Here is a 130,530-nt window from a genome sequence, read left to right on the forward strand (position 1 = left end):
TTGGACACAGCTAACCAAGTGTACAACAAGGAAAAACTAAGAAATGACAAGCAGGATGGTTTCAGAAAAACCTGGGAAGACTGATGGGTGTTGATAATTATAAGGGGGACATCAGCTCTAACTGGTGATTGGTATTGAAGAAAACATACCAGAGTGTGGTTTCAAGCTAATAGCTTTGAAAAGAAAAACATACTTTAACCACTCAGGAATACTCCCTACAAACCTGAGGTGATGATGGAGCCAACTATAAGAGCTTTGGGGGACTGACTCATCATTTAAAGAGGATCCCCAGAGTGCATGAGGCTATAATAGTATTATAGTATTGTTGTTATTTTAAAAAATAATGCTGCCTTTTGTTTTTATACCATTAAAAGGCAAACTGATTGTCACTACAATTAACAATTTCCACCTTTTATTTTCACTTTAATAAGGGTGAGATAATACTTCAGGGTTGTTTTCATCTGCTCTTTTCTTCTTTGTAGTTTTTAGAGCATTTCTTCTTATGACATTCTTGAAAAACGTAGAGTTAGGGAAGTATAGGAGTGAGGAGGAGTAGATTTGAACTTAGATGACCTGAGTTCTGTAATGGCAATTTGAAGACCCCTTTGTGTTGGCAAAGGTAGCAGGTACTTAACACTAAGTAACTGATCAAACCTCTGTTGGGGAAACAGAAGGTATGAACTCCTGTCTCCTGTTGCTGACTTACCAGGAAGGGGTTGGCTGAAACAGGAAGCTAATGCTGTGTATATAAGGAAAAGCCCCAGAGAGGCACAGTCAGAATTTCATCTGGTGGCAGAGTAGCTACAGAAGAGAGAATGGAGAACTGAGCCAGAATTTCCTGAGAACTTGTGGTGGTGGAGCTTCTTCTGAACAGGAGCCCAAGAGCCAGGAGCCCAGGAGAAGACTGAGGAAGCAAAAGACAGGAAGCATGATCGGCATGCTGAGATTTTGTCTGTTTGTGGCTTGGTTGAGCCTTGAATTCCTGGGAGCAGAAATGATGAAAGAGTTGAGATGGACTGGACCCTGTGATCTTCAGTGTGGAGCAGGACCTACCCAGAGAGCTGGACAAGTAACTGGGAGCTGTCTGCCATTGGACCCAGGTGACAGTCTGGTGAATCCAGGTAGAATCTGGGACCATGGAAGGGGATCCAGGGAATCTGAGAACTGGCCCCAAGTCAAGATGAAAAGACCTCTCCTTGGGTACTGAGTAATGATGAAATTATGGTTTACTAGTAACCTAGGGGTGGAGGGTTTGTGTATGATACTTAGTAATTGATTGCTGAATAAGTAACTGATTGAGTTAACTTAAGTGTGCCCCATGAGTGGAAGACTTTGACTATTGTACTTTGAGATGACTGTTCTTTTTTCTAAATATTGTGACCACTTTGGTGAAAACTATGTGGCCATTTTAATGATAAGCTGTTGTGAATACTATATTGTGATTTTCTGTGATAAGTTGCAATATTGGGAATGCTGTACCTTGATTTTCTGTTAATGTTTTGCTTTGATTTGTTATGGAATAAATAGAGTTCACTATACTGTATAATCAGAACCTTAAAAGCTGTTCACAGTAGCATTCCTCTGGAAAGCTGCTTGTGCATGGCATTACAAGTTCAAATCCCCACTCTTCTACTTACTACCTGTCTTGCCCTGGGCAAGTTGCTTAACTCGACTCATTTCCCTCATTTATCAAGCAGAAGGTTGAACTAGATGATGTAGAAAGTCTCTTTCAGCTCTAAATCTATGATCCAAGATGGCTACTAGTGATGACTATTTTACTTTCAGAGTACTCACAGATCACCCTTTAATAATCCATTCTAGAATATTTGTTACGAAATTTTGGAAATGCTTTAATGTTTTGTTTCTTTGAGATAGCATGCCTTTTTAAAAAGAGATCTTTAATGCCTTAATCCAGAGAAGTAACCAGTGGGGGGAATTGTAGGCACCATGATAGGCAAAAATTTAAATATTTTGGGTAAGAGATAATTTTTTATTTTACTCAAATTATACTGCACAATAGCACCAGCCTGGGACCTTAAGGGAGCTGCATCAAATATTCTTGACAAGAGTGTCTGCAAATAGGAGGCATATAGCTAGTCTAAACCAATATTTAATATATAATTAATTTCATAATTAACTGTCTTTTTCATTTAAAAAAATTAAATTTAAATAACTCATTCTTGAATTTTTGTGGGAGAAGGGTCCTTTGATTCATTTGTGTTTTCTGAAGTTCTTTCACTTATTAGGCTGTTTTCCATGTTACATTTGAATCTAAGTTCAATATATAATGCAATATAATATCTGATTAAAACATCATGCTGCAAAGCTAATAACATAGAAAAATCCAAATTAAATTAGGTTCTAGTTAATACAAGAGGCCTCCCTCCCCCATGCTACACAGAAAAGCAGTAGGCAGATGAAATGTAGCACAGTGCTTTTGTTCCCAACCGTCTGTGCCTGCCTCAGATTCCCAAGACACCTAATTATTACACTTCTCCCTGGTGGTTTGGACATAAATGGACTGTGTCTCCACACAAGCCTGTGAGTGCAACATTGCCATCTCAGAAAACATCCTCAAGTAACTGCTATTTAGGGATTTTCCCAGTGAGCTCAAAATGAAATTCTGTACAGTAGAGTGATAATTCAGTCTCCCTTGGATTTCATAAAACAGAACATAACATTTAAAACACAAACTACAGTACTTGTACCAGAATAATACAATAGCCTTCAAATGGAAAGGAAATTTCAAGATATTTGAGACAGAGAATGTTGTGCTATGGGAGAAGGGAGAGCTTGGTTCCTATCCCTATGACTTTAGATTGCTGATATGTTCCCTTCCTGGATCAGTTTCCTTAATTATAAAATCAGTGTTAGACTACTAGATGATCTGTACGGTCTCTTCTAACTCTAAAATTCAATGCATTGATCTATGCATTTTTTAAAAACACTTGTAAAGTGTGTTATAGATGTTTTATTGTTTCCAGTGAGATATAGATGAGAATTGTGAGAAACTACAACCTCTAAAGAGTTAAAGATTCAGGTCATTCAGATTGCAATGTAGAGAAACATTGTAGGTGAGAAGAGGCTGCAGATGATTACTAAAAAAGAACTGTACTCCAAATAATATCAAAGAAATATATGATTAGAGGAGTGGTTAGGTTAGTCATAGAGTTGGAGCAAGGACAGATAGATGGAATGCTTCATTGTTATCAATGGAATGTCAAGAGATGTAGAGGAAGGACTTTTGTATAATAGGTAGAACCCCTGTGGAAAATTTATGGAGGGCAGAGATTACACTTGCTTGGACCACAATCTGCACTGTCAAAGGGAATTCCCAAATTGATTAGAGCACAGATCCATCTAAGTATCAATGCTTTATTCATGTGTTATGTTATTCATACTAACCACGAAACAAAGTGATTCTGTAGACGAAGAATGTACATTGTCTCAGTACCATCAATATCAAGGCAACTGCTGGATCATTGGGAGACTTGGGTAGGTCACTTAATATCCAATGGTCATACATAGTGAGGAATATATAGATTTTCTGTGTTCTACCAGTACCCAAGAAATATAAAACAAATGAAAGGAAGTCCTCCTTGTTGGATCTTCTGTATACAATCTTTGGGAAAACATTGACAGAATCACATAGGATGAGATGCTACGGCTATGTTGCATTCTGCGCAAATGTCTGTCATCAAAGTATAAGGAAGTTCTTCAGAGATCTGTTATACACCCAGATGTTTCAAAGCAGTGGTTCTCAAAGTGGGGTTGGGGGATCCCGAGGGTTCTGGAGACCCTTTCAGGGGTGTGTGTGGGAGGTAAAAACTATTTTTATAATAATATTGATGCTTTAATTTCTAATACAGCAAGTATCAATAGTTATAACCTACATAAACAAAAAAGTCCTTGACAATTTTTTGAGAGTATAAAGTGGGGGTGGCCAGGTAGCACATCGAGTAAGAGCACTGGCCCCAGTGTTGGGATGACCTGGAGATTGAATCTGGGCCCAGATACTTAGCACCACACCCAGAAATAACTGGCCGTGTAACCTTGAGCAAGTTACTTAATCCCAAATGCTTAAAAAAAAAAGAGTATAAAGTGGTCCTGAGACCAAAATGTTTGAGAACTCATGTTTTAGAACAACCTAAGACATGTAGTTTGGATTAGTCTCTGAAGAAGTATGTTTCCCAGACTTAAAGCATTCTTGAAAAATGTTGTATCTCCAAAGAAGCTCCCTACAAAAAGGTCATTACTTTGGAAATGTATGATCAGAAATGGTGACGAGCTGGTTATAAATGAAGAATGAGGGATATGTAGATTTTCTTTGTGCTCTGCTTATACCCGTGAAATATAAAATAACTTAGAGGGAGACAGGCCCTACATGCCCTAGAATTCTCTAAAATGGTATTTCTCAAAACGTTCTGATCTTAGGACCCCTTTACACTTTTGAAAATTTCTGAGGACTTTTCTTTAAATAGGTTATAGCTATTGATATTTACTATTTTAGAAGTCAGAGGATCTAAGTATTCCTATAAAAGTAGTAGGATCCTTTGTAGATAATCTATGGAAAACATAGCCGGCATCACACAGGATGAGATGCTATGGTTATGTTGCATTCTGCACACCTGGAGGGAACACATCCATGAGACCTAGTCCATATTGACACATGGACCTTAGATATTTCTAGGTGGGAATGATTTTTAGTCTTGCTTCTATTTTTAACTTTCATATAGACTAACAAACCATAGGGAGAACAGTAAGACTTAACGCTGGCAAAAATGGAACAGAAAAATTAATAGTAAGTATGTATAATAAGGACTAGGAAGCAGGGACTTAAGTCCTGCCTATCTCACAACCATTTTGTTCTTTCTCTCACTTCATTTGCTTAACCATCCTGGAGGATTTTGTGAGCAAGTGAAATCACACCAAACCTGCCACTTATAAGTTTCCTACAGGGTTTTTTTTTTTTTAAGGAAATTTGAGGAAGTTAGGTGATGTGGTAGAAAAAGTGCTAGACCTGGAGTGAGGAAGTTATAGTTTATGTTTCAATTGTGTCCAACTCTTCGTAACCCCATTTGGGGTTTTCTCAGCAGAGATACTGCAGTGATTTGCCATTTCCTTCTCCATCTCATTTTACAGATGAGGAAACTGAGGCAAACAAGGTTAAGTGACTTGCCCAGAGTCACACAAGTAGTGTCTGAGGCCAGATTTGAACCCAGGAAGAGTCTTCGTGATTCCAAGCCCGGTACTCTATCAATTGCACCAGTTAGTCTGGGGGCAATTCTGCTGATTTCCAGTTAGTTGTATTGGCTCACATCCCTTGGTTATGCACTAAATGCAGTAGGTCTCCTTGCCAAGGAGTGATTTTCTAGTCACTATACCCCCAGTAAACGGTAACAGAGAGTAGGAAATGGCCCTGAAGAGGCTAAAGAACTGGAACATAATGGATAATACAGAAAGAAGCTTGACAAGCAAAAATGACATGCTCAGTGGAGAGTGGGTATGTGATACTGGGAAGATTGCAGCTTTATGACATCACCAGAACAAAATGGCACCTCTGAAACAACACAGGCATGAAACCTCATATTCTAACCACGGCTGCACCCTGGCCACATGTATTCCTCGGTGTGAGCCCTCCATGCATTTGTCCTGGCCACATGGTCACCTAATGTATACTACATAATATATTTCCTGGCTACATATTCCCTATGTACATGCCCACCATTTGTATTCCATGGTCACTGTCCCCTGTTCCTGCATCATTGCCCAATTGGTTGTATGGCAAATTGTAGGAAAGTATTCCAATATGTTCATAAGGGAATCTTTTCTGATGGCTTTTTTTGCTTTTATTTATTAAAGGTCTCTTACATTGAACAAATATGTCCTCTGACTGAAAGTAAAAGTGACATCACTAGGGGCTCATGAGCTTGATTTTGTTCAAGAGTTGCCCCACAGAGAGCCTTAATACTGGGGTAAATTTTCTGGGGACCTAGTTATGGGGTAGAGGGAAAGTCAAGGTGTTAAATTAGACTCCTAACATTTAGAACTGGAAGAGACGCAGAAGTCATTTAGTTAACTCCATGAGAAGCATGACTTCTCTATAATATTAGAAGTTATCCAAGCTCTACTGGATGCCCACTGTTGGACAGGTAAGTCACTGTCTCTTGAAGCAACTCACCTGACTTTTGGACAGCTCTGATTATTTGGAAGTTTCCCTCTTATGTTGAAGTTAAGTTATTTAGAAGTCCCCCCCCCCTTACATTGAATTGAATTGAAATTTGTTTTCCTGTAATTTCTATCAGGCAGTGAGGTAGTGTAATAGAGCGCTGAGTCTCGAGTCAGGAAGAATTACCTTCCTGATTTCCAATCTGACCTCAGACATTTACTTAATTCAAGTCACTTAATTCTGTTTGCCTCAGTTTCCTCAACTTTAAAATGAGCTGGAGAAGGAAATAGCAAAGAAAACCTACTGCCAAGAAAACCCCAGATGGGGTCACAAAGAGTCAGATATAACTAAAAAACAACACAACAGCAATCTTTGTCCACTGGTCTGAATTCTGCCTTCTGTGGTCAAGTAAAATAAGCCTCTCTTATTATTATATCAGATTATCTTATTATTATATCTGATATTATTATATCAGAAGGTGCCTTCCTGGGAGAAACTCACAGTCTAAGAGGGGAGACAACATGCAAAAGATATATACAGGCTAAATTGGAGATAATAAATGGAAAGAAAGGATTAGCATTAAGAGGGAATATTACCCTGTGTGAAGGAAGGAAACAAACATCTGGTAAGCACCTACTACGTACCAAGCACTTTATAAATATTATCTCATTTCATCCTCACAACAACTCTGAGAGGTAGGTACCATTATTATCCCCATTCTACAGTTGAGGGGACTGAGACAGAGATTAGTGCCTTGCCCAGGGTCACACTGTTAGCAAAAAAATGTCTGAGTTAAGATTTGAACTCAGGACTCCCAGACTCCAAATCCAGCATTCTACTGTTTTACCTAGCAGTGCCCAGTATCTCAAAGACAACTCTATGGAAATAGCTGGTGATCTATATGAGTAGAGGGAGTTCCTTATACCAGCTAAATTCCAGTTCAGATTCCCAAAGATCGCATTAGTCTTTGTGGCTGTTGAATCCACAACACAACAGGTTTTCACTGTTGAGTCATTTTGAGCTTGCAAATCACCATCTCCTTTTCATACTTCTTTATTCTTATTTTTGTGATTGATTTTTTAAAAATCCAAGTGCAAGAATTATCCCTATTACATTTCATCCTGTTAGATACATCCTAAGACTCCAGCCTATAGAGATCTTTTTGCATCCCAATTTTATCACATATTAGCTAAACCTTCTAGCTTTAGAGTTATTCTTGGATATGATAAACCTACCCTCTATGTCTTTGTTACTCTATTTATAAAAAGGTTGACCAGAACATAGCCAAGGACAGAGCACAGTTGCATCTTCAATATCAGTCTTAGTTCAATCAGAAAATCTCTGTTTTGCACATTTTTTTTACTTGCTTTATGGTAGCAATATATTATTTATTCATTAACATGTTTTAAAAATAATTCATTATGATGCTTTTGCCACCACAAGAGTTCCCTTAACAGAGTGGTGAGTTTTTGGTTGTGCCTTTATATCTCATTAAGAATATACTAGTAGCTTGTATTGTTTATCATTGATACCCCTCTCTGTTGAGCCTAAAAAAGAGAGTCTTTGTTAAAGACTCAGGACTTTTCCTCCCTTTTACCTTTTCCCCTCCCCCACTTTCTCAGCACAGGTTAGAGTCCAGAGACCTGAGAGATGACTTTGGTTCCCAAGGGGTACCTTGCAATGGCATAGCTCCCCAGGAACCTCTCTTCTTAGGAGATGGAAGCCTCTTGGCTGAAAGGCATGCCATTTGCCTTTGATACAAATGAATAAGTATTGGTCTAGGAAGAACAGAGAATTTTATGCTGTCTGAAGTAGTGATGGAGTTCTTGTACTTTTGAGTGCCTGACCTAATCCTGGAGAGGCAGAGGTAGTCATGTGAAGCAGCTGTAAATACTCTCAGCCATGTGGCTCCAGGAGAGAGGGAGTCTCAGTGTTCAAGACAGAAAAAAAAGAACTAGAAGGTGAAGTTCTTGGACAGAGTAAGGCTCTCAGAAGAAGGATCACCAACATTCCCTCTCATTCAGCAAGGGGAAGCCAAAATAAACAAACAAAAGACAAAAAAGTCCTATTGGATTCTGCCTTTCGCAATAACTGTGAGTTATTTGGACTGTGTAGCTTCAGTGGGGAGGGGCTTGCTTCTCTAAGAACCACAATGACATTTTTCTTCTGGAGGGAGGTCAAGATCTCAAGAATGCTGGATGCTTCTGTACATCTCTAGTGTGACAGTGGGACTAACCAGAATGTTGGGGGGGGGGGAGTACTTGTCCTTTTCTAGAAACCTTAATTCATTTTCTTTCTGTGGGGAGTCCAAACCACAGGGTGATGCTGTGAGTCTAGGTGACAACCTGGGGCAAGGTGGGACTCACCAGAAAGGGAGGAGAATTCTGTTGATTGTTCATGGGCTACTGTGAATCCTTCCTGTTTTCCTCATTCTGCCTGTGCGGTGAAATAAAAATTGTGCTGTATCTTGTACTTGATATTCATTACAACCTTCACTGCCCATATAAGGGCTAGGGGTCCTTTTACCCACATCTGTGGGAACATGAACTATATATAGTTATGAAGATTTTTCTGGAAGATGGGCTAGGGTAAAATGAGCTAAAAAGATATGACTTTAGGGTCAGGTGTAACATTGAATTAACTGTGTAAACCAGAATTTGGGGGCACTGGACCATGGGTTATATATAAATTGGACTGGCCAAATTTAATTTTTAATAATCTCTGAAAAGAATACACGGTAGTAGGAATATAATCATATGGCATGGTATATCATATGGTATTAAGTAATGAAAGGTGATATTTGAGAGAGGGAAGCTTAAAGAAAAGGTGAGATTACTTGAAATAGAAGTAAGTTTAACATTCAGAAGAATCCACCTCAGTGAATATTAAATATTTTTCTGGTACCTACAACTCATGAGCCAGGTTCCTGGCACATATAGGAGCCAGAATAGTTTCTGGATAAGCATGGCTACAGTCTTAGTCTATCAAATTGGATCATAGTGGGCTCTCTAGAAAGTAGCTTCAATCTCCTTCCCAGGGCTAAGTAGTAAAACCAGTTCATTGCCTTCGGATTTTCAGGCTGGACCATATATCTGGTGGTTGACTCTAATTCCTGCTTAGGTAATAGATACAATCTTTCTGGGGACGTTAGTGGCCCATTGATCAATTTCTTTTAAATATGTCACTTGATTTACTTTTTAGGAACATAGCAACATGTAGATGACATAATGCCTAAATCTCTAATTAGATGTCTTAAAAGCCATTTTAGATTAGTAGGAATTAATTCAAAAGCAAATCCTTGGAGGTGAGGAGAGTGGGAGAGAGAGAGAGAGAGAGAGAGAGAGAGAGAGAGAGAGAGAGAGAGATTAGGAGAATTGGAAAATTATTACCTATCAGAGGGGATGATGAAAATGGAAGATGTAAGCACACTTATTTTATAACCAGTCTTTAAAAGGGTTTTTTGTGGGAAAAAGACAGAAACTTTTGTTGAGCACTCTCCCATGTCTATTTCTATTTCAATATTCCTGTAGCCATTAGACTTTGCCAGACTTTACCTTAATATGAGAAGAAGAGGAAGGAAATAAGAATTTATTAAACATCTACTTCGTGCCAGAAAAACTATAATTTTTTTGGCTTTTTTTGGAGGGGGAGGGCAGGGCAATTGGGGTTAAGTGACTTGCCCAAGGTCACACAGCTAGTAAATGTTAAGTGTCTGAAGCTGGATTTGAACTCAGCTCCTCCTGACTCCAGGGCCTGTGCTCTATTCACTGTGCCACATAGCTGTGGCTTCCCCCAGAAGAACTATATAAGAAAGATCTTAACATCACTGATAAGCATGATAAAGTGGTTACTGACCTAGTGTAATGGAAATGCAAATTTAAATATCTTCCCTGCCCCTAGGCTAAAGTGCACCTGGAGCCTGGGGTGGGAGGCTTGTTTTTCAGTAGATACTTCTTTTTTTTTAAGCAATTGGGGTTAACGCCTTTAACTGTGTGGATCTCAACAAATTGTGGCAAGTACTCAAAGAGATGGGAGTACCAGATCATCTTACTTGTCTCCTAAGGAACTTGTATGTGGGTCAAGAAGTAACAATTAGAACCAAACATGGAACAACTGATTGGTTCAAGATTGGGAAAGAAGTATGATAAGAATGTATATTGTTACCTTATTTATTTAAGTACTATGTAGAGTACATCATTTAAAATGCCAGAATTAAATGCTGGAATTAAGGTTGCCAGGAGAAATATCAACAATCTCAGATACGAAGATACCACTCTGATGGCAGAAAGTGAAGAAGAGTTAAGAAGCCTTTTGATGAGGGTGAAAGAAGATCATGTAAGAGCTTTCTCAAAGCTCAACATGAAAACAAACAAACCTCACAACCTAAGATCATGACATTTGGTCCCATTACTTCCTGGTAAACAGAAGGAGAAGAAATGGAAACAGTGTCAGATTTTATATTCTTTGGCTAAATATCAATGCAGAAAGTGACTGAAGCCTTGGAATTAAAAGACACTTGCTCCTTGGAAGGAAAGCTATGGCAAATCTGAACAGCAAAAAGTAGAAATATCACTTTGCTGACAAAGGTTCATATGGTCAAAGCTATGATTTTTCCAGTGGCAATATATGGCTGGGAGAGTTGGAAAGCTGAGAACCATAAGAATCACTGCTTTTGAATTGTGCTGGAGAAGAGTTTTAAAAGTTCTTTGAACAGCAAGAAGATAAAATCTATCAATACTTAGAGAAATGAACTCTGACTCATCACTGGAAGCACAAATATCAAACCTGAAGCTAAAATATGCTGGCCATAATGAGAAGACAGGACTCATTGGCAAAGATTCTGATGCTGGGAAAGGTTGAAGGCAAAAGAAGAAGGGAATGGCAGTTGATGAGCTGGATAGAGAGTGTCATGGAAGCAAGGAACATGAACTTGGACAAACTTTGAGAGGTAGCCAAGAACAGAAGGGCCTGACTTGCTTGTCCACCGGATTTGTAAGAATCCCACACACTGAACAACAAATGTACCAGGGCTTAAAAGTATTATTTCATGTTATTGCACAATAAACCTGAGAGGTAAGTGCTATTATTTATCCCTATTTTATAGTTGAGGACACTGAAACAGACAAAAGTTAAGTGACTTGCTCAGGGTCACACAGCTAGTGTCTGAGGTCATATTTAAATAGGCTCTGCACTCTGGGTCACCCAGCTGCCTGGTCTGAGTTAGGAGACAAGAAAATCAAGCATTTGTTAAGCTTACTAAGCATCCAGTTCAGTGCTAGGTGCTGGGTATACAAGGCCAAATGTGAACTATTTCGTGCCCTCCTAGAGCTTCCCGTCCTAACACCATCAGAGACAGAACACATATAATGCAAATTATTAAGCAAAAGGCTAGGGCACTTGTCACCGGAAGTTGACTCAGCGCATGCTCAGCCCCATCTTCTTCTGGGTTCGAAACTGATGTGATAATTTTGGAGGGAAAGCATTAGCTGCTGGTGGGTAGGCTGCATGCAGAAAGCGGTGCATCCCGGTGTACTTTGAACGAACGCAAGCTTTCAAGAGGCAGAGGTGAGGAGGGTGTGCCTATTGGGGAGGGGTTTAGGGGAGCCCCCCCCCCCCAACAGCCACGTGCGAAGTCGAGGAACGATGCACGCTTGGGTGTGCTGGACAACCGACGGCCAGTTAGGCTGGACCGTCTAGGACACACTTGAGATAATGTGTAGGAAGACAGGATAGGTAGGTATTAAAGAGTTTTAAAATCTCAAACAAAGGTGGATATGCTTGATTCTAGAGGTACTAGTTAAGTCATACCAACAAGCATTTATTAAGCACCTGCTGTGTGCCAAGCACTTGGGAGAAGAGATTTGTCTCATGAAAAGGTGCTTAAAGGGGAGACGCTGGAAACCGCAGCTTTTCAGGGCTAAAGAACTGCGGCGCGAAAGAGGGGCCCCTGCCTGATCCTTGGAAAGGCAGTGCCCACCACCCCAACCGAGAGCTGCCGGCTGTGGGCCGGAGGCAGCTGTGGGGTAAAGGAAGGAATGCAGGACTGCGGGAGAGGTCCAAGCCCAGATTCCTAGACTCCCCCCGGGTAGAGGGCTGCAGGGGCAGGTGGGTGGGTTGGGGTGGGGGTGGCCGGAGGCCAGGGATGGAGGGAAGGAAGAGCAGGAGCTGAGTTTTCAGATGAAATGGAATTAACCTGGGTCTTCCCATCCCGTTTAGGCCATGGGGAGGGGGCGGTCCTAATGGCTCCCGCCCCTCCCGGCTCTTTTGGGACAGTTTCTTGGGCTTTGTCTCGGAGGCCAGCCCTTCTCAGTGTGCTGTCTGTTTCTCCACCAATCCCAAGCCCGAGGACCCGGGGGAGGGGACAGCCTCAACCTGTCCCCAAGCCTTGCCCCTTTACACGCGCTTTCGGAACCCTGGGCTGAGTGACAGCCACCGGCTCCAACCGGCTAGTGGCGCAGGAAGCCTCCAGCGAGGGCTAGGGCGAGGATCGGAGTCGGAGGCCAATCGTCCTGGGTCTGAGGGGTGGGGCCTGCTCGTCTTCCTTGGTCGCCACCTAGCGGCCTCCCGCTTTCCCTATCCACGAATGGTGGAAGAGGGGGCGGTGCCGGGCCAGCCGGAGAGCCAATGGTGGAGGCCAGGTGGGCAAGCCGGGGGCGGACTCCAAGGCCGCCGCGGGTACCCTGCCAGGAGCCGGAGCTGCTGAGAGCCGGCGGGGGTATCGGGAGGCGGAGAGCTGAGGCCGGGCCGGCGGGAGCAGTGGAGGAGCTGCACGAAAATGCACTCGGATGCTGCCGCTGTCAGTGAGTAACGGGCGGACAGTGGGTGATAAGCCTCGCGGGCAAGGGGCGGACCCCCGCGCCCTCCGCCGGCCCGGGCCTTTCCCCCTCCCACACCGACGGAGCCCCCAGCCCCACCACCGCCGTCGCTGCCTCCCGGCTCTCTCGCGGGGGACTGCCGGCCGTGACGCTGCGGGTAGTCCGGTGGAGGTGGGGAGGGCGCGCCCAGGCCGGCATCCCAGCGATGGGGGTGGGGGGGACGAGGGCGCCGGCAGAGGGGGAGGGGCTGGCTTTCTTTGGGGAGTTGGGGGGGGCCAGGTGCGGGGGTAAAGGGGACCCGGCCGGGGATGACAGTGGGGCACTGACGCCGGGAGGGAAGGATTGTACTTCTGGAGAGGGTGAGTTGTGGGGAGTGGGTGCTGCTGCAAGAGAACGGCTGTAATGGGGCTCGAGGATGGGGCTGGGGGTTGAGAACCTTAATGGGGGGAGAACCATGTGGGTATTAAAGGGGAGGGGAATGAAGGGATTGAGAAGGATGGTATGCGGGCACCTGCATGGGGGGGCGGGCTAGAGTGGGGGGTGAACGATATTATGGGGGGGCAAAAATAGGGGGGGGGGGGGCGGGATGAAGGGTAGATAAAATTGCTAGATGGTGGGGGTGATAGCATGAAGGTAACATCAGAAGGGGTCAGGGTTGGGGGGACCCTAGGAAGAGGAGGGGCTCTGGGTAGGGGGATGCGAGTGTTGAAGTTTGTGTGCTGTGTGGGTAAGATAATAAAAGGGGGTGAAAGGGGCAAGATAGCTTGAGGAGTTTGGGGGGATAGCACGCAGGCAGCTGCGTGGGGAGGGTCGAGGTTCGGGCAGAACAATATGAGGGGGAGGGTTTGGGGGAAAGCCTGGGGGGAGGGGAACAATGTGGGTATGGGGACTGGGGGACGTAAATGGGTAGGACTGGAACAGTAGGAAGGGGCAGGACTGGCTTGGGGAACGGCACCAGGGGGCGGGGTTCTTGGGAAGAACGGTATGATGGGGGATGGGGAAGCAGGCTGGGGAATGGGGGGCTGTGTGGGAATGGGAAAGCAGCTGGGGAGAGGGGAGAGGCTGGACTGCTGTGGGGGCCAGGGGAGAGAGGAGGGTTGGGGAACTAGGCGGGGTAATGGGGAAGCTGGATGGGGGGGTGGGTGGGAACTGTTTGGAGGAGGGGGAGGATTGGTTCGGTGGGTGGTAGGAGGGGGTACGTGGGGTTGAGGCACAGTATGGGGATGGAGGTTGGGGTAACTGCGGGAGAGGGTCATCGAGAATGACTTGGTGGGGGTGTCGCCCGTCCTACATTACGGGATCGAACTTGGCCTCTCTGGCTCGGTTTTTGGGAGTGGGTGGGAGGGTTCCCTGCCCCCTCCCCCACGCCCCGGGGGCTGGGTGACCCCGGCAGCTGGCCCAGCCAAGCCAGGCTTCGAGTTTCTGGGTCGGGAGCCCCCAGCCATGCCCCTGGGTAAGCTGCGGTGATGCCCCGAGGAGAGGTGGCGAGAGGACGGTACAGGGGGTGAGGAGGGACGGCCCCCGGTCGGGGGAGGTGTCCGGGTTGTCCGTGACCTAGGCAAGTGCGGGAGACGAGGAAGGATGGGGCTTTCGGGGCGTGAACCCCGGAGCGGCGATGACGGGACCGGGGGGCGGGGGCCGAGTGGGCAGGCTGCTTTTGTGTAGGGGCAGGTTCTGGGTCCTGGGAGGGCTTCGGCTTGTGACGCATTTTCTCATGTTTAGCCTGGCTGGATTTCCCGTGACCTGACCGGCCCCAGACCCCCTTGGAGCGTCGGAGCAGCCACGTCCCTTCGGTGAAGGGCGGAGGAATTTTAGGGGGATACTTCAGGCTTTAGTTGAAACCACGGGGTTTGAAGGGGAAGGTGGATTTTGCAGGCATCATGGGACCTGTAGTTTTGGCTGTGCCAAAACACGGTTGGGTCGGATGCACGTGGGTAACTGTGGAGACGAGTCCCAGAATGCCTGGCGGCCCCTCGCCGGGCTGGGTGCCCCGCGACCGGGTGCTGCGCTGCCCCTCGGGGGATCCACCTGCCGTTCCGACTCCGAGGCTCCCCGGCTCTAAACTTGACATGTTTTCTCCTCGGGTCTAGCATGTTCGCATTTGTTTCTTAAAGCCAACAACAAACATCTTTAAAATGCTAAAAAAAAATACTTCGATCACGTTGTGTACAGTAATTTGTAGAGCAGAGCTCTTTTGGGACCATCTGTTGAAGATCAGGATGATAAAGAAAACAGGCAACAAGAAAACAAAAACAAAATGAAGATAAGTTGTTATTGTTAATTATTCATGTATACAATGTGTGCTAGCTTGAGGCTGGGTAAAAAAGGCACTTTCTTTTGTTTTAAAAAAGTATCTTTTTTCTCCATTATTGACATTTAGTAGGCTGAACGTTTCCTTTTCACCCCTGGTAGGGAGACCGGCTCCTTTAACACGTGGAATTGATTAGTAACTTTAATTGATTAGTTAGCCTTAATAAGTTATGCTTCCAAAAAGGTAGTCTTAAGGTAATTGTTGAATTAAATGATAGGGATGACTTGATTAATTTTACATTTTTTTTGTTCCATTCATAAAACTAGCATAATATGAAATATGGAGATGACAGAAGAAAATTACTTTAATTATTGTGTGGGAAGCAGATGTGATTACAGAGAGGAAATAGAAGACAAAGGACTGATAAAAATTCTAAATTGGTCGTGGAGAGGTCTATCTGTAAGGGCTTTACCTATCTTTAGTCCATCCCCACTCACTTTACAGATTAGGAAACTGAGACCCAGAGAGGTTAAGCAATTGAGTTCGTTGACTACTTAGGAGTGGAGCTGGCACTAGGAGCCAACTCTCTTCATTCCCAGGATAATTTTTGTTTTAGCGCATTATTCGGTTTTCTATTTATTACAGAGTGGTGCATAAATTCTACTTGGTAAATATTTGTTGATGAAATAAAATCTAAGTATTGTAGATGAAATTTGCTAAGAAAAATAGCAATGGAGAGTTTTGAGTTGTGGGAGACATACAGCAGAGCATAGGTGAAAGATTATTTTGACAATGGCATTTGTTATATGATTATGAAACGGAAAGTAGAAAGACATCACAGGGGATCCGTTTCAGCGTAAAGACAAAAAGATGTGATGAATAAGGAGTAGGAAACAGTTGGGTGTGGAGAGAAGAAACCTTGGATTTGAACACTGGTTTAAAAATTGGGCAGTGGGTAAGGTTTGGAGGGAAAGATTCAGGTGATCTGTCTTTGCCATGCTTTACCAGAGGTTGTGATTAATTATCAGGAAACCCTGGTTAAGATGAAAATATGTGATATGATATCTAGCACATTCACTCTTGTAATGGGGGAGGGGGGTAAAAGCAAAAATAAAGTTGCCTGGTGGAATTGGAAGATATAACAATAATTGCCTTAAGAATTTATTTCCTAAAGGAAATATTAGATTACTGCTTCTTTCCCACTTTCTTTGTGTTTCTCTTCTCAAGCTTTCTCCAAAGGGAAGAGATGTAGTCTTTGTGGTTATTTTAAAGTTAATCTGACATACTGAAGAGTCTCTAAATTTTAGTTTTCTGTCTTCTTCCTATATATATATCTTATAGCAGGCATCAGAATATTATTGATGTGTTACTGGTTTTTACGTTTTTGTATATAATATGTAATCTTACAGCTTTTCTGGTAGCTTTGTTGTTTTTTCCCTCTTTATTTCTTGTTCTTAAAGGCAAAAAGCATGTGAATATTTATATGCTGGGACACGTGAGATTATTCTGGCTCCCTGTGAATTAGCTGCAAACATTTTTTTATCCTTTTCCTCTCCCTCCATTAATATACATCAGTGGACAAGGACATTGATAGTCTTAGTACTCTGTGTAGCCAGTATTCTTACTTAAAGCAGTAGTGAAAATTAAATGTTACATTTATTTTATATCTGGAATATTGCAGAGAAAATTGTCTTTATCAAGTGAATATAGTGAACCTTTATAGATTCTTCTGCTAAGTGGCATAGTGGATTGAGGCCAGGGCTAGCATCAGGAAGACCTGAGTTCAAATGCAGCCTCAGACACTTGCTAGCTGTGTGTGACCCTGGGCAAGTCATTTAAATTCCTCAATTGTAAAATGAGAATAATAGTACCTACCTCAGAGTTGTTGTGAGGATCAAATGAGATGATATTTATAAAAAGTGCTTAATACTGTACCTGGCACATAATAAATGCTATATAAAACCTTAGCTATTTTCATTATCTTATATACTATAGAATGCAAGTGGTCACAGTCCCTGTATTCTTAATAATTGACCTTACAAGATTACAAAGTGGCACTGTCTCAATCCAGTATTTCTTGCACATTTGTAATTAGGTACATTGTCAGGTGAAAAGGCCAAGGACACAGAAAATGTTTGCCCCTCAACTGAAAGTCAAATTTTTACAGATGCTACAGGCAATGGACTATTAGCAATTCCTATCATTGCCTTGGTCTCAGAATTAGGGAAAAATTGAGTTTGAATCCTACCTGAGCTACTTAATTAGCTGCTGTACCCTGGACAATTCACTTAACCTCTCTTTTCCTCATCTGTAAGATATTGGGATTTAGACTTGATATCTTCTAAATTTCTTTTCATTTTTAAATCAGTGATCTTATGTACTCCACAAAAAGTAGGGCTGCTGTTCATATTGGTTGTAATATAGTTTTTTTTTAAGCAATCGGGGTTAAGTAACTTGCTCAAGGTTACATGGCCAGGTGTTTCTGGGTGGGTGCTAAGTGCCTGAGTCCAGATTCGATCCCCCAGATCATCCCGACACTGGAGCTGGTGCTCTTACTCACTGTGCTACCTGGCCTCCCCGTAATATAGTTTTTTTAAACTGGATGTCCCATAGACAGACATCTGGAACTCAGTGTAAACATGACAGATTTCATTATCTTTCCTCTCCAAACCATCCCCTTTAACTTAACTACTTCTGTCACGGGCACCACCATCCTTCTGATTAGCCATGTTCAAAAGTTCCATGTCATTCACTTTTGCTCACCTCATATATCTAGTAAGTTGCCAAATCTTGGCATTTCTATCTCTACAAGATTTCTTGTCCCCTTCTCCCATAGTCACTGACATAGCCACTCTAGTTCAGGCTCTTATCACTTCTCACCTGGATGATTGCAGCAGCCTCTCCCTGCTTCAATTCTTACCTCATTTTCCACACAGCTGCCAAATTGATTTTCAGTATTTTAGGAGTTTACTCAGTATACTTCAATTCAATACAATAATTTAATGGCTCCCAATTACTAGGATCAGATATAAAGGCCTCTACATGCTGACCCCAAACCTACCTATTCAGTCTTGTTATGCATTTCTTTCTATTATGCACACTGCAGTCCAAACTATCTTTGTTCTTTATATGTGGCTCTTTATTACTAGTTTCTGTGTCTTTGTGGTCCCCCTCCCCCCATGCCAGGAATGTAATATTACCTCTTCATTTCTACCTCTTAAATTTTTCTTAGCTGCCATCTTTAGGAAATCTTTACTTATCCCTATAGCTACTGTGCTTTTCTCCTTCTCCTCAAATTATCTTAATTGTTTTGTTTATACCTGTACATATTATCTCCATTGGCTAGATCGAAAACTCTGGAGGGCAAGGACTCCTTTTCTTTTCTTTTCTTTTCTCTTCCTTGCTTTTTTTCTTCTTTTCATCTCTAGGCCCTAACAGTACTTGGAGTATAGTTGGCATTGAATAAATGCTAATTGATTGAGTCAGTCTTCTTATGAGTATTTTAACTGTTCTTTTTTCTTTTCTTTTCTTTTTTTTTTTTTTTTTGCTTTTTGGAGGGCAATTGGGGTTAAGTGACTTGCCCAAGGTCACACGGCTAGTTTTTGTGTTAAGTGTCTGAGGTCAAATTTGAACTCAGGTCCTCCTGACTCCAGGGCCAGTGCTCTATTCACTGCGCCACTGTTCTTTTTTACAGCTATCCCTTGTAGTATTTTGTCTATGTCATCGTAGCAATCTGTGTCATGGTGTTTATTTACCCTGTTCTGGGGCCTAATGAAATGCTGTGATGCTTGGTCAATACTTGTTGAATGAAACAAAAAGGTTTTTCTTCTGAACTGAGCATCTTCAGTTGTTTTTGTATATTTTCATCTATACCATTTTCCCATTTCTTTCCATTAAGTTAAATGTAAATCATACTTAACTAGGAGTATTAGAGACTTCCTCTTGGCAGTATTCCCCAGCTCTAGTCCTACCCTTCCTTCTTTTAGTGGTGCATCATTCTTCCTTACTCGGATTTCGAGTTCATATTGGTCTTGTGCTCAGAATCCTGCAGTGGTTCTCCACTGGCTGCTAAATAAAATGCCACCTCTTTAGCCTTCATTCAAAACCCTCCACAATCTGCTGCCATCATCCCCTCTTTCCAGTTTTGTCTAACGTTTCACTCTTTTATGCTCTATATACGAACTCCAGCCAAACTTTGAAATCTCCTATATTTTGCTCCCTTATACTGTGTTCATGGCTCCATGTTTACTGTCATTGTAGTATAATCGAAAAAGAGCCCTGAGCTTTCCAGTCAGAGGATCTGGGTTAAAATCTTGGCTTTTCTCTTTGCTGTCTTGACCAATTGACCTTGACCAAGTTAATTCACATCTCTAGAGGTGCCTCAGTTCTCTAAAGAGCCCTTTCCAGCTCTAAATCCTGTGATTTCTGTGCCTGAAATCCAGTGCCCTTCTCCTTCTTGAGTCCTCTGTAGGAATCCTACTCATCCTTTAAGGACAACTCAAATGTCACCCTCTCCATGAAATATTTCTTAGTTTCCCTTGTTAGAAATGATTTTTACTATTTTAGAATTCACTTTATAGTTATCTTTTGGGCAGTGTGGGGGTATTTGTTTTATTTTGTATTGCAATTGTTTATGCATATGTCTTGTTTCTTTACTAGCTGTAAGATCCATAATGGCAGGGGCCAGGTCTCACTGTTGGGAGGAATTTAAAGGTAATTTTAGTGAAATCTTGTTTCTTTAATAGAGGGGGTCTTAACTGGGGTTCCATGAATTTTTTTATTGTTTTGAAAATTGTATTTAGACATAACTCATTTTTGGGTAATTTTATGTATTTAGAAACATTATTCTGAGAAGGGGTTCATAGGCTTTACAAAACTGCCAAAGAGTAGTCCATGACACAAAAGATTAAAAAAAACACTGTGTTAGCAACACATTGTTCTAGATTAAATGAGAGAAATTTTTTTTTTCCCTTTTGGAACCTTCTTTTTTGGGACTAATCTATATTAAATATTGTAATTTTTCTGGTTTCTTCTAACAATTCCATTTTCTGGGACTAAAAATTAATCTCTTAACATGAACAACAAATTTAAGACATTGGAAAACTCTTCCTTTAGAAAATAAATTGGCAAGTTGGAAATGAACAGAAAATCAACATTCTGAGATTAGACAGGAATTAATGCTGATAGGTTTTCTTAGGTGGTCAGCCTGATATTAGTGTTAATATCTTTTTTTGGTTGTCCTTTGAGGTACTTTGTTGCTTATTTTGAAAGCGATGTTAAGGAAAGTACCACTTGATAATTATACTGTCTATGGAGAACAAAAGGGGGGGGGAGTATCAGAGATTTCAGTTTTTCGAATATTTTTATTCCTCATTGTTCATTTTTCAAGCATACTAGGTACCTTACTTCAGGTTTGAACTGCTTAACTCCTCACAAAATTATGATTAATTGTATTATTTTTAGCTCAGAAAAATATTTTTTTTTAGTGTGCCTTCCATGACATATAAATCAAGAACAGCAAATTAGTGATGGGAAAAGACTTTTTCCTCCTTTTCCCCTCAATGCCATTGTTACCTCTGAAAGTGAATTTTCCAGTATGCCTTGAAAACTTGAAAACATTACTTACTCGCAAGCATTTATGATATTTGATAAGAAACAGTTCACTTGAAACTAAACATCCAAACCCTTTTGCAGAGAGGAGTGATGTTCTTGCTAGGGCTTTTCTCTTATTGTGTGTAGACTAACAGAAGAAAATACTAGAATTCTTAGCTGGAGGTTACCACAGTGCATTGGTGAGGCTTTGTTCCCCAAAAGGATCACTTGCTTTAGTGGATTTAACTTTATGAACTTTCCCTAGTTACCTTTTCTTAGTTGCTTGTTAGAGTTTCTGTTAAAACTCTAACAAATTTTAAACTTTTTAAAGTTTTAAACTCTGTTAAAACACTTAAAAAATTGAGTTACAAACTTTAGTTCCAAATGAAGCATTCCTTTTCATTGTAGAATTTTGAGTTTCTAGTGTAATTTCAAATCAAGATATTCCAGTAAAAATATTGAATGTGAAACATCGTTAATTTGAAAAATTAGTTGGGGATAATTATTGCATCTACCTTGTGAAGATAAAATAATATGTAAAGTACTTTGCAGTCCTTAAAGCGCTATATAAATGCAAGCTACTATTATCCTTTCATGTGAACATTATTTTTTATTAATTTTCTAGTTTAAGAATTAGCACAAACTGATCAATAATTAACTGTATGCAGAAGAATTAATAGTCCTAGATTGAGGGTAAACTTTTACTTGACCTTCTTAATCTTTCTTCGTGCTATACAATCCAAAACAAAATTAGGACCATACTATCTATACTGTATTGCTGCTAGCAAAATTCCTCTGCCGTATAGAGTATGTTGGGCTAGTTGCTTTGTTTAAATTACCTCTTTTAAGAATTATGTGCCCCTTCTTCAGTCTTCTTCCTTTACATGGCCTGTCCTCTCCTCCTTCCTCCACCCCCAATGCATGAATTATCTCTTCTTTCACTTCTGTTACTTCAAGTGCCACTTCCTATAGGTAGCCTTCCTAGACTTTGCCTCTACTAATTGTTAGTGTTCCTATATGAGACTGCTTTTATTTTTTTTGTCATTTTATTCCTGTCACTTAGCAAAACACCTTCACATGCTTAAAAATGCTTCTTGCATTGACTTAGGTGACTTTCTAATTACTGTGGTCTAAAAGCATGCAGTTAAATGTCTGATCTTTGGTTTCTGATGTAATATACTTATTACTTGATTTTTAAAAGGACCAAAGGGGTGGAGAAGAAAGATTATAAGAGGAAAAACAGAAAGAAATAAAAAAATCTTGATGGAATTAGTTGAAAGATAAAGAATATTTGGAGAATAATAATAGTTGATATTTATGTAGGTCTTATGTTTAACAAAGTACTTTGTTTACATTTGAATCACAGCAACTTAGTGAGGTGGATGTTGGAGCTCTTGTCCCCAATTTATAGACTGCAGTTCAGGCATTCTTTTTTGTTCACTATGAAAAATGAAGAGTGAAGGCTATTTATGCAAAGCTAGAAATGGTAGAGAATAACATCATTTGACTCATTTTCTTCTAATCCTGTGCCAGGTGAAAAAATATGTATGCACATATTATACACATGTATGTATGTGCTGTTATTCCACATCCCCTCCCTCTCCATGGCTCTTCTCAGCTGATGACTCTGGGTTGTGAATAGTACCTGTAAAATTAGTTAACCTAGTTGTCTCATTGTTTCTCTGGATCTTCTTGAAAACCTTGACCAAGTCAGAGAAGTTTTAAGATATTTCAGGACTTTGCCCTCCACCACTTGCCGCCCTCAATTTTTGATGCTATTTCATCTCATTTAACCCCCATACCAAGTTGTTGGAAGTTATTCAGAATAGCAGTGGTTTTATTCTTTGTATTTTAATCCCCAGCCCCTACCACAGTACCTGGTAGATACCTAGTTAATGCTTGTTGATTGATTGGTTGATCATTTTTACCTGACCAATTGAATGAAATGTATTTCTATATACACAATGAAAGTATTTCTATATCCTTTTTCTTAAGCTAGAGATGGCCAGGTTGAGGTCATACAAACATTTAAATTTCATTCATATTAAAGGGAGGTATATACTCAGGATCACAAAAATACCCTTGGTCTTATATTTATAGAGTACATGTCATTTTTTTTTGAAAATATGCCGTGTCTTTGTTCTTTCTTTCCTTCTTTTCTTGGTGAAGTTGAACTGAGGTAACATCTTTCTTTCTCTTGCTTTACTCCTTTCCTTCCTTCCTTCCTTCCTTCCTTCCTTTCCTTCCTTCTCTACCTTTTACACAAACCATGCTGAAAGTGATGTTTTTTTTTTTTTACTGGTTGTTTATTGCCCTTAAGTAAGAATGCCATTTCTGCATAGTAGCATACATTTAGCAGAAAATAAGTCAGTCAGTAAATATTTATTAAGTGCCTACTGTATTCCAGGCACTGTGCAATATGCCATAGCACTAAGTGCTGTAGAAACAAAGAAGGCCCTGCCCTCAAGAAGCTCTCTAAATTGGAGAGAGACAATATACAAACAAGCTATTCTATGCAGGATAAATAGGAAATAATGATATCATGGTATTTGAATCCAGGTTTTCTTGGCTTCAAGTCTGGTCCCGTATCCATTATACCATGCTGTCTTTCACCTGTATGCCATACTTCTGTTGATGAATCACTTTTATATCTGTAAAATTAGTAGGACAACATAACCACTCAAAATAGTGAGGTAATACATCAGAAAATAACCCTTTTGTTTTGGATAGCTGGTTTGTTTATAATGAAAGAGAGTAGAAACCTAGTACTCACTAATCGATGAAAGGAGTTGTCAGTGGTTTTATGCTTACAAATATTTAGTTTTTACTTGCCAAGAGAATAAGGTGTATTTGGGGAAATCAAACTGAGTCCTATTTATTAATATTTCCTATATTTAAATTTGGCATATAATTTTGTATTTTATCCAGTCTTTAAAATATTTTTGGCCTTTATGATAAGGAGTCTTCATTCAGTGTTCAGAGGTTTAATTGTGAAACTTTTGGGGTGGATGCCAAAGGAACTTTTGGACATTAACAATCATGAATATTTCCCTATACAAAGAATGGGGAGAAATACTGCATATGAAGCCATGAATTTCCACTATATGCAGCTTTAAAATATTTTCAGATTTAACATAGTAGTCCAATACTGCTTGGCTTGTCTGTCCCCTTATGAAATTTCTTTTCTCTTTTGTTTATTTTAAATGATTTATTGTTGCTTTTTCCTTTTTTCTTCATCTTTTTTTAAAAGTATAATTACCACTACTCCTTTGCTGCCTCCCCTATCCTCCCTTATAGATAAATTTAGTCCTGAGAGTCAAATCTACATTGACTGTCTCGTTCTGATTCTCTAGTTCCTTCTCTGTCTTCCAAGAGGCAATTCTTCATCATTTTTGAGTTGTGATTGCTCATGCTATTGATCATAGATCTTAAAACCTTATTTTTCTTTACATTTTAATTCTTGTTTTTTAAAAGAATAATTTAAAAAAAACCTAACATATGTTCTTTCTCAGCTAGGTAGCTTAGTGGGTAGACTACTAGACTTGGAGTCAGGAAGACCTGAGTTCAGATGTATTCTCAGACACTAACTAGTTGTGTGACCCTGGTCAAGTAACTTAACCTCAGTCTCAGCTTCCTCAGCTGTTAAGATGGGGATAAGTAATAACATCAACCCCCCAGGGTTGTTGGGAGGATCAAATATTTGTAAGGTGACAGTGCCTAGTATATAGTAGGCACTTAATAAATACTTGTTTCCTTTCTTCCTTCTCTGCATCCCATTGGGGGAAAAAAAGAAAAATTCTTTTTTTAACAGATTTTCAGAGTCAAGCAAAACAAATTCCCCCACTCTCCATAGTAAAATAATATGGACTCATATGTTTAATCTATCACCTCCCTGTCAGGAGGTGAACATCATGATTTGTTATTCCTCCGGAATTATGAATGGCCTTTGTTTTGATCTTCCATTGACCAGAATTGCATAAAACACGTTTTTACAGCTCTCGAAGCTGTAAAAACAGCTTTTTGTTGTCTGTTTTCATAATATTATTGTATAAATTGTTTACCTGGTTCTACTCCTTTCACCCATCATTTTCTACAAATCCTTCCATTTTAAAAATAATATTGATGTTATTATATTGTTTTCTGGTTTTGCTCACTTTGCACCAGTTCACAGTCCTTTTCTGTGTTTCTTTGAAATGGTCTATATCCTTATTTCTCATATCATGATAGTATTCCCTTATATTTATATACCACAGTTTGTTCAGCCGTTAATTCCGATTGATGGGCATCCTCTTATGTTTCAGATTTTTTTCACCACAAAAAGTGTTGCTGTCAATAATTTTGTACATGTAGGACTTTTTCCTCTTTTGGGTATAAATCTGGCAGTAGTATAGCTGGATCAAAGGGCATACACACTATTTAGTAATTTTTGTGTATAATTCCAAATTGCTTTCTAAATGGTTGTACTTACAAGTCCACTAACGTGTTATGCATGAATGTGCCTGTTTTCCTGTAGCTCCTTCAGCATTGTCATTGTCTTTCTCTAGTCATTTTTCCCACTCTGTTGCAGGTGCCTTAGAATTGCTTAAATTAGGGTGGCCAGGTAGCACAGTGAGTAAGAGCACTGGATCCAGTGTTGGGATGACCTGGAGATCGAATCCCGGGCTCAGACACTTAGCACCCACCCAGAAACACCTGGCCGTGTAACCTTGAGCAAGTTACTTAACCCCAATTGCTTAGGGGCGGCCAGGTGGCTCAGCGAGTAAGAGCACTGGCCCCAGAGTCGGGATGACCTGGATCAAATCCGGGCTCATACTCAGCACCACACCCAGAAATAACTGGCCGTGTAACCTTGAGCAAGTTACTTAACCCCTATTGCTTTAAAAAAAAATTCTCCAAATTACTAGTAACTTAATAATTTAATAAGAGAAATGCAAATTTAAGCAAATTTTTTTTTTTTAAAGCAATCAGGGTTAAGTAACTTGCTCAAGGTTACACGGCCAGGTGTTTCTGGGTGGGTGCTAAGTGTCTGATCCCGGGATTCGGTCTCCAGGTCTTCTCAACACTGGAGCCGGTGCTCTTACTCGCTGTGCTACCTGGCCACCCCTAATTTGGAGAATTTTTAAAAAATAACTATTGATAGTCTTGAGTTTCTTCCCTTGAGAATTATCTGTTCGTATCCTTAGACCATTTATCAATTAGGAAATGGCTCTTATTCTTATAAATTTGAATTAGTTACTTACATATCTTAGAAATAAGACCTAGGGGCAGCTAGGTAGTACAGTGGATAGAGCACTGGCTCTGGAGTCAGGAGGGACCTGAGTTCAAATTTGGCCTCAAACACTTGATGCTTACTAGTTGTGTGACCCAGGGCAAGTCACATAACCCTGATTGCCTCATCCCCCTCTCCCCAAAGGAATGTGACCTTAATCAGATAAACTTGGTAAAGATTTTTTCACCAGTCACTTGTTACCCTTTTAATTTTAACTTTATTCAATTTGTTTTGCAAAACTTAAAAAAAAATTTTATTTATTTTTTTAAGTTTAAATTTTTTTTTGCTTTTGGAGGGCAGTTGGGGTTAAGTGACTTGCCCAAGGTCACACGACTAATTTTTGTGTTAAGTGTCTGAGGCTGGATTTGAACTCAGGTCCTCCTGACTCTAGGGCCAGTTCTCTATAAACTTTTTAAATTTTATGTAATCAAAATTACACATTTTTATCTTCTGTGATCATCTTAATCCCCAGTTTTGCATGGTTGTTTCTTCTATCCACAGATCTGATTGGTAATTTTTCCCATGTTTCTCTAATTTGTTTATGGTATTACCTATTATGTTTAATTCATGTATCCATTTTAAGTTTATGTTGTCATAAGGTTTGAGGTGCTGGTCTAAATCTAATTTCTTTCATACAACTCTCCAGTTTTTTTTTTTTGTGTAGTTATCAAATAGTAAGTTGCTAGTAGCTGGGGTCTTAGTGTTTATTGAACACTAAGCTACTAGGTTCCTTTGCTTTTATTTTGTGGTATACTTACTCTTTTCCACTGATCATCCTCTTCATTTTTTAACCAACTTATTTCGAGAACTACTGTTTTGTAGTATAGTTTGATATATAGAATTGCTAGGGTCCCTTTATTCCCATTTTTTCTTTATTTCTTTTGAGATTCTTAATTTTTTTTTCTTCCATATAAATTTGTTTTTCTAGTTCTGTAATGCAATTCTTTGGTAGTGTGATTAAAATGACATTGAATAAATACATTAATTTATGGAATACAATCATTTTTGTTGGCTTGTCCTACTCATGAGCGTTTGATATTTTTCCTATTATTTATGTCTGTTATCACTTCTATAAACAGCTTTTTGTAATTCTCTTTATATAATTTTTGGGTATATCTTAGAAGATAGATTCCTGGATAGTTTATATATTCTGTAGTAATTTTAAATAGATTTTATCTTTCTCCTCATGCTGGATTTTATTGGTATTACACGGAAATGATTATGATTTTTATGGATTTATTTCCTGCAAGTTTGCTAAAGTTCTTGTTTAATTTTGAGTTGATTCTTTTCAGTTCTTTAAGTACGTACTGTCATGTCATTTGTAAATAGTGCTAATTTTACTTCTTTATCTATGCTTACTTCTTCAATTTCTTTTTCTTCTCTAATTGCTTTAGTCAGCATTTCTAGTAAAGTACTATGCCCTATATGGGTATGATATGGACATGTAATGACAGTGGATATCCTTGTTTGAAGCCTGATTTTATCTGAAAGGATTTAAAATTATTCTTATTACATTTAATGCTTCTCTTGGTTTTAAATAATACTTTTTATCCTTTTAAGGAAATGTCCACTAATTCCTGTATTTTCTAATATCTTTGACAGATATGGGTTTTATATTTTGTCAAAAGCTTTTTCTTACTCCATTGTTATCCGATTTTAGTTTTTGTTATTAACTAGGTTAATTATCTTTTGGGTTTTCCTAATGTTAAGCCAACCCTGCTTTCATAGTATAAATTCATTCTGGTTGTAGTATATAATTTTTTTTTGATGTGTTGTTTTAGTTACTCTTTGCTAATATTTATTTTATTTAAAATATTTGCATCATTAGGGATATTGGTATATAATTTTTTTTCAATTTTGACTCAAGATATCAAAATCATATTTGTCGTGAAAGAGTGTGATGAGGTCCCTTTTTTGCTCCGCAATACTGGAATTGTCCTTTGAACGTTTGATAGAATTCATTTATTTGGGAGTTTTTTAGGGGGAAGGGTTCACTTACAGATTTTTTAATAGTGACTGTGTAAATTGTTCTGATTCTGCTTACTTCATTCTCTATTATGTCATGCAAATCCTCCTATTTTTCTAAATCTGTCTCAGTTGTTATTCCTTGTATTGCAGTAATATTACATTACATAATCATATACCATGATTTGTTTAGCCGTTTCTCAGTTGATGGTTTTCTGCTTTGTTTACAGCTCTTTGCTACCACGGAAGTGCTGCCATAAATATTTTTGAACATGTGGGTGTTTTCGCTCTTTGGAATATCACTGGGTTACAGAATACTCAAATTTGAACAGCTCTTTGGATATAGTTCCAAATTGTTTTCCAGAATTGTTGGACTATTTCATGGCTCCCAGAAATAATGCATCAGTGTGCCTGTCCTTCAAAGCCTTTTCAACAATTATCATTTTCCTAGTTTTTTTTTGCCTTTGCCAATTTAATGGGTATGAGATGGAACATATTTTAATTTACATTCCTTATTATTATTTGATATAGAGAATTTTTCCCATATTTGTTCATTAGCTTTATTTTCTTCTTTTGATAATTCTTTGGTCACTTATCTTTTGGTGAATGATGATTGTTCTTACATATTTGTATCAATAATCTATATAGTTTAGATATACTTTCATCAGAAAAATTTAACACAAAAATTTTCCACCAGTGAATTACTTCTCTTCTAATCCTAAATGCATTGGTTTTGTTTATGCAAAAAATTTTAATTTTATGTAATCAAAACAGTCTACTTTATCTTCTGAGGGTTCCTTTGTCCCTGGCTTTGTCAAAAACTGTTAACATAGTTGTGAAAGGTATTCTGTCCTGTTCTTATATTTATTTATTATATTACCTTTAAGTCATATCCATTTGGAGTTTGTTGTGGTATATATGAGATTTTGGACTAAACCCAATTTCTGCTGAATTGCTTTCCAGTTTTCTTAGCAGTTTTTGTTGAAAAATAAATCCAAACTAAGCCCTAGTCTTTGGAATCCCTCAGTTTATCAGTGTTCTATTGCTTCTGGATCTTTTGTACCTAAGCTTTACTGGTTACTTCTATTTTTTTTTTTTACTAGTACTAAATAATTTTAATGATTACTGATTTGTAGTATAGTTTGAGATCAGGTTCTGCTGTATGGTCTCCTTTCCCGCTCTGGTAATAATGTTCATAATTGCTATAAAAAGTTTTGCTCCAGTTAGATTTAGGATGGTTTAATAAAAATAGCACTTGACAGGAATGAATTCTGGATTCTTATCCTAAACTGGTACAGATTAGCTTTGTGGGTGAAAAACTTAGACAAGTGGACTTTCTTGTTCTCAGGAGACTTCAGAATTGAACTTTAACTAGCTATGGTCCCTTCTTGCACCAAAATTTTATAATAAACAAATTCACAAAATTTTACCCTTTTGTTTATATAGCCAGTGTAGAGGTTGTGAATGCAAACAAGGTTGTGATGTCTCAAGGGTGATGTCATTTTGTAAAGTAAGGAAATTCATTGACTACAGGAAGAGAAAAATGCAGCTTTTATCTTTCGTAGAGTGACTGAAAGTTTTCTTCATATAAAAATTTCAGAACTGATTTTTTTTCTTGATTATTTGCTAGGTTGATTTTTTCATTAAACTTTAGAAGTAAAGTCCTAGTGAATCTAATATGTCCATCGAAATAGTTAACACTTCTGAGGTTTTCCTGTGTTACATAGGTAACAAGAGTCTCTCCCCTCTAAACAAGTTGGATTTGTACACTTTTCTAGAGTCTATAATCAAGAGTGCCTGGGGTTGATGACACCTCAGACATCAGTTGTGTGATCCTAGAAAAAGTCTCGTTACTTTTCAGTTTGTGTTTCATTATCTGTGAAATAAGAGTAATAATGCATATATTATGCCATAGGGTTACTGAGACAATCCAGTAAGAGGATTTATCTAAACCTTTTTGAAACCTTGAAAATGGCACATTAATTTCACTTATTTTTAATTCAGTAAACATTTATTAAGCATCTACTGTGTTTAAGACATGTAGCTCATCTTCATGAGTTCAAATCTGGCTTCACATTTACTAGCTATGTGAGCCTGGGCAAGTCACTTAACCTTGTTTGCCTCAGTGCCCTCTTCTGTAAAATGAGCTGGAGAAGGACATGGCAAACCACGCCAGTATCTTTGCCAAGAAAACCTCAAATGGAGTCATGAAGAGTCAAACACAAGAATTAGTTAAAAATGTCTGAACAACAAATGTTTAAGGCATGGGAATAAAAAGGCAAAAACCCAACAATCTCTGCCCCAAAGGGTTTGCTTTCTAGAGCTGGTGCTGTCACAAAAAAGAAAGTGCTAGGCCTAGAGTCAGGAAAACCTGAGTTCAGAAACAGCCTTATATTCTAGTTGTGTGATCCTTGGCCAATCACCCCTGTCCATCTCAGTTTCCTCAGCTGTAAAATGGGGATAATCATAATGCCTACCTCTCAGGGTTGTTGTTATGAGATAATATTTGTAAAGCACTTAGCATGGTTCCTAGCTCATAGTAGGCCCTATAGGAATGTTTATTCCTTTCCTTTCTTTCTGTCATATGTACATACACACACATATATGTAACTTTTAAAATACAAATGGTTACAATTTTACTCATAACAAAGGGGGTGGTAAAGTGGGCAGGGATGCACAATTAGAAAATTAGTGGGAGCTTAGTAAAATATTTGCTGATTTATTGAATTATCTTTTGTTTACCCTTTACACAAATAATTTGATTATCAAAGGTTTTTCTTTTCTTACTAGCTATTTATGATTATTTATGAATTAAATAGAATTTCCATTTCAGAAATTCACATTTTGGATTAAGAAGCTAAATTTATACTCATGGAAATATCTAATTAGATAATATCAATTATTCAAATTAGCATTTAGATTCAAAATATAAACAGAATTCATTAATTTGGTTTTTCCTGCTATCATAGGCATTAACTTTATTTGATCTTTAACTTCAACATCTTTACCTTCACACAAAAATCTGTCTCAGATTTCAGGCCCTACTATTTGTCATGAATAGTGAACAAGATTTAAATTGAAAAATTTGGCATTATCACAATGAATTTATTTTTAATTTCATTTTTGTTTGCTGTCAAGTAAAAAACTGACAGACTTTCTGGTTACTTTTGAAATTGTGTAGTTGTGATAGTAATGGCATTTAAAGATTCCCCTGTATTGGCTTGGTTTTTCAAATTGATTGTGTTAAAACCCAGAGCTTGTTAATCCCACCTGTGGGATGGACTTGTTGATGTGAAAAGAGAGTCCTGAACTGGGAGGAGCTGGTGACGTAGATTTGGAGAGACAAAAGAGAGGCGGAAGAACTTTTTTGGAAGCAGCACCTCGTGGAGGCAGAGAGAGAGACTAAGAAAATTGCTGGTGGCCACTTTGAATTGCCCTGGACTTTTGAGACCTGCCCCCTGAGCTGCCAAGGACTGAGGAGACATGGCTGCTTTGCTGGTACTTTGTCTGTCTGTTTTGATGTTCTTTTGCCAGATTTGTCCACTGGTGAAAGACAGTGCTGTTGTTGAAGAAGTCCTGGAACCTGGCTTTTGGTTAAGAAGCCCTGAGACTGTCCTGCAGACAGAGAGTGAACACTGGTGAAGGACAGTGCTGTTGTTGCAGGGGTCTGGAGACTGTCCTGCAGACAGGATGAATACTGTCCACTGGTGAAGGGCAGTGCTGTTGTTGCAGGGGTCTGGGAACCTTCCTTTTGGTTCAGAAGCCCTGAAGAAGGATTTTCTCGTTGTATGTTTACAGAAATCCTGGGAGAGGGTTTTGCTAATGTTTTCAGGGGGTCTAGGACTGTTCTACAGACAGAGGATGAATTAATGAAGGGACTGGCAATGTATCTTGTGGCCTTGCTAAGCCTTGTCTCCCCAGGAACTAAGATTGCTGAGAACTTGCCTCGTGTCAAGATGAAGAAAAGACCTCCATTTGGGTATTAAGTGCTGTGCTTAAACTTCATAACTCTGGGGTAACTCTGGGGTAGATTCAGTTGTGATCCAGGGGTGGGGAACTTTTGACCTTTTTGTGCTTTGTGATGGACCAAATGAAGGTACAGCCTAGGAGTGGAGAAGTATTTAGAACAGAGACTTTGTAATTGATTGAATGATTGGAAGGTCCTGGGGTGGGGTAGTGCTTGGAGATTATTTAATCACACTTAGTAAATGCTGTATTTTGAATGATGTTATGTTTTGATCTTCCCTGTTCTTGGTTTGTCACTGAATAAAATGGAGAGCACCTATGCTGGTATTTTGAACCTTGGGAAGTTGCCTTTCCTTGGCATTTCATTACAGTAGTACACACTAGAATACTTTGCTTTAATCCATTATTTTCCTTTTCCACAATGGGCACCTGCACCCAGGTACACACTTCCTCTCTAAATTAGAGCCACTCACTGTAGTTTGAAGAATTTGAAAGTTAGAATGAACCTCCTTCAGTTTGTCCTACTCATTTATTCCTACATTTGTCAGAAAATGCCTCTCTCTGCTCTGTGTCCACACTAGGGAAGGGAAGAATGAATCCATGCATGAGACTTTTGTGTCCAAAGGAAGTTTATTAAAGATACTCTTTAAATCTATCTGTAGGTGATAGCTTGGGGCACTACAGGCTTCTAGGTCTGTTTCCAAATTCCAGAGGTATGGCACTTCCCCAGATGACTTTTGTGACTTTTTATCTTTCCTTTTGTGGAGAACAAAAAATCTATCTGGCAAGTTAAAGAGGTTACCTCTTTTGGGGGGAGTTCCAGGATGGTAATCAGTGGAGCAAAGTGTTTGTTAATCTACTATTCTCTCTGCTTCCAAAGCTGGGCTTTGGGATCTTTGAATTTAGTAACTGGTTGAAGGGAAATAAGAGTATTTGAATGAAATATTCCCTGACATACTGAAGGTTACTAAAGGGGATCATGGACAGTCTTTTTTTTTTTTTTGCTTTTTGGAGGGCAGTTGGGGTTAAGTGACTTGCCCAAGGTCACACGACTAGTTTTTGTGTTAAGTGTCTGAGGCCGGATTTGAACTCAGGTCCTCCTGACTCCAGGGCTGGTGCTCTACTCACTGCACCACCTAGCCGCCCCAGATCATGGACAGTCTTAACCTATGGTACTAGGTACTATGGAACTTAGGGTCCAGATGGACACTTATCTAATGAAGTTATTCAAAGAGGGAGAGACCTTACTTCTCTGGCTGGTCTTTGGGGATGAATGCAAAAAGTAATAGACAGTTAACACTTAACAAGATATAGGCTAATTATCTGGCAAGTGCCAGGAATATAGCCTTGGGTTGTTCTTTAGATTGAGAAATCTGTAACCTTACCAGAAGTACTTACTGTTTTTTCTTTGGGATTCAACATTAATTCAGAATAGGGGAGAGGGAATAAAGTTCTTATACACAAGGATCATAGTGAGTAGATTAAATCTTTACTTGATAATATAGGGTGGACCAAAAGTCATCCTGTAGTGTTAGACTTTTGGACTATCCTGTATATTTCTGTACAGATCTTTGTATGCATATATATTCTATCCCCAGCATTCTTAATTCATTTACATTTCTTAAACTTAGAAAGGATACTACTTGAAGTTGCAAATTTCTGTGAAGCAAAATAATGTCCTTATTCACAAAATGAGAAACTGCGGAGTCTATCTCATGGAAAAGTCTTTATCATGGAAAACCTTGGAGAAGTTAATTTTTTCACCCTGCCACAATCTAATCTATTCCCCCCTTCCCACTGAAATTTGGGCTGAGATGGTGGTTCAGAAAGCGGTATGAAATCTTGGATAGGAAAAGAAATGAAAGAATTGCCGCAATAGCACATGGATTTTCTGGCCTAAGAGTTTGTAAAATTGAATTCTTTATATTGTACCTAATCTTTATATGGATCCCCTTTTAAAAATGCAAGCTGTGTTCTGGCACAGTGTTAGGGTTCCTTGGTGCCTTACCATCCCATGTCTAGACTGCCATCATGAAAGGTGTTGTGGGCAAATCAGACCCTTTCAGATACTTGGTGTTTAGACCTTTCTATTTTAGTTTAATCCACTTACATAATAGGTTATTCTAAACATTCATTTACTTGCATATAGCATTTTTTGAATTTTGTTTTTCTTTTGGATTCGAAGCTTGTAATACTTGAATTAAAACATGGTTTTGTAAGTGTCAAGTGAGCTAATATTGTAGTCTGGGATTTGGTCTTCCTTGGGACAGGTTTTCTCTTTTCTGAACTCACCATCTTTTGCCTGGGACCCCTTCCGTTTTCCAAAATCCTTTAGAAAACTTCCAAAATTCACATCTTCTATGTAGCCTTCTTGATTAGGCCTCGTTGCTTGTGGCATTAAAGGTGGGAAGCAAATCAGACACATTGGAGTGAGACTATATCCCTCCCTATTAAGTACCCATTCTTCCTTCATCATTCCTGATGGAAAGAATGGTGTGAGTATGATTTAACACAGTCCCATAGTTCTGGGGGCAGTCATTCTCAGGGCCATTATGTATTCTCACCTTCTGCCCTGAAACTCAAATTCCCCTATGTGTTCTCTGGCTCTTTTCCTTAGGCTCTTGGCTACTTCCAACTATGCCACACATCCTTACCTTGTGAGTTAAATTTACCAAATAAAGGCCTCTTGCTTAAGAACTTAATAAATTCTGGTTGATTGATTAAATCATCAGCCTATTTAATTTTATTGGGCAGCTAGGTAGCACAATAGATAAAGTGCCAGGACTAGAGTCAGGAAAACCTGAGTTCAAATGTGGTCTCAGATGTACATTAGCTCTGTAACCCTGGGCAAGTCATGGCTATTTGCCTCAGTTTCCTCATCTGTAAAATGAGCTGGAGAAGGAAATGGCAAACTATTCCAGTATTTTTGCGCAAAAAAAGAAAAAAAAACCCCAGGGGCAGCTAGGTGGCGTAGTGAATAGAGCACTGGTCCTGGAGTCAAGAGGACCTGAGTTCAAATCCAGCCTCAGACACTTAACACTTACTAGCTATGTGACCTTGGGCAAGTCACTTAACCCCAGTTGCCCTGCCGTCCCTCTTGCAAAAAAGGCAAAAAAAAACCCCCCAAACAAACCCCAAATGGGGTTCTGAAGAATTGGACACAGCTGAATGGCTTGACTTTATTGCCCATGCATGCTCTAAACTAAGATTTCTCATGGTTTTTGTGAATAGTTAAAGCTCTCCACAAAGGGCTGGGGGGAGGGGAGGGGGGCGTGGGGAGAAATTTTAAAAAATGTTTTCCTTTTCAGCCTAATTTGTAGGTTAATAGTTGTAGCCAGAACTATAGAAAGATCTAATCCTATACAAATATCTCTAAATTATTGTTTTGTAAGTACACAACCTAGCATAGTGCCTGCTATATAGCAGGTATTTAATAAATACTTACTATTTGATCGATTGGAACCAGTGTGTCTGCTGTATTGAAGCTCATTTGAATTGGACTTGTACAACAAATAAAATTCTCCCGTGTGGTAGGGAGCTTCTGCTTTTTTAGTACACAGTGTTTTTGATAGATGAATATCATTTGAAGAGGGAGTTCTTCACCTGAGATCTGTGAACTTAAAAAAATACATCTGGAAAATTATTTCAATATATAATTGGTTTCTTTTGTAGTCCTATGTATTCTATGAACGTATAAACATTATTCTGAGCAGGGGTCTGTAGGCTTTGCTAGTCTGCCAAAAGGCACTATGACACATAAAAAAACCATCTGATTTAGAGTAATGCAATTCGGGCATGCCTTGTCAAGGACTTTTCTTGGAGAGAAGGACATAGGTTTTATTATGGAGGAGGATTTGTGTAGTCAGTATTTATATATATAGGCTCAAAACATTCTAGGAAGGGACTTTAGAGATACTCGCTTTCCTTCCCCTTCATTTTTATAGATGAGGAGACTGTAGTAAGTTGCACATCCAGAATTTAAATACACATCTAGTATAGTTCTTTATGAAAGTTAAAATTTTAGTTGTCCCTTTCGTTTCTGATAAAGCATATTAAGCACTGTGTTTTTGAGTGATATTTTTAGATATAGGAAATCTATAATGTTTTAGGACTTCAGGCTCTCACCACAAATTATTAAGGTTTTGGCATAGTAAGACTTTATGAATTTTTTGGTTTAGAAATACATTCTGGTGCATAGCAACCACTTGCGTATGGTTATAACCACCATTACTACAAGTTAATATGCTTAAGAAAACCATAATTATTACATTTTCCATTGTCTTCCTGTTTGGTGAGTGAATACTTAATACGCTAATGGTTGTTGGGGAGGGAAAAAGGAAAGTGTGTGCTTTTCTGTGTGTCCAGAACCTATATTTTGAATTTATGGGGCTTGTTTTTCCTAAACTTAATGGTACTTTCTTTTTGGTTGCATGACTGGCATGATTTTGCCATTCAAATATATTTTTATTTTAAACTTAATAGGATTCATATAGAAACTATCTTGGCTTTAATATAAGGTCTTAGAATTTAGGTATTAACATTAAGTTGAGAATTATTTAATTTCTAGAAGGTAGGATGGCTATATATTGAATTTCATAATTTAGTATTTAGCTAGTATCAGAATTTTTATTTAGCTTGACATCTGAAGTTACACAACCTTATTTTGGGGTATGGGAAATAAATGAAACTGATTTTTGTTTCTTTTAAAGACTTTCAGTTGAATTCTCATCTCTCAACACTGGCAAATATTCACAAGATTTATCACACCCTTAATAAGCTGGTAAGTAAATATAATGAAAACAGAAATCACTATTTATACAAGAGCTTTTGGGGGGATTATGAGAGTCAGTATATATTTAGATGTTCATGAAAATGTTGAATTATAAAACTTGATGTGTGACTTATTGATAATAGCAAAACTATTTCTTGCAGAATTTAACAGAAGACGTTGGGCAAGACGATCATCAGACAGGTATATATAAAAACTAAATTTTGGGGTCAAGACTTGTGATTTCATTGGTGTAGGGAGCTCCGGGAGAGGAACTTCCTCTGCCAATGCAGATCAGCACCTTCTGCAGATAATACTCTGAGAATTGTCTGGGGGCTCCCCAAGAAGTTCCATGACTTACTTGCCCAAGGTCACATGGCCTGGACGTATCAGAGGAAGGACTTGAACCCAGGTCTTCCTGACTTTGAGACTGGCTTCTTTATTCACTTACTCACTACACCATGCTATGTATGATCATACTTTTTAATATTTAAGCTTACTTTTGGAAAATTATAATAAAGGTGTGAGAAAAAGCATATATGTTTTATATTATGTGTAGTGGTAAACACTGTTTTCAATCTATTAATATTTTCATGTCTCAGTAACTGAAGAGAATTTTAGTGTGTCACAGCTGCTTCCCAACAGGAAGTCTCTTCTGTTGCCCTAGTTCATGACTAAGGAAGTGCTGCTCAGCAGTATTAATGTAGGACTGGGTATTTTTATGGTGTTTAAAAGCTAAATTTCTTTTATTAAAATATTTTGTGAATATTATATTTACTTAAAACTAATTTTAAAGTAAAAAGTTTATATTTTGAAGATTGAATTTAAATAGTTGCGATGATTGAAATGATCATTTTCCGCGTATTTAAATGCCTCCATTTTGCCATGAGTTGGAAATAGGCAAGATAAAGGATTCTTGATTCTGTATGCATAATATTAATTTCAAAATGTATAAAATCCTCCACTAAAAAAATAAAACTGATCATAATATTCTTCAAATGCCACTTTTCATTGAAGATTTTCAGTTATAATTCTGTATCATGTTTGGAATTTACTGATCACTTTTCAGCTATGAATTTGTTCCTGAAATAGTAGAATAAAAATAATTTTCTCTTAATTTATTAGTAGTAAAGATGGGAAGGAATGCAAAAAAGAGAATGTGGGAACTAGAGGCAGCTAATGTTGGAATATTGTATTTAGTAACTAAAGACCCATAGTTTTATGGCACCTTACTGGGATGTTTTATAAGGCAAGTGATTAGCCATAAAAACATTAAAAATTTTCATTTTAGTACTGCATTCTTCTTCAAAACCTTTTAAAATTATGCTGAGTTGGTACTTTTTTTTTTTTTGGTTAAGATGGTAGAGCCATTGAGGTTTCACCAGTAGATCATAAAAAAGTATGTAGATAGAAGTGATCTGCCTTTTTGGAAGTTCTTAGCTATAAAAACTTTTAACTAAAGAAGCTCTTTTTCAGTGTATTAACTCTGAAATATCAAGTAAAATATTAAAAAGAAAAATGAAGTTTAGGCATAGTACAAAGACTGCTGCACCAAGGTCATTGCTAAATATTATGGTTAGGATTTTTAACAAGACCAGCAACTGCTCTGTTACTTATGTGGTGAATGTAAGTCAGTGAAGACTTTTCAATCTGAAGAGAAATATTTACAGAGATTCTAGGCATATTACAGTTGTTCTTTGACAGTTATTGACGAGATATATTTAGCTTGGTTCTTTTCTTCCATTTTATCTGGCAAGAGGACATTAACTAATCCTTTTATATTTAGATGCCAGTTTTATATTTACAGTATCAATACCACTTTTGGGGTGAATATTCTAATTGAAGGGGGGTGGCAGTTTCCTTAAAGCAACATTCTGATGCTTCCTTTTTCTTGTCCAGATGACAGTAATAATAGCTCACATTTATGGTGATTTATGATTTACAGAGTGTTTTTTTTTTCCTATGAGCTGTGTGACAAAGGTTTAGGTCAGGACCCATTGGTATACATAGAGCACTTTATTTTAGGTTGACCCTATTTGGGAGCAAAGAGATGAGGGCATCAAATGGATGTTCATTTTTAGGTCATCTGAAAAACATCACTATTGGTCACTTGTTCCTTATCTCCGAGGTCACAGAAGCCAGATGTGACAGTGGGACAAAAATCTGTTGCTTCAAAAGGGTGGGTGTGGGATGGGGGTGGAGGAGCCAGGATTATATGGGATTGGATTTTGATGGTATTAGCAGTGCCAGTAGGGAACCATTTGGGTGAAAAAGAGACAGATCTATGGGTTAGGAAGATAATCTGATTGACCCTTGGCATCTGGGAAAACAATGAGAATTCAAATAAGAGGTAAAGTAAGCAGAAGATGCAGACTTCAGGGAAAACAAGTGTAGCTGTATTTAGTTTTTAAATGGCTCCCTGGAGTTTTGGATCTAAGTAGCCTCCATCTGGATTCATTCTCCTTTCTTCCACAACTGTTAGGACTGTGACTAGTTAATTAGACTCTGGATGTATCTACTGTCTTTTCTGCTACTGCATTTGCTAGCACTAGTGCATTCTGGCCTATCTTGGTAGTATAGCTGCATCATTAACTGCATCATTGAAATATCTGACTTCTATGACCCCCAGAGATGATCCATGATTAGTGGGGATCTGTTAGAGCTTGCTTTCTTGGTTCCATTCATTTATTAATGAGATTGTTTATCTCACCCCTTACCGCCTTCCACATCTTTTTTTTTTTTTTTTGGTTCCTTAAGTTTTTTTGTTTTTGAGGAGCCTTCTGATGAACCTCTCTCCCAGAAATAATAATTCATGGAGGAGAGAGTCTGGTATGGTAGATTGCTATATTCTGTGTCACAGGACTCAGTGTTCACAGGACTCGGGATTCTATGTCGCAGGACTCAGTTTTACTCCGTGACTGCCTGTTCTCCAATTGCCTTTCCTGAGGCCAGGGTATCTTACTTTTTGGTCTGTGTTCCCAGTCCATCCTGGATACTAGACAATTTTGGATGCCCATACACCCACTGTGGTAGAGTGGGATGCTTAGAGACATTTGGAGAAGGGTGTCTCCTGAGGTGAAATCCACTGAGGTTCCCTCCTTTATCATACTCCTTGGCATCCTTTAATTATTCTTTTTCCTAGAAGAGATTCTTGTCACATCCTTTTCTGACCACTACTGCGCTTGGCTTTTACTCCCATAATGTTTCTGGCAAGTTAAGATGGTTTCTGTTTTCCTTTTGAATCAGAGATAGGCAGGAGTGCATCAAATATTCCACTCCCTAGCTCTCTTCTTTTGTAACTTGAGAGCAACTTTCACTTACTATGTGTCAGATGCTATGCTGGAGATGTAAAATAACTTCTTTGTTCTCTTTCAGGCTTAAATGTTATCATATCTGTTTTTAAATAACAGACTTATCATGCTCTAAAGCATAAGGGAATTGATTCTACTGCTTAGTCTTTTCTTGTTGGTGCTACTTATTAATTTTTCTATTTTTCTCCCTTGAAGTATTTTCTTTTTCTCTTTTTTGGTTTTAAGTGCATTTTTATTGATGTCTTTTTTTTGTCTCCAAAACTTCCCCCTATAATTTTTTCCTCCCAGACAGGCATTCTATATAAGAAATAATAGTCTTTAAAGAAAAAGAGAAAAATAATCATCAAAATTGATCAGTACATTACAGAAGTTTGAAAATCTGTATAATATACTTTTCATCTTTGCAGATGGGTGGAGTGTTGATGGCTTCTCAGTCTCTTCTTTGGAACCATGCTTGTTCTTTGTAGTTTTGTAACTTTCACTTTGATTCTTTTTGCGCTTCTTTTTGTTTACATTATTATAGTCATGTATATTGTTTTCTTGACCTTACTCAATGCTGCATCAGTTCATGTGGATCTTTGCTTCTCTGTATTCTTCATTTTTACCATTTTTTTATGGCACAGTTATATTCTATTTCATTCATATACCATAATTTTGTTAGGTATTCCTTGATTGATGGGTATCTACTTTATTTCCAATTCTTTGCTATCACGCAAAAAGTAATGTAAATATTTTGATATATTTGACGACTTTCTTCTTAGCAATATCCTCTTTAGGATATGTGTGGTAGTGGAATCTCAGGTTAAAAGGTATTGACATTTTAGTCACTTGTTTGCATAATTCCAGATTGCTTTACAAAATGGTTATACTGATCATAATTTTAATATTTACTATATGACATCAACAATTCACTAGTGTACCTATCTTCCTAGAACCTCTCCAGCATTGACTATTCTTGTCTTTTGTCATCTTTGCCTATTTTCAGTGTGAAGTAACATCTCAGGATTGTTTTAACATGCATTTCTCTTAGTATTCTTGATTTGGAGCATTCTATTGTTAATACTTTTTTCATATTCTTTGACTCCTCTATTGGGGAATAATTTTTTTGTTACGTATATCTGTAAATTGTTTATATATTTTGTATACCAACTCCTTATCAGAGAAATTTCCCTTCCTGTACTAGGTGTTAATTTTGTTGTCCTGTAGCTTTTCAGTTTCATATCATCAAAGTTATCTGTTTTATCCTTTATAATTGCCTGTATTCCTTGTTTGGTTAAGAATACATCTCCTACCCATCCATGGGGTCATGAAAAATCAGACAGGATTGAATGAATGAACAGCAACCTGCACATAACTGTGGAAAGTATATGATCTTTTTCTGTTCTAAATTTTTAATGATACGATCTTTAATATTAAGGTTATTTGAAGTGTTTTCATAACAATACTGACTCAAGTACTTTTTATTGAAAATCCATCTTTTGCTTTGATGATTTTGATCAGCTTTGTTAGATAATGCTGTTCTTGACAGCATCCCAATTTCTTTTGCTTTTTGGAATATTAAATTCCAATTTCTTTGATTCTTTGTAGATGAGTAATAGTCCTGGGCTATTCACTTTAATTTTCCTTGATTTTTGGTCTTTCAAAGTTCTTTGCTTGATTGTAACATTTGTTTGACATTGAAATGATGAAATTTAACTGAAACTTATGGTTTCTTTGTGATGGCAGTCTATGGACTTTATCTAACAGTATTTTACCCTTTGTGTTCTGTACATCTGGGCAGTTTTCTTGAATTTCCTTATGTTAATTTGTCTTCGAGATAATAGGAACTTTTATCCAACCTTTTGCTATATTCTGGTTTTTAATCTCCTATTTCTAGGAGACCAATTAGCCTTAAAATTATTTCTGTGACAATTGCTTTGGCTTGTAAAGAACTCATGTGTTCTTCCAATGTTGTTTTTTGTTGTTTTTTTATTCTGCTTTGCTAAGTTTTCTTCTACCATACCAGCCATTATTTTTCACTTTGCCATGTGTTCCAAGTTGTCTATGCTCTTGTTGGTTTTTATTAATTTTTCTTGGAGAACTCACTTGCCTTAATTTCAGCCCCAGTTTCCATCATTTATCTTTATTTTTTCCCTCATTTTTCTCTTGAAACATTCCAGAATTTCTTGCTGTTCCATTATTTCTGGGATCCCTTAGAATTTGCCTTGTTTACAGTCCTTCCTTCGAGAGCTTGGTAAATCTTTGAAATGCAGACCCAGGAAATGAGAAATCTTGAAAGATAAATGTGTTGGCACAATAGAAAGGACCTAAATGATAATTAAATACTTATATTCCAATAACAGGAGAAGGGAAAATAGCAGTCAAGAACCTCATTTCCAAACTTCACAGAAAGATTAAAGAAAGACAAATATAGGACTTAGGAGTAGTTTTCTTCTGTCTTGTTGGCTTTAAGAGGGAAAAGAAAGAGAAAGGGGAGGAAGGCCATAGCTAGAAAGAAATGAGAAATGAGGAGGGAGCTTAATGTTTTTCATAATTGTGATGCTTCAGAATAAGAGTATACAAACCATGGGCCAGAACTAATTTGTGATCAATTGCTAGAAGCTTTTCTAGTAAGATAATGGTTAAAGTGTGTGTGTGTGTGTATGTATGTGTATGTGTGTATATACATATATATATATATATATGTTATCTCACTATTTTTATATAATTCTTGAAATACTAGCTACCATAATAGTAAGAGATAAAGGAATTAAGGGAATAAATGCAGGCAAAAGAGAAACAAAATGATTACTTTTTCTAGTAGGATATGGAAATATACCCACAAAAATCATCAGCATTTTTGTGTATTCACAAGGAAACTTAGAAATGGAAAAAGAAATTCTGTTGAAGATAACTGCAGAATATATAAAATATTCAGGATTCTATTTACCAAGACATATTTGGGTAACTTATTTTTTAAAAAAATGCAGAATAGTGTTAATAAAAATAAAGGAAGATTTGTATCAGCAAGCACCCCAAGTGTCCTCAGGGTTTGCTGCCAATACAGGTTCTTGGATCTGCTTTGATAAAGGAAAGCAACTCAAAATGGGTTAACAAGCTTACTTTAATCAGTCAGACAATATATGTTTACCTTGTTCAGGGGAAAAGGTCAGCACCCCGAACTTCAAAGTACACAGACAGAATTATCAAGACAGAAACAGATCTAGCAGACAGTTTTCAAACTGTCCAACCATTACATCCATACCCAGTCAACATCTGGGTTTTTTCAAAGCTGGGGGGCTCAGGACAACGGCTTCCCAGAATCCATACCAAATCACAGAACATTTCTCAAAGTGAGCCCCAAAACAAAGCTACACATCAGGGCTTATATAGCCAGTCTCCTGGCTCAGATAATGTAACAACCTTATTGACTCACTAGCCAATCAAGAAGTATCTACTGAAAAACAAGCCTCCCACCCCAGGCTCCAGGTGCACTTTAGCCTAGGGGCAGGGAAGATCTTACAAATATACATTCCATTACAAGATTTAAATAAAATGAGATAATGTTTGTATTTATTAGTTTAGCATAGTGCTTGGCATATAGTAGGTCCTTAATGCTTATTCCATTTCAAATAATTAGAAAGATTAATTGGTCATGGTAGGACTGTTATAATAAAAACGGCAATGTTACTCTACATAAATTAATTTACATATTTAATGTGGTATTAGTCAAAATATATAAAGAGGCTAAATAATAATAGTTCACTTGAAGGAATAAAAAGTCAAGAATCTCTAGGGAAATAATAAAAAATGTGGTAAGGAAACAGGCCTGGTAGTTCTAGATCTCAAACATTACAAAGCAGTAATCATAAAAGCTATTTGAAATTGGTTTAAAAAATAGGAAAATAGATTGGAACAGTTTAGGTAAATAATCCACAAAGAAACAGAGAATAGTAGCATACTGTTTGATCAGTACAAGGACTGCAACTAATAGGGTAAGGATTTCTTTTTCTACAAAACCTTCTGTTTTTGTAAAACTGGAAAGCAGTCTAGTAGAAATTAAGTTTAGAATCAACATCTTACTGCACATACTGCAGTAAGTTCCAAGTGCATGCTTGAACTGAATGTAAAAGGTCACATCATAAACAAGTTAGGAGAGAAGGGAAGAAAATATCTTTCATAGCTGTGGATGTGTAACAGTTTTTAATCAAATAAATGATACAGATAATCTTAAAGGGTAAAAGGGACAATTTTGATTGCATTAAATTGAAAAGTTTTTCCACTAATTGTTTTTATTGATGGATAAAATGAGTTCAGCTAGAATAAGAAGGGAAATGATTAACTGGAAAAATCATTATAGTAATTTTCTCAAGTAAAGGTCGCATAGCTAAGATATTAAAGGATTGGTACAAATGTATAAGAATAAGTCCTTTTTCCCCCTTGGTAAATGATCAAAAGGTATATATCATCAGTTTTCAAAAGAAGAAATGCAAGCCTTCAACAACAGTAATGGATAGGCTTTAGGTTGGTATTGAATAAAGATCTCTGATATTCACGATATGTGGGGAATTGATAAAAAATATATAAGAATAAGAACTACCTTTCACTAAATAAATGGTAAAAAGATAGAAACAAGCAATTTTCAAAAGAAGAAGTGTGAGTTATCAACGGCTGTGGTGTAGACCTGACTTCAAGACTTCCTTAGTTTAGATTTGATGTTGGAATGAAGTGAGACACTCATGGGTCATTCAGTGGTTTACAAAAGGAAGTTCAAAGCTACTACAGCACTTTAGATTGGCTAGGCTTTGCCCTCTTTTACCTCCACGTGGAAATGTGTCTGATTATGTGGTGGTATGATATCTCCCAAATCTGAAGGGTCCCACTTCCACATGGGTGGGTCTTTTTATGCCCTGCCACCTAGCCACATTATGGCCAGAGGAAACTGGGTTGATGGAGCATTTGTCCCACAGGTCAGTCAGGTTGGCCTTCCTGGGAAAAATTAGCCTAACTCATATGGCAGAGGGGAGGGTATCTTTGTAAATAGTGGTCCTGTAACAACAAGTATATAAACTCAAATATAATAATAGAAATGCCAATTTACAGCACTCTGAGATTCTACCTCATACCTTTCAGATTGGCAAAGGTGAGAGTAAAGGAAAATGGGAATTGTTGGAGGGCTTATCAGAGGACAAGCATAACATTAATGCATGGTTCATGGAGTTTTATCCACAATTCTGTAAAACAATTTGGTACTATATCTCCAAAGTCACTAAACTGTGTGCATTCTTTGACCCTGGAATACTAATTCTAGTTGTATATCCTTAAGAGGTCAAAGACAGAGAAAAGGGACTTATAGATACAAAAATATGAAAAAACTTTTTGTAGTAACAAAGAATTTAAAACAAATTGGATGCCCGGTGGGAATGGTTAAACAAATTTTGGTAAATGCAGTATTACTGTGCCACAAAGAATGATAAAAGGGATGAACTTAGTGAAAGCTGGGAAGATTTTTATGAATTGATGCAGAGTGAAGTGAGCAGGACCAGGGGTCCGATTTATACAGTGATTACAGTAATATAAGGGAAAACAACTTTGGAAGACTTCAGAATTGTGAATACTACAGTGATCAGTCATGACCTCAGAAGAATGATGAACTATGTCTTGGCAGAGAAGTGATAGACAGGAACTGCAGAATGATACATATATTTTCAGATACAACTAGTGTGTGAATTTGATTGCCTATATTTATTTTTCACAAGGTCCTGTTTGGAGGTGGGTGTGAATTAGGGGTGAGGTTGGGAAGTAGTGATAGGCCAGAAAAAGGAAAGAACAAAAAAGTGCCCCTGAAATATTTTTTAAAATGCATAGAACCAGCAGAAAGACATTCAGAAGAGTACACAAAAATAGTGTAGTTTTCTTACTGTCATGTTAAATTGAACATACTTAAAACACTAAATAAAAGTTCATAGTTTCGTATATAGTTCTCTTTTTTCTTTGTATATTGAAATGTTCATGTTTGTTGATGTTAAGGTGATAAAAGAAGAAAATTCATTTTAAAAAAGCATCGCAGTCCACAAAACATGCTTGCCAAAGTATTTGCTGCTGTCGTGAGGAATGATAGACACTGAGTCCAAATGCAAGAGGTATTATATATAAATGGTGAGGTGCTCCTGTTTGCAGATGCCAATTTACATCAAACTCCAGGATTCTGCAGAGCCTTCTCAGTGGGACAGAAACATTGTTTTAAACAGAGCAGAAGAGGGAACCTGTATTGCATTGAATTGTGATTGTGTGGCAGTGGCACCAGTGGTAAGGGGGACACTAAAGGAGATGACCACTCCACTGCTTGGAGATAAAATTGTTTGTTGGTTGAATTACATTATACAAACAGGAATAACCAAGTGAATGAGCAATGCCTATTGTCCAGACCAGTGGCATCAAACTCAAGTAGAGGGATTCCTGTGGCCTGCCATGATAACTTGGAAAACCTTATGTTAACGTTATCTGTGTTCTCTTGTGTTTTTGTTTTGTTAAATATTTGCCGGTTACATTTTAATGTGGTTTGGGCCAGGTAGCATATTTGAAACCTCTGGTCTAAACTATGACATGTAGTTGGATAGGCAGTCCCATCAAAATTTTATTAAATGTTACATCTATTTTAAATATGCACTGCAGATAGATAGCAAACTGGGGCTCAGAGTTGTACAAGAAATACAGATTGGTCTTAATTATGTTTGGGGAAGGGAAAGGAATAAGCATTTATACAGAGCCTACTACGTGCCAGGTGCTCTGCCAAGTGCTATTCACATATCTCATTTTGATCCTTACAACAGCATTTTAGGTTACGTGCTGTTACTATCCCCATTTTACAGTTGAGGTGACTGAGACTGGCAAGTGTTAAGTGACTTGCCTAGGATCATACATATAACACAATAAAGCGGAATTTGAACTCAGATCTTCCTAATTCCAGACCCAGCATTCTAGCCACTATATCACCTACCTGTCCCTTTCTTTGGGATAGAACATAGTCCTTTCAGTGATCACAAATTGTTTCTTGACACAAATATTTTTGACATCAGTATTTTTCCCTTAGTGTTTTATAACAGGTGCTATAACTCCACAATCTCTACAGAATTAAAATCTGAGGGACACAAAGGGCCTTGGAGAGAATCATGGTGGGCATAAAATAAGCTGTCTATTATTACCCATGATGACTTATGCAAGTGGTATTAAAATTATCGTTTAGGAAATGGGCATGCACCAGGCTTGTAGCAGCAGGAGGGGATATACATACAATGCCTGAGTGCTACCTTTGGAATAGTAAAAATCCTAGAAGTAAAGGGCATTGGGTAGATCTTGTATCAAAGACTAATGGTAGAATATGAACAAGAATCATATAGAATAAGTTATGGATAGTTTCGGATCTGTACTCTTGGAAGGATACATGCTTTGAGATAACCTTATGATGTTTCATCCCATCTCAAGAATCAGTAAGTGTCAAGAATTATTTACCAAAGGATTCCATTATTATTAATAAACTGGATTGTTCTGATCCTTCATAGTTGTTTATGTGTTGTCTCTCCCATTAGAATTGTAAGCTCCTTGAGAGCAGGGATTGTCTTTTAATTTTCTTTGTATCCCCAGTGCTTAGCAGAGGGTCGTGTGTACTTATATATTGACTGACAGCCACCAAAACTGAGTATAATGTTACAGGGGAAAAAAATGAACTTTAATAAGAGAACTACCAAAGCATTCCTGGTAAAAAAAAAAAAAGACCAGAGTTGTCTAGAAACTTTAAAGTTCAAACACAGGACTTAATAGAAACATAAAAAGATAAACATGAATAAACAATGAAAAGGTACTTAAGGAGGGATAAATGGCCTACATTAAACTATGGGGAGATAATACATTTCCTCTCTAATCCTTATCATCCGGGATCATAGAGGGAATCCAGTTAGATGAGACCAGGGAGTGGTTTTGTTATGTCTTGAAGATCTTAAGAGAAGACTGGAAAGATGAGAATTGGAATAAAATAGGGGAGAAGGGAAAGGGAGATTAGGGAAAGTTAAATCATAATTAGGATGTACAAATAGACATCTATACCAATGAGGAGACGGGGAGAGTGACTGACATATAACCTCATCTGATCTGTCCATGAGAGGGGAAAATATGTAATTGGGCATAGAAGTACATTTCACTCAACAGAAAAATAGAGAAAGGGAAATTAGAAAAAGGACAGATTGAGCAAGGGATTAGTCCTGCAAAATAAACTGTTAACCTAGGATGTGAAAAAATAGCAACTCTTTTTTGAAGTGGCAAAGAATGGGAACCTGTGGAGGGTGCCCATCATTTGGGGAGTGGCTGAACAAGTTAGTATTCATATATGGAATACTATTGTGCTGTAAGAAATTATGAAAGGGGATGGTTTCAGAGAAACATGGGAAGATGTGTATGAACTATGGCTGAATGAAGTGAGCAGAACCAGGAGAGTAATTTATATGATGACAAGAAGATTATAAAGGCAAAAAAAAACCCAAACAAACCCTGAAAAGAATAAGAACTGTGTCAACAGTGAATAACTATGGACTAATGCTGAAACATCATACCCACTTCCTGATAGAGAGGTTAAAGGGTTTAGTGAAGAAAAAAAAAGATTTTTTTGGACATGCCCAATGTGGAAATTTGTTGCTAGACTATGCAGTGTTTGTAAGAGGAATTTTGTTTTTTCGTTCTTGGGGGGGGGGTGGAGTTGGGGTGAGAAGGCACATTTTTGTTGATTAAAAAATGTATTACTTAAAAAACAAATACTTAGACAAAGTTTTTGGATGCTCTTTTCCAGTTGAACGCCACATAAAGATTAAAAACTGGATGCATGTCTAGAGGCCTTTTGCCTGATCCTTGGGGAGCATGAATTGCCTTTTGAGTTTCTAGAGTGTGTGTTATAAGACCTGTTGAAAAATATCGAATTTCTAATTGATTATAAGTTTGGAAAGAAATTAGTTTATACTCATAGTATTTTATCCTTTTGGTATGTGGATCAGTCAGTACAACCTGGAGTTCATTTGCTATGTGGTCACTTCCAAAAGAAAAGGACCCTGAATTAAAAATTGCTTTTCAGTAGAGGAAAATGAGTTTTTGTCACTTTACTGAGCGTTACATAATATCATAGCATTAAAGAGGACCTCTGTTATTTAAAGAATGCTTTTTTTTTTTTGAGGGGGAGAGGCAGGGCAATTGGGGTTAAGTGACTTGCCCAAGGTCATACTTGCTAGTAAGTGTTAAGTGTCTGAGGCTGGATTTGAACTCACGTCCACCTGACTCCAGGGCATGTGTTCTATTCATTGCGCCACCTAACCGCCCCAAGAATGGATTTCAAACGACCAGTTCTATATCCCAGTGAAATTGTCTTCGTTTGACTTTTTATTTAAAATATTTTGAAATTTATCCATTTTGTTTTTTACATTATGTTTATTTTCCAATAGATCCCTTTCTTTGCTCCCCTTTAGCTATTCACCTCCCTCAATAAGTCTTCTCTCTCTTTTTTTTAAATAATTGGGGTTAAGTAACTTGCTCAAGGTTACACACAGCCAGTTATTTCCGGGTGTGGTGCTAAGTATCTGAGCCCGGATTCGATCCCAGGTCATCCCGACTCTGGGGCCAGTGCTCTTACTTGCTGAGCCACCTGGCCGCCCCTAAGCAATTGGGGTTAAGTAACTTGCTCAAGGTTACATGGCCAGGTGTTTCTAGGTGGATGCTAAGTGTCTGAGCCCGGATTCGATCCCCCAGGTCATCCCGACACTGGGGCCAGTGGTCTTACTGTGCTACCTGGCTGCCCCAAGTCTTCTCTTTTAAAGCGCCTTTTGCTGAAAATGAAAATAATATCTATCAAGACTTGGAGATGGGGGTGTTCCTTTGCTTAGTAGGTGAGGTATGAGGTTTTTAAATATATATATTTTTTATGTGGAGAAGGAAAATAAAGTTTTCTTTTTCTACATGCAAATACAAATAGCTAAGAATTAAGGAGTGCCTCTGAAATTTTCAGCATATTCAATTTACCTTTTTTCTTACTATTTCATAAGGATAAAATGTCCTAATTTTGATCATTATGGCATTTTATTTCTAAGTTAATCTCACCTATTTCTGGTTAAGATTTACTACTAAGATAAATAGATTGCATGAATTCTTTATGTCAAAAAGCAAAGATGAATATGATTGTAGATTCTGAGTTGAAGACATTTATTAACAATTCATTAATTGTTAATTTATTAACAATGGCATTGCACTTGACCTTTGTATCTAACCCAGTAATTTCTTTTATCAGAAAGACATACTTGGATGGATTCTCATCTCATTTCCCCTATAATGGGGCAACTAATCAATGAATCACCAAGCACACCTATCATATACCAGACCCTGTACTGTTTTGGGCAGGGGAAATAAAAATTTTTTACATAGGAATAGCAAGTTAATAAGGAATGCCTTTTGTCTAGACTATCTATGCCACAATTGGAAAAAATACCCTCTGAAGGGTACAGAATGTCACTTCTTCATACTTCTGTGCACTTCATGTTAAGATCTTCCTGTAAATTTTTCAGAGGGGCTTTTCTCACAGTGTGCTTGGTGTCTTCTTCTAGGTCCTTGACTTTGTACAGATACCAGCAGAACAAGTAGGCTTATCTGTTATAGCATCATAGGAAGGAACCTATATCTATAGGTTATATCTATAGGTCTATATATATAGGTCTATAAAATCCACTTCCCCCTTCATTTTGCAGATGAGAAAATTGAGGCCCAGAAGAGTAAAAATAATTTTCAGTTTATTGGAACTCAGTTCATTTTAACCAGTATTCATTCTATTGTTCCACAGTGTTCTAAAACATTACTGCATTTCTCCCCCTGAATTTTACCCAAAAAAAAAAAGCTTTTTCATGTACATAACATTACAGAAAGGACTGTATATAAAACAGTGAGTCTCCATCTCATACTACTTTTTACAAAAGTATATAATTAACTCCATATGTTACTTTTAAAAACCTGATCTGCTTGTCTGTGCTTCCTTGTATTCTCTAAATTTACATTTTAAAAAATGTATGTGTTCAGTTCTCCTTTGATCATTGTGATCCTTGGATCTTTTTTCTTAATGTGTTCTATGATATAAAGTCTCTTCTAGTAATTGTTTTAGTTGCATCCTGTGTTTTAATTTGATATCTCAATATTTCCTTTATTGTATCCATGATTTACTTTTTGACTTAACTCATTCAAGAGGACTTTTTACTCTCAAGTCAGTGTTTTCATATTTCCTTTATTATATTGCTTTATTGCATTGTAGTTTATAAAGATTGTGTTCAATATTTCTTTCTACGTTTGTTTTTTGTGCCCTAGTACACAATTAACTTTTTAAAAGTGCCAGATGACACAAGAGAATAGGCATATTCCTTAAGATCAGCCAAAGATCTTTCAAGTTTTTTCTAACAATCAGATCCTTAATTTGTTTCTTATTTATCTTCTTGATTTGTGTAGGTCTGAGGGAGATATGTTGAAGTCTCCTTAATCTGTCTTATTGTTTAAATCTTATCCTAGTTTTTTCCTGTAAATACTTAGATACTGTCAGTTGGCATTACTTATTTTTAGTCTTATTGATGCCTTTTCTTTTTTAATACTTCAGTTTTTTCCTTATATTCATCTTCTTTTTGAACCTTCTCATAATAAAGAAAAGCAGTTTAAGCAAAACTGACCAACAAAGCTGACAGATGTGCAGCATTCCACATTTGAATTATTTCTAGGTTCTAATTAGAGGGGTATACTATATCACCTGTTATTTGGAAGTCATTGGTACACATATATTTGATATTGATATTGTTTCATTTATGGTGCCTTTTAAGTATAATGTTTGTTTTCCTCCTTATCTCTTTCAATCATATCTTTTTCCTGATGCTTTATTTTAGATTTCACCTGAAGCAGAATAAATTCCAATACAGCTTCCCATTTTAACTCTGTATGAATCTTTGTTTTAAAAGGAATGTTTGTTTGTATAGTAAACTATTGGGTTTTGTTATCCAAGTGTTTCTGCCACTGATTTTCTCTTTTGTGGTAGAATTTTTCACTTCCATGATTAGAATTAAATATTTCCTTCTGGCAAATTTTAAGTGTTTAAGGGATAGGAGATAGAGCCTGAACTGGTGACTTCATTGGCATAGAGAACTGTGGAGTGAGGGCCCCCCATCCCATTCAGGTTGGCTTTTTCATTGGGTCTCTTTGTCATAGAGAGCTACCCAGAACACTGAAAGGGTAAGTGAATTGCCCAGGGTTGTATGGCCCATATGTTTCAGAGGTGGGACTTGAACCCAGGGTTTTGTTTGAGGCATTATCTTCTTTGCTATGCTGCTTGTAGACCACATTTTATGATATTTTTTTTTCTTTTCAAGACACGATAAATCTACTAGGTAACTGTAGTTTCTATTGCTTGGAATAGCTAACTCGCAGTCTTCTCAGTTTCCCTGCCCCTCAAAGCTGAGCTTTAAATTTCTGAATTCCTATAGAATTATGCTCAGTTGGTAGGATAAATTAATTTAGATTGCAAACTGCTTTCCTTTATCCCTTGGCACATCATATTCGAGCATTTTCTTTCATTTGTGGTTGATATTAAACTGTTCTAGATGAATTTCATTGGAGTCTCTTGTTAGGAGATATTTTTCTTCTTGGACACTTGGAATAGTTTGTGTTTGAACTGGGAGCTCTGGAGCATGGTAACCACATTTTCACTTTTGGTTTTATATTCCCCATGCTGTAAAAGCATAATGGAAGTGAAGGAAAACTGATCTTGGAGTCAAGAGGATCTAGTTCAAGATCTGCCTCTGGTACCCAGTAAAGTCATGATCTTTTAATGCTCTAAGTTATACTCTCTAAGACTATAAGTTGCTAATAGTTTTCTGATCTTCATCAGTGAAGGGGATTTTCTCATTGAGAGTTTCCTACACACTGATGTAATTATAAATACAAACATACCTAACTTGAAAAATAAAGACCTAGGGTCTAACCCAGTGCTTTGTACATAGTAGACATTGCATATATTTGTGGAATCAAATTGAATTTGATTTTAAAAAACTTATTTCACATATCATTAAATGACAGCATGAGGAATTTCTATTTTAAGACCTTCATAATTTGGGTACAGCATAGCTTTCCTGATTCATTTAATGTTATTCCCTTTCACATACTCTTATTTTCTAGCTAAACTGACCTATTGACTAGTCTTGAAAGTTGACGTGTCATCCCTCACCATGTTTTGACTTCTCTATCGCTTGCAAAATCTCATCATTTCTATCTTTATAACATCTCTTGTATACACCCCCTTCTGTCTTCTGACACCACTACCATCTTGGTAGAGGTCCTCATCACCACATGACTAGACTGTTGAAGTTGCCTGCCTGCCTCAAGTCTCTCCCTATTCTAATTCACCCTCCACTCAGCTTTCAAATTAATCTTCCTGAACCACAGGTTGGACCATGCCACCTCCTTATTCAGTCAACTCCAGGTGGCTTCCCATTACCTCCAGGATCAAGCATAAGATCTGTTTGACTTTTAAAGTCCTCCATAACTCCCTTCCTCCTTTTCTTGTCTTCCTACACCTTTATCCCCTCCACAGACTTTGCAACCCAGTGACACTGGCCTCCTTGCTGTTGCTTGCACTGGACACTTTATCTACTGACTTTCAGCATTTTCATTGGCTGTCCCCATTCCTGGGCCTCTTCCTCCCAACTTCCCTCCAAGTTTCAGTTAAAGTCCTACCTTCTGCAAAAAGCCTGTCCTGATCTGCCTTACTGCTAGTGCCTTCCCTCTGAGATGACTCCCAGTTTATCCTCTGTGTCTCATGCTTGTCTTTAGTTGTTTTCATGTTGTTAAGACTGTGAGCTCTTATAGAGCAGGGACTGTTTGTTTTTTACCATTGTCACCCCAGTGCTTAGCACATGGTAGGGGCTTAGTAAATGCCTGTTGCCTAAGAAGCCAAATTCTTTGGAAGTGAGCTTGCTGTTTCATGCAGCTACATCTGTTTTATACTTTTTGTCTATGTTCCTAATTCCTTTTTCAGGAAGTCTTCGATCTTGCAGTTCATCAGACTGCGTTAGCAAAGTGATGCCACCAAGGAAAAAGAGAAGACCCACTCCTGGAGATGATTTATCTGCGAAGAAAAGTAGACATGATAGGTATGTTACAAATTATGGGCTAAAAACTTGTCAAATATATCTTAAATGTTGGCAATTTAAATTGTGGTATATGGGTAACTTAAATAGTGCTATTGTTCAATCATGTTACACATTGAAGTCAGTAGTTCTTATTTTTGTTTATCAAGTTAATACATAAAAATAAATGTGGCAATTTTGAGCCTTTAAACAATATGTTTTTATTTTGAGTCTTTGATTTACCAGGAAGGTAGACTTAAAATCTATTTCTCTATTTTTAAAACTCTTTGGTTTGTGTATCACTAAAGCATAAGGACTGTTGCATCTTTTTTTAAAGTGGTCTTCATTAATGGTATGAAATTGCATATAATTGAGTTATTGTTTTTCACAAAATTACATCGACCATGTTATTGAAAAGAAGTTTTTGAGCTGAAATGATGAATGACCATATATGAATGCCGGAGATATCAAAGTTTGTTCTGTATATGGGTTAATAATATGAGAAACAAAACCTGTTTAAATCATTTCTGTTTGGAATTGATATTTGCACTGTTAAATGTAGTAACTCTAAATATGTTTAAATCTAGTTTTTTGCTCCTGTTTTCTTTTTAGCCATTGAACATACCTGTTCAGACTTGTCTGATTTCCCCTCTCTATAGGCTGCCGTGTCAGCAAAAAGACGTTTTGGAGATGAGAAACTCGTTTTGTTTAACAAGATTATCTCTAATAAATGAGGAATGTTAAAATACATACATAGAGACCAAAAAATATAGAATTTAATCATCAATAAAGTAGTGTTTAGGGGCTAGCTAGCTAGGTGGCACAGTGAATAGAGCACTGGCCTTGCAGTCAGGAGGACCTGAGTTCAAATATGACCTTAGACACTTAACACTACCTGTGTAACCTTGGGCAAGTCACTTAACCCTAATTCTCCTGCCTTCCCCCCTCCAAAAAGACAAAAATAAATAAATAAATAAAGTAGTTTTTAGATCAGTTACCAGCTATCTTTAAAAATGGACTTCTTGATGTTTCAGTGATGGGAGTGGTTCTGCTGGTTTACTCATTTAAATAACATTTCATAAATATAAAGTATTTTCTAATTTTTTATAGAACATTCTAATAAATTTAATATCATGCCAAGTTATAAATGAGGCATCGAACATGTAATTTTAATAAGTTTACAAAATTAGAGCAGGCTTAGAATTATTTATTTGTCTGAATTGACATTTGCCTGTTTCATTCAACTTTATTACCTTTTTATATAAAGTCTTTAAGTGGTTGGAACATTTCAATGTAGTATATAAGCTTTATTTCTTTTATACCTGCAATAACTTTTTTTTAAACTTTTTTCCAAATACCTGCCTTTATGCCTAGGATATGTGTCTATATATATGGGCACTTAACTATTCCTAGGGTAGTAACCCCCTCTGTCTTCAGTTTGGTATGTATGTTTAGAGTCAGAGAACCTGAATTCAAATCCCATCTCTTTCACTTAATCAATGAGTTTGACGAATTGGATTCATTCCTTCTACCTGACTGACTTAGGACTTAGCTCAATGACTGGCACATCAGCAGAGCAGCATGCCTTCTTGCTCTTTATTGGTCATCTGTGATGTAAAAAGGGACCCCAGTGGCCTTGCTCTTGGTACCACTTATTTAACCAATATGAGAAAGTGGAGATCTTTGCTAATAATCAAAGAAACAGGACCACCCCATACTATGTCATTTTCACCAACACAGAACATTTAATTGGTGATACTATAAAGATCAAGTTGCAGTTAACCCCCCCAAACAGTCTTTGATGCCAAATGTCTAATTGGTCACAGATTTGATAATGCAGTTGTAAAGTTAAACGTGAAGTATTGGCCTTTCACAGTAGTGATTTACGTAGGTAGTCCTATGCTCCAAGTGGAGCAGAAAGAGGACACCAAGAAGTTTCTGTGCAGAAGAAAGATATTCTATGATCAAGATGAAAGAAGTCTGGGAAGACTGTCACAAATACTGTTGTCACAGTACCAGCTTACTCCAGTGAGTCCCAGCAGTAGGCCACCAAAGATTCTGGAACCATTGTTGGTCTCAATATGCTCTGAGTCATCAACAACCGAACTGCTGCTCCTGTTGCTTATGACTTGAACTAAAAGGTTGGTGCCAAGAGAAATGTGTTAATCTTTGACTTTTGAAGTGGCACTTAAGATGTCTCATTCTTACCACAGAAGATGGTATCTTTGAAGTCAAGTCTTTACCTGGGGATACCCACTTGGATGGGAAAGACTTTGACAACCACATGATCAGTTGTTTCAATGCTGGGTTCAAGTGGAAGCACAAGAAGGACACCAGTGAAAATAAGAGGGCTTGTTTTCAAGTGCCATCTGTGCACTGCTTATGAACATGAAGAGTATATTCTCTCAGTGCCCAGGTGAATATTGAGATTGACTCCCTCTACACCTGTATTACTCATGCTAGTTTTGAAGATCTGAATACTGCCAATCTCTTCTATGGCATACTGGACCATGTGTTAAAGGCCCTAAAGGAATGTGAAGCTAAAGAAATCACAGATTGGTGACATTTTCTTGATGTGTGGTTCTACTAGGATCTAAACTTCTTCAGGGCTTCTTCAATGTAAGTAGCTCAACAAGAGCATCAGTTCTGATGAGGCTATTGTGTCTGGTGCAGCTGACTGGACTGCCATCTTGTCTGAAGGTAAATCTGGGAATGTACAGGACTCGTTGCTGTAGGATATCACTCTTTTTTCCCTTGGTATTGAAACTTCTGGTGGAGTTATACAGTTCTGATCAAATGCCATACCGCTATCCCCATCTAGCACAGGTCTTTACTACCCCTTCAGACAACCAGCTTGGTGTGCTTATTTAGGTTTATGAAGATGAGAGCGATGACAAAGGTAACAACCTGCTTGTCAAGTTTAAGCTCACAGTTAACTCTCCTCACCCCCAGGGGTATTCCTCAAATTGAAGTAATCTTTGACATTGATGCAAATGGCATCCTCAGTGTTTTGCTGTGGATAAGAGCAGAAGCAAGGAGAATAAGATCGCCATCACCAATGACAGGTTGTCTGAGCAAAGAAGATATTGAGCATATGATCTGGAAGGCTGAAATGAGAAACAGAGAAACAAGGTGTCTTTCACAAACTCTCTTAAGTCTTAGCTCTTTCAACATGGAGACAACAGTAGAGGATAAGAAATTGCAAGACAATATTGGTGATGAAGACAAACAGAAGATCTTTGATAGATGTAATGAAACAACCAGCTGATTGAGTAAGAACCAGGTTGCTTGACAGGGAAGAATTCGAGCATCAGTGGAAAGAATTGAAGAAAATCTGCAGCCCCATCATTATCAGACCATACCAGAATACAAAGATCATGCCAGGAGGCATGCCTGTTGGATTCCCAGGGGATGGAGCAGCCCCATCCGGAGGTGCTCCTTTTGGATCCACTATTGAAGAGATCAGCTAAACACACTAGAAAAGAGCATTCCATGCATCTTTCCAAAAATTGAAGAATTCAAGTTTATAGCAAAGGAAATCATAGTTTAAAAGTAATATTTAAATTACTGTGTAAACCTGGGCATTCTGAATGCTTAATGTGTGCAGAGGTGAGAGAACAACACTGCACTTTGTCAGTATTGTAAACAAAAAAAGATGCAAATCTTGTCTGGTGAATAAAACCTATTTAAAATAGACTCCAAGAAAAAAAAAACAACCCAGCATTAAAGCATTAACTAAAGGATTTAAAAACATTTTAATGGTTTGTCTCACCTTTGTGACTGTAGCAAGTCACTTAATTTCTTGGGTCTTCAGTTTCATCATCTGTGAAATGATGAAGTTGTTCTAAATGATCCCTTCAAACTACAAATTGATGATCTTAAGATGCCTTTGCAAAAAAAATGGAAAATTTTTGAGAGAGCTTGCTGTGGTAGAAGAAGTACTGGGTTTGGAGTCAGAGAACCTGGGTTTGAATATCAGCCCTGCCACTTTTTGTGGGCAAATAACTATTTGACCCTCAGTTTCCCCATCTGTAAAATGGTGATATTGGATTAAATTATTTTTCAGGTATACTCCAAGTTTAAATCTATGATTCCACTGAATAACTTTAGTATGGAATAAATTTTTAAAGCTTTAGAGGTAACTAAAGGTATATTTTCATGATTTCAGTTACTCTTAGTTCTATGCTTATGCTACAGCGCATTACTTTGTGTTCCTTGCCCACCATTTCTGTTCATTAAAGTTATCTAAATAAGTGCTTAGCCACATGAATTTTAATATTTTAAGAAAATAAAAAATAAAAAGTATAACCTTTCAGCTAATGTTTGAAGAAACTGCCTTCCTTTCCCTATCTTTTTTTTTACTTCAGTTTTATTTTAACTTCAGATTGTCCAATCTCTCCCTTCCTCTTCCACCTCCTCCATCCACTGAGAAAGCAAGACAAACAAAACCCATTACAAATATAAATAGTCACATGAAAGAAATCCTCACATTATCTATGTCAAAAAGATCAGAAGAAAAGAAAATATGCTTCAACCTGAATTGGGTCCATTAGTTCTATATTTGGAGATGGAGAGTGTATTTCATTATGAGTCCTTTGGAATTTTGGTTGGTCATTGTGATGATCAGAGTCTTTCAAAGTTGATTATCTTTACAGTGTTATTGTATAAATTGTTTTGTCTCATGTTTTTTCTCCTTAAAGAGCCTTATAACCTTTTTTTATTTATCATGAGATGGAATTTCCAAAGTTCTATGTTAACGGGACCCAACTATATGTAGATTTCTTTGGCCTATTTTTCCTCCTTTATTATACTGTTTACTTACCATAACATTAGAAGAATGACAGGGAACAAAAGTTTTCCTTCTTGAAAAAAGGACCCTCCTATTCCTTCTCTGTCTTCTTTGGTGGATCTTTATCCAGATTACATTCACTAAACACTAATTCATTGTTGATGGAGCTGTGAGCTGATTCAACCATTCTGGAGAGCAATTTGGAACTACGCCCAAAGAGTTATAAAAATGTGCATGCCCTTTGACCTAGCAGTACCACTTCCAGGGCTATGTCCCAAAAAGATCATAAAAATGGGAAAAGGACCCACATGTACAAAAATGTTTATAGCAGCTCTTTTTGTGGTGGCCAAGAACTGGAAATTGAGGGGATGCCCATCAGTTGGGGAATGACTGAACAAGTTGTAGTATATGGATGAATATTATGGTGCTATAAGAAATGATGAATAGATGGATGTCAGAAAAGCCTGGAAAGACACATATGAACTGATGCTGAGTGAGGGGAGCAGAACCAGGAAAACATTGTACACAATAACAGCTACAGTGTGCGATGACTGATTTTGATAGACTTAGCCCTTCTCAGCAATGCAAGGACTAAAGCAATTCCAAAGGACTCATGATGGAAAATGCCAGTCACATCCAGAGAAAGAACTATGGAGTTGGAATGTAGAACGAAGCAGACTATTTTCTTTTATGTTTTTTATTTTTTTTATTCTTTCTCATGTTTTTTCCCATTCATTATAATTTTTCTATGCAATATGACTAATGTGAAAATGGTTTAATAGGAATATATGTGTAGAGCCCATATCAGATTGCAAGCTGTTTTGGGGAGAGGGAGGGAGAGGAAGAGAGAGGGAGAAAATTTAAAACTTATGGAAGTGAATCTTGAAAACTAAAAATAAATAATTTAATAAAAAAAAACTACTATAAAATATATTTATTTAAAAAAAGACATATATGAACTGATGCTGAGTGAAGTGAGCAGAATCAGGAGAACACTGTGCTTACACAGTAACAGCCACAGCGTGCGATGACTGACTTTGATAGACTTGGCCCTTCTCAGCAATGCAAGGACCTAAAACAATTCTAATGGAAAATGCCATCCACATCCAGAGAAGAACTATGGAGTTGGAATGTAGAGTGAAGCAGACACTTTTATTTTGTTTTGTTTTTCTTTCTCATGGTTTCTCCCATTCATTATAATTCTTCTATACAATATGGCTAATATGAAAATAGGAATGTTTGGGGGGCGGAGCTAAGATGGCAGAGTAGAAACAGGACTTCCACTGGGCTCCCGCTTCCACCTCCTCCAATATATGTAAAAAATGACTCTAAACAAATTTTGGAGCTACAAAACCCACAAAGTGACAGAGAAACTAACCTCCCACTGAAGACAGCCCAACATGCTGGCAGGAAGGGTCCCGCGCAGCACGCTGGGAGCCGAGCCCAGCCCTCTGTGAGGTTTTAGCCTCAAGGCAGCCTGACCATCCACAGCTAGAGGGACGTCTAGAGAGTGGACCACCAGCAGCTGTGACGGTTTCCAGAATTATCGATCCATAAATGACAAAGACAAAATGAGAGGCCGGTGGACTTTGGGAACAGGGAGTCTGCTACTGTGGTCCAGCCTCTGCCCCAGGGCGAGAAGCAACTGAAGCAGGGTGGGCACAGCTGTATGGCTGGTTCAGGGCTCCTGGCATGCAGATTGTAGGGGTACCAAGCGACCAGTCTGAGGGGTAATTGCTCTTCTTTTAACCTGCTTGGATCTGGATCCCTGTCCTGGGTAGAGATGCTGGGGGTGCATTACCAGTATGCCAGAGCCAGTGGAGGTTTCTGAGAGGGCATGCAACTAATAGCTCCAGCAGCTGAGAAAACCCCAGCAATTTGGGGCAAAGCTCTCATCTTTGGAAGCAGAGTTCTATTTTGGCAAAAAGCTCAAGAGTCAAATGGTTGAGTGGCAACATGATCAAGCGGGGGAAGTGGGGCAAGCACAGCGGTCCCGACTTTGGATTCCTTTTTTGGGGAGAAAGGATCAAGGCATGGAATAGGAGGAAGACAACAAAGTCAAAACTCCTGCACCAAAAGCTTCCAAGAAAAATATGAACTGCTTACAGGCCATAGAGGAGCTGAAGAAGGATTTTGAAATCCAAATAAGAGAAGTGGGGGAAAAACTGGGAAGAGATGAGAATGATGCAAGAAAATCATGAAAAGAGAGTCAACAACCTGATTGAAGAAAATAACACCTTAAAAAATAGACCAACTCAAATGGCAAAAGTGTCTCAAAAAGCCAATGAGGAGGAGAATGCCTTAAAAAGTCAAATTTGCAAGATGGGAAAAGAATCTCAAAAGCTCACTGAAGAGAATCATTCCTTCAGAGTTAGATTGGAACAAATGGAAGCTAGTGGCTTTATGAGAAATCAAGATACTATTAAACAGATCCAAACTAATGAAAAAATAGAAGGCAATGTGAAATATCTCATTGGAAAAACCACTGACCTGGAAAATAGATCCAGGAGAGATAATTTAAAAATTATTGGACTACCTGAAAGCCATGATCAAAAAAGAACCTAGAAATCCTTCAAGAAATTCTCGGGTGGCTAGGTGGCACAGTGACTAGAGTACCAGCCCTGGAGTCAGGAGGACCTGAGTTCAAATCTGGCCTCAGACACTTAACACTTAACTAGCCATGTGACTTTGGGCAAGTCACTTAACCCCAATTGCCCTCCAAAAAGCAAGCAAACAAAACAACAACAAAAAAGAAATTCTCAAGGAAAATTGCCCTGATGTTTTAGAACCAGAGAGCAAAATAGAGGTTGAAAGAATCCACCAGTACCCTCTTGAAAAAGATCCCAAAAAGAAAACTCCTAGGAATATTATAGCCAGGTTCCAGAGTTCCCAGATCAAGGAGAAAATATTACAAGCAGTCAGAAAGAACAATTTGAATATTGTGGAAATACAATCAGAATAACCCAGGATTTGGCAGCTTCTACACTGAGGGATTGAAGGGTTTGGAATATGATATTCTGGAGGTCAAAGGAGCTGGGATTAAAACCAAGAATCACCTGCCCAGCAAAACTGAGTATCATGTTTCAGGGGAAAATATGGTCATTCAGTGGAATAGAGGACTTTCAAGCATTCATAATGAAAAAACCAGAGCTGAATAGAAAATTTGACATTCAGATACAAGAAGCAAGAGAAGCATGAGAAGGTAAACAGGAAAAAGAAATCATAAGGAACTTATCAAAGTTGAACTATTTACATTCCTACATGGAAAAATGATAATTGTAACTGATGAAACTTTTCTCAGTATGAAAATAGTTGAAGGGAGCATAAATGTATACATACATATGTGAGTGTGTGTGTACATATGTGTACAGGTATACATAGAGGGCACAGGACCAATTGAATAGGAAGGGATGATACTTAAAAGCTGAAATTAAGAGGTGAGAGAGAAATATAATGAGAGGAGATGGGAAGAGACAGAATGGGGTAAATTATCTCATATAAAAGAGGCAAGGGAAAACTGTTACAATGGAGATGAAGTATAGGAAGGCAAAAGGGAATGAGTCAACCTCATTCTCATTGAATTTAGCTTAGGGAGGGAATGACATAGACACTAAATAGGGTATACACCCTACAGGAGAATAGGGGGGGAAGGGGATGAGAGGGGGGATGATGGAGGGGAGGGCAGGTTGTGGGGGAGGGAAATTGGAAGCACACACTTTTGAACAGGGACAGGGTCAAAGTAGAGAATAGAACAAGTGGGGGGTGGGATAGGATGGAGGGAAATATAGTCAGTCTTTCACAATATATCCACTATGGAAATGTTTTGCATAACTACACATGTATAACCTATATTGAATTGCTTATCTTCCCAGTAAGGGTGGGTGAGGAGGGAGGAAGGGAAAGAATCTGGAATTCAAAATTTTAAAATCAAATGTTTAAAAAGATATACATATTTTTTTCATGTAGCTGCAAAATAAGATATACAGGCACTGGGGCGTAGAGATCCATCTTGCCCTGCTGGAAAGTTGGAGGGAGAATGGGGGAGGATATAGGAGAGAGCAGATTGGGGGAGGGGGTATTCAGTGGGATGGGATAGTTGTTTTGGGGTGGCAGGTAGGGGAAAAATGGGGAGAAAATTTGTAACTCAAAATCTTGTGAAAAAAAATGATGTAAACTAAAAATAGAAAAAAATTTAATTAAAAAAATTTTTAAAAAAGAAAATAGGAATGTTTAATAAGAATGTATAGGTTAGAGCCTATATCAGATTGCACACCATCTTGGGGAGGGAAGAGAGAAGAGAGATGGAGAAAATTTAAAACTTATGTAAGTGAATGTTAAAAACTAAAAATATGTATTTGTGTATATATATAAAATTATATCGACTAATAGTAGTGATCCCCCAAGGCTCATCCTGGGCCCTCTTTTCTCCATATACTATTGATCATCACATCAACTCCCATGGTTACAATGATCATCTCTGTGTAATTGACTCTCAGATCTACTTGTCTAGCCCTAGCCTTACTCCCAAACTCTATTCTTACATCTCTGATTACATTTAGACATCTTGACCTGAACTCATTGTCATTTCTCCCAAACCTTTCCTTCTTTCTAACTTCCTGTTTACTGTTGAGAATACCACCATATACCACCATAATAGTCACCTATACTTAGAACCTAGGTGTCATCTTCAAATTCTCATTTTGTCACCCCCCTATCCAATCAGTAGACAAGTCCTATCATTTCCATGTTCATAACATCTCTTATATACACCCCCTTCTCTCTTTTGCCATCATTACCATCTTAGTATGCGTCCTCATCATCACATGACTAGACTGTTGAAGTTGCCTGTCTGCCTCAAGTCTCTCCCTATTCTAATTCACCCTCCACTCAGCTGTCAAATTGATCTTCCTGAACCACAGGTTGGACCATGCCACCTCCTTGTTCAGTCAACTTCAGTTGACTTCTCATTACCTCCAAGATCAAATAAAATCTTCTGTTTGACTTTTAAAGTCCTCCATAACCTGGTCCCTTCCTCCCTTTCTTGTCTTCCTACACCTTTCTTCCCTCCACAGACTGCAACCCAGTGACACTGGCCTCCTTGCTGTTGCTTGCACTGAACACTTCATCTATTGACTTTGGGCATTTTCATTGGCTGTCCGCATTCCTGGTCCTCTCTCTCCTCATCTCTGCCTTCCCACCAAGTTTTAGCTAAAGTCCCACCTTCTACAAAAAGCCTTTCCTGATCTGCCTTACTGCTAGTGCCTTCCTTCTGAGATGACTCCCAGTTTATCCTCTATATCTCGTGCTTGTCTTTAGTTGTTTTCATGTTGTTAGACTGTGAGCTTTTATAGAACAGGGACTGTTTGTTTTTTACCATTGTCATGCCAGTGCTTAGCACATTACCTGGAATACAGCAGATGATTAATAAATACTAATTCACCAGCTACTAGAAGGTCCCTACAGGTGTGGCTAGTACCTTAATCTCTTGTCTAAGACTTCTTTTTTGTTTGTCTCTTTTTTTTTTTTTTTGAAAAGTCAAAGACCTTTTGATACCACTTGCTTACTGTGGCAGGCAGGTATCATATTGCATAGAGTTGCTGGATATATAGTCAGGAATTTCTTGGTTCAAATTGTACTTAAGTCACTGTCTGTGTGATACTGTACAAGTCGATGAGTTCGTCAAGCCTTAGTTTCCTCATCTGTAAAATTATAATAGTAGTAATAATATCACCTAATGCACTAGGTTGTTGTGAAGCTCAAATGGAATTATATATATTGAGTGCTTTGCAAACCATAAAGTGTCATATAAATGTTAGTTTTTATTATTATTATTTGCCTTTTGGAGGGCAATTGGGGTTAAGTAACTTGCCCAAGTTTACACGGCTAGTTTTTTTGTGTGTGGGTGTTATGATCCCGGAACCTAACTTGGCTCCTCCTGACTCCGGGGCCAGCACTTTACTCACTATGCCACCTTGCCACCCCAAGTTTTTATTATTTTAGTCACTATTCTGCATCCAACAACTTTTAAAGTGGACATTTCACATTATGTTAATGGATAATTTGAAAAAATATCTAGAGTCAACACTATCAGTACATTTCTCAGTTTGTTTCTTAACCAGACTAACAGATATTTACCATAAAAAGTCTTATCATCTAATTCTGGGGCTAGTAGATGTGATGGTTATCTACTAGTAGTTGGTATGAATGGTAAGGCATTCCACAGTCCTTTTTAAAAGCTTATGAATAGTAAATGGTTAACTTGGATAAAGCCACCACTTTTTTATTACCTCTCCAAGGATGTACAGTTTCTTAGTTTCAATAACATCTGTGTTTTTTTTTTATTTCTAGCATGTATAGAAAATATGATTCAACTAGAATAAAGACTGAGGAAGAAACATTTTCAAGTAAGAGATGCTTAGAGTGGTTCTATGAATATGCAGGTAGGTGATCCTTTTCGACTCATTGAAATCCAGTCACTTTCAGTGCCTTAAAAACATTTTATTATCATAAGTGGTTGCAATTTTTTGTGTGTTCTTAAGGCACATTTTTAACAGATTAGTAAATGTTCTATTTTTAGCTGGCAGCCAAGCCTAAGAATTTAAGTATTAGGAGGGAAATGAAAGGATAAAATATATTAGGGAGAAGTACTTTAGGCCACTAGAAATTCTACTTTTGAATGGAGATATCAAAGATTATTTGACTTAAGTTATATCAAGTTAAATATTGTAGCTTTGAGCCATAAGGAGTATCATGATACTCTTTTATTTTTGGGTTTTTTTTTTTTTTTGGAGGGGCAATTGGGGATAAGTGACTTGCCCAGGGTCACACAGCTAGTTTTTTGTGTTGTGTCTGAGGTCAAATTTGAACTCATGTCCTCCTGACTCCAAGGCCGGTGCTCTGTTCACTGCGGCACCTCGCTGCCCCAACTCTTTATTTTTTTATAAAAAAGAAAATTATGTATTTTGAAATATCATTGACAGAAGTTTCTTTGTTTCAAATTTTTAATATGTATTTTTGAACTTTATAAGTGTAGGAAAGTAACAGTAAAATATGTCTAGTTAGACGGTATATTTGCACATTGTAACAAAAGTTTGTTGCTTTTGCCCAAATTTTAGCATGAAATACTATACTAAACCAAAGTATTTATCAAACTGTTATCCCTTTTTATTTTTTAGTAGCCAAAACCATTTTATGTTATCTCATTAGGCTCCTATTAAATTTGGAAGGTAACAGTGAAATTTAATTCTCTTGCTTCTTATTACAATATTAAGTTACTCTTGGTAGTGACATCTGACCTGCTAATATAACTCAAGGCCCCCTGGGTATGTCCTTCCATCTTGTAGCTGAACTTTCTTCTTATATATTTTTCCCCCAATTAGAGGGGGAGCTTCCTGAGAACAAGTTCTGTTTTACTTTTTCTTTTTGTATCCCCAATGCTGAGCACAGTGCTTAGCATGTAGCAAGCACTTAATATTTTAAATCTCACTCATATACTTTATTTTGTTTTTCTCTTTTGGGAAATTGGTTCTTTGCAGTCATGTCTGGGAGACAGAGGAATCAAAAATTAACTTAGATTCTTGTGTTAAACTCTAGCTTTCTATAGGGGGTTTGTTGAGTAATCAGATTCCACCTAATATTTCTTATTAAAACCTTACTGAATTTAAAGCCTTTAAACCTCTTTAGTTGTTATTTTGAAATTGACTACTTTCTTATCCAACTCTTTGAACTATTTGTTTTAATTGTTGTTTGTTGTGGGTTTGGGGGAAGAATTTTTAGTGAAATATCTTCAATTTTTTGTTTAGTGTTAAAAAGTGGAGAAAGTATATAAATTTTAGAAATGTTGGTTGACTTTCTCCTTCAAGATGAGTTCTCTTATTTTGTTTTTGTTTTTTTTAAAGCAATTGGGGTTAAGTAACTTGCTTAAGGTAACACAGCCAGTTATTTCTGGGTGTGGTGCTAAGTATCTAAGCCCGGATTCAATCCCCAGTTCATCCTGACACTGGGGCTGGTGCTCTTACTTGGTGAGCCACCTGGCCGCCCCTCTCTTATTTGTTGAAGAAGCATTCATTGTATAATGAATGGAATGCTAGACTGGAGTTAGAAAGACTGGGGTTCAAATCCCATCTGCTATTATCTACTTACTGTGTTTCCCCGATAATAAGACATAAGGCTTATTTTCGGGGGAGGGCTTATTTTAGAGGAATCTTACACAGTAAGGGGAGGGCTTTTTTTCGGGATAGGTCTTATTATCGGGGACACACAGTATTAGCTGTATGACCATAGGCTAGTCATTCAACTTCTGAGCCCAACTTTTCCTCATCTGTAAAATGGAAGTATTAATACCTGCAATATACTTCATAAGATTGCTTTAAGCCTCAAATAAGATAAGATGTGTGAAATGTGCTGTGAACTTTAAAGCATTATATAAATGATAGTTGCCATTGGTCCAAGACTTTGATTTAGTCATAGTATCCTAGGATCATAGATTTATAGTTGGAAGTTAATTTAGAGGTCATCTAGTTTAGCCCTTTAATTTTACAGATGAAGAAACTGAAACCTAGAGTTCAGTAATTTAAACCCAAGATCAGACCTGAAATTTGAACACAAGTCCTCTGAATCTAAATGCATTGTCTTTTACGGTATATTAGCAGTGCCTATGGTTTATTGATTCTGAAATCATCAAGAAATTGGCATTTAGGATTTTAATTTTTTACCAGTAACAAGTTGGTGCTGCCTAGTTTAGAGTGATATAACTGAATTGATTACTAAAATTGTTTACTTTTGGTAGAAATAATTTTGTAGCTTGTGCAGTTTGACATTTTATAAGCTAACTATTTGAGATAAGTGAATTAATCAGTGATTGTATAAAGGATAAAATGTGCTAACCTGAAAATTCCTCCCTTGATAATTCTTTCCTTTTGCGGTAATAGTATGTATTGTGTATTTCTTTCACTTTTTAATTTATTTTTATTGTCTTATATTTCTTTCACTTTTGCTAGGAATTTAGTAGGACAGGTAAAAGAGGAAAATAATGCTAACTTCATATTATGTCTGCTATAGGCGGGCAAAAAAGACATCCTTTTTTACTTTATTTATTACCTAGCTTTTGAACAGGTGGTTTTTAGCTTAGCTGAATGTGCCTTTAAAAGAAAGGATAGAAAATTCTTGCCTAGTATTATGCACAAGCAAAAGTTAGTCAGCTAATATGTGTACATAACCTGTTTTACAAATGTGTTCACAGATATGTTTTAGAGAATTGGAATAAATAGAACTAGTTTTATAACCTTATGTATAAAATGAAGCTAATTGGAATAGATGATTTCTAAGGCGCTTCTAGCTTTCCTGTGATTGTTATTTAGTGGCCCTTCATTTATTTAAAGTACTCAGCCCCTTCAGAACATGGCCTAAGGGGGCAGGTAGGTGGTACAGTGGATAGAGTACCATCGCTGGAGTCCGGAGGACCTGAGTTCAAATCTGGCCTCCAGCATTTGGCACTTACTAGTTATGTGACCGTAGGGAAATCACTTAACTCTGATTGCCTCACCAAAAAAAAAAAAAAATCCAAAAAAGAACTTGGCCAAGAATAAGAAATTAGATGGAAGATGGCCTTTGAGCAGCTAAAATAGAAGATGCTTTTTGGACTCTGATATTCTGTGAACAAGCATTTTAAAGTGCCTCTTGTGTTGAGTGCATGACAGACATTGCTCTAGGCGATAAATAAGACACTTCTTGCCATCAAAGACCGTATAGTCTAGTATGGGAAAATAAAGGATAGACACGAGTAACTAGAATACAAAACAGAATATTATTAGTTGAGAATTAGAAAGTAGGCAACATGAGGGTTGAGTGGAGGTAGAGGCAGTGTCTAGTTGGAGCTTATTGGAGATGGCTTTAGGGCCTTGTAGGGATATAGGATTTTGACATGGACTTGGAGCATAATATAATTAATTTCACAAAAACTTATGTACTTAATATTAATAGGAAAGCTCATGAAGCCTTCATTCAGATATAGTTCTAAAATGCTGTTATATGGTAATTGTGCAAGACCATAACACAGAAGCAGTACATTAGAAGAGAAGGGGAGCTGTTAGTGGTCACACTGACATTGAATGGGAAGTGATGCTTAATAGTAAGGGAAACGATATAAAAAATATAGAAAGCAGATACGATAGCTGAAGAAGCTTAGCTGTTAGGGAGCCATTTAGGATGGGACAAATACCTTTACCTAGTTTACTAGACACTTTGATATTTTCATTGTTTTGCAGTTGAGTAACAGAGTTTTTCTACTGTCTCAGTGTGCTATATTAAAAAGAGCCATAGACTTCAAAAATACTTCTCTGGTTGCATAATTTACTCTCGCTCAGCCTCAGTTTTCTTATCTTTGAGATGGGGATGATAGTTGTACTACACACACACATATATATATATGCCTTGAATTATTTTAGTGGGGAAAAAAACACTGTAAACTTAAAGTATTATGAAAATCTGAGGAGGTGATTTCAGTTTCTCTTTATTGAAAACATAAGGTTAGATTTTTCTAGTTCTATTTAAAAAGAAAATTTCGCCCTATTCACAAAAATTGAAGTGATTTTGTTATCCTAAACTTTAGGACCTAAAGAAATAAGCTTCAGCTGTCTGGAAAATTTGCATGCAGAATATTTTTATTTTCTTAGTATTTTGAAAATTTTTAACAATACTTTATGATATTTTTTGTTTAAAGGAGGCAACTAGCAATACTAATAATAATAGCATTTCTATATTGCTTTAAAAAGTTTTGCAAAGTATTTTACATATGTTTAATTCTACTAATGCACATAGATGTCAGCAATTGAAGGAAAAATAGTCACATCATAGTTTTGGAGAGCAAATGAAAATTCTAAAGAAAATCACTAAATATAATTTTAGTGGTATACTTTACATTTCTTAAATATAGACAAAATCAGTGTCATGAACAAGTATTTCTGTGACTTTATAGCTTTACTATAGTCTAGACATACAATTTTATATGAATTACATTAGGTTGCTTGTAGTGAATGTTACTTTTGGTTGTTTGAAAGTATTGCTTTTGTCACTTGGCCATTTATTGTTGGATTATTTTAAGATGACCTAATCCCACCATGGCTCAGAAATCTTAAAGATTGATCTCCAAGAGATAAATAATGTCTTTCCCAAGGTAGACACAGCCAGTTGGTGGCAGAGCTAAGGTTAGGTGCCTCAATTCCTAACTCCTAGGCCAGTACTTCTTTCATTTGACCATATTATGCCTCTTTCTGCTCTCTTTGGTGCAGTACTGTTAGCTAGCACAAAAAAAAGGTATCTTTAAGTAGGAAGTGGGAAGAAATTTTTTTTTATAATCACATGTTCTTTATTAGCTAAACTCCCTTCTATCAATGATCAGATCTTACTAATCTCATGATTACTGAAGTCACTTTATTAAGCCCATCAATAAAAGGTAATGGATCTAAAAGATTTTAATTTTAGCCCTTCATGAACATGTAATTCTTTTGATGGTTAGAAAAGAATGTTTGAAAGCCAGCCTTTTTATTCTCCATGTGACCATATTCTTTGCTAGCTGTGCCATGGAACCCTTAAAAATGCTGCTATATATAAAATTAATGCAAAAAGAAGGACAATTTAGAGCTTTAGGTTTTTAAGTAGCTTTAAAATTAAGTACTGTTAATTATAGATAGAATTTAGGCAGCCTCAGCTTTACATGTGCCTTATGTTCAGTATCTGAAGAACATTGTGGTAAATTGTCTTTAAACATTTAGGAAGAAACCTGGGCCTTGAAGATAGTATAGTATAAATTCTAGAATATTTCTCTCTGTTTATACTGTGAAAATTGATTCATTACTACTGCTAGAAACAATTTATATTTTAAGAAATGTGAAATTTTCTTGTACATTTTCTTGTACATCTTTGTAATATGAGACTTTAAAGAAATAAGCAAATACACATGGTTGAATTTAATTTAAAGGTTAATGTAAAATTCCTTTTTATTACAGGGACTGATGATGTTGTAGGTCCTGAAGGCATGGAGAAATTTTGTGAAGACATTGGAGTAGAACCAGAAAATGTAAGTAGAAGCTTTTTCAAATATTTATGAAAGCTTTAATAGTGAACAATCTGATTTCTGTCATTTAACGTGTGTGATAATTCTTGGAATCTACAGTTGAGAGACTCCTAGAAAATCTGGAGGGGCCTAGAGTAGGAAAGGCTTTTCATTCATGCTTTAAATGTTCATGCTTCTTTAGGGATTCTTAATCTTTTTTATTTGTGATTAATTTTAAAACTGATAACCCTTGAAACTTTAGACATTGGCTGAAATTTTGGACATTGGCATTTCAAATAGAAATAGCTATGTCATTCTTGTTTGATTTCATATCACATTGTTTTGTATTCTTAATCTATACTTTTTCCCCCTTGAATTCCAGTAAAGGACTTCCCTCTTATAAACTCTCTTCTGTCTTAATTCAGTTTTAGCATAGTAGGAATTCCTTTGTAGGCATACATAAAGTATATATATAGGTTGTAAGGCTTGGTGGTTTTTTAATTTTTTGCTTGGTGAATCTAAATGAGCCAATGGAATTTTGAATTGCCCATAGTATTGGAAAAAACACCCTGCTTGTCTTGCATTTTGACCCGGAAAATGAGACATTAACTGTTAACCTAGTACCAACTTCTCATTTTTAAAAAATTATACACACACACACACACACACACACACACACATATTTTTTTAAGCATTTGATTTTAAAATTTTGAATTCCAGATTCTTTCCCTTCCTCCCTCATCACCCACCCTTACTGGGAAGATAGGCAATTCAGTATAGGTTGTACATGTGTAGCTACGTAAAACATTTCCATAGTGGATATATTGTGAAAGACTGACTATATTTCCCTCCATCCTATCCCACCCCCCACTTGTTCTATTCTCTACTTTGACCCTGTCCCTGTTCAAAAGTGTGTGCTTCCAATTTCCCTCCCCCACAACCTGCCCTCCCCTCCATCATCCCCCCTCTCATCCCCTTTTCCCTATTCTTCTGTAGGATGAGATACCCTATTTAGTGTATATGTCATTCCCTTCCTAAGCCAAATTCAATGAGAATAAGGTTGACTCATTCCCTTTTGCCTTCCTGTTCTTCCCTTCCATTCTAACAGTTTTCCCTTGCCTCTTCTATATGAGATAATTTACCCCATTCTGTCTCTTCCCATCTCCTCTCATTATATTCCTCTCTCACCTCTTAATTTCACCTTTTAAGTATCATCCCTTCCTATTCAATTGGTCCTGTGCCCTCTATGTATACCTGTACACATATGTACACACACACTCACATATGTATTCATATACCCATATACCCTCCTATATAGAAATATATATGTATGTATACATTTATGCTCCCTTCAACTATTTTCATACTGAGAAAAGTTTCATCAGTTACAATTATCATTTTTCCATGTAGGAATGTAAATAGTTCAACTTTGATAAGTTCCTTATGATTTCTTCTCTCCTGTTTACCTTCTCATGCTTCTCTTGCTTCTTGTATCTGAATGTCAAATTTTCTATTCAACTTTTTGTTTCTACGATATTCAGATTGTTTCTTCTTGGCTGCTTGTAATATTTTCTCCTTAATCTGGGAATTCCAGAACCTGGCTATAATATTCCTAGGAGTTTTCTTTTTAGGATCTTTTTTCAGGAGGTAATGAGTAGATTCTTTCAACCTCCTAGGACTCACACAGGGCTCGGCTCAGCTCTCAGCGTGCTGCTCTGGATCCTTCCTGCCAGCCTGCTGGGCTGCCTTCAATGGGAGATTTGTTTCCCTCTGTCATTTTGTGGGTTCTGCAGCCCTAAAATTTGTTTAGAGTCATATTTTATAGGTATTTGAGGTGGTTATGGGGGGAGCGCAGGGAGTTTTCCATCTTGGCTCTGCCCCCCCATACTTCTCATTTTATAGATGAAGAAACGGAGGCCCAGTGAGGTGACGATTTGAATTAGATCGCATAAGTACTTAAATAGCAGAAGTAGATTTTTAGCCCAGGTCTTCTGACTCCATATCCAGTGCTCTTTCTGTTATTATCCTTGCTATATTTATCTTGTTCTTGTGCTTTAAATCTATTGTACTCTTTGTCACTTAGCAGTGACCAAAAATTAATAGCATTAGTTAAATTTCTTGAAGATAATCTGTCATGACCAAATTTTTCAAGTTTTAGCTTGGTTTGCATCTAACACTACTTGTCTTGTGGTCTGTATGATATTCAAGTTAAAACACATTTTAAAAGTATCATTCACTGACTCCTATTTAATATCTTATTGAATATTTCATTATTCCATAGCTTATGGAACTGGATGTGGCAACTAGATTAGGTGTTTAAAAAATGATAATAAGAGTAAGTTAATTTCTGTGTTCTGTACACTCCTGTTTAATTTCAGGACTGGTTTTTCAACAACATAAGAACTAGTCTAGGACTTTTGATAACCATCTTCAAAACTTTGAACAAGATAGTTTCAAGAACACCACCATATGTCCATTTAAATTTAATCCAAAAGTCTGTTTCTCCTAGATATAAAATTCAGAAGACCTTAAGGATTTAGGCATCTCAGTAGGAGATAATTTCATATTCATTGCTATTTTATTTTCAACAGCAACTTTTTGAGAAGTTGGAACATTTTTTCTTGATCTAAATATTTTACCTTATGTTCAAATGAAAGTACTATTAAACAATGGAAAAAAACCCCAACAAAACCAAACCCCATCAATCCCCACCTCCCCGGCCCCCAAGCTAAACCATTTACCAGTCACCTGTATTCAAGACAGTGCCCTTTGGAGGGCTAGGATTTGAAGGCAGGTCTTAAGACAACAAATATGCTTCTCCTTCCTTTTTATCATGTTGCTTCTCTGAACACCTAGGTTACTTCTCTTTTGTGTTACTTCAATTTCTCATCTGTAAATCAAGTGAGTGGATTAAATGATCTCAAGTACATTCTGTCTGAATTTTTCTCCACCTCTTTGTGATAGAAAAAAAAAATAGATGTATGTGTGTTTTGTTTTTTATATTTGTATCTCTTTAATACTTTTTTAGGGTGGAAATGCCAGCCCACTTTTCAGTTTCCTACCCTCTTAGCATCTTCTCAGTTCTTGGTTTCAGGTCCTTTCTATTTTGGAAAATATGACAGCCAGATTTCCTCAAGCCTTGTGAATCCTGGCACTTAGAAAATTAGGTACAAATTTAGTTAAATTAAGGGTAACTGTATTATTCCCCTCCCAAAAAATTCTTCTTGAAATCAGTATTTACTGTGTCTAATTAAGCTTTTCAATTCTAAGCTTTTTATTTTGCCAATAATATTCTGTTCTTCCAGCAACAACTGCATTTTATTGATGCCATTTGTTTTTACGGCACAGCCATTCCCTTTTCCTTTAAAATCCTCTCTTATGGGAAAGAAAAAGAATTAAACAAAAACATCTAACACAGAAATCTTGTTTGGCAGTGTATATAGTATGCATTGTATATAACACTACAGTGTACAAATATGTACTGTCATAGTTCCAGAATTTTTAAGAGTTGAGGTCCCTTCCAGCTTCTCTTTTAAGATCTCTTTGAGGATGGAGAGGGAACACACCAAAACCTCTTTCAACTTCCCCATTCCACTTTTGAACAGCTGTAACTATGTTAGGTAGTTTTTGACATTAAGCCTAAATTGGCATCTTTGTAACTTGTTTTTGGTTCTGCCCTTTGAGGCTAAGGAGAACAAATCCAGTACTTGCTCCATGTGACAGTTCTTTAAATATTTGACATTAATTTATTATGTCTTCTCTGAGTCTTATTTTCTTTTGTCTTTTTTTGCATTTATTTACCATTTAATTTTTCCTCAGTTACATATAAAAACAGTTTTAAAAATTTGTCTTTAAAACTTTGAGTTCCAAATTATCTCCCTTCCTTCCTTTCCATCACCCACTCATTGAGAAGGCAAGCAATTCCATATGGGTTATATATGTGTAGTCATGTTGTGAAAGAAAACATAAACAAAAAAAACCCTCAATAAAAATAAGAAAGTGAAAAAAAACCAAATATTGCTTCAATCGATATTCAGACATCATCAGTTCTTCCTCTGGGGATGGATAGCATTTTTTATCCTAAGTCCTTCAGAGTTGTCGTGAATCATTGTATTGTAGAAAATAGCTAAGTCATTCACAACTGATCATCCCTCAGTATTGCATTAACCCATGTAAGTCTTTCTAGGTTTTTCTGAGAGCATTCTGCTCATAATTTCTTATAGTATAATAGTATTTCATCACAATTACATACCATAACTTATTCAGCCATTCCACAATTGATGTGCATCCCCTCAATTTCTAATTCTTTGCCCCCAGAAAAGAGCTGCTATAAATATTTTCGTACATATAGGTCTTTTTCCTTTTTGTTTTTTATCTCTTTGGGGATACAGATCTAGTAGGGGTATTTCTCTGTCAAGGGGAATGCATGGCTTTATAGCCCTTTGGGCATAGTTCCAGATTGATCGATAGAATGACTTAATCAATTCACAACTCCAACAGTGTAGTGCATTAATGTCTCATTTTTCCCACATCCCCTCCAACATTTGTCATTTACTTTTCTGTCCTATTATCTAATCTAATAGATATAAGATAGTACCTCAGAATTTTTTTAACTTGTATTTCTCTAGTCAGTAGTGATTTAGAATATTTTTTCATATGACTACAGATAGTTTTAATTATTTCATCTGAAAACCAATTATATCTTTTGATCATTTATTAATTGGGGAATGGCTCTTATTTTTGTAAACTTGACACAGTTCTCTATATGTTAGTGAAACTTGCTTCATTTTTTTTACAGTTACTATTGCTAACTGTATTTCTTTCCATCCTATTCCTCTTACCCCTCTGTATTCTGTTTTCTCTTTCCTTTTACCCTGTCCCTCCTCAAAAGTGTTTTGCTTCTGATTACCACTTCTCCCAATCTGCCCCCCTTTCTATCCTCCCTTTTCTATTATCTTCTTCCCTTTCTGTTTTCATGTAGGGTAAGCTACATTTCTATATGCCATTGCTTATGTATCTTACTTCCTTGTTACATGTAAAAACAATTTTTAACATTTGTTTTTTAAAACTTTAAGTTCTAAATTCTCATCCTTCCTCCTTCCCTGCCCCTCCTCATTGAGAAGGCAAGCAGAACCATGTAAGTTATACATGTGTAGTCATGCAAAGCACTTCCATTAATAGTCACGTTGTTGAAAGACTATATTTTCCTGTCCTGCCCCTCCCCCCCCACTTATTCTATTTTTTCCTTCTCCCTGTCCCTCCTCAAAAGTGTTTGCTTCTGATTACCCCCTCCTTTTATCCCTTTCTCCCCTACTTTACTGTAGGGTAAGATATATTACCATACCCAATTGAGTGTGTAATGCTATTCCCTCCTTGAACCAATTCCGATGAGAGTAAGGATTCACTCATTCCCTTTCACCTCCCTCTCCTCCTCCACTTTTAAAGCATTTTCTTGCCTCTTTTATGTGAGATAGTTTACCCCCATTCTACCTGTCCCTTTCTCCTTCTCCAGTACATTACTCTCTCACCTCTTAATTTTATTTTTAGATTCATATTCAACTCACCCTGTACCCTCTGTCTCTCTGTCTCTCTCTCTCTGTCTCTCTGTCTCTCTCTGTCTCTCTGTCTCTCTCTGTCTCTCTGTCTCTGTCTCTCTGTCTGTCTGTCTGTCTGTCTGTCTCTCTCTCTCTCTCTCTCTATATATATATATATATATTCCCTCCAACCTCCCTCATGAGTTATACAAATATCATCTTTCCATGTAGGAATGTAAACAGTTCAATTTTAATAAGTCCCTTATGATTTCTTTTTCCTGTTTACTTTTTCATGCTTCTTTTGAGTCTTGTATTTGAAAGTCAAGTTGTCTATTTATCTCTGGTCATTTCTCAAGAATGCATTAAATTCCTCTGCATCATTGAATGTCAGTTTCCCCCATCATTGATTACACTCAGTTTTTCTGGGTAGATGTTTCTTTGTTTTAACCTTAGACCTCTGGAATATCATATTCCAAGCCCTCTGATCCCTTAAGGTAAAAAAAAGCAGCTGAATCTTGTGTTATCCTGATTGTGTTTCCACAATACTTAAATTGTTTATTTCTGGCTGCTTGCAATATTTTCTCCTTGACCTGGGAACTCTGCAATTTGCCTATAATATTCCTAGGAGTTTTTTTTTTGGGGGGGGGCCTCTTTCAGGAGGTGATAAGTGGATTCTTTCCATTTCCATTTTCCCCTCTGATTCTAGAATATCAGGGGAGTTTTCTTTGATAATTTGTTGAAAGATGACGTCTAGGCTCTATTTTGATCATGGCTTTCAGGTAGTCCAATAACTTTTAAATCATCTCTCCTGGATCTTTTTTCTAGGACAGTTATTTTTCCATTGAGATATTTTGCATTTCCTTCTATTTTTTCTTTCTTTCAGTTTTGTTTTGTAATTTTTTGATTTCTCATAAATAGCTTCCATTTGTTCCATTCTAATTTTTAAAGAATTATTTTCTTCAGTGAGCTTTTGGGCTTCCTTTGCCATTCGGCCAGTTCTGCTTTTTAAGGCATTCTTCTCATTGGTTTTTTGGACTTCTTTTGCCATTTGGTCTAGTCTGTTTTTTAAGGTGTTATTTCCTTCAGCAATTTTTTGGGTCTCTTTTAGCAAGCTGTTGATTTTCTTTCATCATTCTCATTTATCTTCCCAGTTTTTCCTCTGCCTCTCTTAACTTGATTTTCAAAATCCCTTTTGAGTTCTTCCATGGCCTGAGACCAATTCATCTTTTTCTTGTAGGCTTTGGATGTAGGAACTTTGGCTTTACTGTCTTTTGAGTATATGTTTTGATCTTTCTTGTCACCAAAATAAGTTGCTATTGAGATTTTTTTCCATTTTTTTGTCATTTCCCAGCCTGTTACTTGACTTTTTAACTCTTTGTTAAGGTAGGGCTTTGCTTCCAGTGTGGAGGGTGTACTGTCCCAAGGTTTTGTTTAGCTCTTTTCAGAAATACTTCTAGGGACTTCTAAGTTTTTAGTTCTTCCAAGGTGGTGTTATCTAAGGAGAGGTGTTTACTCCTCTCCTGGCTTGTGCTCTGGTCTGTGAGTGACCACAAGCACTCTTTTCTGTCCTGGAACTGTGAGGAGGGTTCCCTCTCTCCTCCATGCCACAAGCTCTGCTCTGCAAGTGCTCTTCCTTGCCCCAGGACTGCAACCCAGATCGGAGTATGGGCAAAGCCACAGAATCCTGCCTCAGTACCAGCAAAGAGATCCCTGTAATCTCCTTCTGACCATTTGTTCGATCACCTTACTTTCTGTGGGCCAAGAGCTCCGGAAGCAGCTGCTCTTGCTGTTGCTGGGCTGCCACCATCTCTGATTCAGTCATTCCCAAGACCTTCTCATGGTTTTCTGGGGCCAGGGCTGGATTTTGCTCCTCTCTCACCCAGATCTGACAGACCTTTCCTGCTGACCTAAGTTGTCTTTGACATTTCTGGGTTGAGAAGTTTGGCAATTGCCACTGCTGCCAGTGATCCAGTTCCCTGAGGCCTGCTCTGGATTTGCTGGGGCCTGGTCTGTGCTGGCATGGTCTGCTCTGGACTGTGCTTCTCTCTCAAACCAGTGCACTAGACCTTTCCTGTTGAACTTCCAGAAATTTGTTTCATTCTGTCTTTTTGTGGGTTCTGTTGCTCTAGAATTTGTTTAGAGTCAATTTTAAAGATGTTTGGGAGAGAGCTCTGGCAAGTCCCTGCCTTTACTCCACCATCTTGACTCTGCCTCTTGATTCTGAGTAAACATCCTCAGTTCTTTCAGCTGATTTTCATAGGATTCAAGGCCATTACTGAGTTGAGCTATAACCTTCCTAATTCTGAAACCTAGCATCCTCTTTTTGTAGTTCAAGATCATATCAGCTTTTTTGGCCACCACATAACACTGCAACTCATTTACATGCCATTAATACTCCCAGATTTTTTTCAGAACAGCTGCTTTCTAATCATGCTTCCTCCACCTTAACACTTTTGAAGCTTATTTTTTGTACCAAGAACAAGACTTTACATTTATTCCTAGTGAATTTTATTTTTAGATTCAGCCCAATATGTTACATTGTCAAGTATTTTGACTGCCTTTTAGTGTGTCAGCTGTCTCTCTCAACTTTGTGTTATCTGCAAATTTGATGAGTGTATAATATCTATGCCTTTTCCAAGTCATTGATAAAAATGTTAAACTACCCAGAGACAAACAGATCCCTGGGATACTACTTCCTAGAGAACTTCTACCATGCTCATATTGAACCCTTAAAGCTACTTACTCCAGAGGTGGCCAGGTGGTACAGTGAGTAAGAGAGCACCGGCCCCAGAGTCGGAATGACCTGGGATCGAATCCGGGCTCTGATACTTAGCACAACACCCAGAACTGGCTGTGTAACCTTGAGCAAGTTACTTAACCCCAATTGCTTTAAAAAAAAGCAAACTACTTACTCCTAGGTCAGATATCCAGCTGGTTGATATCAACCTAATTACCTTATTGTCTAATTCATATTTCTCCATAAACATAGTAAGAGATAACTTTATCATAAGCTTTGCTAAAATCTAGGTAAATTATCCATAATATTTCTCTGATTTACTAGTTTAAAAATCTTGTGAAAAGGGAAATAAAGATAGTCTGATATAGTCTATCTTGATGAAGCTGTGGTGACTCTTGTAATCACTGTTTCCATAAATGTTAACTAAATATTTTTTTAATGACAAGTTCTAGAGTTTTCTGGGGACTCAAGTCAAGCTTAATATTCTTTGGTTTGGTCTTTCCCTTTTTTAAAAGCCAGGACAGTATTTGCCCTTCTACAGTCTTCTAGTATCTCTTCTGCTTGCTGTGATCTTTCAGATGTCACTAACATTGACTCATTAATCATATCTATGAATTCCTTCAGTACCTGAGAGCGTAAGTCATGTGGGTTAGGTAATTTAAATCTATAAAGGGCAACTAAGTGCTTTCTTACTTTTTCCTTATCTTGGGTATCAACTCCACATTAGTCATTTTATTTTGTCATCTCCAGCACAAGCGTTATTCCCCCTTACCACTCCAACTCCTGGCCTAGGACATGTACTGCTAGGGATGTGGTTACTTCTGGGGCCTGAATGAAGCACTGCTCCCCTGTAGATGAAAAATATTTTTATGTTCTACACTCATGAAACTGCCACCATATATTTCAAGAGTTGGTTGGGGGAGAGTTGTGTTTTTATACTTCTTTAGAACTATCTTTGTTCTTTATAATTTTGCAGCATTTACATTTGCTTCTGATTGTTTTGTGGTTCTTTCTAATCACATAATTATAATCATTGTGTAGATTGTTTTCTAGGTTTTGCTTGCCTATGTCAGTTCATGTAAGCCTTTTCATGCTTCTTTCTGTTTATTATAACAACAAAGATGACAAATAATCATCAATAATCAATGTTGGAAAGATTGTGGGAAGATAGGCACACTAGTGCATTTTTGGTAGAACTGTGAATTAGTATAATTATTTTGGAAAGCAGCTAGAGTGTATTGAACACTGGGTTATTGAGTTCTGTTATTTCTCATTCTTCTTAATCTAATCTGTTCCATTGATTTACTTCTTTATTTTTAACTGATACCAAATGGTTCTGCTTCATAATGTAGTTTGAGGTCTGAAAGTGCTGTTCATCATTCCTACTCTTTTTCATTGTTTCCTTTGACATATTAGAATTATTTTTATTTTTTGGTAGAGGATTTAAAATGTAAATTAACTTTGGTATATTGTCATTTTTATAATATTGGCATAATGTAGCAATAAGCACTGATGATTCCTCCAGGCATTTAAGTTCTTTATTTCTTTCAGTGAATCTGTATGAATGTTTTGGATGCTTTGATATGTTGATGATTTTGATACCTGTTGATACATGCTGCATCCCCATAGGCAGTGTGACTGGACTATAGGAGGGGGGTAATGTATAAAAAATCTAGAAAGATAGGATGAGACCAGGTTGAGAAGAACTTTAATGCTACAGAGGAGCTTGTTACATTTGGTTGTAGAGGTAATGGGGAGCCCCTGGAGTCCATTGAGTGAAAAGTGTGAGAAGTATGATTTGCTCTCATGGTCAGACATATGCCTTAGAGACACAGGGGAAACAAATAAGAAATTATTGCAGTAGTCAAGGCAAGGGCCTGCTCTGGGTGGAGAGAAGGGGATAATTCAAGAGTTTTGTAGAGATAGAAATAATAGGATTTGGCAACTGATTGAATAAGTGGTATAAGGTGTGGATAAGTAGTATGGCATTAGTTAGGATTTGAGGATGACATTGTGTGCCTTGCTGATTCTCTTGTCAGTAATAGGGAAGTTCAAAAGAAATGTGGGTTTTGGGAGTAAGATAATGAATTCTGTTTTGGATATATTGCATTTGAGATGTTTAGAGGCTATTAGTTAAGAATATTGAGTAGGCCATTGGTATTATGGGATTGGCCAGCTTAGGAGTCAGTGTAGGGCTAACATATAGACCTGAGATGATGAATAAAAGTTTAGAAAATAACGAGGTGACTAAGTAAGAGAAATTAGAGGGCAGAAGCTTGTAGACACCAGGATACAAACTAGTAGAGAGGGCAAAGATCGAATTAGAGAGAGAGTGGAGAGGGAAATGATGGAAGGGAGCTGGTTTTCTGGAAAAGAGGGAAGGGGATAGGAGTACCGTGTTTCCCTGATAATAAGACCTATCCCGAAAATAAGCCCTCCCTTTACTGTGTAAGATTCCTCTAAAATAAGCCCTCCCCCGAAAATAAGCCCTATTGAGATTGCTACTGTAGATTTGCTTATTGAATAAAGGTACATTTTTTTGTTCACATTTATCTGTTTATTAAAATTGCTGTCAATGTTCATTAAAATAAGCCCTCCCCTGAAAATAAGCCCTCTGGTGTTTTTCTGTCCAAAAAAATTAATAAGACAGTGTCTTATTATCGGGGAAACACGGTAAGTACATATGGAATGGGAATGACTGGGGAGAAGTACCACCTTTTCATTAGATACTAGAGTATACTAAAGGAGGAGATACTGAGTTATGATGTTAAGGGTTTGAGAGAGGAGGTGGTGAAAGGCTTTGATTTTCTTGGTAAAGCCTGAGTCAGTATCTACCACTAAGAGCACAGGGAGAGGGATTGCTAAAAGAGGTTTAAGGAGAGACGAGAGATTGAGAGATCGCTGCTGTGGGGAGTGGGAGGTAAGGAAGAAGTAAGAGAGTTGATTATTTTGTTGCAGTGATGGCACAGTTGAGATGAGATAGTATAAATTTGTAGTGGACCCAGACAGTATAGGGTGTGAGATTTCTCCCAGTTCTGCTCAGGGGCAGAAGTAGTAAGAGTAATCCCTAGGTTAGCATTTATGAAAGCATGAATGGTAATAGGACAAGGGAGAAAGGGACTTGAGAGTAGAGGACAGTGTGGATTTAAAGTGGTTCACCCAGGAGGTCAAGGTTAGAAAGAGTGGAATGTATATCGGAGCAGAGCGGATGGCCTGGGAAAGAACTGAGTGGTAGAGGGTTTTGAGGTCACACTAAAAACAAGAGTAGGTTTAAATGTTTAAGGTTTGCAAAGTGCTATATATACACTATTTCTGTTGGCTCCTTTTACCAGTTCCCATGAGGAAGATATAGTGGGTATTTTCTCTATTTTACGGAAGAGAACTTGTGAGGCTAAGTGGCTCAGTGATTTGTACATGCTTTTATATAAGTGTAGATGGTAGGATTTGAATCTAAGTCTTTCTGAATCCGAGTCCAACACCCAATCCATTACTCTGTGAAGCTGCAGTAGTGAATGAGATTGCCTAGGGGAGAGAGTAGAGAAAGAAAAGAGCCAATGACTGGGCTATTTGAGCTATCCACACTTGGTTTGTAGGAGTTGGAAGATCAACTATTGAAGGAGAGTGAGGAGTGAGAAAATGATTTGAGAAAATGTGATAGTTTGTTTATGTGTATTTACAAATAAGTCTATTTCTAACCCATTTTATAAATTATTTATCTGTTTCTCTCTATCTTTTTTCCCTGCCAGTGGAATTTTTCTCCCACCATTGTTGTTTTGGTTTCGTTCCATATTGTCTTCTCTTTGTTTCAAGAACCTCACAGGCCTGATACAGACTATTCACTCACCACCAGAGTTTGCACAGGCCATTTATCTCCATACCATTTCCCCCCACATCTGTGCACTGAAAATCATGCTTCATTGATGCTTTAAGTTGAGATATCCTGTTATCCACACTTATGTCTATTGCCCAAACTCATACTGAACTCTCTACCACTTCAGGGTTACTATTATCAGTTATGTTATTGGGGGGGGGGGGAATTAAGCTTTTTTGTTGGTTATCTTGGAACCCAGCCATTATTTTTAATGTTGTCTTCAAGGCAAAATATACTGAGTTCTAGATAGCCAACTTACAAATGAACTATGGAATATAACTTGTTCATAAATTGGGAATTATCTGTATTCTTTCCTAGATGCCCAAAACACGACTTTTGAAATGCTTGTGTTTAATGTGTCTGGTAATGCTTCTGTGGTTAGTAAGGACAGGTTTATTTATTTATTTTAGACCAAACACACAAAAAAATTATTTCCATATGTATACAGAAGAATGAAACTGTGAACCTCCATTTTGTACTGCTTTTAAAAATATGTATTGTAGGGGGTAGCTAGGTGGCACAATGAGTAAGAATGCTGGCCCCGAAGTCGGGAGGACCCGGGATCGGTTCCAGCCTCAGATACTTAACAACCACACAAAATAACTGGCTGTGCAACCTTCGGCAAGTTACTTAACCCCAATTGCTTTAAAAAAATAAAATAAAAATGTATATTGTAAAATTCCACATGTTACTTTCAAAACTGTTCTCTTGTCTGACCTGTCTGAATTTACTTCACTTTTCTGTGCCCTAAAAAGTTTTTTTCAGTAGCTCTCCTTTTTTTAAATATCGATATAGCTGACTCCATTCCCAGTTAAAAAACTGAAAGAAAACAAAAACAACCTTGTAACAGATAGACGTAGTCAAGTAAAAAGAATCCACACATTGACCATGTCCAAAAATACATGGCTCCCTCTGTACCTTGAGTCCATCACCTCTTAGGAGGGGAGTAACCTGACTCCTCATGGTCTTCTGGAGACGTGGTTAGTTATTGCATTGATTGTTGTTATTAAATTTTTCAGAGTTGTTTTTCTTTACAGTTTTATTGTACTTATTAGAAATTGTTGTGGTTCTCTTCATTTCATACTACATCAGTTCATACAAGATTCTTTGCAGTCATCTCTTGCCAGTTTTTATATTGCAATAATATACCAAAATTTATTCAGCCAATCCCCAATTGATGGATACTTCCTTAGATTCTAGGGTTTTTTTGTTTTTTGTTTCCCCAACGTCCCCTTCAGAATCAGGAAGTTTATTTTGCATGGAACTATTTCCTCCCTGGTATTATCCTCCCTTTTAGTTTACTTTGTTGAGTTGGATATATTTTCTGTGTGTGCATGTGTGGTTTTCAATACTCCTTTGTCTTTTTGGGATAGGAATGAGTCTCATCTGATTCCAGTTTCTCTTCCTCCATATTTTTATACTCTCACTCCTTGAGACACTAGTTATTTCTTTTATTCTACCTTCGCTTTCCTCAGAAGAGAAGCAAGCTAACACCAAGACCTCATTTTTTCTTATCTAACCCCCTCAATTCTTTGAAGACATATTTCTTAAGGGATACCTCTTTGTTATCATCTTGGCATTACAACATCATTCAGGACCTTCCAGGCACTCATATCAGTTTACTTACTTATCAGTTCACTTGTGTTTGAATTTCAAAGTTCATACTGAGCTCTGATCTTCTTATCAGATAAACTTGAAAGTCTTCTTCCTTTGAAGTTCCACTTTTTTCCTTCTCGGTTTGTGTTCACCTTTGCAGGATAAATTATTCTTGGTTCTAAACTTTTTTTCTTTTGTCTTTTGAAATATTGTTTTCCAAGATTTTTTTTCTTAGTAGAAGTTTCCAGATTTTCCCTGAGCTGTATTCTTTGGTACTTGAATACTTCTTTCTGGATGCCCACAGTGTTTTTTATTTGAAATGGGAACTTTGTATTTTAACTATGATATTCTGGGACTTTAACTTCTGCTTTTTCCTTCAGAAAGTTATTTTGGTCTTCAGTTTTATTTTATGATGATAGCTTAAATACTGGTCAGGCTTTTTTTTTATTATGATTTTCAGGGAGTCCAGTGATGCTTAATTTATCTAACTCCTTGACCTGTTTTCTAAGTCAAAAATTTTTTGTATTAAATAATGTTTTTTAAAAATTTTCAATCATTTGATTTTGTTCTAATATTTCTTGTTGTCTCGTGGAGTCATTGATTTCTGTTTGTCCTATTCTAGTTTTTAGGGAGTCAGCTATTAGGTAATGTTTACTTCTTTCTCTTCTTTCATTTATTCTCCTTACATTTCTTTCCTCAAGAGCTTTTATTTTGTTTCTTAAATCTCTTGCTTCATTTCTTTTAGATATTCATGTGTAGTCCTTGTGGAATATTAATTTATTTTTCTTTTAAATGGAAAGCTATTAGGGAGTTGCTTTTCCCTTCTTTTGGGTACTCTTTTAAAGTACAGTAATTTTTTACATTAGTCTTTGTCTCTTTGCTTTGTTCATATCCCTAGCTTTAGTTCTTGAATTGGGGCATTGTCCAAAGGCCAGACTCTGCCCATTAATGTACTTTGGAGGAAGGTGGTCATTCCTGATTGGGCTTATCCTGGGTCAACTGGTTTTTGCATTAGCTTTCTCCTGGGGTTAGGCCCTCCTGAATCTGTAAGCTCTAGGGATCTTCAGGGCCCCTTTTGAAGTCTCACGATAGGATACCACAGACCTTGGAACTCTAGAGGGTAATGGTTGAGGACATGCTATATTCCTGCTGGGAACTGGTCACTTTCATTCACTGGAACTTCCAAGGTCCCCATAGTAGATTTTTTACAGTTACTGTTAGCTTTCTTAGGGGTTCTCTCTTCTTGCTGCCTCTGGATAGAGAATTCTTTAGACTACATTTGTCTCTACACCATCACTGGTTGTACTGGGAGGCTACAAACTTCTTTGCAGGTTCTGATTTTCCTGGTGGCCCCCTTTCATACTGCTTTTTGGCTCTAGATTGACTTTTTGTGTAGTTCTGGGTGGAAAAAGTTAATGTAGTATCTCATCGAATTTCTTGATTGTTATTTGGCTTAGCATGAATTTCAGGTTTTTGTTGGAATTGATGTGAAGAGCTGGGCAAGCCTGCCTCCATTCAGGTAGCCATCTTAGCCAGAAGTCTAAGGCTTTTTTGTTAAAAGTTGCTCTGTTCGTTTTTCAGTGGTCCCATAAACGGAAGGGTTTGGCAAGATATACTTTAGAAACTAAATTCCCAAAATTTATTGCCTTACAACTTTTGTTCTTTTTTTAAACAGGTGGTCATGCTTGTGCTAGCTTGGAAATTGGATGCACAGAACATGGGTTATTTTACATTACAGGAATGGTTAAAAGGAATGACATCTCTGCAGTAAGTATTTTTATTGTTATTTTAGGGAACAACAATTACCTAAATTTAGTATGTGTATGCACACCCTTGTGTATATAAATTTTGTTTCTGCTTTGGGAAGTTTACTAAGTTACATTTCAGCTAATATACATTAATATCTAACATTCTGAATGTTGAATAGTAGAGGTGCAGTGAACAACTAGGAATTCTCACAAAACTACAATTTTTAGTACAAACAATTGTACTTTTGAATGGAAAGTTATTAGGAAGTTGCTTTTCCCTTCTTTTGAGTACTCTTTTAAAGTACAGTAATTATTTACATTAGTCGGCATCTCTTTGGTTTGTTCATATAATGTTCATAAATTGTTAGTACAAACAATACCTAAATATTAATCCCTTCTTTAACAAGTGACTGTATGGTATCCATTTGAAAACCCACATTAATGGAGGGAACCTATTAACTCTCAAGGCAACCCATTGTAATTTTGAACCACTTAATTAGGAAATTTCTCCTTACATGGAACCCAAATCTGACCATGAAACTTTCATGGCTTTCTCCTAGTTTTGCTCACTGAGACCAACCAAAACTGTTTACATGACATTCTAGAAGACATAACAAGACTTAAAGTGGCTTTTATGAATTCCTTGCTCCCCTTTATCTGGGCAAAACATTCGATGCTTCAATTTATCCTTCCCTGAAAGAGTTTTTAGTGCTCTCACCAGCCTGATTGGCTTCTTGAATGTATTCATTCCAGTTTATTTATATTCTTCCTAAAATATGGTACCTTTAGCCAAACCCAATTGTCCCAGAGGTGGTATGACTGTAACTTTTAACCTTCCCTGATTCTAGAAACTATGACTCTTTTCATTCAGTCTGTGAGCATGTTATGTTAACTTTTTTTACTTCTATCACACTTTAAACTCATGTTGAACTTGAAATTCACTAAAACTTTTGAATAGTAGTAGGTCTTGATGATTCAGTAGTGTACTTATTATTTAATTCCTTACAACTTAGAATGATTTCTATTTCTCTTCCCTTTAATTATGGATTTTATATGCACATATATATGTATATGTGTGCATATACACATATAGTCTTTTTACTTTAAAAATGAGATTAATAATGGTTTGTTTTTTTACTATATTTAGATATAAATTTTACTTTATAGTAATTTTTACTTTATTAAAAATTTATTTAAAGTAATTTACTTTATAGTAATTTTTACTATATTTAGATATAAATTTTGAAATTTAATCATTTAACATCCAATGTTAGTAGTTCCATTCATTAAGCACAATACTGTGTAGGTGACACTGGGCTAGGCATTGACCATAGGCAGAAATGAAACAGCCCCTGCTCTCAGGAAAAATTCACAACAATTAAAGAGTAAACAAAAGAAATTATTAGAAACCTTTTTTTGGCCACAGAACTTATAACTTAAAGAAAATAGATAAATACTTAAAAAAATATTAACAAAAGAAAAATAACTGTTTCAGTAACACTATATCAGAAAAAGAAAATGAACAAACTATAAATGACCTCCCAAAGGGAAAAAACTAAACAAACTCCAGTTCCAGGATGGATTTAGAAACATTTAGAGGTGTCAAAAGCATTCATAGAACATTTCATTCTAATTGCAATAATAGGAAAATAAGTCACCCTTCCAATCTCTGTGATACAAATATGATCTTATATCTAAACCAGGGACAGACAAAATAGAGAAATGAATCTATAGACCAGTACCCCAGTGAACATTTATGCAAGAATTTTAAATAAAATGTTAGCAAGTAGGCTACAGCAGCATATTCAAAAGATTACATCCTATGTACAGGTTGAGTTTGTAGCCAAAATGTATGGTTGCTTCAACGTAAGGAAAATTATAATAACACTATATTAATCATGTAATAAAAACCACATGAGTATATCAGTAGATACTGAAAAGACTTTTGACAAAATCCCAAATCCATTTCAGTTAAAACCCTGTAAGTATAAGAATGAATAGACTTTATCTTGATAATATACTAAGTAATAACTATCTAAAATCAAGGGTAAATATTATATGTAATGCAGAAAAGTTGAAAATGTTTCTAATTCAATGAAAGGTAAAGCAAGGATGCCTATTATTACCACTCCTATTAACATAGTTCTAGAAATGCTCTCTATAGTAATAAGAAAGAAAGAGAATTCCTGGGAATATTTATAGCAAAGAAGAAATAAAATTATGCCTTTTTGTAAATTATATGATGATGTATGAAACCTCCCTAAAATCAATTAAAAAGTTAATCGAAACAATAAATTAAACTTATAGGATATAAAAAACATTCATATAAAGCCATCAGCATTTCTTTATATTATCCACAAAATTCAGCAGGAAGAGCTAAAAAGAGAATTTCCATTCAAAATAGCTACAGAAAGTATAAAATATTTGGGAGAATATCTACCAACATACATATGCAATGTGATAGAACCAATGTTTCCAGATGCAACTTCCTTCAGCCCCAATTTCTTCTTCCCTCATGGGGCCTCATTGCTCCAGATTTTCTGATGGTAGCTTTCTTGTGAAAAGGATATTACAAAGTCCCATCCATGTACAGTCTGGGCCTCTCAGACTTAGTGGATATCTGAGACCATAAGAGTTGTCCTGATGAACAGACAGAATTCAGAAAAATCTGGAAAGACTTCTACAAGTTCTCGCTGAGTGAAGTGAGCAGAACCAGGAGAACACTGTACACAGTAACAGTCACATTGTGCCATGACTAACTTTGATAGACTTAATCACCTCTTAGCAATGCAAGGATCTAAAGACAACTCCAGAAGACTTATGATGGAAAATGCTATCCACATCCAGAGAGAGAACTATGGAGTATGAATGCAGATTGAAGCATATTATTTGCTTTCTTTTTTTTCCTTTCTTGTGTTTTCTCTCATTCATTCTAACTTTACAACATGACTAACATGAAAATGTTTAATAAGAATGTATATGTAGAGCCTTTATTAGATTGCATGCTGTCTCGGGGAAAGGGAAAGGGGGGAGGCAGAGAATATTTTAAACTCAAAAGCTTATGGAAGTGATTGCTGAAAACTTAGATTAAATAAATTAATTTTTTAAAAATAACAAAAAAAGAGTTGCCCTATCCTGATGACAATGACCAGATGTGTTTCCAGATGGAAATAAGGACTGTGTCTGGAGGGTGTAAGTGCCACTGTATCCTTGTTGTATATTTTTACTGTGCTAGGGCAAAGTAAACTACTATTAAATATTTAATGATGAAGAAATACATAAAAATTCTGATGGCTTTATGTGAATGTATTTTATATCCTATAAGTTTGTTGAATTTATTGTTTCAATTAATATTTTAATTGATTTTAGAGAGGTTTCATAACAAAACATTATATAATTTAGTTTCTTCTTTGCTATTTTTTTGGTGAGTTCCTCATCCATCATTTCATCCCAGCATCAAATCTGAACCAAAAAGGTACTTGTATTAGAACTGCACCTTCAGCATGTGGAAATTATATAGATTTAAATATTAAAAACTACAGAAATAAAGACAGACAAATAATTGGAGAAAGGATTATTTAGTAATTGAATGAGCTATGTCAATCCTAATGAAAATGACAAAACTACTGAAATTAATTTGGTCTTATTGTTCTATACTAGTGAATTACCAAAGAATCATTTTGTAAAGCTTGAAAAAATAATAAGTTAATTCACATGGAAGAACAAAGGGTCAAAATCTTAAAGGGGAGATAATGGTGCTAAAAATGGGGAAAGTAAGACTAGCTATACCAAATCTGAAGTTATACTGCAAATCAGTAATTATCAGGATGATTTGAGAGTGGTTAAATATTTAAGGTTAGTCAGTGGAATGTTTAAATACCCAGTGTAAATAAGGAAGCAAACACACTAGCATTATTATTGGTATAAAGACTCATTATTTGACAAAAACTTTTTTAAAAAACTAGAAAGCAATCAGGCAGTTGTAGACCATCTCATATTGTATGCCAAGTTAAAGTTCAGAGGGATACATAACTTAGACATAAAAGGTAACATCATAAGTAAATTAGTAGAAGAAGGAAGAAATTACCTTTAAGATCTCTGGATGAGGATGGTGGGGTGGGAGGTGAGTTCATGACTAAATGAGTGATGGAGTCTCACAGGAAAGAAAAGACTCTTTTGATTATATATAGTTAGTAAGTTTTTCACAAAACTAATGGAGTTAAAATTAGAAGGGAACCAGGAGACTGGGGGAAAAAATCTTCTCATATCCAGGATAGGTAAGTAATTTACTCAGATGTGTAAGTCTAAGGAGCTATTCCACAATAGATAAATGGTCAGTGAATTTGAACAGGCATTTTTCAAAGGAAGAAATCCAAGCTTCTAACCATTTATGAAAAAATTCCTCCAAACTGCTAAAAATGAGAGAAACACAAATTTAAAGCCATTCTAAGATTCTACCTCGCATTAGATTGGCAAAAATGAAAAAACATTGGAGGGGCTGAGGGGAAAATGGGCATTCTATTGCATGTTTGTGTATCTGAATTGATTCAGCCATTCTGGAAAGTAATTTGGAACTGTGCCCCAAAAGTTAAGAGAAACTATGAACTGTGCAAAATCTTGTTGCCAACTTGTGTTTGTCATCTTTGTCTCCCTGTTCTTCTCCGAGATTTATGACTTGCTCTTTGAACAAAGTAGGGGAGAGTTTTATTACAGACCTGCTTTTCTCCAAAGCTATCAAGCCAGGATACTGAATAAAAATCAAACCATGTTTTTTCTAACAAAAACATCTTCTATTTTTCAAAATACTAAGTATGTTTTGAACTTAGCAGTGTTTCATCCACAGAAGGCAAAAATGTGACATAAGCAGTGTCTACAGTCTAACTTAACCTTCTGTGAAGTTTGGAGTCAGTGAAAGGGCTGCACTTGAGGACCTAGAGGAACACATGTGGTCTCAAGGCCATAGGTTCCCCATCCCCAGTCTGTTACTTTACAAATTTACATATACATCTTTTTTTTTGTCTAAAATTTTATTTTAGACTCAAACACCAGAACACAAATATAGAATAGAGAAACAAAAACATCATGAACTTAAGTACAAAGTTAGAAAGAAAAAAAAGCATGTTTACATATCAGAACATAAGAGAAGATTCAAAATATGTCACTAAATTTTCATTTCAAGAAAGTCTATATGATAAATAATGCTTCTTGTGTTAAGAATTGCCCATCTTTTCTTTGCTTCCTTGTGAGTTTTCTTTTGTTCTCTGCTGTGTATTTTTTTACTTTGTTCTTTTTTCCTTTCCCCCCAGAAGGCCACAACAAAGTTTAGATATGTTTCTCTATAGCTATAGTTTTTCTGTACACACACACACATATACACACATACATGTATATATATACATACACATATTACATAGATAAATATATATGTAGACATATACTTTCACAAACTTATTCTACTCCTGATCTTTTTTTATGTATGTGCATATCTTTTGTTTTCTATCCCTCCTGCCTCCTCTACTTTACTTCTACCCATTACTTTGCCCTCCTATGACTTGCCTGTCCCCCTCCTCCCATTCCCATTAATCTTTTTTTTTTTGGTCTTTTGGAGGGCAATTGGGGTTAAGTAACTTGCCCAAGGTTACACGGCTAGTTTTTTGCGTGTGTGTGTGGGTATTAAGTGTCTGAGGCTGGAACCGAACTTGGGTCCTCCTGACTCCAGGGCCGGCGCTTTTACTCACTGTGCTACCTAGCTTCCCCTAAAGATTAAAGGAAACTTTGGTCATGTTTTTCTTTTTTTTTTCTTTTTTTTCCTTTTTTTTTTTCTTGGCTTTTTGGAGGGCAGTTGGGGTTAAGTGACTTGCCCAAGTGTCTGAGGCTGAGTTTGAACTCAGGTCCTCCTGACTCTAGGGCATGTGCTCTATTCACTGCGCCACCTAGCTGCCCCATCATTCCCATTAATCTAAACAACCTTCTACACCCCTGTTTTACCTAATCCCTCACCTTCCCCTCTAAAGATCCCTCCCTTTTCCTCCCCCCCATGACTCTACTGTTTTCTTTCCTCTGAATTTAGAAGACTTTTATACTCTTACAAATATATGTATTGTTCCCTCTTAAACCCATTCCTGATTAAAGTAGATAACCAGAATTACCAGCCCTCCTCCCCCATCTAACTCCTATCTATCAATTTTTCCTCTTACCTCATTTGTATAAAATAATTACTCTTTTAAGCTGTACCCAAATGGTTGTACTTTTTAAATTCATATCATACTCAGGTTTACCCCAATCTTTTTTTAAGAGCAACCCAATTATGGTAAGAATCTTAGGCATACATTTTACACATATAAAAAGTAAACAGTCTGTCCTTATGTATCCCTTATAATCAGTCTTTGTTATATGCCTTATATTTCTCTTGGTTCTTTTTTATGTCAAATCTTCTGTTGAGTTCAGGATTTTTTTTTTTAAACAAAGTTTTGAAAGTTTGAGGATTTATGAAATGTCCATTTTTTTTTCATTCAGGATAATACTTTGCAGGGTATGATATTTTTGGCCAGAGCCCCAATATTTTGTTCTTTGATATGTTGTGTTCCAAGACCTGTGATAGTTTAATATTTCAGCTACTAGGTCTTATGTAATTCTAATTGTGGCACCATCATATTTAAATTATTTTAATCTTGATACTTTTAGTATTTTTTCCTTGAGTTGGGGGTTTCAGAATTTGACTATGATGTTCCTATGAGTTTTCCTCAATTGCTTTTAAATGGTGATTGATGGATTTTTTCTATTTCTACTTTCTCCCCCTTGTTCTAATGCTTCAGGATAATTTTCTTTAATTATTTCTTGTATTGTTGTATCAAAATTCTTTTTTTTATCATAACTTTAAGTTAGTCCAGTTATTTTTATATTTCTCTTCTTGATCTATTCTCCAAATCTGTTGTTTTTCTTTTTTCTTTTTTTTTTTTTTTTTGGCTTTTTTGGAGGGCAATTGGGGTGACTTGCCCAAGGTCACACGGCTAGTTTTTGTGTTAAGCATCTGAGGCCAGATTTGAACTCAGGTCCTCCTGACTCCAGGGCTGGTGCTCTGTTCACTGTGCCACCTAGCCGCTCCTGTTATATTTCTTATAAGATGTTTCACTTTCTCTTCTATTTTTTAATTATTCATATTTTGTTTAATCCATTTCTTGATCCCTTATAATTTCATAGGCTTCCCCTTGCCCAGTTCTACTTTTCAAGCCACCATTTTCTTCCTTAAGATTCCGGATCTCCTTTTCTAATTGGTTGATTTTCCTTTCATACCTTTCTTGTTTTTCTCGGATTACTCTTTTTTGTTTGTTTGTTTTTCCTCCAGCTCTGTCATTTGATTTTTAAAGTCTTTTTTAAGATCTTCTATGAATTCTTTTTGGGCAGGTGTCCATTTTACCCTCGTTGGGGGCTTCTTTACTTCAGTATCCTCCTCTGAAGACGAACCCTGGCCATCTCTATTCCCATAATAGCTTTCTATGGTTGGATTCTTTCTCCTTTACCTGTGCATTTTTTGTGGTAATAGCTTAATTTTTTAAATCACCTCTAGCCCTGGGGAATGGGGGATGGTGCTTCTTGCCCCAGATCTTTAGTCCACCCCTCTAGTCTGAAACCAAAGCCAAACCTCCAACCTCCTGTAAGTGCCCGCAGCCAAGGACTGCTTATGCACTCACTGGATATGTGCTGGTTCCTTCTTGCCTTGCGGCTTTTCTCAGCACAGCTGGGTCTGGCATTCTTTGTTGGCAGAGGTTCCCTCAGTCTTCCTAGGAGTTTCAACTCCCCTCACTAAAAGTTCCGCTGGGGATAAAAGTTCTGGCTGGGGCTGAGGCAGCCTCTCAAACCAACTAACCCCAGGACTTGCTGCTTGCTATTAAAACAGAACCTAGCTTGGAGGTGTTTACTCTTCACTGGGACCAAACCTCAACCTGAGATTTTTCTTCCTATTTTCTCAAATTGTCCCAGAAGGACCCTGGTTATGCCCCTATTCTTATTTATCTCCAACCACACTTTGTTCACCCTAAGTTGCTATTTTAACTCTTTTGGGGGGGGGGGTGGAATCTTGAGGGCTTGGAATTTTCTGACCTACTCATCCGTCTTCCCAGAATCCTGTCCCATATAGTCTCTTACACAAAATATGTATGTGAATTTTTGGGGGGGGGAACGGGGTGCTTAGTAGGTGGAAAATAGCCCTAATGGCAAAATTAGCACAAAAACAGTTGAGTGAAAGAAGCAAAAGGGAATTTCTGAAGTATCTTTTTAAAAAATTACTACGATTATCAGTATAGCATCTGATTGTGAACACTTTTGGGAATGCAGAAAGTCTTACTCATTGAGCCAAAAAATGAAAACAAGCAAATCACTACCTGGTTGCTGTTCATGAGGAAAGGTAATAGCAACCAATCCTGTCAGAACTGGGGTAGCTCCTGTTTTTGCTTCTCTGGGGCTTCTAAATTAAAATTTGCCCTCAGTTACAGGAGGAAGGATGGGAAGAATCTGATCCCATGAATCATAGAATAAAATTAAAGTAGATAAGAATTTTGAACAGTTAAATGCGCCCTTTCCCCAGTTTTCATAGCTTGAATAAAGTTATAGGCTTGACCCTTTAACTCCACTAAGAAGGTAGAACCATTTTGTCTAGTACCTGTTGCTTCTTATTTCTGGGAAATTTTGCATTACTGAAACCAAGTAACATCTTTTGGACTGGTAGGTAATGATGACCAGAATAAGTGTAATCACATTTCATTAAGATGATTCTGAAAAATTTAAAATAATTTATTTTAAATTTATTTAAAATGTAAATTAAAATTATAAGTTAAATAGCAAAATTCATTGCTCTGGGACACAAGATATCTTGTTTAATCATTTTCAGTCATGTTCGAGTCTTCCAACATCCCATTTGGGGTTTTCTTGGTAAAGATACTGGAGTGGTTTGCCATTTCCTTCTCCAGCTCATTTTTACAGATAAGAAGACTTAGGCAAACAGGGTTAAGTGACTTGCCCAGGGTCACAAAGTTAGTAAGTGTCTGAGGCCAGATTTGAACTCAAGTATTCCTGACTTCAGACCCAGTGCTCTATCCACTGTGATAGTCATCTAGCACTTTTTTTTCTGCTTTTTGGAGGGCAATTGGGGTTAAGTGACTTGCCCAGGGTCACATGGCTAGTAAGTGTTAAGTGTCTGAGGCCAGATTTGAACTCAGGTCCTCCTGACTCTGGGGCTGGTGCTCTATTCACTGCGCCACCTAGCGGCCCCTACCACTTAATTTTTAAAGTAAATTTCCTTTTTGGAAAACAAACACTTAAAAAGCTAATAAGCAAATAATATTTCTCTAAGTTTAGAGTATTCTAATCCCCCCCAAAAAAACACCAAGCCTAAGACCCCAATAAAAGAAAAGCAGTAATAATTCTTAAAAATCTGAAGGAAAATTCCTGAAATAATTCTCTAATTTTTCCATCTGTTCTTTAAAGTGAGATAGGGAATTTTTTTTTAATTTCGCTTCAAGTCCTGCTCCAGTCACCATTCTTTTATCTAAGAAATTAAAACTAACTATATTTTTTTCCTCCAGCTGGGAAATATTTTCTCTACTTTTTCTGAGTAGCTTAGGGCACTGCATAAACAATGCAAATAGAATTTTGAGTATGTTAGAAGGTGTAGATCTCAATTCATTGAATAGAAAAATTGAAGCCCAGAGCAGTTGTTATGCTATAGGGACAGTTGGTTCATACCAGCTTGTATGATAGAGTTGTACCAGTTTGACACTCTGTCTACTATAAAATCATGCTATTTGTTTTTTAAGATTGTTTTTTGGTGCTTTATGATCATTTTCTAAAAGCACTTAGTGTATTGATAGTAAAATATAAAATTTTAATTCCATACTCTGAATTTTTTTCTATTATTGTATTAAATTATTTTTATTTTTATATCAAATCAAATGATTTATTAACTTCTGGTTTGCATCATTCATTTCCGCCAGATTTTGAGTTGCAAATTTTCTCCCTGCTTTACCCCTACCCACCACCCCAAAATAGCAATCCCACTGGATACCCCTCCCTCCGATCTGCTCTGTCTCATATCTTCTCCCATACCCCCTTTGACTTTCCAGCAGGGCATGGCGGATCTCTATGCCCCAGTGCCTGTATATCTTATTTCCTAGTTACATGTAAAATAATAATATTAATAATAGTATATACATATATATATATATATTTTAAACATTTTAAAACTTTGAATTCCAGATTCATTGCTTTCCTCCCTTGCCACCCACCCTTACTGGGAAGATAAACAATTCAGTATAGGTTGTACATGTGTAGCTATGCAAAACATTTCCATAGTGGATATGTATTGTAAAAGACTGACTATATTTCCCTCCCTCCTATCCCATCTCCCACTTGTTCTACTCTCTGCTTTGATCCTGTCCCTTTTCGAAAGTGGGTGCTTCCAACTTACCTCCCCCCCCCCAGCCTGCCTTCCCTTCCATCATCCCTCCTCTCATCCCCTCCCCCCCTACTCTTTTGTAGGGTGAGATTCCCTATTTAGTGTTTATGTCATTCCCTCCCTAGGCCAAATTCAATGAGAATAAGGTTGACCCGTTCCCTTTTGCCTTCCTGTTCTTCCCCTCCTTTGTAACCATTTTCCTGTTCCTTTTCTATATGAGGTAGTTTACCCCATTCTGTCTCTCCCCATCTCCTCTCATTATATTCCTCTCTCACCTCTTAATTTCACCTTTTAAGTATCATCCCTTCCTATTAAATTGGTCCTGTGCTCTCTGTCTATGTATACCTGTAAACATATATACACATATTCACATATGTATTCATATGCCCATATACCCTCCTATATAGACATATATATTTATTTATTTTTATATATTTCCTTCAACTATTTTCATGCTGAGAAAAGTTTCATCAGTTACAATTATCGTTTTTCCATGAAGGAATGTAAATTGTTCAACTTCGATAAGTTCCTTATGATTTCTTTTCCCTGTTTACCTTCTCATGCTCCTCTTGCTTCTTGTATCTGAGTGTCAAATTTTCTCTCCAACTCTGGTTTTTTCATGAAGAATACTTGAAAATCCTCTATTCCACTGAATGACCATATTTTCCCCTGAAACATGATACTCAGTTTTGCTGGGAAGGTGATTCTTGGTTTTAATCCCAGCTCCTTTGACCTCTGGAATATCATATTCCAAGCCCTTTGATCCCTCAGTGTAGAAGCTGCCAGATCCTGGGTTATCCTGATTGTGTTTCCACAATATTCAAATTGTTTCTTCCTGGCTGCTTGTAATATTCTCTCCTTGATCTGGGAGTTTCAGAACCTGGCTATAATATTCCTAGGTGTTTTCTTTTTGGGATCTTTTTCAGGAGGTGATCGGTGGATTCTTTCAACTTCTGTTTTGCCCTCTGGTTCTAAAACATCAGGGCAGTTTTCCTTGAGAACTTCTTGGAGGATGATTTCTAGGTTCTTTCTTTGATCATGGCTTTTAGGTAGTCCAATAATTTTTAAATTATCTCTCCTGGATCTATTTTTCAGTGAGATATTTCACATTGCCTTCTATTTTTTCATTTGTTTGGATCTGTTTAATAGTATCTTGATTTCTCATAAAGTCACTAGCTTCCATTTGCTCCAGTCTAATTCTGAAGGAATTATTCTCTTCAGTGAGCTTTTGGGATTCTTTTTCCCCTCTGGCAAATTCGGCTTTTTAAGGCATTCTTCTCCTCATTGCTTTTTTGAGCCTCTTTTGCCATTTGAGTTAGTCTATTTTTTAAGGTGTTATTTTCTTCAGTCATGTGGTTGACTCTCATTTCATAATTTTCTTGCATAGTTCTCATTTCTCTTCCCAGTTTTTCCTCCACTTCTCTTATTTGCTTTTCAAAATCCTTCTTAAGGTCCTCTATGGCCTGTAAGCAGCTTATATTTTTCTTGGAAGCTTTTGGTGCAGGAGTTCTGGCTTCACTGTCTTCCTCTTGTTCCATACTTTGATCCTTTTTGTCCCCAAAATAGAAGTGTAAAGTTGGGTTGCTCTGTTTGTTTTGCTTCCTTTGCCTGCTCATGTTGCCACTCAGTTACTTGACTTTTGGGCTTTTTGCCACAGTAGGACTCTGCCACCAGACAGGGAAGCTTCATCCCAAATGCTGGGGTTTTCTCAGCTGCTGGAGGTAGTAGTTGGGTGCCCTCTCTGAGGCCTCCACATGCTCTGACAAGCTGGACACACACTCCAGGATCTCCACCCTAGACTGCAATCCAGATCCAAGCAGGTTAAAGCAAGAGCAATTACCCCTCAGACTGGTCGCTTGGTCCGCCTCTCTTTGTAGGCCAGGAACTGAAGCTGCCACGTGTGGCTGTGGCTGCGGGGCCTGGGCGCCTCAGCCGCTTCTTGCCCTGGGGACAGAGGCTGACGCACTCCCAACTACTGGATCCCAAAATCCACACTGCACTGACCTATCACTTTGTCCTTGGCATCTACGGTTTGATAGTTTTGGATTGCCACAGCTGCTGGTGATCTGAAATCCCTCCAGCCAGTGGTTGGTCAGGCCCGCTCTGGGGCTAAAACCTCTGGCTCTCACAGGGCTGGGGTTGGGTCCCAGAGTGCTGGGCTGGCTGCTTGCTGCCAGCCTGCCGGGCTGTCCTCAGTAGTAAGTTAGCTTCTCTGTGTCATTTTGTGGGTTTTGTAGTTCCAAAGTTTCTTTAGTCACCTTTTACATGAACTGGGGGAGGTGGGAGGTGGAAGCCGGAGGCCTGCAGAAGTCTTGTTTCTACTCTGCCATCTTGACTCTGTCCCCCCTAGTTTGAAATTTTTTCAGAGAAATTTTTAAAAGTTAATTTTTTTAATATTGTGAGATTGAAAGGGAATTCAGATCACTTCTATAACAGAAGCTCTTTTCTTTTAATACACAAAAGTTAATTTTTCTTCTTTGGAAACAAACTAATATATCAATAAGTAGAATAACAAATATTACTGCTTACTTAGATATGCTGCAATTTATAATTAATTATTATCAAGCAAGCCAGTTTTTAATATTCAGTAAAATATGAAAGTGACTAGCTTCACTGTGACTTTTGAATTTATTGGTCTTGAATATATGTTGTAATAATGGAACTAACCAGAAAGGTATCCATAGTTCTTTTGTGTGCTTCAGAATAAAATTTAGATTAAATATTCACAATAATTTTTTGAGTTTTAGATTGTTTTCATCTTGTTAGGGCATGGAATCCTTGCTAATACCTACCAAAAAATAGTTTCCTGCACAAATGATCTGTACAACAATGTCCTCTGTTATGAGTTGTACTTTGCAAGTGCTTTTTAGATATTATATGTATATGTAGTATGTGTATGTACACACATGCATATATATGTACACATCTGTGTTCATATTCTTATATAGATTATTGTTGTACAACAACATTGTTCTTTTAATATTGTTTCAGACTTTGTGACCCATTTGGGGTTTTCTTGGCAAAAATATTGAAATGGTTTGCCATTTCCTTTTCCAGCTTATTTTGCAGATGAGGAAACTGAGGGAAACAGGGTTAAGTGACTTGCTCAGGATCACATAGCTAGTAAATATTGGAGGCTAGATTAGAACTTGGTCTTCTTGACTCCAGGCCTGGTGTCTATCCACTGTATCACCACATTGCCTTATGTGTAGATACACACACACACACACACACACACACACACACACACACACACTTCATGCAAATAGAAGGCATTTAGGTGTTACGATGAAACCTGTCCAGCATCCTGTAGTCTTTATTTTGAAGTTGAAAATGGAGACTTAAGACTCAGTTATAAAGGGCTAGTGATTGTAAAAGTAAAGTTGATTTGTAAAATATTGTGCCTTATTCTAAGAACACCAGTTTCATTTATTGTTTGAAACAGGCTATCTATTTACTTTATGTTTACCCTTCAGTGTGTTCCCTTTACTTGTAGTCTATGTAACTACAAAGGGTTTTTTTGTGTGGCAAATCATATACCTACATTTTATTTGTAGCTCCTTTCATTTTCTCTCTTTAGATGTGATTCAACAGAGAAATTAAGAAGTTCTTTGGATTACTTGAGATCATTGTTAAATGAACCTGCAAATTTCAAACTTATTTACAGATACGCATTTGATTTTGCCCGGGTGAGTATTCTGATATCCAAGCCATATGTTTTTGCTTTTCATTTTAAATCTTTCCTGAGAGTTCATTTTTGTATGCCATAGCAAAGAGGCTGATTTAAATTATTCCCATGATTCTAGTTAATATTTCTCTTAATGTGTACATTCTTTTAAAACTAACCCCTTGTCTCTGTAAAAATTAGATATGATAGCACACCATCTATAATAAAAACCTAACAGTTCATTTGGTTTGATTAAAGTCAGCTTAAAAATGGAAAGACAAGTTGTTTTCTAATGTTTGTGTTCATTGAAGTTAGTATGGGTCTTGACTGATTTATATTTGTGTCTCCTTAAGCACCGACTATATTAACTATTCAGCAGAATGAGTATTTGTTAGGTAATGATGAAAAGTGTTTATATTGTGTAAAACAACAAAAACATATGTAAATTCAGTTAAATGGTCCAAATCTTTTCTAATTTAGTTTTGACTTTGATGTTAAGACTAGATCATCATGTGGAAATGATTGCAATATTAAATTAAGTTGAATCTCAGTTGGCATTACATAAAGATGGCAGCTTACATTCAATCTGTTATCTAGGACCAGTCTAGTTAAATTTGCAGAAGCTTATTACTTATAGTGTTGGCCACCATGTGATCTTTTTTGAGGGAAATGGGATCAGAGACACTTGAAACTATTAAGTCATGGAAGGAGTTGTATTCTGCACTGTTAGGACAAGTTCCCACATAGAGAGAATCATGGATCTTTGAAGTATTGAAATATTTCTTTAAAATATGTAATCCTATTTATTGTACATTTATTGAGTCAAATTCAACCCACATGAAAAAGGTATTCCTGACTTGATAATGTCAGTTTTTAGTTAAGTTGTTGTAAGAAAGTGAATTCTGAAACTATGAATGAGATTAAGTATATATTATCATACATAAGTTTATGTGTGATAAAAAATATATATTAAATATTTGAAGACAGTCACATCCATATGGCTAGGATCTTTTTTTTTTTTAGGAAATTTCTAAAGTGATAGATTTGTTTCTCTATAATGATCTTGAAATGTTGTTTATTTTAATTTTTCTCAATTACATGTAAACAAAAGAATTTTAAAAATTTACTATTTTTCATGAGTTACTTGTAAAAACAATTTTTAATATTTGTTCAAAAATTTTTTTGAGTTCCAAATTCTCTCCCTTCTTCCTTCCCTTCCCCCCATTGAGAAGGCAAGCAATTTGATATAAGTCATACTTGTGTGATCATGTAAAACATTTTTTTTAGTCATATTATGAAAGAAAGCATAGACAAAAAAAGTCCAAGAAAAAGAAAGTAAATAAAGGATGCTTCAGTGCCATTCAGAATCTGTTGATTCTCTGGAGATGATGGATAGCATTTTTCATCCTAACTCCTTCAGAATTATCTTGGGTCATTGTATTGCTGAAAATAGCCAAGACATTCACAATTGATTATAATAGAATACTGCGGTTACTATATGCAATGCTTTCTTGGTTCTGCTCATTTAAATTTGCATCAGTTCATTGTAAGTCTTTCCAGGTTTTTCTGAGGGCATCCTACTTATCATTTCTTATATCACAGTAGTATTCCATCACAATCCTATGCCACAACTTGTTCAGCCATTCTCCAATTGATGGATATCCCCTCAATTTCCAGTTCTTTGCCTCCACTAAAAAAGTGACTATAAATATTTTTGTACATTCATATAAGTCCTTTTATTTTTTGTTTTTTGTCTCTTCGGGATATATACCTAGTAATGATATTCCTTGTTCAAAGGGTGTGTATGGTTTTATAGCCCTTTGGGCATAGTTTGAAATTGCTCTACAGAATGGTTGAATCAGTATACAATTTTACCAACAGTGCATCAGTTTTCCCACATCCCCTCCAACATTTGTCATTTTCCTTTTCTGTTATATTAGCCAATCTGATAGGTGTGGGCTGGTAACTCAGAGTTGTTTTAATTTTCATTTCTCTAATCAGTAGTGATTTAGAGCATTTTTCATATGACTATAGATAGCTTTGATTACATTTTCTAAAAACTGCCTGTTTATATCCTTTGATTATTTATCAGTTGAGGAATGGCTCTTATTTCTAGAAATTTGATGAAGTTTTTTTTTTTGGAGGGGGGATGGCAGGGCAATTGGGGTTAAGTGACTTGCCCAAGGTCACACAGCTAGCGAGTGTGTCAAGTGTCTGAGGTCAGATTTGAACTCAGAGCCTCCTGACTCCTAGGGCAGTGCTCTATTCACTGAGCCACCTAGCTGCCCCGATGCAGTTCTTTATATATTTGAGAAATTAGGTCTTTTTTAGAGAAATCTGTTGTAAATTTTTTCTCACAGTTATGATTACTTTGTATTTCCCTCCATCCTATTTTCCCTCTCCCCTTTTATTCTATTCCCTCTCCCCTTTCACTGTATCCATTCTCAAAAAAAAAATGTCCGTTCTGACTACAGCCTCCCCTAGTCTGCCCTCCCTTCTCTCAGCCCCCATCCATCTTTTATCCCCTTGTTCTCATGTAGGCTAAGATAGATTTTTGTTTTTGCTTCTTGGAGGGGGGAAGGTAGGCAATTGGGATTAAGTGACTTGCTCAAGGTCACATGGCTATTGTGTGTTATGTATCTGAGGCTGCATTTGAACTCAGGTCCTCCTGACTCCAGGGCCACTGCTCTATTCACTGTGCTACTAGCCGCCCCCCTAAGATAGATTTCTGTGCCCAACGGAGTGTATGTTATTCCCTCTCTGAACCAAGTCTAATGAGAATAAGGTTCACATGCTCCTCTTCCCATCTTCCCCTCCACTGTAAAAATTCTTTTGTGTCGCTTTTATGTCAGATAATTTACCCTTCTACCTCTCCCTTTCCCTTTCTCCCAGTGCATTCCTAATACAGACAATAACAATAAACTGGAGTTATAGGTAGTATGTTATTAGCCTTTCATAGAATTTCAGAGTTGGGAGGATACTCAGAGGCAATATAGTTCAGTCCAACATCATATCCCACAAATGGTAATTTAGCTTCTGCATAAAGATTTCAAGTAAAGACTGGTCCCTTATTGCCTTTTGAGGCAGCCTATTTCACTTTGGGATAACTTAATTTTTCCTTACAGTAAACCTTAATTTGCATCTTTGTTAACTTAGACACAATTGCTACTAATTTTATCTGAGGCAAAGTAGAATTGATCTCACTTGTCTTCCCTTCCGATAGTTGAAAATAGTGATCACTTCCTGCTAGGGCTTCTCTGTGTTAGGTCCTTTGACTATTTATCCTTGCATGACATGAACTTGAAGCTTCACTGCTTTGACTGCCCTTCTCTGGAGCTCTTCAACTTGTTAGTCTCCTTACAAAAACTTGTTTATTGTTTATGTTCACGGTCATCATTCCATTCCATTGATGTGCCACAATTTGTTTAAACATTCTTCATTTGATGATCCCCTGCTTTGTTCTAGTTTTTGTCACTGCAGTTTATGCTACCGTGAGTATTTTGGCAATATATTGGACCTTTGTTATTATCTTTTATCTCCTTGGAGTATATGCCTGTGATTATGATTCTGGGTTTTAGTCACTTTTTTTTACTAAATAATTTCAAATTTATTTCCAGAAGGGTTGAACCAATTGACCCCTCCACTTAGAGCAGGCAGCTTCTCCAGCATTATTTTCCATCTTGTCTTGCTTGCTAGGTGAGAGGTACAACTTCACTAAGAATTGTTTCATTTGCATTTCTCTTATTAGTGATTTGAAACAATTTTTTCATAATGTTGTTAATAGCTTATAGGTCTAACTACAGGTCTTCTTTGGGGGACTATTTATTCATATATTTTGACCACTTAGTGGTATAAATGTATAATAATCTAGGGTTCATATCATACTACTAGCTTTCCTCTGTTTCACTATCATCAATCCTAAAATGGAGTAGTTATTTTCCCCAAGGTTCCCATCATTTGTACCTCAATATCCAATTCTTCCTTACTGGTTCCTCTACCTTTTGAAGTATTAAACTTTCATTAATGCAAGTCAGCAAATTATTAGATCTTTCTGCTCTTGTAAGAATGAGAGCTCCAAAAAGATGTCCGAATATTTAAAGCACCCCCTTACTACTGTATCATGCTTCCATGCCATGCTTGTGATCTCGTATACACCCCTCTCTTTTGTCACTGCCATTATACTGGTACAAGCTCTCATTATTTCACAACTGGAATATTGTAATACACTGTTGGTTGGTTTCCCCTGTCTACATCCCCACCTCTACCCCACCCCAATTCAATAAACTCCAGTGGTTCCCTATAACCTTCAGGAACAAATATAAAATTTCATCTGTTTGGTAGTTAAAGTCCTTCCTACCATTCCAGTGTACCTACAGTCTTTACAGTCTTTGGGGCTGAGTTTGTTCTCCATCATTTTGCAGCATTTAATTTTGATTGTTTTGTGGTGGCTGTTCTTTTATGTAGTTGTAGTCATTGTGTATATTATTTTCTTGGCTCTGCACACTCAGTATTAGATCATGTAAGTCTATAATTGCTTCTCTGATCATATTCATCATTCCTTATAGCATAATAATTATTCACTTTCCACAGTTTTAGTCACTCCCCAATCACTGTGTATCTTCTTTGTTTCCAGTTCTTTGCTACCACAGAAAATCCTGCTATGAACATTTTGGTCTATATGGAACCTTTCTTTTTCTCACTTACTTGATGGTGGGGAGGTGGGATTGGTGCAGGTGCTAATATGTATCACTTTGGAATCTCTGACATAAGGCATGGAAATTGTTTTCTAGCATGGTTGTGTCTCTGTAGCCCCTCCAACACGGACTACTCTGGTCTCTTGTTGTCTTTGCCAATTGGCAGAGTGTGAGGTAAAAACCTTAGGATTGTTTTGAGATGCATTTCTCTTGTTAATGATATAGAACTTTCATATGACTTGTTAATAATTTTTAAATCTTTGAGAATTTTTTTTGTTCATATTCTTTAACTATTGGAGGGTGCTCCCTCTTTAACCTAATCTGTATCTTCACATGCACATACCTTAATATGCAATTAACTCCACACACACATACACACACACACACACACACACACACACACCTTTTGAGACATCTGAAGTTTTATCTCTCTTTGCTTGTAATTTGTCTCATGAATTTCTGGGTGTCCCAATTGCTATTCTTCCTGAATTGTAGCTATTCCCTGTGGTATCTAGATTAGTATATATACATAGGTAGTTTTATCCTTTCTTCCTCCTTTTAAGTTAAAACTTTTAAAATTAGTTTTGCAAGACTTTGGGTAAGTACATTCTTTCATATAAGTCATTATTAGGTGTATTACATCTTATCTAGGAGTCTTTAATTCTGTGTGTGTGTGTATGTGCGCGTGCATGTGTGTTTGTCTTGTATTTTGAATTCACATAGTTTGAGAGGGTTCAAACTTTTTATTTCATTGGTGAAGCAGGGTGTGACCTCAAGGCCACACATGACCCTCTGGGTCCGCGAAGAAGTGTGGGCCTTTGACTAAATCCAAACTTCATAGAATAATTTTCTTAATAAAAGGATTTGTTCTGTAAGATTTGAACTCAGTCAAAAATGCCACACTTAAGGACCTAAAAGTCCACATGTGACCTTGAGGCTGCAGGTACCCCACCCCCCTGGAGGGTATAGTTTGGTGTAGCAGATAGTGAAAGAAAAAGTTGACTTTGGCCTCAATGTGGAAGTCAGACCTAGTTCAGGGTTTGCCTCTGGTGCATACTTGCAGTGGGACCTTGAGCAAGTCACTTTAAACTCCTATTGACTCCTGGGAACTCTCTTAGAAAATGTTACAGAATAGTTGTTGATTTGCATTACTGGAATGAGTTTCCTTACCAGGAATTTCCTACATTTCAGAAATTAGGGGCTAGATAGCTTAGTAGAATTCAATATTATCTCTCATGGAATATTTCCTTCTCAAATTCTCTCTGATAATTTCTTTTATCAGTAAATATGCTTTAAAGTGCATGAAGTGTTTTTGTTTTGGTATGGTGAGGGTTAGGGGGTGCACTATTTTTTCCTCTATCTACAATCTAAGTCTTTATTCTGACTTACTTTTTGTGTGTGAATGTGTGTATGTGAAGGGGATAAATATTATACTACTTACCCAGGATTAAAATGAGTCATTTTTCTCTTTGCTTTGCTTTCCCACTTAAAATCAATCAGAATGGACTTTGCAGTGTGTCCAGTCCCATTGCTACTACAATAATTCAGCCCCAGATTTTGTTTCTCCTGAGCTATTTCAGTAGGCTACTAGTTATTGCATTATTTTGTGTTTCCGGTCTATCCTTCATCTATACCTTATTGCATATCACTTGAATATTGCTCTTTCCACAGCATTGTTTTATCATGTCACTCCCACTTCAAAATCCCATTACTTCCTAAGTCAAGTTCAAAACCTTTAGGATTCAAAACACTCCACAATTTGACTTTTAGTCTGCCCTTCCAGCCTCAAATCCCATTGCTCCTTTGTATGTACTGCATTCTTAGCATTCCCTGAACATATCACCTTGCCCATCCTTTGATCATGCCATGGGCTTCTCTGGGATTGTTCTCACACTCTATCCCTTCAGGGTCCAGCTTAGTTCTCAGTGAAGCCTTTCTCTGGTCGTTATATCTGAAGTTTTCTCTTTCCTAACCTATGGCACTTGATTTTTACCACCTTAAGAAACTTAACACGTTTTGTTTTGCATTGTTGTTTGTCAGTGTTGGTGAACTCTTCGAGGACAGAATGTTTTTGGTACATCTTTGTGTTCCCAGATTTAGTAAATTCTGGGTAGCTACTTAGTCTCAAAGGAACATTGATTTAGAGACAGATGGGACCTAGATACCCTCAAAGTCCTGTAGTCTTCTTTTAGAGATGAGGAAGCTGAGGTGGCCCTTTTCACAGAAGGTGCTACAGAGCACCACCTCATGTATTCTGTACTGCTCCACTTACATTGTGTTCTGTTTTGAGAAAAGAGAGCTCCCCAAATTACTGGTGTATTTGGATAACATATTTCCTTTTTTTCCTCCTTAGTTGGATAAGGATTGGGGAACAGGTAGGTGAAGGTAAATGGAAGGAATATTATAATGAACATTCGATTTCTGGTCTTTGATCCTAATTTTAGTAATTTTTATCTTTGAGATTCTCATTCCTACTTATTATACATCATGAATACACTCAACAGTGAAGTTGTTTGGACTGTAGAACTTCTTATATTTGTTTCCTTCCTTTAGCAGAACCTCAGATTTGGGGAAGTTAATAGCACCAAAGACTGCTTTGAGAAAGATTGCTGTGTGTTTACACGTCACTAATGAAAACAGAAATTTTTTGCCAATTGAACAAAAGGTGTTTACTTTTGTAAGTTCCTTTGTGGTTTCGGGCTTGGGGGTTAATTGCTTTGAGCCTGAGGAAGAAGGACCAGGTAACTACTGCAGCCCTAGCTTCCTGCTTATACCATCCCACCAGTTTGAAGTTGTGTTGGAAGACCAACAATCTTGAGAGCTTAACCAGGGGAGGAGGTAGGGGAGAAGAGATGTTAGAGAGCTGAGAGAAAGGTAGAGAAGTTAAGTGTTAACTAAATCCCCTTCTCTCACTCCAGTTTAAACAGCTTGTTTTGATTTGAATTTAATCTTTGTTTTCTGGTTAAACTTTTCTTAAATTTTTTTGTTGTAGGTTTCAGGAATCTTATGTAGGGAAAACCTTTTTATTTCTCAGATGAGGTGGGATAATGTGCTCTGAGTAAATACAAGAGTCAGTGTAGGAATCCAAGATAGTAAAATGGAATGAACACTGCTTTGGGAGATTAGGCTCTGGGTTCTAGTTTTTGCTTTGCAGTTAACTAGCTGCATAACCTTTGGAAGATTGATCATTTAATATTTGTGAGCATCTCTCTTGGCTCCATCTGAAATGAAGGAATTGAACAAAGCTCCTTTGTTATGGTCTCCCACAGATTATTCCTTGAGGGCAAGTTGTTAAATTGTTGAAATTGATTAAAGATCTACAGTTATTTTTCCACCAGTGCTCTTTTTCAGGAAATAACTCCTAGTATACAAAAAGTTCAGACCAATCATCCTTAAACCATATTTTGTGCAATCAAAGAAAGCTTGTAGAAATCTGCCAGAGTTTTTCTAAAGGAAACATCAGAATACAACCTTAATTGTCTTGCAGGAATTTCATTCTATTTATGAGGTCTTTAACTTTCATTATAGTATCATATAAACTCATTCTTCCTAATGGAGTAATATTTTAAAATTTTTCGTATGCTCTTAAAAATAGTTGCCACCAAAAACCCAAAAGTTATAGATGTCCGTTTGTTACATTTTGTTGATAACTACTAGCTTTAATTTTGTATAAAACAAATCCATAAGTTAGATGATTTGTTGAGCTCTTAGGGGGCTTTTCATTCCACTATTATAATATTTTACTTGGACAAATTAGGTTAAGGAGAACTTTATATTCTGTAATTTTTCTATTGTATGTCTTTATTTTAAATAACATTGACTGTTCTTAGTTCTTTGTGGCATTTTGATTTCTATTACCAAGCATTAAACAGCTTTTCTCTGCATAACTTTGTTAAAAAATACTTATATTTAGGTTCATGATTAAGTTTATGATGTCCAAAGTCTGAGGCTAAAAACTCACCTTTTCTTCCATGAACACTCTCCTCTTTCAGTATTCATTTCTCCTCTTCCTTACTAGTATTATGAATTGTTGTATTTTATATGTGTGTGTGTACATATGCATATATAAACTCACATGTATACACACATACATGCACACGGGTTGAGGGGAAGTGAAAAGTGCAACCTCCCCTTAAAAAAAGTATAGTTGCCATATATAGCTTATGTCTGAATACCTGGTTATTAAAAAGACAGATTTTTAGCAAATCCATTAACTTAGGGTCAGGTGTCTTCAACAGGTGTAGTTATTTGTTTTAACTAAAAGTCTCAATTCATTGTCAGTGCCTGTCAGTAAGAGAAAATGTGAATTTTTTGTATGTCATAATTCTTATTAGCAGGAGGAGTCAGATTCATAAGGTCTTAGTTAAGTAAGAAATAATTTTGCTTTACAACAGAACTACTACAAACAAGTTCAGCTAATAAATGTGCTAATTGTACATTAACGGATGAAAAGTAGTTCCAATGGTTTTTTAGCTTAAAGTATGTATTGTTGCATGTGCACTATTTTATTTATAATTTCTCAGAGTATTCAGTGAATTCCTTTGGTTTTTTACTTATAAAGAGACATGGTCACCTCTTATAATATTTATATTTTTATATGTTTTAAATAGGCAACAAAGTATCCCTAGTAGCTATTCTTTTTGGTGCATAGGCCCCATTTTGTTCTGTTACTATTTTTTTTTTAATGAAATTAGTAAGTCATACTGACTCAGATCCAGACTTATTTGGGAGCTTATTTGGTTTATCAAAGTATGTGGGTTTTTTTTTTGAGGGGTGGGCACTATTTCCCTTCTTTAATAGTTAAAGCCACTGGGGGAGCTCTAAAGGCTTCTAGGTTGCCAGATCATCATTCCATGACTCTGGATCCTTGTGCTTGGATTCCTTATACTAATTATGCCTGTATCTTAACTTTATTTGTTCCTACTGCCTTGAGGTACTATAACGTAGTATTATGTAGTGTTGCCAGTCTTACTTAATTTGCTTCAAGTAATATTTCTGAATATCAGGGTGTTCTCTTTGAACCAGTTCAGTTGACATAGACTAACCATGTTGTTGATGTCTTGGGGAGATTTGCTGCACATAGCAGTCCTTGCAATTGGAAATCTATTCTCTGATATAATGCTACTATGATGTTGTCAGAGCTGTTTATTAGATGATTTGGATTCTGGTTTGGGATTTATTGGATAAATTGCTTTCAGTCTCTAGTGTCTCAGGTGGTCATCAATTGTATGTTTAGCTTTTGTAATCTTAATCTCCTCCAGGTCCCACTAACATATGATGATAATAATCAGTGAGATGCCACTGTTTAGATCTTGAGTGCATCCATAATGTCTTTCTCTTGTTTGCTAGGCAGAAGATGGTGTTAGTGATTACGAGCTGATGTCTGGCACGCTTGCAGAGCAGGAGTAAGTGATTGCTGTTCAGCTTTCCAATCCTGTGAGTCCGATGACTTTTCTTCATGTTTTGGCACGACTGCCAAATACATGCATTGAAATCTCTCATGATCATCAGTTTGTCAGATGATAGTATTGCTGCAAATAGTCTGTTAAGGTCCTTGTATAATCTTTCTTTTGTCACCTTAGTATTGTATCCATCATGGTGGGAACATATAGAATGAAGACAATGGAAGAGATTTCTGTTTTAGTGATAGTAGCTTTGTGTAAAGGCAGGATTGAGAGTTTGAAATAAGTTAACAGTTGCAAATCTCTCATTTTCTATTAAATGTTCTTTTGGGAATGGTGCTTTGCTCAGTGCCATAGTATTGACTGCCTGTTTTCTGGCTTATGGGTAGTCCTTTCTGGATAGCTGACGGTCTTGTGGTTGCATAGTTTCTGGCATTCTACAGCATGATTATTTTAGGGTTAGAACATAGCATTCTACTTGTCTGGAGAGTACAAGGCAGCTAAAAACCTACCCTCTTTGGCAAATTAACCAGTTTTGTTTAGGATGAGGCAGTCATTAGAGCATTATTCTAGACTCTCCCTTCTGTTGTGTGAACAATTCAGTCTTAAATGAGATAGCTCAGGTATACAAGCTCAGATAAATGAGATGGGCAGTCAGACACGGACTAATATCTCAGGCTACCTGCTTGCGTAGAAAGTTTTTGGTTTGAGTTGTCCCTACTATCATGGTACTTAGGTTGAATTTCCACTATTAGACATGAGTGTGTATAAACATCTTGCCTGATCTGTTTGTACATAATATCATTCACTGTGAGAAAAATGACAGCGAATAGTCCAGAGAGTAAAGCTATTGAAGGTTCTTCTTAGTAGCAAGCTGTTGTGCCTTCATCGTCTTCATTTGCAGTTGTTTGAGTGAGGTGCACGGATTTCTGAATTGCTAGGCTCGTTACTACTAAATGCAACACTATATTTAGGGTTTGTTTTGTTTGCACATGGAAGAACACTTGAGTTATTAACTTGAAATCATCACATTATCTTATCAAAGTGTGCTGAGAGAATACATTACAATTTGAGAAAATGTATTGTAAATTGTTTCAGATGCAGCATCCTATTTTTCGTATTCCAGAAAGTACTTAGACCCAAAGTCAGTAAATTTCCAGTTTGTGCAGAGAGCTCAGTGTTTTCTTACATTTGCGATCCATATAAACAATATTTAATAATGATTAATACTCCTTGGTGGTGGATACTGACTTCAGCCAAATATTTTAACAGTCTTGATCAATCAGTTCTTTTTCTAGTTTTGGTTCTAAAAAAGGTGACTTTTGAGGGGGGGCAGTGAAAGACAAATTAATCATTTGCCAAAAATAAAATGGAGAAGAACCAAATCTGTCTGATTATGTATATCTAAGTTTATGTGCTATCTTCAATGAAATGTGGCCACTATATCTAACATGAAGTATTATGTTTCCCATGGTCATCACTTACAGAGGTGCATGTGGCTGTATATAGCTAAAAAAATTTCTTCGAAGAAGAGGTATACATAAAGATTCTACTTTTCCAGAGAATGGATATATTCTTTTCTCTTGTTTGTAGGCTGATTTGTTTGAAGAGAATCTCCAGAGACATAAGATTATTATGCTAGGGTGGGTTTTGGTCCTGTTTAATTTCAATATATGTAACATAATAGAGTGTAGTATAGAAGGGAGATAACTAATGAAGTTGTGAAATTTGACTTCATGGAAACTCATTCCTAAAAATGATAGATGTCTGTTGCTAGTTTTGGAGCATTTAAATCTATTTATATATATATGAAAATAGTTTTATTTTGTTTTCTCTTTTTGTAACTAAAGCAAGTGTCAGATCAGAGTTAATCACCTTGTGATGATTCTGGATTTCTTTTCATGAAATAGCAATGTTTACTAGTGTACATTTAATTTATTTTGTTTTTTAGTTTGCGCATTAAAAAGATACCTATATGTGTGTGTGTATATATATTTTTTTCCCCTTGTGAAATTGCAACTTTTCCATGTTCTTTTTTCCCGTTCCTTCTCTTGACCTTTATTATCTTCTCCAGGTTTTTGTGATGTTTGTGATAAGTGCACAGTTTTCGTTTTTTGTTTTTTTAATTAAATAAAAGCATTGGTGATTAGAATTAAAATTTCTTCAACTCTCATTCATGTTTTTATCTATTAAACAGGAAAAGGACCAGCGAAGCCTAGACATCAATACTGCCAAATGCATGTTGGGACTGTTGTTAGGAAAAACCTGGCCCCTTTTTCCAGTATTCCACCAATTCCTAGAGGTACAGAGTAATGCTATTAAATGAAATGTTTATTTGCCTGTTTAAAAAAATATAAGTTGTGTATTTTATTTGTTAAAAAATTTTATATAGTTATACTGTTATTTTATTTTAAAGTTAATGTTTATGATATAATTGGTATCAATTATTTGGGCCTCATATTATTCATACTTTAAATTTTAAAAATTTCATAGCAATAATACATTATAAATACGTTGAAGTAATTTTAAATATAAATAATTTTCCTTGGTTTATCTCCTCATTTCAGAAATTTTGCTTTTATTTAGATTTTGTTTTGAGCACAGTAAAAATTCAACGTTTACCTTTTTACAATCTTGACTATCTGTTTCCTTAAGCAGTGACTTTTTGTTTGTTTTAGACCAACCTACATGCTTACTAAAATTCTTAAGACATTAGGATTTTATGATTTGCTAGAGACTCAGCTTGGAATGGTGGATAGAGCTGACTTTAGCATCGAGAAGGCCTAGGGTCAAGCCGTGCATCTGATATATGTTGGCTGTGTAACCCTCAGGAAAGTCCTTAGTGTCCCCAGGAACTCCCTGAGACTGAGTTACACTCACTTTTGCTGATGGTCTCAATTGCTGGAGTTGGTTTCCTCACAAGCAGTTCCTGCAGCAGAAGTGTCAAGCTCACTGGCTGCTGCCCACAAAACTGGATTGCCAGAATACAAATAAAAATACAGTATGACGTAGATAATGTTAATTTGTGGTTTTCTAAGTCATTATGAGGCCAGTAATTATCCATTTCTGTTTGAGTTTGACACTGCCTGTAGCATTGAAATCATACCTGTAGACAAAAAAAGAGGCTGTTACTGTCACCATTGAATATATTGAGACTTGTGAGATTTGACCAATATAGCAATTAAGTAAACATTTTCTTCAGTTTGAAAACATCTAGCATTTTAAAATCTCCTTTAATAAGAAAATAATGTTCGATTATAATTTCTGACCCATAGACTATAGAAGTATATTTAGCTGAAAAGTAATAGTAATAGCCAAAATGAAATCTCAGTAGCTTCTTACCAGGATTCAGTTTTTATTTTGTATGAAATATGACATTTCCCTTTTTTCCATTTCCTTTGCACTTATTCATTTGAAAAAAAAAATGTTTTTATGAGAAGTCTTTTGGGAAAGAATTTTCTTTCCATAAACACAGACCACTTTTCTGCATATTTTAAATGATAAATTTTACAATAATATTTATATATAATAAGTAATTAAGATATAACATATCAAACAGTAAGCTGCCATTTCTAGTTTTTTTAGTTGCTTGCTGATTTTGTTTCATGGACCCTTTTAAACATATTAGAACTTATTTTATAAGGACCTAGAAAAATTGCTGACATTCATTTCTTTTATGATTGTTATTACTAACTTACTCTTTTGGACAAGAGGTTCTAGAATTCTTTTAGAAATGTGAAAATTTTAGTTCTTTAAAAATTCTTATGTTTTAGCATTCAGAATGCTTTGTAAACCTTAAAGCACTATATACACATGAATTTTTATTATTTCAAATAATTTGTACTAATTCTTGTTGAAAAGTAATGACAGCAAAATGCAGCCTTAAAGTTGTATGCTTAAGTTCATGCTATGATTGTAAAATATTCCTTGTATAATTGTTCAGTGGCTCTTACTATCTGTGTGACCTTAGGCAAGTCACTTAACTCCAATGCCTTCCCCCCTCAAAAAAAGATAGTAATGAAGGCATAAAACAGGGTGACCTATGCTCACCAAAGGTTTTGCTATCATATGGAAGGTATCCAGTTTACAATCCAAATGTAAGAGGGGGTTCCCAATATGGTGAGGTTGTCCAGATCCTGTGGTTTGGAGATGATATTGTGCCAGTTTAATATTTGCAAGCCTGGAACATTGCAGGACTTTCTAAATGAGATCATTAAGGAAAGGGATAGTGTGATGTAATGGAAGTCCTGCTTCTGGCTCCTGTACTGGCTTTGTGACCTCAGGTGTGTCACTTAATTTCTCATTTTCCCAGGCATCACTCTTCAGACCATAAATTTCAGAGAGGTTATCACTTTGCACTGGCAGAATTTTATCAACTGGAATTTCCTTAGAATGAAAAAAATCACAATTCTGGATACCACATCTTCCACCCATAAGTCTAGCTCTCCACATAGAAAAAACAAGTTACTGGCTGAACTCCTCTGGACTTGCCATCATGCTCCAGGAACCTCATCAAACCTGCAAAATGACTTTCAGCCCTGGACCTCATCCCTCATCAGTTAGTATCCCCTGCCCCCTCTGATTGGAAAGGAGGAAGTAAGAGAGCTTCTCTCAGAAGCTCCACTTGAGGAAGGCGCCAAAGCCTTCCCAGCCTTCCATCTCTTCATTTTCTACACACTGCCCTCTTCTAGCTTTCCCTGTCATACCACTCCCTGTACCTGGCTACTTTTTGTCCCTCCCTTTTCAGATTCCTTTTGTCCATTATCTTCCCTTGTTAGATTGTAAGCTCCTTGAGGGCAAGACCTGTCTTCCCCCCATCCCCCACCCCTCTTCCTTCTTCCTCTCTCTTCCTAGCACTTAGCACTGTACCTGGCACCTAATAGGTATTTATTGACTGACTGTCTGATGTGAGTATGTACCCATTGAGCTGGTTAATCAGTGCAGTGTCTTAGAGAAATGTTGAAGATGAAGATTGATTTTAGATCCAGAATTGAGTAGGAGAAAGAGGACTATTGGATTGCATTTTCAGTATCTCCAAGTTAAAGCAAAAACTCATCTTTTTAACACCTATAGTCTCCTGGATATGCTGTATGTAGCTAACTGCAAATTACAAAATACCAGGAGTCAAAATTGAAGCTCCTTCAGAGGCCAGTGGAAGCTGCACATGATCAGCACCACAAGTGGCATACATGATAACATCAGAGAGATGTATTTCCTGGTCATGTAGACAGGCTCCTGAGGAAGGCCCTTAACATGCTGGGCAAGCCACTTGTGAAAGATTTCAGGGAGGTCAGAGACTAGAGTCTCACCATATAAGAAGACAGGGGTAGAGAGTACTCTACTGTGGAGGGTTCACCAAACTGAGAGATTCTTTAAAGTATTGATTATGCTTATAGAACTTATAAAACTTCCAAACCAATCACTAAAGAAGCCATTAGCTTACTATGTTGTTTGTTAATATAACTTTACTGACGTAATTTTACCTTAGTCTTCCTAGCTTTGGGACACAGGTAAAGCTTTCTGACTCTCATTTTCTTTTAAAATACTAGGTAGTAGCCAAAAAAAAAAAAAAAAGAACTCTTATTATGCTAAATTGGCCATCCTAAAGAATATTAACCAACAGTTCATTATCCTGTAAAGGAAATTATTGCCACTGTGAAAATGATTTGGATCAGTTGCCAGTGGGGAGAGTGTTAGAATTAGATGTTGAAGAGGCTATTAAACCTAGCCGCTTTTAACAAGGCCTTGGCTAAGTACAAACTGCGTAGTGTTCATGAGCATGCCTAAGTGTTTTTTTATTGGCTCTTAGCTTTCGAAGTTACCATGAACAGAATAAGTGAACATTGTTGTTTTATCTTCTTGCTTTGAATTTATGTTGTTGTTGGGGGCAGGGTGGACAGGTAGGAAGTTAGTGCAGATTAGCTTCTATTGTTTTGTTTTTGTCTTAAAATAACACAATGGCAGCAATCATCCTTATGTTGTTAGATACGGAATTTTTCAGTATGTCATAAAGATGAATCAGGTTATATACTACCCTTTGCATATTATTTATACGTTTTGGTAGCTTATGTGTCTTCCTTATTTTAGTGGCTAGATTTTATATATATATATATATACACACACACACCAGTTATTGACTTCATGGCTTGTTTCAATAGAATATTTAGGCATTGTGATCCTGTGTGGAAAGTAAATCTAGAATATGAGCCTATCCTATAGTTTAGATGACACACAAAGTATATTAGTACATTGTGCTCTTCAAGGTTATGTTCAGTTCTATTTTGATTCCTGTGTACCTATTTTTACTTTCTTTTTTAAGGGCAAGGACTTTTATCTCCTACCTTTGTATCCCCTGTTGTACTTAATAGTAATGAGAATAAAGTATACCTGTGTTATAGTAAACTTGATTGAACTTGTCTTAAAAGAGAAAACTTGGTGGAAAACCATGCTATACATATTTAAGAGGTAAAAACTTTCCTGTATGAATCTCTGATACGTGAAGGCTGAAGAATATGGGTTTTTCAGATCCTTGTATCATGACTGTTAGAAAAATCTTGCACTTTTTTTTTCCTTTGGAGTTTCTAATAGTATTTTTGTCATGAAAATATCCATTAGATTCTTAAATATCATTTTTGTTCTGTTACATAATCCTCTTTTGCTTGGTACTAGCATATCTATAATTTGAATCCTTGGTTTTTAATGTCTTTATATCATAACATTCTGTAATGTATAGGTAGCTCTTTCATGTTTCACTTATTTTTTTTTCTTATTAACAGCAATCAAAATATAAAGTTATAAACAAAGATCAGTGGTGCAATGTGCTAGAGTTTAGCAGAACAATTAATCTTGACCTTAGCAACTATGATGAAGATGGAGCATGTGAGTACTGGCAAGGTGTATTGACATTTTTCCTGCCATCCTCTTGAAAGAATTTATGCCAAATATACTTTCTCTCTCTTCACAGGGCCAGTTTTGTTGGATGAATTTGTGGAGTGGTATAAAGAGAAACAGATGACATAAGGATTTAACTATGCACAGCAGCTCAGAGTCCCTGTTAGCACAGTTCTGTCAACCATTAGCCATAAATTGCTGTTTGTATCAAAGCGCATGCTGCTTTTCTCGCACAGTGTCCCTTCTGCAGGGAAGTTGTGGTGTTTGCTATTTAACAAGCCAATGATGCTTGCTGTGTAGCATTGTCCTCTTTGAAGGCTGCTTTGCTTTTTGTATTTACACTACAGATTGGTGAATTTGCCAACGTCTTCACTGTGATTATGTGTATATTGCTGTTTAAATTTTGTATATGTGTATAAAAAAAGCTTCACCTAGAGATTATTTCTGCAGAAATGTATTGTAAAAATAATTTTGTGGCACATTTTCGTCACTTTTTTCAAATGAATCTTTTATTTCTTTATTTGGTCTCAAATGTAGCATTTCAGAAAACAAGACTCAAGGACTCTTTGAACATTGTTGCCATGAGCAGCCATTGCCAGTATAACATTTCTGTTTAAGAGGTCAATTTTTTGCTAAGGGAAGGAGTATCATTTCTTCCTTCAGTAGCACTTGCCAAATGTCAGTTTTAGTTAAAACTATTGGCCTTTAAAAATGGTTAAAATTGGAATTATTTGGTTACATAGTTGTAAAATGTCACAGGTAATTTCAGCTTGGTACATAGAATATTGGGTTTTTTTTTTAAACATAAACATATTTAAATTTTTTTATGTTTAAAAGAACCCAGTTGTATTTTGGATAGTGATATAAATCAGCAAATTAAAAATATGCCTTTACAAAAATGGGATTTAAGCTCCTTTAAATTGCCTTTGGCATGCTCCCTTCCTTCTTCCTCAATACTCTCTTTTCCTTTGGCTTACAAAGAATGTTCAGGCTTCTATTGTTTCCTAAGCTACTAAAACTAAAATTTATGTTCTCCCTTCATCCAAAATGAATGGTTTTGTTGGCAATCACAATTTATCAACTCCAGCCAACTGTGGGTCATGGTTTGAATTTTTAGTTAGGCTTTCATAGTGTCTAATTTTCAGTTTCTTATGTAATTAAAGAACTATATTGAATAGTAAGGATTTGTTTTTCCTTTTCTTTCCTGCTGGGTTTTTCCTGGCAAAATGTTCATTGCAGGCAATGGATATTAAACCACCAGCATTGAGTTCCATACACACTATCTTTTAAGTAGGGACCACTTTTTTTTGGTGACTGAGTAATTTGTACAAGAAAGTTTTAGCCATTATTTGCCCAAATGAGGAAAACTAGAGTGAATAGAATGGTATCTTAACATTTTCATTTTATGTCTTGTTTTCTCTGCCTTACCCCTTCTTAGGAATGTATTGTCAATACCAACACTTATTTCTTCAGTATATCTGGTGCTAAATAATGCAGTCCCTAAGGTTTTATGAAAATAGAAAATTTCATGGTTGTTTGACAAGTAAAAATCTGTTGGTACAGTTGAACAAATGAAATGAATGCAGCTATTCTGTAGTAAGAGCAGAATCCAAGACCAAGCAAGTAATTGGAAACAGTTTGAACGTGGTTGGAATCTGCTAGTGGCTCTTCTCCACCCCCACCCCATTCCCCTTAGAGTAAATGTGAATTTTTCAACCTGTAAGAAATGAGAAAAAGCACACAGGCACGTTCTTCTGCACTACTGTGTCACAGTTTCTCTGCTAACAGTTTCCAGGGTTTTGGATCTTATTTAGTTTCTTTTCCCTGTTGTAATTAAACCACCAAAGACAAATTATATATGTATATACAATGTGTTTGCAGATACAAAATCACATTATGGTTAAAATGCAACTACTACCTTTCACCACCAAATAGAAATGTTTGGTTTGCTGTGAAATAAACACATAGAGGAGTTTTAAAAGCTATCTAATGACTAAGCATACCTGATTGTTACTTGTTTGTATGCTCACATTTGGTCATTTCTGAATTAGTGCCAGTTTGCACAAGATAATAACTGTGAGTGGATTAGAAAATGTTTATGGCAAGCAACCAATAATAAATCCAATATTTTGAAAGGATTTTAGTGTAAATGTATATATTTCAGTAGTGATAGCCAGAGGGAAAATATAGGGAGATACAGAGTGCTGTTTTGTTTTTTTTTTTAATCCTATTTGCAAACAAACCACATTTTAGAAGGAATGTCTCATAAATTTGATCAATCGTATTTTTTTTTTTTAAAGTAACAGCAACATACACAAAAACGCTGGTTTTATTTTATTGTTTTTTTTGTGTCAGATTAAGAATCTGGAGAATTTTAAAAAATACTAAAATGGCATAATTCTCTCAGAATATAAAAATTGTTGCAGAAGGAAAATTGTATTAGGTAAATAATTAGGCTTTTTGCCAATGGTGGGTAGAACCTGAGAAAGCTATTAATTATGTATAATTTTTTAAAAGCATGAATCTCAAGGGGCAGCCAGAATTGACATGCTTAGAAAATCCTGAATGGGTTTCATTTTGCAAATTTTAAACATTTTAAAAAAATAAACCTTTGAGATTATTTGATTGTGGAGATTCCTTATCTCCTCCCCAACCCCCTTCTATTTTAATGTAGTTCAGAGTAGAGAGGTATTGAGGGATAGGGTGCTTAGACTTTTTTTAAAGTCTCTGCCTACTTATCTCTAGACTAGGTTGATGTTGACTCATAGATATCATCAGATGGTTATTTAGTGGCTTATGTCAAAAGATTAGTATGTTTTTCCTCTTCCATTTCCAACAAGATCCTCAACCCTTTCTTCCTCATGATATTTGAATGCTACCATACAAGTGCTTACAGTGGAATGGAATGTAAAGTTTAGATTTACATTGCCACAATGGTTGGTCAGAGGTTTCATTATTTGATTCTTTTAAAAAACACCTGCTGAAATGTTATGTGTCCTTTTGAAGCATGAGCTACTAGTTAAACAGGTTTTGGTCTTTTTTTTGTAAATCTGAGTAGAACAACCTTTACACTTTTGTCCAATTTAACAGATTTTTTTGACCTCCGGTTTCTATTTTAACAGTACTTTTGAGGTTTCTACAGAAAGCTTTAAAATTAGCTTGTCCCCCTAATTTTAATTCTTACAACTGCTAAAATACCTCTGTAAGCCTATCCTTTCATATGTTGTATGATAAATGTATAGAATTCATCCACCAACAGAACTGTTGGTTGTCTGTAAATGAGACCAAAATGTGGGTTGATTTTTGTCACAAAATAATTTCTACTGGAGGTTACTGCTTGTTACATGGACAACAGTTAACCTATAACTGTGAATGCTTTTATGTCTTCAGTATTTGCATTACATACATGAGGTGTGCAAGTCTTGTGATTCACTGCTTAACTGAAATACCGTCACGCCACCTAACAGGAACAGGACTTCAGCAGGTTGGTTTTAGGTTTTAATGGAGTTGATGTAAAATGGTATTCCCACAAATAAAAAGAATTTGTGTTTGGTTTCAGAAACTGTGTCATTTTTCTGTGGTTTTTCCTTAAAAAGTAATCTAAGATATTCTGTTAAAAGTGATTTTAACCACATTTGTCTAAAATGTTTAATAGATCAGTACATTTATCCTGGCAAAGATTTTCTCCAGTGTGATAGTAGAGAGAATATTGGGTTTGGTTTCTGTAGACTTGGATTTAAGTTACTTATAAGTTATTACAAGTTATTTAATTTTTGTAAAATAAGAAAGTTGCACTGGACAACCTCTCAGGTCCCTTCTAATTCTGAAGTCTATACAGTGGATATAGTTGTGGAACTTGGAGTCAGGAAGATCTGCGTTCAGATCTGGCCTCAGATACTTACTAGTTAAGCAAAAATCACTTAACCTGTGTTTGCCTCAGTTTCCTCAACTTTAAAATGGAGATGATAATAGTACCTCCCAAAGTTATAAGGATCAAAGGAGGTGATATTTTTAAAGCACTCAGTGCCTGCCACATATAGATGCTTAATAAATTCTATTTCCGTTTTCCTCCTCTCCCCCAATCTGGTAGAAGAGCGAAAATTTTAGTTTTGCCTAAATGTTCTCTCCTTTAAACTGATTATTTCCATTTGAGGGTTTGTTTATAATGCAAAAATGAGCTATTAAAAGTGGATCCATAATTTCATTCTTTTGGGAACTTCCAGCAACACCTTTTCCTATTTCAACTTTGTGTATGCTTTTTCCTCTGAAGATGATTTTCTTTGATGTAGTGGTCCTGCCATTTCTTTGATCTTCCTCTATCACAGGATCACAGATTTAAAGTTGGAAGTCACCTTAGTGATCATTTAACTCAAAATCTAACCTTCTTCATATCCTTACCTTGACTTTTATTCTAAGTATTTGTTCAGTCTGGGCTTTAGCATCTTTGATATTTATATGGTCCGTGCCACTCCTTCAGTCAGCAAGCATTTAGTAATCTGTTGTGCATGATTCTAGGGATACAGAGACACAGGCAAAACAATCCCTGCTCTCAAGGAGCTTACATTCTTCTACTGGAAACAGCCGGTACAGTGGCATACGCATGTATACATAGATTATGTAAATAAATGCAAGGCGGCCTTATAGGGGGAAGAGTTTAGTAAGTGGGGGGGAAATGTTCCACTGTAGCTGAGGCTTTGTATGATTTTTTTTTTTTAAGCAATCGGGGTTAAGTAACTTGCTCAAGGTTACACAGCCAGTTATTTCTGGGGGTGGTGCTGAGTGTCTGAGCCCAGGATTCAGTCTCCAGGTCATCCCAACACTGGAGCCGGTGCTCTTACTTGCTGTGCTACCTGGCCACCTCTTGTTTGATTTTTTTAAAGGAGACCAGAGATTCTGTCACTGGCATGACAGCCAGTGCAAAGGCACAGAGAGGAGTTGGTGAGAAACAGCAAGTAGAGGAAAAGATGGAGAAACGGAACAAGCCGGTTTTTAAATGCCTGTTGTGGACCAGGCACTGTGCCAATCCCTCTATGGATGTCTTACTTGATTTTCACAACAACCCTAGGAGGTAGATGCTGTTCTGATTCCCATTTTACAGTTGAGGAAACGGGCTGGAATTGAGCCCATGTCTTCTTAATTCTAGGCTCAGTGCTTTATCCATTGCACCACTTAGCTGTATACTGGCTTACTAGGCTAAAATGACTTGAAGGATAGTATGAAGGGGTTTAAAGAAAAGGTAGGAAGGAGCCAGGTTATAAAGAACTTTAAATGCCAGATAGGGAAGTTTATATTTGATCCTACAGATATTAAGAAGCCACTCAAATTTGTTGAGTAGGAGTAACATGTTCTTTGGGAAAGTCACTCTGTCATCTGTGTTGGTGGTGGGTGGGAACAGGGAAAAATGGGGCATAGATGCCAGTTAGAAGGCCATTGCATTTATCTATGTGAGAGGTGATGGCCTGAAATAAGGGGGCAGCCATATGAGAGGACACAAGGGGACCAATTTGAAATATTGTAGAGATAGATATGAAAATGTTTGTCACTGGGGGTATAGGATAAGAGAAATTAACAATGACACCAAGGTTGTGAACCTGAATGACAGAAGAATGGTGGTAACCTGTATTGTCATTGGGAAATCTGAAAGAGGGATGGGTTGGAGGGGAAAGGTGAGTTTTGTTTTAAAGGTATTGCATTTGACATACTAGAAGATATCCAATTTGAAGTCTCTAAGGAGTAGTTCATGATGAAAGTACTGGAGCTCAGAAGACAGAATAGGGCTTGGTATATAGCCCCGGGAGTCATTTGCATAAAGATAAGTGAATAAATGAGAACTGAGGAAGTTAACAAGAGAAAATGTAGAGAGGAAGAAGAGAGCTGGGACAAAGCCTTGACAACAGCTGGACTGCTCTGGCAAAGGAGATTGACAAGCAGCAGTGTCAGCTAGGAGGCCAACCAGGAGAGTGTCCAAGGTGGGGAGAGAGTGGGTAACTGTGTCTGATCCAGTAGAGAGCTTAAGAAAGATGAGAAATGGGGGCGGCGAGGTGGCGCAGTGAATAGATGACTGGCCCTAATCTGGCCTTGGGCAAATCACTTAACCCCAATTGCCCTGCCTTCTCCCCTCCAAAAGAAAAAAAAAAGATGAGAAATGAGAAAAACTGATTAGATTTGGTAAACAGTAAGAGATCATTGGTCACTTTGGAGTAAGTAGTTTCATTTCAGTGGTGAGGAATGGAAACCAAATTTTAGCACTTTTGGAAGAGAATGAGCCAAGGAAGTAGAGAGAAAAGTAGATGGATTTTTTCCAAGGAGTTTGGTTGAGAAAGAGGAGCCATAGGTCAGTCATAATAGCTGGTGGAGATGCTAGGATCTAATGAAGGGTTTCTTGAAGGATAGGGGAGACTTAAGTGTGTTTGTAAGCAGAAGAGGGATCACCAAGGGATTGAGTATTAGGTGAGGAGGGCTGAAGGATGATAGTGGGGCAGCCTCCTGGAGAAGAGGAAAAGGGATGTAGATTGGCCTTATTGAGAAGGGCTACGTCTTCATTAGAGATTGGTGGGTGAAGTCAAGGAGTTGTGAAAAAGGGAGCTTAGAGTAAGTGTCTTGGGTTTTTGCTATGAAGGATGAGGTGAGGTCCTCAACTGTGTGGATGGGGTGAGGCAGTGCTGCGGGAAGCTTGAGAATGTCTGAAACATGGGCGGCTAGGTGGCGCAGCGAGTAAAGCGCTGGCCCCAGAGTCCGGAGTTCGGTTCCGGCCTCAGACACTTAACACCCACACACACAAAAAAACTAGCTGTGTAACCTGGGGCAAGTTACTTAACCCCAATTGCCCTCCAAAAAGCAAAAAAAAAGAATGTCTGGAACATCTACTGTGACTGGTGAATGGAATAGCGAATATTAGGAAAAATATTGAGTCCGAGGCAGTTGGTGGCATTTTGGAATCAGAAAGACCTGTGTATGAATCCTACATCAAATACCTCTTGCTGTGTGATCAAGTCACTTAACCTCTGTCTCAGATAAAATAACATCAGAAGTGCTCTGAAAACCTTAAAATGCTATATAAATACTAGCTATCATTACTACAGGAAGTAAAATTATCCTCTTGCTTCTATGAGGAGCCATTTGAGATTGGATAAGAAATGTGTAGTGAACACAATTAGCAGTTTTGTGACTCTTCAGCTCCACTCAACAGTGATTAGGAAATGAGGCAGAGGGAAAGACTAATTTGGGGTTGTGGTTGGGCGACATACCAGCAGCAAGAGAGCAAGGAATTCAGTAGAGTTGAAATGGTTCGCTAAGGGGTTGAAAGGAAAGGAGGAACCCAATTGGGAGGATGGTAACTTGAGCATGTCACAAGGTGCACACTGGTTCTAGGCCCCAAGCCACTCCAGCCTCAAACTTACAGTTTTAGATAACATCATTTTGTCTGTCTTGTCATCCCTAAGGCAAGGCAGTGGGGTAGTCACGACCAATGTTGTCAAATGGGGCCACTAAATGATATGTAAAGATCCCTGTGGCTGCATATTGGCTTAGAAAACCACATATTAGCACTAACACTTACATTTTTATTTATTTTGTTAAATATTTCTCAATCATTTTAATCTGGTTTGCCACACAGGAGTGTTGTGGGCAGCATGTTTAACACCTCAGGTCTGGAGCACTGAAAGGAGGGTATTCTCTCAGTTGCCTAATGAGGACTAAGGAGACAGGACCCAGTAACTTCACTATAGTTGTGCCACAGCAAGCAAGGGTCTGGACAGGGGAACAATGCATGGTCTCCAGGTCAATTAAGCCATGCCATGCCTACACCTTGGAGGATGGGGCCATACCAGTCAAACATTTTCATTGGCTCACAGTAATGCTATGTACTCTATGTATTCAAAATATTCTTAGCAGGGGTTACAGGTTTTAATAGAATGCCAGAGGGATCCATGGCTTCTAGAAGGTAAAGAACCCCTGCTTTAGAATCTCCTATCTAATCTTCCCTTTGTGTGAACTGTTTGAAATCTAAAGCGAATTTATCAGACTATGCCATTTTCCCCTCATCTTTCATAAACTCTAAGATGATATGGTCACTTCTTATCAAAGTTCCGTCATTTCTACTTTGACCAGCTCCTCCTTATTGGTCTATATCAGTTTCAGAGCAGTGGCTCTTGTTGCTTCCTGAAGAATAAAATTACCCTCAAGGCAAATTTTTAAAAATCAGCAAAATCACTAATGCAGAAATTTGTTTTGCCTGACTGTACGTATTTGTAATAGGTCTTGTTTTTCTTGCCTTAATGGGTAAGGGAGTTGGTGTGAGTAAGATTAAGAACTGAAAAAAAAATTAATCAAAAGGTCTCTGCTTTAAAATAATAATAATAAGCAGCTTCTCATCTATTTTGAAGTCTGGAAAATCAGAGTTCCCCCTCACAATTATACCTAGTCTTATCACTAGGCTTGTGATGTACCCTACTGATCTCCCACTAGTGCAGGCAATATTCTCATTCTTCCCCAATTAACTTTCTATTGTATTCCACACAGTGACTATTTCAAATGTAATCTCAGGATGCCTACATTAACTCCTTCCCCTCCTAAGCAGAGGGCCTTGTCTCCTATTTTCCTGAGGTAACAGAAACTATCTTTTGTGATCTCTGTATCCTAAACCCCCAAATCCCTCTGTATCATCCTCAGTACATTCCTTCTTTGCTTTACTCTTTAATGAAGGGGTGCTACTTATCAAGGACAGCCCCTTTATTTGTTGCCCCTAATCTTATCTCCTACTGTCACCTTCAAAAGCTTGTCCCTTTAACTGTTTAAATTTTCCCTCCTCCCACTTCTGGACCCTGTCCTTATTATGTACTGCTTGTCTCTACTGCTAAAAGCATATTCAGATCTACCTTATCCTTTAAAAAAAAAAAAGCCTTTCCTTGACTTTATTATTCCCTTACATTATTATTTTATGTGTCACAACCCTTTCATGGACAAACTTAAAAAAAAAAAAAGCTTTTTTTTCAAACCCTTGCAGTCTAGTCTGGCTTCCAACCCTAATACTTCCTTACGGTTATCAGCAATCTTTTTACTTACTAAATCCACTGGTCTTTTCTCAGAACTCAGTCATTTTGACCTCTTCTCTGTAATATATGGCCCTACTGATTATCCTCTTCTGGATACTTTCTCCTCCCTGGGTTTTGATATTACTTCACTTTCTATGGTATTTGTTGTTCATCTTTCGTTCTTGAAGAGGCCTAATGACATCAGGTGGGTGATGTCTTGACTTGCAAGTGAATTAGATTTTAGTGAGGCAAAGCTGTGCAAGGTCACCAGACTCTCCTCTAGTCATTGGAATCCACTGGCAAGACACAGGTCAGGATGACTGGTGATGGCCTTTTTAAGCTAAGATCTTTCCCAGGTCTCAGTTTTTCTCAGTGTACACCCATTCAGTAATTAAAGGCTAGGTAAGAATTAAGGCAAAAGATGGCCTAGTCTGCCTTCACAAAAGAATCATTCTGGGAGGGGAAGACCCTCAGAATTTCTAGCCAGAACCGAAACAATTGCTGTTTACACTCACTTTGAAGCCTAGTTTTTCGGAGCTATGTTTCAGGAACTCATAAATGAAAACTACATGAGACAAAAGGATTAATTGTCCCAGTTTAAAAAACCAAACCAATGATAGAATAAATAAGTAGGGAAATGTAGCTCCCCAACTCCCAGATCCCTTAGGAAGTATGTGATAAAAATTTATATTTTCTTGGACAGTGTCTACATGTAAGGGTGTGACTCCCCAAATGGACAGAGGGAGAAGAACTTATGTTACCTTTTACCAGAATGTAATCTCCCTACTTATCTCTATTATTTAGGTCTATTTTTGCCTTTGCTTTGTCTGAGATCATGATTACTACCCCAGCCTTTTTTTTTTTTTTTACCTCAGCTGGAACATAATAGATTCTGTTCCAGCCTCTTACTTTTATTCTGTGTATGTCCTGTTTCAGTTGTATTTATTGTAAGCAACATATTGCTAAGATTCTGGTTTTAATTCCATTCTGCTATCCATTTCCATTTTATGGGTGAGTTCATCCCACTCAGGTCCGCAGTTGTGATTACTAACATTTCTCTCCATCCTGTTTTTTCCTGTTTATCCATCTCTTTCTCTCTTTATCCTTTACCTCCTCAAAAGTCAGTTTTGCTTCTATTACCACCTTAATCAGCCCTCCCTTCTTTCACTTTCCTTCTTTCTCTTAAACTCTTCCCCTCCCACTTCCAAGTCGGGTAAGATAGATTTCTATACCCACTGAGTGTGTGTTATTTCCTCTTTGAACCAACTCTGATGAGAGTGAGATTCAAGCATTGCCTGTCACCCTCACACCCTATTTTCCCTTTCGTTGTAAAAATTCTTCCATGACTGCCCCTTTTATGTGGATAATTTTCCCCTTCTTCTCCTTTCCCCTTTCTCCCAGTACATCTCTCCTCCTTGTCCCTTAATATATTTTTTTAGATCAACCGATCATAGTCAACTCACACTCATGCCCTCTGTCTGTGTATATGCTTTCTAATTGCCCTAAGTTCTTAGGAGTTACAAGTATCATCTTCCAGTAAAGGAAGGTAAACAGTTTAACCATTTTAAATTCCTTGTGATTTCTCTTTCATGTTTACTTTTTATGTTCTCCTTGAGTCTTGTATTTGAATGTCAAATTTTCTATTCACCTCTGGTCTTTTCATCAAGAATGCTTGAAAGTCCTCTATTTCATTAAATATCCATTTTTTCTCCTGAAGAATTATACTCAGTTTTGCTGAGTTAAGTTATTCTTGGTTGTAACCCTAGCTCCTTTGCCTTATTTAATACCATCTTCCAAGTCTTCCAGTTCTTTGATGTAGAAGCTGCTAAATCTTGTGTTATCCTATGTGGCTCCATGATATTTGTCTTTTTTTTTTTTTTCTGGCTGCTTACATATTTTCTTCTTGACTTGGGGGCTCGAATTTGACTCTAATATTCCTGGTAGTTTTCATTTTGGGATCTCTTTCAGGAAGTGATCAGCGGAGTCTTTAAATTTTGGTTTTGCTCTCTGGTTCTAGAATATCAGGGCAATTTTCCTTGATAGTTTCTTGAAAGATGATATCTAGACTTTTTTTTTTTAAATCATGACTTTCAGGTAATCCAATAATTATTAAATTATCTTCCTGGATCTATCTTCCAGGTCAGTTGTTTTTCCAGTGAGATACTTCACATTCTCTTCTATTTTTTCATTCTTTTGATTTTATTGTTTCTTAATGTCTTGTGGAATCATTAGTTTCCACTTGCCCAGTTCTACTTTTTAAGGCATTCTTTCAGTGAATTTTTGTACCTGTTTTTTCCATTTGATCAATTCTTTACTAAGGAGTTCTCTTCATTGGATTTTTGTGTCTCTTTTACCCAGTTTGACCTCTTTTGTCTTTTAAGATGTTATTTTCTTAAGTATTTTTTTTTGTGCTTCTACCAAACTGTTGACTTTTTTGCATCACTCATATTCTTTTCCCAGTTTTTCCTCTACCTCTCTTACTTGATTTTCAAAATCCTTTTTGAACTCCTTCAGGAATTCTTTTTTTTGGCTTTAAACCAATTCATATTACTCCCCCCTCTCCCCGAGGCTTTAGATGTATGTAGCAGTTTTGACTTTATTGTCTTCTTCTGAGTTTGTGTTTTGATCTTCCTTGTCACCATTGTAATTTTGTTTACTCATTTTTCCAGCCTGTCTCTTGATTTTAACTATGTTAAAGTGGGGCTATCCTCTTCCAGGGTGGAGAGGGCATGGTCCCACGCTTCAGGTTTTTTGTGCAGCTAAATTTTCTGGGGGCAGCTAGGTGGTGCAGTGAATAGAGCACTGGCGCTGGAATCAGGAGAACCTGAGTTCAAATCTGGCCTCAGACACATAACACTTACTAGCTGTGTGACCTTGGGCAAGTCACTTAAACCCAATTGCCCTGCCTTCTCCCCCTCCAAAAATCAAAAAATAGTCTGAGCCCCTTACCGTCTGTGAACTGAGAGCTCGGGAAGCCTGAGTAATGTGGTAGTTTCCATTTTCCTCTGTTTTTTTTACTTTGTTTTGTTGTTTCTTAATGTCTAATAGAGTCATTATTTGTGAAGAATTACTTTCTTCTGTGACCTTTTGTACCTTTTTTTCCATTTGGCCACTTCTGCTTTTTTAAGGGGTTCTTTTTTTTTTAAGCAATGGGGGTTAAGTAACTTGCTCAAGGTTACACAGCCAGTTATTTCTGGGTGTGGTGCTGAGTGTCTGAGCCCAGGATTCGATCTCCAGGTCATCCTGACACTGGAGCCGGTGCTCTTACTCGCTGAGCCACCTGGCTGCCCCTAAGCAATTGGGGTTAAGTAACTTACTCAAGGTTACATGGCCAGGTGTTTCTGGGTGGGTGCCAAGTGTCTGAGCCCAGGATTCGATCCCCAGGTCATGCCGACACTGGAGCCGGTGCTCTTACTCACTATGCTACCTGGCTGCCTGGGGGGGTTCTTTTCTTCAATGAATTTTTGTGCCTTTTTTTTCCATTTGGCCAGTTCTGATTTTAAGGAGTTCTTCAGTTAATTTTTGTACCTCTTTTTTTTTTCCATTTGGTCATTTTTTTTAAAGGTTTTATTTTCATCAGTATTAGTGTTTATGTGTGTCTCTTGTATCAAGTTGTTGACTCTTTTCTCCCCGAGTTTTCATGATACTGCTGTCTCTTGATTCTATTCTTACCTATTTGGTTACTCCTCAATTTCTTTTGCTGGATCCTCATCCATGTCTCACACTTTAACTGTGGGTAGTCCCTGTAGTTCTATTCTAGACCCCTTCCTTCCTTCCTTCCTTCCTTCCTTCCTTCCTTCCT

At 37.1% G+C, this 130,530-nt stretch overlaps 1 protein-coding gene across 5 annotated transcripts; it reads left to right on the top strand.

The window, feature by feature from the left end:
* Positions 1-12,804: 12,804 nt before the first annotated feature.
* DCUN1D4 (defective in cullin neddylation 1 domain containing 4) lies at positions 12,805-121,258 on the top strand. Of its 5 annotated transcripts, none has more exons than XM_069105213.1 (11): positions 12,805-12,969; positions 36,737-36,807; positions 36,960-36,999; positions 54,175-54,289; positions 65,403-65,494; positions 71,060-71,130; positions 86,520-86,611; positions 100,623-100,731; positions 113,003-113,107; positions 117,582-117,684; positions 117,770-121,258. In XM_069105213.1, exons 1-11 carry the CDS (start codon positions 12,945-12,947, stop codon positions 117,823-117,825), a joined length of 879 nt encoding a protein of 292 aa, XP_068961314.1. In that variant the 5' UTR covers positions 12,805-12,944; the 3' UTR covers positions 117,826-121,258. The 5 variants fall into 5 exon arrangements, with proteins under 5 accessions (XP_068961314.1, XP_068961316.1, XP_068961317.1 ...); XM_069105216.1 differs by lacking the exon at positions 12,805-12,969 and adding an exon at positions 13,948-13,966; XM_069105214.1 differs by lacking the exon at positions 12,805-12,969 and adding an exon at positions 14,264-14,437.
* Positions 121,259-130,530: the final 9,272 nt, after the last annotated feature.

This window comes from Petaurus breviceps, unplaced genomic scaffold, assembly GCF_028583685.1.
Source record: "Petaurus breviceps papuanus isolate PSGF00001 unplaced genomic scaffold, PetGlider_PUasm1.0 76, whole genome shotgun sequence".
Classification (NCBI taxonomy): domain Eukaryota; kingdom Metazoa; phylum Chordata; class Mammalia; order Diprotodontia; family Petauridae; genus Petaurus; species Petaurus breviceps.

What these genes read in the sequence shown, in the direction of transcription:
- DCUN1D4 (XM_069105213.1), top strand. Translation starts at nt 12,945, where the DNA reads ATGCACTCGGATGCTGCCGCTGTCA. An exon ending in ATCACACCCTTAATAAGCTG is followed by an intron (nt 36,808 to 36,959) that starts GTAAGTAAATAT and finishes TATTTCTTGCAG; the next exon opens with AATTTAACAGAAGACGTTGG. An exon ending in AAGAAAAGTAGACATGATAG is followed by an intron (nt 54,290 to 65,402) that starts GTATGTTACAAA and finishes TTTTATTTCTAG; the next exon opens with CATGTATAGAAAATATGATT.